At 54.5% G+C, this 130,224-nt stretch overlaps 10 protein-coding genes across 13 annotated transcripts in view; 3 read left to right on the top strand and 7 right to left on the bottom strand.

The window, feature by feature from the left end:
* Positions 1 to 12,092: 12,092 nt before the first annotated feature.
* TFEB (transcription factor EB) lies at positions 12,093 to 16,675 on the bottom strand. The gene is made up of 8 exons (XM_066335528.1): positions 16,436 to 16,675; positions 16,104 to 16,358; positions 15,934 to 16,014; positions 15,252 to 15,372; positions 15,048 to 15,104; positions 13,785 to 13,860; positions 13,524 to 13,671; positions 12,093 to 13,230 (listed from the first exon to the last, which is right to left on the bottom strand). Exons 1-8 carry the CDS (start codon positions 16,628 to 16,630, stop codon positions 12,790 to 12,792), a joined length of 1,374 nt encoding a protein of 457 aa, XP_066191625.1. The 5' UTR covers positions 16,631 to 16,675; the 3' UTR covers positions 12,093 to 12,789.
* A 13,366-nt stretch (positions 16,676 to 30,041) lies between these two features.
* On the bottom strand, positions 30,042 to 35,357 carry PGC (progastricsin). Its single transcript, XM_066335927.1, is given in 11 exon segments — positions 30,042 to 30,223; positions 30,341 to 30,439; positions 31,293 to 31,437; positions 31,550 to 31,672; positions 31,829 to 32,028; positions 32,340 to 32,458; positions 33,662 to 33,779; positions 34,227 to 34,374; positions 35,189 to 35,271; positions 35,273 to 35,338; positions 35,340 to 35,357. Coding segments are annotated over 11 exon segments (1,272 nt in total). The 3' UTR covers positions 30,042 to 30,070.
* A 9,543-nt stretch (positions 35,358 to 44,900) lies between these two features.
* On the bottom strand, positions 44,901 to 53,467 carry FRS3 (fibroblast growth factor receptor substrate 3). The gene is made up of 6 exons (XM_066335717.1): positions 53,198 to 53,467; positions 52,959 to 53,047; positions 51,230 to 51,416; positions 48,043 to 48,204; positions 46,861 to 47,012; positions 44,901 to 46,037 (listed from the first exon to the last, which is right to left on the bottom strand). The coding sequence occupies exons 2-6, from the start codon at positions 53,022 to 53,024 to the stop codon at positions 45,171 to 45,173; spliced, it is 1,434 nt and encodes a 477-aa protein (XP_066191814.1). The 5' UTR covers positions 53,025 to 53,047; positions 53,198 to 53,467; the 3' UTR covers positions 44,901 to 45,170.
* Positions 53,468 to 59,675: 6,208 nt separating this feature from the next.
* PRICKLE4 (prickle planar cell polarity protein 4) lies at positions 59,676 to 68,244 on the top strand. The gene is made up of 9 exons (XM_066335551.1): positions 59,676 to 59,835; positions 63,559 to 63,711; positions 64,552 to 64,665; positions 65,146 to 65,283; positions 65,374 to 65,574; positions 66,231 to 66,417; positions 66,543 to 66,851; positions 67,086 to 67,171; positions 67,234 to 68,244. Exons 2-9 carry the CDS (start codon positions 63,562 to 63,564, stop codon positions 67,849 to 67,851), a joined length of 1,803 nt encoding a protein of 600 aa, XP_066191648.1. The 5' UTR covers positions 59,676 to 59,835; positions 63,559 to 63,561; the 3' UTR covers positions 67,852 to 68,244.
* A 145-nt stretch (positions 68,245 to 68,389) lies between these two features.
* On the bottom strand, positions 68,390 to 80,361 carry LOC136371448 (uncharacterized). Its single transcript, XM_066335550.1, has 15 exons — positions 80,296 to 80,361; positions 76,085 to 76,163; positions 75,335 to 75,561; positions 73,600 to 73,707; positions 73,200 to 73,382; positions 72,076 to 72,219; positions 71,867 to 71,943; positions 71,602 to 71,735; positions 71,381 to 71,520; positions 71,191 to 71,289; positions 70,844 to 70,966; positions 70,478 to 70,684; positions 70,203 to 70,343; positions 69,660 to 69,767; positions 68,390 to 68,899 (listed from the first exon to the last, which is right to left on the bottom strand). The coding sequence occupies exons 1-15, from the start codon at positions 80,359 to 80,361 to the stop codon at positions 68,717 to 68,719; spliced, it is 2,019 nt and encodes a 672-aa protein (XP_066191647.1). The 3' UTR covers positions 68,390 to 68,716.
* Positions 80,358 to 87,548, top strand: TOMM6 (translocase of outer mitochondrial membrane 6). 4 transcript variants are annotated; one of them, XM_066335574.1, is made up of 3 exons: positions 80,358 to 80,496; positions 81,248 to 81,349; positions 87,537 to 87,548. In XM_066335574.1, the coding sequence occupies exons 1-2, from the start codon at positions 80,387 to 80,389 to the stop codon at positions 81,342 to 81,344; spliced, it is 207 nt and encodes a 68-aa protein (XP_066191671.1). In that variant the 5' UTR covers positions 80,358 to 80,386; the 3' UTR covers positions 81,345 to 81,349; positions 87,537 to 87,548. The 4 variants fall into 4 exon arrangements, with proteins under 4 accessions (XP_066191671.1, XP_066191667.1, XP_066191668.1 ...); XM_066335570.1 differs by lacking the exon at positions 87,537 to 87,548 and adding an exon at positions 81,729 to 81,810; XM_066335571.1 differs by lacking the exon at positions 87,537 to 87,548 and adding an exon at positions 81,748 to 81,804.
* Positions 87,220 to 97,892, bottom strand: USP49 (ubiquitin specific peptidase 49). The gene is made up of 6 exons (XM_066335569.1): positions 97,791 to 97,892; positions 95,753 to 97,142; positions 93,552 to 93,756; positions 91,472 to 91,580; positions 89,145 to 89,350; positions 87,220 to 87,761 (listed from the first exon to the last, which is right to left on the bottom strand). Exons 2-6 carry the CDS (start codon positions 97,112 to 97,114, stop codon positions 87,595 to 87,597), a joined length of 2,049 nt encoding a protein of 682 aa, XP_066191666.1. The 5' UTR covers positions 97,115 to 97,142; positions 97,791 to 97,892; the 3' UTR covers positions 87,220 to 87,594.
* Positions 97,893 to 117,601: 19,709 nt separating this feature from the next.
* Positions 117,602 to 123,141, bottom strand: MED20 (mediator complex subunit 20). The gene is made up of 4 exons (XM_066335621.1): positions 123,106 to 123,141; positions 122,501 to 122,652; positions 120,033 to 120,286; positions 117,602 to 118,190 (listed from the first exon to the last, which is right to left on the bottom strand). Exons 1-4 carry the CDS (start codon positions 123,117 to 123,119, stop codon positions 117,975 to 117,977), a joined length of 636 nt encoding a protein of 211 aa, XP_066191718.1. The 5' UTR covers positions 123,120 to 123,141; the 3' UTR covers positions 117,602 to 117,974.
* A 64-nt stretch (positions 123,142 to 123,205) lies between these two features.
* On the top strand, positions 123,206 to 126,718 carry BYSL (bystin like). The gene is made up of 7 exons (XM_066335926.1): positions 123,206 to 123,509; positions 123,592 to 123,748; positions 124,371 to 124,509; positions 124,632 to 124,765; positions 124,905 to 125,065; positions 125,345 to 125,447; positions 126,185 to 126,718. Exons 1-7 carry the CDS (start codon positions 123,251 to 123,253, stop codon positions 126,531 to 126,533), a joined length of 1,302 nt encoding a protein of 433 aa, XP_066192023.1. The 5' UTR covers positions 123,206 to 123,250; the 3' UTR covers positions 126,534 to 126,718.
* Positions 126,719 to 127,426: 708 nt separating this feature from the next.
* The window catches only part of CCND3 (cyclin D3), a 13,533-nt gene continuing 10,735 nt past the window's right edge, over positions 127,427 to 130,224 (bottom strand). The window contains exon 5 of the mRNA XM_066335938.1: positions 127,427 to 129,186. Within this exon, the coding sequence (XP_066192035.1) occupies positions 129,028 to 129,186 (159 nt within the window). The 3' untranslated portion in view covers positions 127,427 to 129,027. The remainder of the gene's footprint in view (positions 129,187 to 130,224) is intronic.

The raw sequence follows: 130,224 nt of genomic DNA, 5'->3' as shown, positions 1-130,224 counted from the left end.
GAGATGCTGGAGCAGATTTTGGGGATGGGATAAAGGTGGATAAATCCCACAGATGCGTCATCCCACAGATGCCATTCCCAGAGGGTTTGGGGCAGCAGGGAATGGGATGGAGCACCCCTCGGTCCCTCACAGCAGTGGCACAGCAGGATCTGGGTAATTCCTCTCCCAAAATCCAAGTTTTGGGGTTAAACACAGTGCCAGGCACCGCTAGCACGGAGTCACGGTGATCCACAATCCTGGAATCCTGCGGTGCCCATGGAGGGCTGAAATCCACCCCGGGGTGCCAAGGCGGGTGAGAGCACCCAGTCCCCCCAAGGTGCCCATTCTGGGGTGGGATTGACCCTCACCCCTGCAAAGAAATGGCCAAATGAAAGCCTGAGGTGGTCTGGGGCTCATCCTGAAGGAGCTGGAACGGGGATGACTCCAGAGGAGGATCCTGCACCACCAACAGCCCCAAGGAGTGTCCCCATGCCCCCCACAGGTGTGCCTGCACCCCACCCCGCCCCAAATCCCACCTGGAGCCCCACGCCACCCCCGTGCCACGTGCTGGCAGCACAACCCGCCTTCATCTTCCTCCTCCTCCTCCTCCCACCAGAGCCTCTTCAGCTAAAAGCGACAACAGGAGGGGCGGGATGGCAAGGGGAGGGCATAGGGGGAAGCCTGGTTTTCCTAATTAACAATTAGCACCGAGTGCGCTGCTAATTATGTGGTTCCATGTAATTAAGAAGCTAATTAGTGCGGTGTCAATTAAGATTTAATTAGTACCCTTGTCAAAAATACTTGAAAGCGCCGTTTATACGCGGAGCGCTTCAATATTTCAACGGCGGCGATCCCGGGAACGGCGATCCCGACTTTATTGATGTTGTCCTTTAAAACCCGCCACGTGTGTCCTGTCAGACACCTGGAGCGGCCCCGCAGGCAGCTGGGGACAGGGCAGAGCCCGGCTCCACGCCGGGATGGGGAGGTTGGGATGCTCCAGGTGGGTGCGGAGCGTCTCTTACATGTGGAAGCAGCACCTGCAGCGTTCCAGGGCTTTGGATATTGGTGTATTTCTCTGGGGAATGTTTTTTTTTTTTTCCCCATGGAGTCTGTAACCATGTAGTTTGACCTTTCCTTTCTTTCTTGCCCCAACTGGCTGAGGTCCAGCCGTCCCACCTGGGCAGGAGCCTTGATAAGGCCCTGTCCTTCCTTGTTCTTCCTCTTGCCCTCGCTTCTCCTCCTGGAATAAACGCCTTGGATCAACCCCGGGGGGAAGAGCCTCTTTTGGATCTTCTGTCTTGTCCCTGAGGTATTCCCCCCAAAGCCTCCCAAGGAGCTGAGCCAGCCCCGGGGGCTGAGGGGTTTGTTTCAGGACGTGGGGCTGGCTGGGATTTCTGCACCCCTCAGCAGCTCTGGCCAAGCCAAGGCCACCCCCAGGGAGCTCCCTCGGTCCCCAAGGCCAAGATGTAACGCCCTCACCACGAGTTTGTACATCCAAAAGTGCTTTTATCCTTAAAATCATTCCCGTCGCTTTCAAAGGTGGCAACAGCAAATCTTTGGATTCCAAAGCCTGGGAAAAGGGCGGAGCACACCAGATCACATTTGGATCACACCAAATGTCCCCAAAGGACACCTCCATGGGGCTGTGCCCACAGCTGCTGCTGCCCCCCAAGCCCCTGGACACGAAGGTGGGACAAGGAAAGTTCCCAAAAATCCTCGGGAAGCACAGGCAGAGCGAGGAGGAGGCGAGAAGGGAATAACGACCTGCCCAAGCCTGGAGCAGAGCAGGGAAAAGCCTCCCCTGGCCCTGGCCGTGCCCCTCGGGATCCCCCAGGAATTCCTACCGTTGGGAGTGGTGCAGGCTGAGGCAGGGATGAAATATGTGGAGGGCTCTGGAGGCTCCGAGAGACACGTAAACCAAACCCAGCAGTTTGTAAATCATCCCCTGCGAGCCCGGAGACACCAGAGCAGAGCCAGAGGCCGGGAATTTTCAACGGGAAGGTGTGGGATTGTGTGCAGGGAGCGAGTTTGGATGTGCCATGGGCTGGGACAAAGCTTCCCCAGCTCCACATTCCCTGGGAGTCATTCCATGGAGCTGCTGTTGGGGTCTCCTCCAGAAAAGCCCCAGGAAATGATCCATGTGGAAATCCAGGAACACACTCCTGTAAAGCCGGGGTTGGAAAATCAGCCTGGCTCACTCAGGGAGCTCTTTGCCATATATTTTGGTATAAATTCATTTTATTCAGGTTTTTTTGGCTTGGTTTGTTGCCCCAAGCAGTGCCAGAGAATATCCAAGAGCTGGAGCACGTCCCAAAAATCCCCATCATCCCACAGACACCTGCAGCACTTTCAGCAACCATCTCACCCCTTCCCGAGCAAAAATTCACGGGAAATTAACAACTCAGGCATCGACTGGGAGGTTTCTGGCCTCAAGGAAGGTCGGGAAGCTCCATCCCCAGGGACACTCCATCCCCAGGGACGCTCCATCCCCAGGGAAGGTCCATGGGGCTCCAGGCTGGTCCCTTGGCTGTTTCCTGGGGACAAGGGGACAGTCTTTCCCATCCCAGCAGGAGGAGCTGCTGTTTTTTGAGGATTATTTCACAGCCAAGCTCTGTGTGTGCACACTCAGGACCTGGCACCACACCCAGAGCGAGCTCCTGCCCACAAACTGCTCTTCTGAAGGTTTTTATCTGCCCACGGGCCACATTCCATGGACCACCTCCTCATTCCCAAACCTCCTCGAGGCCAGAAACTTCCCAGCCCAGTGCCTGAGCAGATCATTTCTCGTCAGTCCTTGCTCAGGACGTGGGGCAGAGCGGCAGAGGGGCACGGGTGGGGTCAGAGGGGAGAAAGGAGATGAGGGATGGAGCAGCTCCTTCTAAACAGCCACAAGAACCCCACTGGAGCCAAAGCCAGGCTCTGGAGTCACACAGGACGGGATGAGGATTTGGGGAGCACAGAGATGCCCAGGAGGGGCTGGGGTTTTTTTTTCCTCCGTTTTCCCTTTTTCTCCCCTATCCTGGATGGAGCAGCTCATTCTGAACAGCCAAACCCGGAGCCAAACCTGGCAAAGCCAGAATCACAAAAACACGGGGACAAGGAGTCCAGGGAGCACAGAGGATGCCCAGGAGAGGCTGGGATTTTATTATTTTTCCCCATTTTTCCTTCTCTCTCTCCCCTGCCTTGGATGGAGCAGCTCATCCTAAACAGCCAAAACCATCACAGCAGGAGCCAAACCTGGCCAAGCCACAGTGACCAAAACAGGGGGACAAGGAAACCTGGCCAAGCCACCTCTCTGGAGTCACACAGGAAGGGAAGAACACTCCAGGGAGCACAGAGGATGCCCAGGAGAGGCTGGGATTATATTTTTTACCCCATTTTTCCTTCTCTCTCTCCTCTATCTTGGATGAAGCAGCTCATCCTAAACAGCCAAAACCATCACACCTGGAGCCAAACGTGGCCAAGACAGTGACAAAAACATGGGGACAAGGAAACCTGGCCAAGCCACCTCTCTGGAGTCACACAGGAAAGGAAGAACACTCCAGAGAGCACAGAGGATGTCCAGGAGGGGCTGGGATTTTTTTTTTTTTTCCCCCATTTTCACTTTTTTCCTATCTTGAAGGGAGCAGCTCATCCTGAACAACCACAGCAGGAGCCAAACCTGGCCAAGCCACAGTGACAAAGACAGGGGGACAAGGAAACCTGGCCAAGCCACCTCTCTGGAGTCACACAGGAAAGGAAGAACACTCTGGGGAGCGCAGAGGATGCCCAGGAGGGACTGGGATTTTTTTTTTTTCCCCATTTTCACTTTTTTCCTATCTTGAAGGGAGCAGCTCATCCCAAACAGCCACAGCAGGAGCCAAACGTGGCCAAGGCACCTCTCTGGAGTCACACAGGAAGGGAAGAACACTCCGGGGAGCACAGAGGACGCCCAGGAGAGGCTTGGATTCAATATTTTTTTTTTCCCATTTTCCCTTTTTTTTCCCTCCCCCCTGCCTTGGCCGCGGCTGAGGCGCTGCTCTCCCACAACGGCTGCCAAAATACAGCGAGACAGGGTATAATTACAGACACTTACTGCGGCCATTACACCACCAGCACGGGCTGCGCGAAGTGACACACGACCCGTCAACTCCTTATTCACGCCATTAAGGGGGCTCATTAGCATCTTCGCTCAGAAGCAAAATTACCCTCACTGCTCATTTCAAGATGTCATAAATTTTAATTTAGGGCCCAAAGATAGCACAATGGGAGCGGGGCTGGCGCTCTCTCCCGGCAGCCGCTGGCTGGCAGAGGGAGGTGGAGGGTTGGTGGGGTTGGAGGGGGAGGCAGCAGGCATGAAAAGGGTTGGCTTGATGAAAGATGGTGAGGTTCTGAGGAGAGATGGGGAAGGAGGGAAGAGGAGACGAGCCCCAAGGCTTGGGGAAGTTCTCCATCCTCTCGGAGGAGGGATGAGCGCCGAGGGATGGATATTTCCCGGAGGAGCGGGAGAAAAGGGGGGGAGCGCTGCTGAGTTTTGAGCCATCAGCGCGGCACCACGAATTGTCCCTTCCAAATCTCCTTCCTCAGGAGGCGGCTCCATCCCGGGGCCAGGCTGGGATGGTGGAAGGTGTCCCTGCCCATGGAGGGACAGGGTCCCTTCAAATTCAAATAACCTGATGATTCCATCCCCCAGCAGGTGATTCCATCCCCCATGCGCTGGATTTTTTGGGATAAAGTGGATGCCAGAGGGACAGGAGCCCGGGGATGTGACGATGCTGCTGCAGCAGAGAGCAAATCCCTGCAGGAAGAGGCTTTTTGGGTGTCCGTGACACAATTTGGTTTAGGAGGCACGAACCATCCCCTGGCAATCCCAAATCCCAATCCCATCCCAAACTGCTCCAGATGTTCCCACTCCTGGGTGAGAGCAGCCCTGGGGCACCCCCAAACCATCCAAAACTGGGATCTCTGCAGCCTGGGAATGTGCTGTAATTCTCACAAAAAAAAAGAGTTGTTTTTATTTTAGCGTTTAAAGCAGCGCCTGGAACAGCAGAGCAACTTCTGCAAAAGCTTTTTCCAGCCCATCCCTCCTCCAGCCAAGCCCTGAGAACCTCCCTGGTGAGTTTTGGGGGGCTCAGCCCACCCCAGCCCCTGGGTGCTGCTTTAACCCTCCCCAAGGAAGGCGAGAGGAGACCCCCCGATCTCCCCCTCCCCTGCAAACTCTGCCAGCAGCAGAGGCAATTACAAACCCCTTAAACTTTACCAGCTACCAGGGCTGCTGATTAACGAGTTCAAATGTCCACATCTCTGAAAAAACAGGGCGGGGGGGAAAGAATTAGAAGCGGAGCAGCTCCAATTACAGGCAGCCGAGGGACTCAGGCCCACTCCTGCGCCATAAGAACATATATCCAGAAAGGTTATGTTAATTTTTAATGTACAAGGCCGTAATTAATTTCTGGGGCCGGCTGGATTAGCAGAGAGTGTAAATTCCAGCCTGGGTTTGGGCTGCAGATAAACCAACACCTCTGAGGGATGAAACCTCAGGGCTCCACAAGGCTGGAGCAAAGCCAAGGCCACGATTTTCGGTGGCTTTGGGGGGTTCTGTGTCCCCATCCCAGCTGGCCACAGCCCCCTCTGCCAGCCCTGGGCACGGCGCTGGTGGCACCAGGGACGGAGTTACCAAAGAGGTGGGCACCACATCCAGCCTCGGAGATGCCAAAACATCCAGAGGTGCTTTGGCAAGGTGGAAAAACTCGGGATAATCCCTGCAGAGGGAGGCTGGAAGGGAAGGGTGTGCACCTGGCAGGCAGGGATCATGTGGCCTGGAAATACAGGGAGTTTTTCGAGGCAAGAAAAGGCTCCATTATTCTCCCATTAAAGTCTCCCCCTCTCTCCCTTTCCCTCTGTCAGTCTCTCCTGCGCTCGCTGACTTCCCCCAGCCTCTCCGAAGACAGATCGTTCCCTTAATCATTCTGGAAAAGAACCCCAAGCTGATATAATATTATAATTAATTAATTCACTAAAAAGGTATTAAATTTCTTTTCCCCCCTGTGGATATTATCTGAATTCATTGACCTTTAGAAAAATCACCCTCTAATTGTAACCAGGTTCAAGTGCATTTCCAGCCTGTCCCTTTTACATTAATAATATCTTCCAGGACTCCACTGTGCTGCTTAAATATTGTATAAATTTCACTGCCCCCTCAAAAAAAGGAGAGAGAGGAAGGCATGAAATGAAAACTCTGAGCTGATTAAACCAGCTCCAGAGCGTTGGGGGGAAGAGGGGGTAAAAGAACTCCACGGTGGCACCAGAGATGGACACAGCAGGGTCCTGAAGGGGCTCGGGGTGAGGAATCCCACATTCCCAACTGGGAGGAAAATCCTAGAACTGGGATTCAGGCTCTCCCAAGCAGAGGGAGCAAATTTCCAGGCTTTGGGGTGCAGATTTCCAAGATTTGGGGGTGCAGATTTCCAGGATTTGGGGGTGCAGCCTGAAGAGACTCAGGGTGAGGAATCCCACATTCCCAACTGGGAGGAAAATCCTAGAACTGGGATTCAGGCTCTCCCAGGCAGAGGGAGCAAATTTCCAGGATTTGGAGTGCAGATTTCCAAGATTTGGGGGTGCAGATTTCCAGGATTTGGGAGTGCAGCCTGAAGGGACTCAGGATAAGGAATCCCACATTCCCAGGGTCATCCAGCCGGGAGGAAAAATCCCAAGGATTGGATTCAGGGTGGCTCCCAGGCAGAGGAAGCAGAGAGTTCCAAGATCTGGGGTGCGGCCCTGAAAGGGCTCAGAGTGAAAAATTCCACATTCCCAGCTGGGAGGAAAACCCTGGGATTGGGATCCAGGTTCTCCCAGGCAGAGGGAGCAGACTGCCAGGATTTGGGGTTCATTCTGCTGGGAGAAAGGATCTCTGCATGTCCATAAAAACCTCCTTGGGATGTCCCTGCAGCACGGCCAGTGCCAGAGAAGTGAATTCCCGACGGGATTCGCCAACACCGGGACAATCAGGGCACTGCTCCCCTCAGCCTGACTCTCCTCGGGGTCTCAGCACCCCCTGAGCCCCTGCCCCGCTGTGCCCTGGGCTGCTGCTGCTGCTGTGGCAGTGCCAGGTGCCCTCTGTCCCCTCCCCTGGTGACAGGGTTGGACTTGACGATCTCAGAAGTCTCTTCCAACCTAATGATTCTGATTCTGGTTCTGATTCTGATTCTGATTCTGGTTCTGATTCTGGTTCTGATTTCGATTCTGATTCTGGTTCTGATTCTGATTCTGGTTCTGATTCCGATTCTGATTCTGATTTCGATTCTGATTTCAATTCTGATTCTGATTCTGGTTCTGATTCTGATTTCGATTCTGATTTCGATTCTGATTCTGATTTCAATTCTGATTCTGGTTCTGATTCTGATTCTGATTCTGATTCTGATTCCGATTCCGATTCAGGGACGGAGCTCTGCGCTCACACATCCCGCCAGGAGCTGCTCCAGCATCCCGGGCTGTAAATCCAGCAGCAGAGCACGGAAAATGCAGCTGGGCTGGGAGTCAGCGGGGCCAGAGGTGCCGTGGCAGAGCTCCCAGCCCTGCCAGACCCGGTGGAGCGGGGCCATTTGGCTCCAGAGGAGATTTGGGGGTGCCAATTCCTGCAGATCCGCAGGGAAGGCAGAACTGAGCACCTCAGAGCGGTCCCAGCTGGGTGTGACACACCCAGAGCCAGCCACCAGCTGGGGGTTTGCTCACGGAGGAGTTTGCATCCCGTGGAAAGGGACAGGTCACTCCCCTGTGTCACCCTCGGCGTCCTCACCCGGGTGCTGAGGAAACTGAGGCAGGAACCTCCCAGCGGCGCCTCAATTCCCTCTGCCAGGGCTTTTTCCCAGCACATCCCCTGGCCTCTTCCAGCTCCAGCATCCTTCACCCTGCAGCTCTTTGCTTTACAGCACACAGACTCTTCCAGAAATCCTCTCCAGGAGCCAGGGTTTCCCAAAAAAAAAAAAAAAAATCCCTTGGCAGCCTTACAAAGCTGCTGATGGAAAAGCAGCAGGCCCAACACGGCCAGGGAGAGACCCTTCCCAGCCAGAAACTCACCCAGGGACCCACGGAGCCCCTTCTCTTTGGAATAAATTCCTGGACAGGCATCAGAGGGTTTCCAGCGGTTATTACAGAGATTTCCTTGCGAGGATCGCTCTGGTTTGTGGGAGCCAAGGCTGAAAAAGCCATCCCTTCCTCCTGACCTCATCCCAGCCACCTCAGGGCCGAGGGTTGGGGATTCAGGTGGGGAAGGAGCAGCAGGAGCAGCTCAAATCGCAGGAAAGGGTTCGGAGGGAGCCAGAAAGGAAATGAGAGGAGAGGGAAAACTCAGCCAGAGCCCAGCAGCGAGGCAGGGAACGGCTCCAGGTGTCAGGGCTGAGGTGGCCAGTGCCGGGGATGGCACGGGGGTCCCTTCAGAGAGTCCAAGATTTGGGGTGAAGCCCCTTGAATTTCCCTCTCCTCTGCTCAGACATCCAGGGCTTGGCCACACATCTCCTGAGGTGCTGAGGGCTGCCCTGGCTCCTGCTCATTCCTTCTTCCTTCAGGATCAAGCCCATCCACTGTCATAGTATAAAGTGTTTTTTTTATTATTTTTTATTTTTTTTTTCCCCCAAGAAAAATTTCTGCAGAAAATTCTCCAGGATTTGAGAAACAACTGGAAATGAGGATTTGTGAGGGGGGCTGGAGGAAGAGCTTGTCACAAGCACTTGTTGGGAGATTGGAGACACATCCAAAGGCTGGGAAGTCTCGCCTCTCTTTCCATGGATTTCTGCTTTCAGACGAGTCCAGTCTGAGCATGAAATTACAGCACTAAACCCAGATATTCCACCTGTCGTGTGAGGATGTGGCTGCGTCCTGGAGCATCACATCCCCTGTTCCTGCCCGGGGAGGCTCAGCCCCAGAGCAACACGGGCAAATTCCCAGAGAATTCCAGCACCAGCGGCTGGGGAGAGCCGGGGGCAGTCCCCACACAGAATCCTGAAATGGTCTGGGCTGGAAATGACCTTAAAGCTCATCCAGGGACACCTCCCACCATCCCGAGCTGCTCCAGCCTGGCCTTGGGCTCTGGGAATTCCACTGCAGTGCGCTCCCAGGGAGAATTCCTGCCCAACATCCCATCCGGCAGTGGGGAGCCATTCCCTGGGTCCTGTCCCTCCATCCCTTGTCCCCAGTCCCTCTGCAGCTCTCCCGGAGCCCCCTGAGGCTCGGAGCTCTCCCTGGAGCCTTCTCCTCTCCAGGTGAGCACCTCCAGCTCTCCCAGCCCTCGGAACCTCCCGATGCCGCCGGGATCTGCTCCAGGCGCTGCTGCTGTCCCACCCCAGCGCTGGAGGCAGCTCCGCAGATGGATTTGGGAAGCTGAGAGCCCAAATCAGCTCGTCCAGCATCTGGAGCACCCCAGGGCACAGGGAAGCTCCCCGTTTTCCCGTTCCCGAGCGCCGGGAGCCGGCGGGGCTCTGGCCGCGCATCCCCGGCTCCTCCGCAACCTTCGGGCTCTCTCTTGTGGCTGCTCAGCCCCGCTGCAGCCTCGCCGCTGCCGGCCCGACCCGCCCGGCCCCGGGGTCCCCTCCGGCCGCTCCCGGGGTCCCCTGTCATTGCTCTCTGCCATGGCAACAAAATGTCCCGAAACGGGGAATTCACCGCGGGCGGCGTTGGGACGGGCGCTGGGACAGCGGCCGCGACACTCCCGCTGAGGTGGCTCCGGTGCTGTCCCCATCCCGCGGCTCTGTCCGGTCATCCCAGTCCATCCCAGTCCATCCCAGTCCATCCCAGCCCATCCCAGCCCATCCCAGCCCATCCAACCCCAGCCAGCGCTCCCTCCCTTTCCTCTCCCACTCGCAGCCTCGCCACCGATTTTTCCGTGGGTGGCTCTCGGGCTGTAATTAAGAGCCTCCTCTGCCGTCTCCACGGCCGCTGTGGAAGCCGAGGAAAGCCCCTTTCGTCCTCTCCCTCTCTCTCTCTCTCTCCCTTTATAATTTTATTTTCTCCCCGCCGCCCTCCTCTCTCTCCTCCCCGCAGCACATAAAGGGATGACAGCGCTCCGAGCCGGGGTCTTTTGCATTTCTGAGTTGGTTCTGTTAATTGGAAGGAGGGTTAAGAATCTGCAAGGTCGTTTCAATCTCCATCTGACCTTCAGAGTAATCCTCTATGCCAACACCAGAGCATGTCATTAAAATGAGGCCCCTCTTCCATATCCCGGCATCCCTTTATTCTCTCCTTGTGCACATTAATTGCTCATAAGTTGATTTGATCTCCCTATTCTGCAAGAAGTAAATTGCCCTCTTATTTCGCCATTTTCATCCTGTTTTCTTAATTAGGCCCTTAAAAATCTCTAGGGCCTCAGCCGGGCCGCAGGCCTCATCCTGGGAATAAATTTTGATCTCCAGCCTGATAAAGAGTGAGCAAAGCCCGAGCTGGAACAATGTCATTGGCTCCCCTCCCTCCCCTCGTGCTATTCTCCTGACATGAAAAGGCTATCAGTTTTTCTCTGTGTTAATATAGGAAATAATTCACACTTCAGGCGTTGTTCTCTATTTAGTGTTCACACTCCCCTGATAAATCAAATCAGAGATTTCTCTTTTTTTTTTTTTTTTTTTCTTTTTTTTTCTTCTTCTCTAAAGTGTCTGGAACCGCTCTCACTTCTTCTCCCCTCCCTTACCACCACCTTCAGCCTCTTCTCGCTCGTTTTTTCCCCTCCTTCTCCTTTTAATAAAGTTTCCCAGATAAGCCCCTGTGATTTTCCAGCCTGGGAAGTCTAATTTAAGGTGGATTTTCTTGCTTTTTTTCCCCTCTCCTGTGTGTGTTTAACACCAGCACGGAGAGGAGTGAGAAGCTGGCACGTGGCTGAGGGGCTGCACACGTGGCTTGGGATAAGTTTTGCCAGCAGGACACTTTAAAAGTAGATTTTTTAAAATTTTTTTTTCTCCTTGCACTGGGCAGGAGAGTCCCTAAAACCTGCCTGGACCAGGAGTCCCAGCAGCCAGAAGGGTTTTGCAGAATTTTGAGGTGATGCTGACCCAACCTCCAGGACAAAGAAGCAGCTGCCACGCTCCGGGATGTTGTAAATAAATATATTTTTAATGATTCTTCTTCCATTCCAGTTCATTCTTTTATACATTTATTTATAAAACAGTAGTAAAATTTTTTAATCAGAGCACAGTGCATTAAAAAAAAAAAAAAGAAAAAACAACAAAAAAGAAAAAAGAAAAAACAAACAAAACTCCCAAAAAGATTTAAAAAAAAAAAAAAAAAGTAATTATAATCCACAACTGTTTACTCACAGCCAGGGGAGACATCTCGTGCTGAGCAGTGGCCAGGCCTTGCCCAAGGGCACCCTAAAGCCACAATAATCCCGATTTCCTGTGGGATTTTGTGCTCCTGCCCTGGAGCACCCACCCAGCCCCTCTGGAGGGCACAGATCCGTGGCTGTCCCACGGCCACATGTCCCCAGCAGGGCCAGGGGTGACCCTGGTGGGGACAATTCTCTTTCCAGGCACTGATGGCAGCACACAAAGGGTGACAAGGCCTCCTGTGAACGCCCCCAGACCTGCAGCTCAGAGCCCCTTTAGGCTCTGGAAGGGGCTCTGAGGTCTCCTGGATCCTTCTCTTCTCCAGGGGAACACACCTGGAGCCCCTCTCTGGTCACCCAGTGTCCCCTCAGGTCCCTTCCTGCTCCAAGTCCTCCTCCCTTTTCCTCCCTCCCCACCTTCCACACTTCCCCACACCCTCAAGCCCCACAGGTCCCTCTCCAGGGCTGTCCCCCAACCCAAAACCCAAATCCAGCCCCCCACGGGCCATCTCTGTCCCCCCCAGGACATCTGTGACACCCCTGGGGACACAGAGTGACTGTCCCAGGGGGGACAATCTCCAAGGGGTCTCCTCTCTTCTCTCCACCTTCCCTCCTCTCCCTGAATAAATCCCTGGAGGATTTTCCCTGTGATCAGCTCCTTCCCAGTACGGAACTGGGCAACAAACTGGTGACACTGGGAGGAGGAACAACCCCCCCAGAGTCCAAGCTCAGGTTTGGCAGCTGGCACAAACCATTCCCTGGTCACATCCCGCACCTTCAGGCCCACGTGGGGCAGGACTTCCAAGAAATACCCCCCAAAAATAGAGAGAAGTGTAAAAAACCCTTTTATCGTCGCAGGAAAGAGCCGGGGCTCGGTGTCACGGGCCAGTGACGCTGTGGGGACACCTCGGGGAGGTCACCTGGCCGCCTTGCCCAGAGGTTTTGGGGTGCCCCATAAGGTGGGGGGTGACACAGGGGGTTGGTGGAGCATCAAACCCCCGAATTCCAGATGTTCACACAGACAACACTCCCGGCGGTGCCGCATTAATGAACGTGCACTAATTAACACCTCGTGACCCCAGAGGCAGCCCGGAAAGGAGGAACTGGATGGACTGGGAAGCATCCAGGCGCTGGGGAAGACTCCAGAGGGGGAGGATGAAGGATCCCAGAGCAAGGCGAGGAGACACCGAAGCAGACACAAAGCGCTCCCGGGGGCTCGAGGCTCCGAGGAACCACCCCGGGCAAGGGCGTGAGGCCAGCAGAGCTCTGCTGAAAGGCAAAACCAGCCCAGATGCCGCTCCCAGGCTGTGGAATCTGCATCAGGCCAGCGCCAGGGCAAAGCCAGCAAGGTCCATTCCTTCTCCTGGCAAAAAAGAAGCTGAGAAAGACACGGCCAGAGCCCCCGTTGCATAGACAAAGGTACTCCTGGGGAGATTCAAGTGCACGGCGGGACGGGCTCCTCCTCCTGCCAGGAGTGTCCTGGGAGCGGCCCAGCCCGGGCTGGCGCTGCCCCAGCAGCTCCCCCGTCACAGCATGTCCGTGTCCTCCATGCTGAAGCTGCTCCGGCGACTGCTGGCCTTGGAGGCCTCCGGGGACATGGCCGAGAACAAGGGGTCAGAGGCCAGCGGCAGCATCGTGTCCTGCATCAGCATCAAGTCCAGCTCCTTCTTGGATAGGGATGGGAAGGAGGAGCTGTGCCCGGGCTCCAGGCTGTCCGGGAAGCCCTGGGAGCCGTCGTCGAAGCTCAGGCTGTGGGTGAAGTCCAGCTGGTGATAAGGAGACTGGGGTGGTGCAGGCAGAACCGGCTGTGGCTGCGATTCGGGGTCCAGCGATGGCAGCAGTGGCTCCAGGGTCCCCTCGTCCCCGCTGGCCTCTTGCTTGACCACCTGCTGAGCCAGCTCGGCCACGTTGACGCCCGAGGGCGAGGAGGTGGGCAGCCCGTGGACACGTGCCTGCATCTCCAGCTCCTGCCAACGGGACACAGCGGGGCTTTGGAGGGGCTGTGGCACTCGGGGACACGGCACAGGGACATTTATGGGGGTGGCAGGGACTGAGAAGCTCCCAGGGAAGGAGGCCCTGGAAGATCCGTGGTGATCCATGCGAAGCTCAGCACGCTGCAGTGAGCCTCAGACATCAGGTTTGTCACAAGACTTTGTTCTTGGTGCCAAAAAAAGGCAGGACACGCCCTGGCCACGCCCTTGGGGACAGCAGTGAGGGGCTGGGGTGGAGCAGAGGCAGGGCAGGGCCCAGGGGAGCTCACCTGGATGCGGAGCAGCAGTTGCTTGTTGGCCATCTCCAGGCGCCGCGAGTGATTCTCCAGGTCCCGGGACCTCTGCAGGTCCTTCTGCATCCTCTTGATGTAATCCACGGACGCCTTCAGGATTGTCCCTTTGTTCCAGCGCACGTCCCTGTCACCCAGGACGGGAAAAGACATGGATCTGGGTGCCAGCAGTGCCCTCACCCCTCCTCCAACCACCACGGAGCCCCGGTGACCCGGCGCTGCAGGGCCGTGGGTACGTACAGGTCGTTGGCCTTGGGGATCAGCATTCCCAGCTCCTTGATGCGGTCGTTGATGTTGAACCTTCGCCGCCTCTCGACTGCGGGCGAGGGGAGAGGGAGGGAAGTGAGGGCAGGGAAGGCTCTGTGTCCCTTCCACATGTCCCACCTGTCCCTCGTGTCCCACATGTCCCTCCTGTCCCACATCCCACATGTCCCACCTGTCCCTCCTGTCCCTCGTGTCCCACATGTCCCACGTGTCCCTCATGTCCCTCATGTCCCACATATCCCTCATGTCCCTCATGTCCCTCCTGTCCCTCATGTCCCACCTGCCCCACATGTCCCTCCTGTCTCTCATGTCTCACATGTCCCACATATCCCTCATGTCCCACATGTCCCACATCCCACATGTCCCACATGTCCCACATGTCCCTCGTGTCCCTCCTGTCCCTCATGTCCCACATGTCCCTCATGTCCCACCTGCCCCACATGTCCCTCCCGTCTCTCATGTCTCACATGTCCCACATATCCCTCATGTCCCACATGTCCCATGTCCCACATGTCCCTTGTGTCCCACATGTCCCTCCTGTCTCTCATGTCCCACATGTCCCTCCTGTCTCTCATGTCCCACATGTCCCTCCTGTCCCTCATGTCCCTCCTGTCCCTCATGTCCCACATGTCCCTCCTGTCCGTCATGTCCCACATGTCCCTTGTGTCCCTCATGTCTGTCATGTCCCACATGTCCATGTCCTTCATGTCCCATATGTCCCTCCATGTTCCACGTCCCTCATGTCCCTCATGTCCCACATGTCCCTCCTGTCTCTCATGTCCCACATGTCCCTCATGTCCCACGTCCCTCCTGTCTCTCATGTCCCACATGTCCCACATGTCCATGTCCTTCATGTCCAATATGTCCCTCCATGTCCAATATGTCCCTCCATGTCCCTCCATGTCCCACATGTCCCACTGTCCCTCATGTCCCTCGTGTCCCTCCTGTCCCACACCCCTCTGCTGCTCCCCAGGCAGACCCTCTGGAATTGGGGAGCTGAGGATGAGGAACCTCAGGAGCCAACGCTGCTCCATCCCTGGTCTGATGTCCCCCAGGGAGGACACTGGGGTGTCTCCTGTACCCCATCTTGCACAGCCAGGGAGGAGGGGCTCAGGGGGTCTTCCCTGAGGGTCAGCTGGGATGGGAAGGAGGACCCAGCTGAGAGAAAGTGGCAATGAGGATGAGGAGTGATGGGGAGAGGCCGTGGGGTCAGGGGAGGAAAGGCAGAGCTGAACTCACTCAGGTTGTGATTGTCTTTCTTCTGGCGCTCTTTGGCCAGGGCTCGGCTCTCGGCATCTGCAAGAGACACAGCCACGGTGTCACCCAGAGGGGACAAGGCTGCTCCTCACCCCACGAGCACCCTGGGCTGGCACTGGAGCCTCTGTACCCCCACGGGGACAGGACAGCCCCATTTCTGTCACTCGCTCCGGGGCCAGGACACACCTGTGAGTTCTCTCTTCTGGGTGAGGTCGGCGGGGCAGGAGCTGCTGGTGACACCAACGAGTGACGCTGTCACCTGCGGGTCCCCGCTGTAGACATTCATGTGACTGCTGGACATGGGCAGCTGGAAAGCAGAGGGACAGCTGGGTTAGCCCCAGGCAGGGCTGGGCACTGGGATCACACCCAGCTGGGATGGGGGAATTGTCTTCCCAGGGCCTTCAAGCAGCTTTCACCGGAGCAGGAAAGCAAACAGGACTTCAAAAGGTACAGCTGATCCCCTCCCACAGCCAACATCTAAAACGGGGCAGATGAATCACGTCTGAGAAGGGCTGGGCAGGATGGATCCACTGGGAGGCACGAGCTGCCACATGGATCTGAGCTGGGACACGGTGCTGCCCTGGGGAAGCTCCAGGCAGGGAAACCTCTCCTGGCTCTCCCATCTCCCCACCCCTGCTCCCTTCCCGTGCCTCTCTCCCAGCTTTTTAAAAGGCTTCCCAACTGTCCTCAAGGGGGAAAAAAGCTGGAGAAGTGATTCTTGTGGGTGTTGCTGTCTCTGGGGACAAGGCTGGCTCAGGCTGCCACCAAGGCACCGCTGCAGGGATGTGGCAGAAGGTCACCTCTGGGCCACCTGTGTACCTGCAAGGACAGCGCTGTGGGACCCCCATTCCTGCCACCCCTCACTCACCGTGTTGGGCATGTGGACTTCGGGGTTCATGTAGCCCAAAACGTCATCCAGGCGCATGATGTCATCGATGACCTCATCGAACTGCAAGGGAAAAGGACAAGCTCCCGTGGGCTCCTGTGCCCTCGGCAGCACCCCGGCGTGTCCCCAGCCGCCCGGTGACCCGTGCTGACCTCCCGCTCGGGGTTGGAGCCGATGTTGAGCATGGCCATGGGGCTGTTGGGAGCGCTGTTGCCCGCCGAGGAGGACAGGACGTGTCCGGGCCGGACGCCGGGGGACGCGGCCGGCGGCGGCTTGGGAGAGTGGCTGGCGGGGCTGACGTGGGCAGCGAACTTGTTCCCGTAGGTTTCCGACAGGTACGCCTGCACCTTCTTGTCCCGGGACTTCTGCAGGTGGTAGGTGGTGGGGTTCTCCAGGTAGGACTGCACCTGCGGGGGGCAAAACCCATCAGGGACCCCCGTGGGTCGTCCCAGAGCCGCGTGACAGGGAGGGGACACCAAAGTACCTTGAGGACCTCTCCGGGCACGGGCGGCGGGGACTGGAAGTGGACGGGGGTGTTGATGGCGGGGCTGGAGGCCACGGGCATGCGCTGCTGCTGCATGTAGCTCATCATCATCTGCTGCTGCACCCGCTCCCGCTCTGCTTCCTGCTGCGCCTGCTGCTTCATCAGCTCCATCCGCAGCCCGATGCGGGACGCCATGGTGACACGTGGGGCTGGCAGCCACCAACCCGCCCGGCACACAGGTCACCCTGCCAGGAGGACACGGCACGTCACAGCGGGGAAACTGAGGCACAGATAACCCCGGAGCTCCCGCACAGGCTCGTGGCTAATCCGGGAGGATCAGCCCAGGGCTGGCTGGATGGCTCTGCCTCGTGTCACAGAGCAGGAGGACATGGTGCCACCACCCAGCCTGGCTGTGAGACCCCCCCCACAGCTGCCTCCTTACAGAAAACTTCCTTTGCTACTCTGGTGAAAGCTGCTTGAAGGCCCTGGGAAGACAATTCCCCCTGCCCAGGCTGTGCACTGCCATCCCAGCTGGGTGTGATCCCAGTGCCCAGCCCTGCCTGGGGCTAACCCAGCTGTCCCTCTGCTTTCCAGCTGCCCATGTCCAGCAGTCACATGAATGTCTACAGCGGGGACCCGCAGGTGACAGCGTCACTCGTTGGTGTCACCAGCAGCTCCTGCCCCGCTGACCTCCCCCAGAAGAGAGAACTTACAGGTGTGTCCTGGCCCCAGAGCGAGTGACAAGTGACAAAGTGAAAAGCACCCCCAGGAAGCTCCGGAGAAGGGGAACTGCCGAGGATGAGGATGGGGAAGGGCGCCCAGAGCTGGGATTGCCGAGGAGAGGGGAGGAATCAGGGTCTGGCAAGGAAGGAAACCCCGATGGAGCAGCCAGAGCACTCACCCCGCAGCGACGGCAGGACCCCAGAGCGAGCCCGGCAGCGAGAAAGGGAAAGAGAAAGCGAGGGAAGAGCAGAAGAGAAGGGAAGAGCAGGAAGAAAAGGCCGGCGGGTGCCAGGAGCCGGGGGCAGGCTGAACCCCGTGCCAAAGGCCGGCTCCGGCCCAACAAGGCGAGCTCTGTGCGGGGCCGGCACGCGAGCGCGGGGACAGGGGGGACCGCAGCGGCCCCCGCCCGGCACAGACCGGCCCTTGTTCCCCCGGACAAAGGCGACGGCGGCCCGCGGAGGCTGGAGGATTTCGGGGAGCCGGCCCACGGCTTTCCACCGCGCCGCTTTCCCACGCGGGGCCGGGATGCGGGAGGCGCCCGGAGCGCAGCATCCCACGGGAAATGGAGAAAAAGCTGCCAGGGGAACAGGCAGGAGGGGAAGAAAAAAACCAGATGAATCTGGAGGGTTTTGGTGTTGAAACGCCGAGTTCAGAGAGACGGAGGGTGACGGCCACACGGAGCCGGTGCCACGCGCTACCCGGAGGGGAAATTAAATCAAGGCAGCGCGGACACGGCAGCGCGATTACACAGCTCAAGAGCGGCTATTGAGCGGCCAGGGGAAGGGAATTAATTAGCCATGGTGGCCTGTCCCGAGGGGGATGGGAGCCCAGGGACAGCGACCCGCTGGGGTGTCCTTAAAGGGGAGGTGGGAACAGCCTTGGAGGAGGGCGCGGCTGGGATGAGAAATAAGGGGGTGTTTGGGATGAAAAAGACCCCAGTGAGAACCCCCGGAGGACGGAACAAGGCTGAATTTAGGAGGAAAACCCCAAGTGATGCTCATGGGGGATGTACAACCCCCAACCGAGGCTGAATTTAGAGGGAAACCCCCAGGTGATGCTCATGGGGGATGTACAACCCCAAACCGAGGCTGAATTTAGGGGGAAACCCCCAAGTGATGCTCATGGGGGATGTACAACCCCAAACGTGAAAGGGAGGGCGAGAGGCTTTTCTCAGGAAGGGCTGGCACTCGTGGGTGTCACGGGAAGGGCGCCAAGGCACAGCCACCCACAGCACAGCACCCACTGAGCCCTGCTGGCCCCGGAACCACCACCCAGCCTGGCTGCAGGATCCCCTCCTTACAGAAAACGGCGGTGGGAGAGCCAAAAGCTCCCGAGAAGAGCTGCAGAAGATGAAGATGAGGATGAGGATGGGGAAGGGTGGCCGGGGCTTGGCGTGGTGAGGAGAGGAGGGGAGGAAATTAGGTCAGGTTTAAAATAACCCCTTTGGTTCTGCTTGGCTCCCCCCCCACCCCCCAAAACGCTGAGCAGCTTCTGCTTTCGCTCTGAGTCAGCCCCGGCAGGAGGGCGGCAGCGGGACAGGACGGGGACAGGATGGGGGCTCACATCCCACCCTGGGGACACGTCCCAGCCTCCCCTGATCCACAGGGACAGCCAGGAGAGCACATGGAATGGCAGCTCCATCCCGGTATTCCTGGGAGGGCACCCAGAGCCATCCCTGCACCAGTGAGAGCCTTACTGGTCCCTACTGGGAGAACCCAGCCTTGTCCCTCTGCAACACCCACAGGAATCAGTTCTCCAGCGTTTTCTCCCCTCCCTGAGGACAGCTGGGAAATCTTTTAAAAAGCTGGAGAGGCGGCAGAGAGGCACGGGGACAGAGCAAGGATGGGGAGATGGAAAATCCAGGAGAGGTTTCCCAGGCTCATCCCGGAGCCCAGGGAGGCACAACAGCGGCGGGAGGCCCGGAGAGGGAGATGGAGCACTGGGAAGGGGATGGAAGGGTGGGAAGGGAAGGAAAATCTGGATGATCTCAGCTCCTCTGCACATCCCGAGTCTGTTTTTCCTGCGCAGAGGACACGGGGCCGTGCAGGCTGCAGCCGGGCTCCATCAGCACCCCGCAGCCCCACGGCGGGCCCGCAGCCAGGGAATGCCTCTCCCTTCCAAATCTCTCTGCCGCTGCTCAGCAGCGCGGTTATTTCTGGCCCTTCCTCGCCTTCCCTCGGGGGGTGTTATTTCAGCAAGTCCCGGGATGGCACCCGGGGGTGGAGGATCCCCAGAGCTGCTCCAACCCTCCCTCAGCCCCTCCAAGCCCCGAGCTGTCCCTGAGCCCCGCGGTGACACCGCAGGTGACACGGAGGTGGCTGCTCAGCAACCGCCGCGACGTGCTGGAGGGGACATCGGGCGCTGCCCCGCAACGCCGCGGGGGTGGCCAGGCTGGTGACACCAGCCAGCGCCACCTGAAGGGACACAACACCTGCAAGAGCCACACCGCTGTCCCCCCAAGTATGGGGGAGAAATCCAAGCCGCCGTTTATCCAGATTTAGCCCCCGTGGATCGCGTCACCCTCCCAGGGGAGGTGGCACTGGGTGGCCTCTGTGAGTGCCACACGCCTCCTGCCACCCCTGTGAGATCGGGGAGGGATGCCCCGCTGAGCTGAGAACCCCCAAACTCACTGCACCAGGCCCAGCGCCCCGCTGTGTTTTATTTCCCGGTCGACGGCGGCCGCTTTACGAGCGGAAAAATCAATCAGCAGCCGCAGGCAGGAGAGGGGACCCCGGGGCAAGGAGGAGGGGACAGGGCAGGGACCATCCACCCACCCAAAGCCCGAGCTGAGGGGCAGCGAAAAGGAAAAGGAGAAGAAAGAAGTGAAAACAGCTCTGCTGCTCGGCCGGCCCAGCCTTCCCTCCCTTCCTTCCTTCCTCGTTTCTCCTTCTCGAACGCCGTGGGCTGGGGAGGGACACAGGGGTGGCACAGAGGGGACACAAGGGACCCCAGCTGGGCCAGGCACAGCCAGCCCTGAGCCCAGGGTTTGCACCGATGTCACTGAGCTGTCACCGAGTTGTCACCTCGCCATGCACCCAAAAAGCCACCCCATGAGTGCCCCAGCCTGGGGACGGGCTCTGCTGTCACCCTGCTGCGTGGGGACAGGGGACAATGGGGCTGGGTGCAGAACGGAAGGGATTGGGGACCCTGAAAGTGGCAGAGGGGCTTGGGGACCCTGAAAGTGGCAGGACCAGCAGGTGACAGAGGGACTTGGGAACCCAGCAGGTCTCAGAGGGGCCTGGGGACCCTGCAGAGTCACAGAGAGGTTTGGGGACCCTGCAGGGTCACAGAGGAGTTGGGGACTCTGCAGGTTGCAGGGCCAGCAGGTCACAGAGGGCTTTGGGACCCTGCAGGTGGCAGGGCCAGCAGGTCACAGCTCCCCCTCGCTCCAGGCCAGCCTCGTGTTCCTCATTTTCTCCTCTTCAGCAGCCACGAGGGGTGCCGGGGGGGAAGTTGCAGAAAAACCTCTCCCAACCTGCTCGTTTTTGTCACTGCAGCACAGGAGTGAGCAGCAGGGCTGAGAGAAACGTGGAAAAACTGATGCAGCCACTGCCACCGGGGACAGGGGACAGGGCTGGGTGTGTCCCCTGCGGGCTGCAGGGACACCTCTGTAAATGCAGGGGGGCAAAAGCTGTCCCTTGTCACTGCAGGGGATGTGGCACACAGGGATCCCTCACCCTCCGTGTGCCCGGAGTGGGGGCAGAGCAAGAACCTGGATTAGGGGTGGGAAAGAGGCTGGAAAACACAAAGTTCAGGGAGCTGACGAGAAAGATGGAAAGAGAAAAGGGCCTGGAGTGCCCAGGACAAGGGGGAATGGCTCCCACTGCCAGGGATGGATGGGATATTGCTCCCTGGGAGGGCCGGGGGGAGCAGGGATGGGATTCCCAGAGGAGCTGTGGTTGTCTCTGGATCCCTGGAAGTGTCCAAGGCCAGGCTGGAGCAGCCTGGGGCACTGGGAAGGTGTCCCTGGCCATGGAACCAGCTGAGATTTAAGGTCCCCACGCCCTCTGTGGTCACACAGCTCAGCCTGGGCTCCCTCCAGCCCTCCCAGCTGGCCCCCAGGGTGACACAGGGGACACCCCAAGGCTGCTCTGCACACCCCTGGGCTCCCTCCAGGGACAGGCAGACCCAGCTGCACCCTCCTGGCCCTGGGGCTGCCCCTGGGGACACCCACCCACCCCTGGCAAGGCCACCACGGGGGTGACCTGTGCCCTGCTGGGCACCCCCAGTGCCAGGGCTCGGCAGGAATCCTTCCTGTCCCTGGGAATGCTCAGGGTGGGCAGCTCCAGGGAGGACTGTGGGGCTCAGGAGAGGATTCCTCCACCAAACCTGGCAGTATCCTTGGAAATCCTGATCCAACTCCAACGCCGGCCACGAGGTCGGAGCAGAGATCCCATCCAGCCTCTGGGATGAGGATGGGTGGGAAAACAGGAGGATGATCCCATTTCCAACCCCAGAGAGCAGCAACTGCCTCCTCATCAGCCACCCAGGAGCTGTGTGGGACAGTTCCTGGGATCCCTGGAACTATTCTCACCCAGGAAATGTTTGGGACAGAGTTCCTGGGAACCATCCCAGTCCCGTCCAAAGGCTCTTTCCCACTCAGGAGCTGCGTGGAACAGAGTTCCTGGGATCCCTGGAACTCTTCCCACCCAGGAAACGTTCGGGGCAGAGTTCCTGGGATCCTGGAGAACCATCCCCGCCCTATCCAAAGGCTCCTTGCCCGCACTCGGAGCACGCAGAGGGAGAAGGAGCAGGCAGAGGAGGGGCTTGGCAGAGGCAGCCTGGGGTCAGTTGACAGCAGCAGCGAGGGGTTGAGTCACCAGGACTGTTTTTAGCGCCGGCATCTCAGCAACGCGGAGCGGGACGCTGTTAACAGGCGCTGGGTCAGAGGCCAAATGTTTTCCCTGCCCCACGTTAAACACCGCGCCTGGAAAAGGCCCAGGGATCCACCACGGGGCAAAGAAAACATCAACAGGGCCGGCCTCGAGCACCCAGGTAAGGCTGGCCCACGCTGGGAATCGCTGGAGGGAGAAGGATCACGCCCCGATGCCACACGTGTCCCTTGTCACGGAATGAAAGTGTCCATAAAAACCCCCCTTGGTGGTGCCAGGAGAGCCCGGCTCTTGGGCAGCCGTGAAGGGGTTAATAACACACACACACACACACACAGCCGTGCTCTGGTGTCTCTCCATCCCCCCAAAAATCCTCTCTTTCATCCCAAAAAATCCCCGCGCAGCTGAGGGATGGCTGCCCGTCATCACCCAGCACCGGGAGGTCGGCAACTCCAGGGCAGGTTTGGCAGGGAGAGAGGCAGGGGGACCTCCAGGACCATCCCAGCCCCATCCAGAGGCTCCTTCCCACCAGGAGATGTGTGGGGAAGAGTTTAGGATCTCTAGAAACCTTCCCAACCCCATCCAGAGGCTCCTTCCCACCCAGAAGCTGTGTGGGGCAGTTCATGGGACCCCTGGGAACCATCCCAACCCAATCCAGAGGCTTCTTCCCATCTAGGAGCTGAGTGGAGCAGTTCATGGGACCCCTTGGGAACCATCCCAACCCCATCCAGAGGCTCCTTCCTACCCAGGAGCTGTGTGGGGCAGTTCATGGGACCCCTGGGAACCATCGCAACCCCATCCAGAGGCTCCTTTCCACCCAGGATCTGCATGGAGCAGAGTTTCCTGGGATGCCTGAGAACCATCCCAACCCCATCCAAAGACTCTTTCCCACTCAGGAGCTGCGTGGGGCAGAGTTCCTGGGATCCCTGGGACTCTTCCTAACCCAGGAGTTGTTTGGGACAGAATTCCTGAGATCCTTGGGAACCATCCAGGCCCTATCCAGAGGGTCCTTTCCACCCAGGAGCTGTTGGGGCAGAGTTCCTGGAATCCCTAGGAACCATCCCAACCCCATCCAGAGACTCTTTCCCACCCAGGAGCTGTGTGGGGCAGTGTTTAGGATCCCTGGAACCATCCCAACCCCATCCATCCATCCCTTTCCCTGCACTCCAAGCCCTGAGAGGGAGAAGCAGCAGGCAAAGGAGAGGTTTTATGTTGCCCTAAACCCTCCAAAGTCGAGCAGGAGCTGCAGAGCCCCGATTGAAACATCACTGTCCGACTGCCCGGGCTGGGAATTCACAGCCCCTGTGCCTCCACCGCCTCCCCTGGCCCCCAGCAATTAAAAATAAAAGTGTGAACAGGCCGGAGGATGGGCTGAGCCACCACCCCGGGAGCCGTGATTAATCAGGACAGAGGAGGGGACCGAGGTGACCTTGGAGGGGACGGGCAGGCTCCAGGTCCTGCTCCACATCCCGGGAAAGGAGAGAGCTGGGAGTGTGGCCCCGAAAGAAAAGCCCGGCTCAGGGGTCACTGCGGGTGATTTGGGTGTTGGCTTTTTTTCTTTTTTTAAAATAACCGCATAAATGAGCAATCAGGGGAACTGGCAGGACGGCACTGGGATCCAGCCGGGCAGACACGGCTCCAGGGGGCTGGGACAGCACTGCCACCCGCTCCTAAATCCTAGAAACCATCCCAGAAACTGGGGATAACTACCCCAGAAAGTGGAGAGAAACTATCCCTGAAAGTGGGGAGAGATCACCCCAGAAAGTGGGGATAAACTATCCCAGGAGTGGAGAGAAACTATCTCAGAAAGTAAGGATAAACCATCCCAAAACGTGGAGAGAAACTACCCCAGAAAGCAGGGAGAAACTATCCCAAAAAGTGGAAACCATCCCAAAAAGTGGGGATAAACGATCCCACAAAATGGAGAGAAACTATCCCAAAAAGTGGAAAGAAACCATCCAGAAAGTGGGACAAAATAATCCCAGAAAGTGGGGATAAACCACTCCCAAAAGTGGAAACCATCCCAGAAAATGGGGATAAACCACCCCAGAAACCTGCGACGTCCCACAAAACCGCCCCTGGATCTCCAGGCGCCCCAAGCCCACGGTGCCACCAGCCCCAGGTGACAGCGGCCACCCCGTGTCCCCCCTCGCAGCGCCACCTCCGTCCCTCCTCCCTCCCTGCGAGCCCCGTGCTGCTGCAAGGAGGTAATATCGATATTTATAACCACTCTGTCCAGCCCCCAGCACCCAGCCCCGAGCCTCTGCAGAGGCACAGCTCGTGTCACCACGACCCACAGCCGCAGGAACAAACAAATTGGGGACATCCCCTGCCTTGCCCTCCCAAAACCAGCCCGGGGCTCGCCATCCCCTCCTCAGCGCCGCTTTACCCGCTCAGGAGAGGTTTGTGCCGTGCCCTCCTTGGTGCCAGGCTCAGCCCTGAGAGCTTCCCTGCTCCTTGAAGGTCAAACTGGTCTCTGGGGAGCCCCCGCTGCCAACCCAGCCCCTGGCCTGGCACGGTGCCGCCTCTCCCGGGCACGTTGTGCCGGTTGGACCCGTGCAGGAGGAGCACAGAGCTGTTGGTTTGTTTTTTTAGGTTTTTATTTTTTCTTTCCCACCAGGCTGGGATTTCTCCTTTGCCTGCCTTGTTTTCACCCCAAAATGTTGAGTTGGTACCCAGCTCGCTCCTCCCCTGGCAGCAAACCTCGAGCTGCTCCCAGAGTGTCCCCCCATTCCCTCCTCATTTATTCCCTCCAAAATATTCCCACCCCGTGCGGCTCCCCCCAAAATCCCGAGGGCACAGCCTGGGCAGGAGCCAGCCCTGCTGCCCTCGCTTGTCCCTGAGGCTCCAAGAACTCCCCTGGCCATCCCCACACCGGGAGTTTCAGGTTAATCCGGAATTTGCACCCTTTTAGCCAAAGGAGGGCAGCGAGGCAGAGCTCAGGGTGTGGGGAGTTTGTTTGGGGCCCAAGGAGCTCAAGGTGACAAAACCCCGGGGGCAGTTCCTAGAAGAGGCTTTTTACAGATAAGGTGGCACAACCTGTAGGGACAGTGGGGCAGACCTTGAGCCCTTCCCAAATCATCCCACGGTGCCCATCCCAAAGCTCCTGCTCCGGCTCTGCAGCACACACCTCCCCAAAACACCCCCCAGAGCTGTCCCCCGGCCTCCAGAGATGCAGCATCCCCCATTCCCGGTTTTCTCAGCCTCCTGGGAAGGTGAGGAGCAGCACCCAGAGCTCATCCTGGAGAACAGGACTCCTGCATTCCTGGGGATTCCACGTCAGGGGACCTCCGTGGGGGAAAATCCGCACGGAAAACCTGCTCCAACCACAAGCCAAGCGCCAGGAGGAGGGACAATCCTTGGAATGGATTTGGGAAGAGCCATCGGGGCTCTTCCTGGACGTGCCAGCGAGAGGAAAAAAAGGCTGAGCACATAATCCCTGTGTGATCAGCGAGAGATTGCCCCTTCCAAGTGTCACAGCGCCGGTGACAATGACCACGGAGCCACCGGTGTCATCCCACCGGGATCACACAGCTCGGAAAAGCTCACGGAGGTGGTGCCACCACGGGAAGGCCACCACAGGGCAGTGTGACAGCACGCCTGGCACCTCTGAGCACCCTCTGCTCTTTTATGGGGCTGTCAAACACCCGCCGCTGCCTCCCTGGGATCCTCCTGGGATCCTCCTGGGATCCCTCACAGCTCAGAGGGGCTGGGAAGCTGTCAGGGAACAGCCACCACCAGCACGGTGGCACTGCCACAGGGACGCGTGGTGGCACTGCCCCACGCCCAGGACACTGCTGCTTCCCCCTGCCCACTTCCTCTTTGCCCGGGATATGGGATAACCCCACACAGGCCAGTCACAAAACACTCCCTTCCAGCTCGAGGTGCCCTCTAAAACCACCCCAAAAACTCCAGACGGGAGTTTTTGTCCCCATGGAGGGGACAGGGATGTGGCAGCTCCATATCCCTGCTGCCTGCACCCTGGGAAAAGAGGGAGAAACAACAACCCAGCGACGAGATCCCATCACATCAGCTCCCCATTCCAACACTCCAGCACGCGGGAGGAGCCAGAGGATGTTTTTACCCTCAGCACTGTGGCTTTTTTGGAAAGGGGACACCCCCAGCGTGACCTCCCCAGCCCCATTTCCCTGTTTGTTGTCCCGCTCGGGCCACCCCACCCTCAGTCACCTCCTGCTCACACCATCCCAAGGGACTCTTCCCATTCCCTACACCCTTCCAGGAAAACAGGGAATGCAGGGCAGGGGAACCGGAGCACACACGTGCTGTGAACACCAAACGTGGAAAAAGCCATAAAAGCGCTGGCTGGGGTCAGGGCTCCATCCCAAACCCGCGGATGCTGGATGGCCCCGCCGCAGCCAGCTCCACCCCGGCGCAGTTTCCGACTGATAAGGGCGGCCAGGAATCCCTCGGAAAACACGCAGGGCCGGCATCCCTCGGGAAAAACCAGCCCAGAATCCCTTAGGAAACAAACCCCAGCATCCCTGGGAAAACACCCTCCACGTGCTGAACTCGCCATCCCCACCCCGATCTGGGCGCTTCCCCAAATCCAGGCAAACCTTCCCAAATCCCTAAATTCCTGCTGCTCCTCCAGCAGGGTTTTCACACCTCCTGCAGCAGGTGAGCCAGAGCTGGCTGGGAGAAACCAGCCCCATTCCCAGCTCCGGCCGGAGCAGCCGTGCATGAAGCCGAGCAAACACACGGCAGGGAAGGACAGAGGAAGGAGGAGGGGGGGGAAAAAAATAAAGAAAAATAAAATAACCCCCCCAAAGGTTCCCTTCGCTGCCTGCTGGAGTGTGTTATATAAAAATCGCCGAGTTCCCCCCGTGCCCCAAGGGCTGGGAACACGCAGGAGCGCTGGGATTCCTGGAAACAGGCCCTGCCTTCCCCGGATCGCACCGCCTTATTTATTTATCTTACAAGAGCACAATAACCACCAGATTTTCTTCGTGTTTCTACTTTTTTCTTTTTTTTTTTTTAGGTTTTTTTTGGTTGGGTTTTTTTTTTTTTTTTTTTTTTAGGTTTTTGGGGGTTTTTCTTAAGGAAATTTTCCCCATCATCTGACTGCCCGAAGCTCTAGGGGCTGCGTAATCCTTTCCTGCCTCGCAATTAATTCATGAATATAATTAATCGGCGGTTGAATCGGGACAGCCCCCTTTATGCCCCCCCCCAAAAAATTCCCCGGGAGGAAGGGGGGGCACGCTGTGTGTCCTCTAAAAACCGTGTGACACGAGGTACCCCGACTTTCCCCATCTTTCGAGACCCTAAAAGGGGGTCTCACTTTGTAGCCCCCAAACCGAGGGGTACCCGGGCGTCCTGGAGCATCCGTGCCTCAGTTTCCCCACGCGTGTTCGGGGGGGTTCCCGATGGGAAAAGCGACCCGGGCAGGTCCCCCCGAGTTACCGGGGGTCTGGCAGCCGGTTTTTGGGAGGGGACACCGCGATGAGCTACCGGAGACCCCCAAAACCCCCGCGCCCAGCGAGCAGCCGGGCCGCAGCCTGCCGGGGGTAGGAGAGGGGGGTGTTATTTACCGCAAAATAAAGGGAAAAAAAAAAAAAAAAAGCAACTCGGAGTTCAAAGCGGCCCGGGATGGCGCAGGACGGGGTGGAGCAGCCCGACAATCCCGTATCTCCCCCACAGGGTGGGCTCCGAACCCGGGACCCCCGGAGCCCTCGGCCCCGCACTCACCCGCGGGGAACGGCGAGCGAACGAAGCGGTTCGGCTCGGTTCGGCTGCGCTCGGCTCCGCTCGGCCTCGCTCGGCTGCGCTCGGCCCGGCTCGGTTCGGCTGCGCTCGGGTGTGTTCGGCCTCGCTCGGCCCAGCTCGGTTCGGCTGCGCTCGGGTGTGTTCGGCCTCGCTCGGCCCGGCTCGGTTCGGCTCCGCTCGGGTGTGTTCGGCCTCGCTCGGCCCGGCTCGGTTCAGCTCGGTTGGGCTGCGCTCGGCTCGGTTCGGCTCGGTTCGGCCTCACTCGGCTCGGCTCGCTTCCTCAGCTCGGTTCGGCTCAGCTCGGCCCCGCTCGGCTCGGTTCGGCCACGCTCGATTCGACTCCTCGGCTCGGTTCGGTTCTGCCCGTCCCGGCTTAGTTCGTCCCCTCGGCTCGGCTCGGCTCGGCTCGGCACGGCTGGGCTGTGCTCCTCGCTCGGCGCAGTCCGGCCCGGTTGGGCTCGGCCCGGCTCGGCCCCGTGCCGAGGGAGGGCAGCAGCAGCGGCCGGCGCGGGCCCGGCCCGTTCCGCCGGCCCCGGGCACGCCGGGAGCTGCAGTCCGCGCCTGCCGGGACTTGTAGTCCCCGCCCGGGCCGCGCTGCGGCTCCGCGCCCTCCCGCCCTCAAATGGGGGGGTCTCCCCAAAATATGATTTATTTGATCCTCAGCAGTGGGAGGTTCAGCCCAAAATCGCGTCGGGAGAGGAGGGATGGGGCGGGAGGTGAAGGCAGCGCTGGGCTCGGGCGGTGCAGTCCCCTGAACCGGGATTGTGCGGCGCTTTTCATCGGGAACACGGGGGATCGTGGGGCTCCTTGCTCCAGGGTCCTGCGTCCGTTTGGACTGGGAATCGTGCAGCTGTTTGCTCCAGGATCCTGCATCTCTTTGCACTGGGATCACCTGGGGATCTACATCTCTTTGGACTGGGGTCACACGGGGATCCTCCATCTCTTTGGACTGGGGTCACACGGGAATCCTGCATCCCTTTGGACTGGGATCACATGGTGATCCTGCATCCCTCTGGACTGAGATCACACGGGAATCCTACATCCCTCTGGACTGGGACCACACGGGGATCCTACATCCCTTTGGACTGGGGTCACACAGGAATCCTACATCCCTCTGGACTGGGGTCACCTGGGGATCCTGCATCCCTCTGGACTGAGATCACACAGGAATCTTTCATCCCTTTGGACTGGGGTCACACGGGAATCTTCCATCCCTTTGGACTGGGGTCACACGGGGATCCTGCATCCCTCTGGACTGGGATCACACAGGAATCCTATATCCTACATCCCCTGGCACCAGGATTTTCCCGCTCCTTGCAGCAGGATCCTACAGCTGGCTGAGGCCGTGCAGGGGGAGCGCTGCCCCAGGGGCCTGGAGCTCATCCCAGCACTTTCCTTGCCTGGAAAAAGGGATTGTCAACCCCTCAGGCTGCTCCCAACAAACCCCCGAGCTCAGAGAACGTTTGGGATGTCAGGGTTTTATTTGTTACATTTTGTAAGTACATATTACCTTATTGGCTTTTTGCAAATATTAAAATGAATACTATATATATGATGTTGGAAAGCTTTGCTGGGTTAATATAGTTTATTTCTGCTATTAATGAAACATAGAAATAGCAGCATAATGAATATATTTCTTTTTTAGGCTATAGCATTATAATATATGTGTGTGTTATAGAAGATATATGTTATGTTCTATAATATATAATTTTATATACTACAATTATTTATATATAAAATTATATATATAATTACGATGTTATATAAAATAAAGACTGCTTTTGTTCATATAACATCTCAGCCAGAAAATAGAAAATATAATTAGAAACGTCTCCCTGTATTCCTGAATTATCCAGATGTGGATGGCAGTGACCAGCAGCTCCAGGGGAGGAATTTATCCAACCTCTGTTATCAGGGAGACTGGATCGAGCCACCACCAGAAGAAATAAAACACATTGATGGACTGGGGGAAGGCTGGAGGTTAAAACCAACATTTCCAGGGAATGTTTAAACACCGCGTGAGAGGTCTGTGGATACGTGACAAACTGGCACAAATTAAAGAAGAGTTTTCTAAGTCAGCACGTGCTCCTCGCTGAATGCCAACTCACCCAGCCGTAATTGTTCATCAATTCAACTATTTGCTTTATTTCTCTCTCCCAATCGTCTCTTTATTAAACTTTTTGGACATTTTACCGAGAAAGCGAACTCCAGTTTTTTTCACGTTCCGGGAGTCGGCGAGGACACACGGGCACAGGAATCCCAAGGGACGGGGACAAGCAGGGACAGGAACATCCCTGGGAACACCGTGGGGCTCCTGAGGGCCGGGAGAGCAGCTGGAATTTCTCACCTCCTTCCTCTAGGCCGACGGGGCGAAGCCCACGCGGTTGTTGGCCATGTCGAAGACGGTGTAATATTCCTTGAGGAAAACATTCCCCAGGATCCAGAGCGGCTGCCCGTCCTGGGAGGGCAGGTAGGTGACCTCGATGCCCAGCGTGCAGTAACCATTGCTCTGCGGGAAGGGGATAAACGTGGGGATCAGCGCCTGGAACAGGCACAGGGAGAGCACAGCAGCGCTCAGGGAGCTCTGGGAATTCCCAGGAATTCCCAAGGTGGATCCCAGACGTACGTTGAGGACGTAGGCGGATGGGGACAGCGGGAGCTGGGCGCCGCCGATGCCGAAGATGATGGAGGGCATGCTCTGGGTGTCATTGCAGTCCACGGCGTACTGTGGGGACACAGGAGGGGGGTGCTCTGATTTTTTCAGCTCTCTGACAGTTTGCATTTCTACCGGAGTTTTCTCTCCAATTGTAAGGAAAACAAAGAGGGATGTTTAGTAAGTAACACATTCCTTTCCAGGAAAAAAAAAAAATTATAATAAATTTCTAAGTTGACCACTGGAGTCAGAAAAGTGTTACTCTCATCTCCCAATCCCTGGTCAAATTCCAAACCCTATTTAAACCCCAAACCAAAATAAACTTTCTCCTTTTTTTCTCATCTCCCATCCTTTGTGTGGTTCCTTTCGTGTCCTCTAGCAACAGGAGGGGGTGGCAGGGACAGGGCAGAGGCCACCCCGTGCCAGGGTGACAAACTGCCAGCCCCTGGGATCGTGGAGTGGTTTGGGGTGGAAGTGACAATAAAGCTCATCTGGTGTCACCTCTGCCAGGGGCAGGGACACCTTCCACTGTCCCAGAGTGCCCAAACTGACCTGGGACACTTCCAGGGACTCCAGCCGCTTCTCTGGGCTCCCCACCCTCACAGGGAGGAATTCCTTCCCTGTATCAAACCTGAATTTCCTCTTTCACCCTGAACTCGTCCCCACCTCATCCCGGCACTCCAGGCCCTTGTCCCAAGTCCTTCTCTGACTTCCCTGTGGCCCCTTTCAGATCCTGGAACGGGCAATTCCACACAACGCTCTCTTCTCCGGGCTGAACATCCCCACCTTTCTCAGCCTGATGTCCCCTCATCCTCCTGTCACACACCTGCAGTCCCTTTGTCCTGCAGCTGCCACCTGAGTTCTGGGCGACCTGGGCTCTGATTCCCATGCAGGCTCCAGACTCCCCAAAAACCCTCCCACTCACCCCATAGCTGGTCTCTTGGGCCCCCAGGGCCTCCAGGATGCTCTCTAGGTACTCCTGGGGCACGGTCAGCAGGAATGTCCCCGTGTCCACCACGGCCTGGCAGCCCTGGCTGCACCAGCTGCTCACCGACTGCCCGACAGCGAACCTGGAGGAGAACGGGGACAAGGAGCTGGCTTTGGGCACCTAAACCCAAAGCATCGAGCCTTGAACCCTGCAGAGGTGCAGCTGAACGCTCCAGAGGTACAAACACCACTCACTGGTCCACTGCCACCTGCCAGTAAAGCTCCTGCGTCACCGGTGCCCACGTCATGTCCCCCTGGAAGAGCTGAGGGTCCACACCGCCGAGGATGAGCTCGCCCCCGTACTCGTAGGTGGGCTGGCTGCCAAAAAAACCCCAAACAAGCAGAGTCACAGCAGCAGAGATGAGGAAATCCGTGTGATAAACGTGGGCTAGAAAAGGATAAACCCCCAAGGAACCCTCCTGGGGACAGGCAGGGCGCACCAGGACCTGCAGAGAGCCCTGGAAGGTTTTTTACCGTGAGAAGTAAAAGCTGAAGATGGGCTCAGCCAGCTGGTTCTGCTCCAGCATCCCCTCCAGAGCCGTGGCCATCCCTCCCACTGCCAGCGAGGGGTAGGCCATGCCCAGGATCCCATCGAAATCAGCGAAGTAGAAAGGCTGGGTGGGCTCGTCCTGGCTGAGCCCGAACTCCTGGTTGGTGACAGTGATGCTCTGGATCTGCAGGGGAAGGGGATCCGAGCTCAGCCGGGCAAACCCGAGGGGTGGCTGCTGCTCTGAAAGCTCTGCAGGCTCACAGCTGGAGCCAACAGCGCCAGGCAGAGGGGAAAACAGGGAAAAACCACCAGGAATTGGGTTAAAACCCAGCCAAAGGCCGGCTGGGAGACTGAGGGTGGCAATAAAAGCTTTACAACCGCCCAGGGTTTGTCCAAGCCCAGCACAGGACAGGAGGTCAGCCCTTGGGCTGCTCCTGGGCTCATTCCGTGGGGACAGGCAGGCAGGAGGGCAGGGACGGCCCGGGGAGCACTGACCTGGAGCGTGTCAGAGCCCAGCACGATGGTGACAGCGCCGCTGCCGTAGGACACGGTGTAGGAGCTGCCACCGGGGGTGAAGGTGGCCGAGTCACCGGGCTTGAACTTGGCGTGGTTGACTGGGGAGAGAGAAGAGGGAAAAGCCCTGGGAATGGGCTGCAGTGGGATTTCACTGCTGGATTCTCTGTTGGGATAATCCCTAAGGAACAAGTCCTGTGCTGCAGTGGGATTTCACTGCTGGATGCTCCAATGGGATAATCCCAAGGAGCAGGTCCTGCAGATGGGGACAGGCTGCTCCTCTGTCCCACGTTTCTTTTCCAAAATGTGGGGTTTGCATCCCAGTTTTGCCCAGATCCCTCTCCAGGTGATGCCTTAGGATTTTTTGCTTTTCTACTTTTCATACATTTATAATCCTGCAATTCTATAGTGCAGAACTCTGAGCTCCACACACAGTGTGAGCTGCTGTCACCACGTTTGCATCACAGGGGTCACAAACACAAGGGCACTCAAACCCTAACCTTAACCCAGACCCTAACTCAAACCCTAACCTTAACCCTAACTCTAACTGTAGACCCTAACCCTAATCCCAACATGACAGGGGAAGGATGTGGAAGAACAGGGACCAGGACATGGCTTTGGGCACCCAGTAACACTTAAACCTAACCCCTAACCCTAGACCCTAAACCTAACCCTAACATAACGGGGACAGACGTGGAAGAACAGGGACCAGGATGTAGCTTTGGGCACTCACTGACACCCAAACCTAAACCCAAACCCTAAACCCTAAACCCTGACCCCAACATGGGAGGGGACAGACGTGGCTTTGGGCACCCACTGACACCCAAACCTAAACGCAAACCTAAACCCTAACCCTAGACCTTAACCCCAGCATGACAGGGACTCACTGACACACAGACATAACCCAAATCCTATTCCCTAACCCTGACCCCAACATGGCAGGGGACAGACGTGGCCTTGGGCACTCACTGACACCCAAACATAAACCTAAACTTAAACCCTAAACCCTAGACCCTAACCCTAAACCCAAACCCTAGACCCTAACCCAAACGCGACAGGGCCCAGGATCTTTGGGCACTCACTGACACCCAAACCTAAACCTAACCCTAAACCCTAATCCTATTCCCTAACCCCAACAGGACAGGGGTTAGGACGTGTCTTTTGGCACCCACTGACACCCAAACCCATCTGGGCTTGGTCACTCTGGGCTGCTCGAAACGCATCGAGCTTCCAGCGCTGCAATGCTGGGAACCTCGGTACTAATTAGCGAGCCCTAATTACTCACAGCAGCCCGGGGTACTCACAGCAAGCAGGACTCTTGCAGTCCGCGGAGGGCACCCACAGGTTGGAGGAGCCGGTGTCAAAGAGCACCAGAAACTTTTGGGGGGGCTCCCCGATGCTGATCTCCCCGAAGTAGGACGACTGGAAAATAAAAACCAAAAACAGGGAATTTTTTTTGGCCACGGGCTCAGGGACACGGCACCAAGGACACCCTTGGCATCCCTCACCTCACACCCAGGCAGGAGCACGCTGAGCCCTCACCCTGCTTTGACTGCCCCTCCAAAAAATGAGAGATTCAATAATTATTGTGGGTTTGTTTCGTGTAGAAATGCCTCGCTCTTTGTGGCTGGGGGTGAAACCTTCCTTGGGGTTTAAAACAAAAGCTTGAAAGAGTTAAGGGGGGGAAAAAGCAATTTAAGAGTGTGGAAAAAGGCAACTTGAGAGTGGGGAAAAAGGCAATTTAAGAGTGTGGGAAAAGGCCATTCAAGAGTGGGGAATAAAGCGGTTTGTCACTCCTGGAGGCTCAGGGAGCGGTGGCAGCTGGGAAGGAGGACGGACAGGCAGCGAGGAGGAGTGTGGGGCACTCACATCCAGGTGGTTGGTTATGGGCTCCCTCACCACCTGCCCGGGCTGGTATTTCTTCACCGGATCGTATTTAATGTGCTTCAGGAAATCATCCAGCACTCCAGCCGCCCTCATCTTGTCCCGGATGGACAGGCCCTTCTTCAGACTGATCCTGGGCAGAGAGAGGAGCAACACAACCGAACAGCAGGAAATGAGATGGTTGGGGCATTTTCAAAGGCTCAGCTCGCTGGGCTCCTTTGAGTGACAACAGGAGTTCTCCATGTCCCAGGAGCTGCTCTCCGTGTCCCAGGAGCTGCTCTCTGTGTCCCCAGGAGCTGCTCTCCGTGTCCCAGGAACTGCTCTCCACATCTCCAGGAACTCTCCACATCCCAAGAGCTGCTCACCACGCCCAGGAGTTCTCCATGTCCCCAGGAGCTGCTCTCTGTGCCCTCAGAAGTTGCTCTCCACGTCCCCAGCCACTGCTGTCCAGGTCCCAGAATTCTGCATGTCCCCATGAACTCTCCATCCCCCAGGAGCTGCTCCCTAAATCCCAGGAGCTGCTCTCCAGGAACCACGAACTCTCCATCCCCCAGAAGCTCTCCACACCTCAGGAGCTGCTCTCCCTGCCCAGGAGCTGCTCTCTGTGCCCCAGGAGTGCTCCATATCCCAGGAGCTGCTGTCCATCCCCCAGGAGCTCCTCATGTCCCCGGGAGCTGCTCCTCATGTCCCCAGGAGCTGTTCTCCGTGTCCCCAGGAGCTGCTCCTTATCCCCCAGTAGCTGCTCCTCATGTCCCCAGGAGCTCCCCATGTCCCCAGGAGCTGTTCTCCATGTCCCCAGGAGCTGCTCTCTGTGCCCCAGAACCTCCCCATGTCCCCAGAACCGCCCCATGCCCGGCAGTGCCCCGGGCGGTGACACCAGGCGGAGCCGCGGGCACCGCGGTGACATCGGGCTCACATCGCTCTCCCTTCTCCGCCCTGTCACCCACCTGACCGCCCCCTGGGCCAGCTGCAGGCACGCCAGGACCACCGGGAGCCACTTCATGGTGCCGAGCAGTCCGCGCTCAGCCCTCGGGAGGCGGCAGGGCCGCTCGGGCTGCCGCTTTTATCCCGGGAAAAGCAGCTCCGGCTCTTATCTGCCCGACCTCCGCTTTCCATTGGCACCTCTGGGGCTGCCCCGGCCTCAAGAGCCGCTTTGTGCCACCGGGATCCTGCGGGATCGGCGCCCTCGGGGGCGAGATCAAAGGGCAAAGGAGGCGATAAAGGGGCAGCGCTTATCGGGGACGAGGGACCCGACGTCACCGCGCTGGGCAGTGGCCGAGCTCGCCAAAAGCTGCGCCAAGCTCGCCCCGGGACAAAGGGACTCGAGGCTCCTATCGCCGGAGGGAAAAGGCTTTTGTCTGCCCTCCTTCCGCCCCGGGGAGAGCGGGGATGGAGGCGGAGAGGCTGTCCCGGGACACGGGGACGGAGCCCAGCGGGTTCCTTCTCTCGGTTTTTTCCTCCACGGTGGTCCCCAGTTTCCTTCTTTCTTTTCCTCTAAGGTGGTCCTCAAGTTCCTTCTCTTTTCCTCCAGCTTGGTCCTCAAATTCCTTCTTTCTTTTCCTCCAAGGTGGTCCTCAAGTTCCTTCTCTTTTCCTCCAGGTTGGTCCTCAAATTCCTTCTTTCTTTTCCTCTAAGGTGATCCTCAAGTTCCTTCCCTTTGGTTTTTCCAGGATGGTCCCCACGTTCCTTCTTTCATTCCCTGCAAGCTGGTCCCCAGTTTCCCTCTCTCTGTTCCTCCAGGGTGGTGCCCAAGTTCCTTCTCTCAGTTTTTCCAGGATGGTCCCCAGGTTTCCTCTCTCTTTTCCTCCAGGGTGATCCTCAGTTTCCTTCTCTCATTTCCTCCAGGATGGTTCCCAGGTTTTTTCTCTCATTTTTTCCAGGGTGCTCCCCAGGTTTCCTCTCTCTTTTCCTCCAGGGTGGTCCCCAGTTTCCTCCTTTCTTTTCCTCCAAGGTGTTTCCCAGGTTCCTTCTCTCAATTTTTCCGGGGTGCTCCCCAGTGCTGTCCTGCCTTCTCCTCTCCCTCAGCATCCCAGACCTTCGCTCCAGGACATGAGCTCGTCCTTTCCATGTCCTACCTGCTCCTGCTGTCACCGTTTGGGCAGAAATCACCCGTTTTCCCATTTGTTGGTTTATTTTGTGGAGCACACGATTCCCTCCCCATCCCGTATCCAAAGGCAGGTGCTGTAACCCCCAGGAAGGTGCAACCCGCCCTCGGGGTTCAACCCACACTCCACATCCTCCCACCAGCCCAGGAAGCCAGAAAATTCCTTTTTTTTCCCTCTTTTTTTCCTGTGAAAACAAAAAAACACAAACACGAACTTCCCAAATTGCCAACAAGCAACAAAACCAACCAAAATATTCTGAGTTATAACCCAAATACTCTCTGGAAAATGGACCAAAATGGGTTTGGTCTCTAAATACGGTATCTGAATAACTAAATTTGGTATTTAAAATGGTCTCTAAATATGGTCTCTAAATATCTAAATGTGGTATCTAAATTTGTTATCTAATATGGTATCTAAATATGATATCTGGATATCTAAACATGGAATCTAAATATGGTCTCTAAATATGGTATCTGAATATGGTCTCTAAATATCTGAATTAGGTATCTAAATTTGGTGTCTGATATGGTATTTAAATACAGTATCTGAATATCTAAATTTGACTTGTAAAAATGGTCTCTAAATGTCTAAAAATGGTCTCTAAATATCTAATTTTGGTATCTAAATATTTTCGAGGGAAAAAAAAAAAACAAAAAAAAAAAAAACAACAAAAAAAAAAAAACAAAAAAACAAAAACAAAACAAAACAACAACAACAACAAAAAAAAAAAAAAAAAAAAAAAAAAAAAAAAAAAAAAAAAAACCAAAAAAAACCACAGAGTTTTTGGTCACAAACAAAATATCTTCTGGCTGTTATCCAGATATTTTTCCAGGCCTCCTCCAGGCCTTCTTACATCCCAAATCCAAGCAGGACAGCTCTTGGAAAAGCACCTTTTCCATCGCCCATCTCTGCCAGGCTCTGCACAGATTCCATTCCCTTGGAGTGTGTCCTTGGCTGGATGTCCAGGCTGTCACACAGCAATCCCCGTGTTTGCCAGCGGCGTGGGTAGAAAGACTGGATAAATCTGTCCGATTCAATCTTGAGGTGGGATAAAAAAGCGGATTCTGGCGGGAAGAGGAGCGCGGTTATCAATGGATCACCGGCCCCTGGCACAGGGGCACAGAGGTAAGATGCCCTCTGCAGTGTTTATTCCACTTTTTGGGCACTTTCTGACCCAAAGCGGGCAGCGCTGAGGGAATCGCTGCAGCAGGAATTTGGGATTTCGAGTTCCCGACGGCAGAGATGGGGTGATCCTGCGGGGATCACACCCCAAGGGTTTCCCTCGGCTCTGGGCATTCCCTCTCCTTCACTCTCACTTTCTCTCCTGTGCTGGTTTGGGGGCCCAGCTCCAGCTCAGGGAATTCCATCTCTCCATCGCTTTTCCCGGGATTGTGCCGTGGGTGAGGCCAGCACTCGGGAGGAGCCTGTAGAACCCGGAGCAGGGGAGGATCTGTGGAGACCTCACCGCCCCTTCCAGGACCTGGAGGGTCAGGAACGGGACCTGTTCATCAGGAACTGGAGTGAGGGACAAGGGGGAACGTGTTCAGGCTGAAAGAGCGGAAATTCAGGTTTGATGTTAGGAAGGAATTCTTCCCTGGGAGGGTGCAGAGGCGCTGGGATGGAATTCCCAGAGAAGCTGTGGCTGCTCCACCCCTGGAAGTGTCCCAGGCCAGGCTTGGAGCAACCTGGGACAGTGGGAGGTGTCCCTGCCCATGGCAAGGGTGGAATGAGATGATTTTTAAGTTCTTTCCAACCCAAACCAGTCTGGGATTCCTGCCCCCAGTGCTCTGCCCCCAGAGCAGCTGTGTTTATGAACCCACACACGCCCTCGGATCCTTCACCAGCTGCTTTTAGTGTTTTATTTCCAAAACAGAGGTCACAGGCCACAGGAACAGCTTCCCTCGCATCAAAACAAAGATTCCTCTTCTTCCTGTGGGCAAAAGATGAGTAAATAAACTGGGAATAAATGGTTGGGCTCAGGGTCAGGCATTTAAATTCCCAAACCAGGTGAGGATCAGCCACTTCTGGATGATCAAAGCCTAAAGGGGCTCTAAGGGAGCTGGAGAGGGATTTTGGACAAAGGGATGGAGAGACAGGATAAGGGAAATGGCTTCAAACTGACAGAGGGAAAGCAGCCCCAGGAATTGTCCTGTAAATTGTCCCCGTGGGTCACCAGGCAGCACAACCATCCCATTCCATCTGTCCTGTCCTCTCCACACTCCACGGCAAGGCAGGAGCAGCCCTGAGGTCACGGAGCCGCTCTGCAGAGAGGCACCGCCTGGATTTCCGTGGGAATAACCCAAAGGAACGATTGCACTCAGCACCTTTGCCAGAAAGGTTCAGTGTCCGAGGCGCCAGCACAGGTGACAGGGACAGGAGTCACACAGGAGCAGCTCCAGGAGACGCTGAAACATCTGGGGAAAATCCCGTTCGTTTAGGGGAAGGAGAACAGATCCCACCTTTACCGTGAGCCTTTTCCAGCCCCTGGCCTGTCATTGCCAACTTCAAAGCTGCCGGGGCTCTCCCTGATGAATTCACCTCCAGCAACAGGAACCCAAACCTGTTCTGCTGCCTGCGAGCAGCATTTCCAGACCAGCCGAGCTGCGGGGGAAAGGCAGAATTCCCAGAAAGGCTGAGGGCAGCCCTCCCCAAGGCCGCGATTAGGGTTCATTAACAGTAATTCATTAATGATCCTCCTGAGGAGGGCTGAGCAGCATCGCACAGAGAGGCAGTGAGAAAACAGGGAGCTGGAAATGCCACCACCGCCCCTGGTTTGGTTTTGTCTCCCAGTAAACAGCACGGCTTGAGGTAAATAAAATAAAACCGAGAATTCCTCAGAAATAACGAAATATTTCTGTAGAAATAGTGATCCTTTAACCTTCACCACCTCCTCTTTTTCCTCCCTGTAAGGCAGGCAGGGCTCACGGGGATTCCAACCTCCTTCCCTGAGGGAAAAGCAGGCACCTGGAATGGGTTAAAAGACAAAAAAAACCCAAAAACCCCATCCCACATAAGACACGGAGCCCTGGGAGAAGCTCTGTTCCTCTTGGGGAAAGAGAAGAATTATTTGTGCATTCACCAGGGGAAGAAATCTGATGGATTAACTCGGGCTCAAACCAGAACCGCTCCAAAAGGTCAGGGCAGTGATATTCCCTCTGCTCAGCCCGTGGCTGCTCACCAGACATCCCAAAATTAAAATTCCGAGTGGGGGAAGGAGCCCAGCGAGGACAGGAACCTCCAGCCCCGCTCCCCCTCGCAGGGCTCAGCCACCACCCAAATCCGCCTCGTTTTGCTGCCTAAACCCTTTTTTTTGAGAGGCAAAAGCTCAGCAAACATTTCACTGGAGCAACTCCTTCCTCAGTTTTCCGGTTCCCAAAGCACCGAGCTGAAGCATCTGAGCTTGGGACAGAGCGGAGGAGAGCTCAGGGACAAACTCCAGAGCAGCTTTGGGATGGTTTTTCCTGTGCCCAGCTGCACTCACAGAGCCCGGGATGGATTCCTGAAACACAGAGGCAGATTTAGGGATGAATCCACCGAGGGTGAGGGTTGTGCTGTGGGAATATCGGGAGGATATTTGCGGCTGGAGAGATCAGGGTGTCCCAATCCCGGCCAGCATCCCTGGGGAAAGCCCAGCAGAAAGTGCCACGCCCAAAGGAAAATCCATAAAATCCACCTTCACCAGGTTCCATGAGGATAAAACAGGTTCCCAACCCAAATTAAACCAGCCACGGGGAAAAAAAAAAAAAAATAAAATAAAAAAAATAAAAACAAAACAGAAAGAAAGACCCCAAATCACAGGAGGAGAGGATGGAGAACATGGGCTCGAATTCCCTCCCCATTCCCGATCCAAAGGCGGATCCTCTGGGATTTTTCCCCCACGGCCACTAGAGGAAGCTGCGACACTGCGCCGGGAGCATCCCCAAAGTGTCACCGGGGCTCCGGGCTCTCCCTGCGCTCCCATTCCTCCTGAAAAACCAGATATTGCGGGTTTCTCGAGGGCGGCTCAGCGCGGGCACAGCGCGGGGAAGTTTTCCCCAAAAAATAAAAATAAAAAAAAAAAAGAGGGGAAATCGCTGGGATTTGAGCAGGACCCGAGATCCCCGAATCCCCGAGTTCCGTCCTGGCCGCGGGAGCCACAATTCCCATCGAACGGCTCCGGCAGCGAACGAGCCACAGCAAACGAGGCGCCGAGGAGACTTCTCCTCCCGGGAGATCGGGGAGCTGGAGCTCAGCCCGGCAGGGCCAGGGGACACGGGGACATCAGGGGACACGGGGACAGCAGGGGACACGGGGACATCAGGGGACATCAGGGGACACGGGGACATCAGGGGACACGGGGACACCGGGGGGTACAGGGGACACCGGGGGGTACAGGGGACACGGGGACACGGGGACATCGGGAGACACTGGGGACACCAGGAAACACCAGGGGACACCGGGGACACCAGGGGATATCAGGTGACGTCGGGACACCGGGACACGGGGATATCGGGGACATCGGGGACACGGGGATACAGGGGACACGGGGACATCAGGGGATACAGGGGACACCGGGACATCGGGGCATCGGGGACACGGGGAGACACTGGGGACATCGGGAGACACCAGGGGACACCGGGGACACGGGGACATGGGGGACACCGGGGACACCAGGGACACGGGGACATTAGGGGACACGGGGGACATGGAGGCACCAAGGGACACCAGAGGGGACACGAGAGGGAACACGAGTGGCTACGAGGGGACACCAGGGGAAACCAGGGGACACGAGGGGACACCAGGGGGGACACAAGAGGGGACACGGAGCACAGAATGCTCCAGGCTGGAATACGCTGCTGCCATCAGCTCCATCCTGTCAGGGAATTCTCCTTCCTCGAAAAGCAGCAATAAATCGGGACAAAGGGGCTGAAGACCATTCCAGCAGCCTGTTGCATATTCATAATTATTATGCATATTTAGACTTTTTCCACAAATTAATATGAATATTTTATCGTTACATTTAAAGGATTTATCTTCATACTCGTGAAAAGCCACCGGTATGATAGGGATTTATAACACTTTCACACCAACAGCTGATCGAATTGTGTTGCACGTCTTGCACAAGTGACACAACAAACTGCTCGCTGCACTTCAAAACTTTTTATTATTTCTGTAAATAATTCGATACTTAACATTTTAAACCTTTACAACTTCCCACTACCAACCTCTGCTTAAACTACAAACCCACATTTTTCCTTATGGTCTCTAGATCTGGAAGCTTTTTTTTCAAAGTCTCGAACCCTGAATTTGTATTTTTTGTGTGTGTTTTTGGGCCTGCAGGCACAAGGTTTGGAGGATTTGCTGTGCCTGGAGAAAAGTGTTTTTCCCACAGCAGAGAAGGAATCCAGCCTCATTCCCTGTCACTGCTGCTTCCAGAGCCCTGGGAGGGAACAGGGCTCCCCAAGGAGGGACGGCTGGGACAGGCCAGATCACCTGCAGGAGGTGGAGAGCAGCAGTTTGGGAGATCCACATTTTTCCAGCCACATTTCCCAGCACAAAACAGGAGTTTGGGAGATCCCCGCTGGATTTCCTAACATAAAAACAGGAGTTTGGGAGATCCCAGCCACATTTCCCAACACAAAACAGGAATTTGGGAGATCCCAGGCAGATCTCCCAACATAAAAACAGGAGTTTGGGAGATCCCCGCTGGATTTCCTAACACAAAACAGGAGTTTGGGAGATCCCAGCCACATTTCCCAACATAAAAACAGGAGTTTTGAAGATCCCAGCCACATTTCCCAACACAAAGCAGCAGTTTGAGAGATCCCAGCCGGATTTCCCAACATAAAAACAGGAGTTTGAGAGATCCTAGCTGGATTTCCCAACACGTGGAGCCACCGAAACGGGATTGGAGATTTATATTTTTTAAAGGAGCTCCAGGAGGAATTCCCTGATCCCAGGAGCTCACGGACCTTTCCACCCTCAGGGACACGTGGCAGCAGCCAAGGACAGCCCCAGCCCTGAGCTGCTGCCCCCCAGGGCACCCAGAGCCCACCCCAGCACCTTCCCCGGAATTCAACCCACCCGCAAAGGGCCCTCTCCTCCTCCTCCTCCATGGAAATGGAAAATAAATGGAAAAATAAATGGAAAAATAAATGGAAAAATTTCATCCTCTTTTCCCTTTCTGGGAAAAAAGGGATTTTGTATTTCTCAGCTCCAGCAGGTTCCTACAGAGGCTCCAGAGAGAATTACCCCAGAGGGTGACACTGACAGCTTAGAAACTCTTTATTTAAATACTTTATTTAAAGCTGATCGCAGTTAACTTTGATAGATAGATAGATAGATAGATAGATGGATAGAAACAATTTCTTCTCTCACTTCCCTAAATGAAAGCTGGATTTAGGGGAGGGGATACATGACTTGGGGTGGGGGGTTGTTCGTTTGTTTTTCCTTCAAATAAAGTCATTTGTTATACATATAAAAATATATTACTTGGGTTTCCTTTCAGTCACAGGTGACACAAGGGACGGGGAGGACAAAGGAATGGAAGACGAGCACAAGGACATCCAAAACCAAAAGATAAAAAAAACCCCAAAAAGCAGTGGATTGAAGCGTGTGGCACACTTGGAATTTATAGTGCAACAGCAAGCCAAGAACTCCACGTTCTGCGACACAAACATGGCACCACTCAGACTTTGGGGACACGTGGCCTTGCTCCCGACGAGGGTCACGGCTCAGCAGGACATAACAGCACCAAAAACCAAAATAAATTAAAAAAAAAAAATAAAGGCTGAACTTCCAAAACTCGAGCTCCTCCTGGCTCTTGGAGCTGGGGGATGAGGCTCTTTTCTCTTCCACGGATGTCAACAGCAGGAAAACACCGAAGGACAAGGGGGACACGAGGCTTGGCAGCAGCTCTGGCTGGGCACAGCTGCTGTCCCAGGAGAACACGGGCACAGGGAACAGGGAGGTGAGGCTCCAGAGCATCCCAGAGCATCCCAGAGCATCCCAGAACATCCCAGAGCGTCCCAGAACATCCCAGAGCATCCCAGAGCATCCCAGAACATCCCAGAACATCCCAGAGCATCCCAGTGCATCCCAGAGCATCCCAGAGCATCCCAGAACATCCCAGAGCATCCCAGAACATCCCAGAGCGTCCCAGAGTGTCCCAGAACATCCCAGAGCATCCCAGAACATCCTAAACACTGCTCTCCACAGCAACAGGCACAGAGAATTCCAAGGAAAGACCCTGGGGAGGGGCCAGGGGACATCCTGGGGCAGCTCAGCATCACCCCAGGGTCGAGACAAAAAAAAAAAATCAAAAATTCCACAGCAAAAGGCCACAAATTTACCTGGAATTTTAGCCCTTCCAGGTCTGTAGTTAAGGGGACAAACTGCACACCCAGGCCTGACACAGGCTGCTCCTGGGCCCAGCCAGGCACGTGGGGGTAGTGGCACTTTGATGCCACTCCAAGCTCTGCTCCCACTCCCACGTCTCCCATTCCATTTCCCACCCACCCCGTGACATTCAGAGTTTATGGATTCTTCATTCCCAGCTGCTCTGTTCTTTCCACAGTGTTTTGGTTTTTTTTCCTGGTGGCTCAGCAAAGCCACCGAGCTCTTTTGGGACCTGCGAGCCCCAGACTGGCACCAGTTTGGCAATTAACTGGGATGCAAAGGAGCAGTTCATAAATAAATAAGGAGACAAATAAATAAACCCACAGCATTTTCCAGCAGCTGCCAAAAAAGAACCCTCATTAAAAAAAAAAAAACCAACCAAAGCAGGGTATGGCACAAAGGGAAGTTTTCCTAGACCAAACTTCCAATCTCCCTCATGGTTGTGACCTTTCCCTCCTCTTCTAAGGTAGGGAAGGGAATTTTAAGGATTTAGGCAATCAGGTTTCTGTGATCACAGTGTGTGCCCATGGCTCTGTGTCCTCCTCGTTTAACTGCAGCTGCCCAATTGAAATTGAATCTGAGACAGGGACAGAAGGATAAAAAGCTTCAGGAACAAACAGTGAGCTGAGGGGGGAAAGGCCACGGCGTGAGCTGCCTCCTCTCCAGGCAAAACTGGAACCACAAGGCAAATCCCGGCTCGGGAGGGGCAGGATTCTCCTGGAGATGTGAAATCCCAGCTCACTGCAGGATTCTCCTGGAGATGTGAAATCCCAGCTCACTGCAGATTTCCCCTGGAGATGTGAAATCCCAGCTCACTGCAGGATTCTCCCGGAGCTGTGAAATCCCAGCTCACTGCAGGATTCTCCTGGAGTTGTGAAATCCCAGCTCACTGCAGAATTTCCCTGGAGCTGTGAAATCCCAGCTCACTGCAGGATTCTCCTGGAGCTGTGAAATCCCAGGTCTGGAGTGGCAGGATTCTCCTGGAGCTGTGAAATCCCAGCTCACTGCAGAATTTCCCGGAGCTGTGAAATCCCAGCTCACTGCAGGATTCCCCTGGAGATGTGAAATCCCAGCTCACTGCAGGATTCCCCTGGAGATGTGAAATCCACGGGGACCGGGCTGGGTTTGCACGGAGCCCCTGAAGCAGCCCAGTTTTGGGAGCCCTGCCCCGGGGCACTGCCCTGCCCCAGCCCAGGCTGTGTCACCTCACCGCCGGCGATCCAACCCTCCGGGTCCCCAAACATCCCACGGGGCTTGAAAAACGAGCAACACAGAGAGGGGAGGACAGACGGACGGACAGACAGACGAGCCTGAACAGCCGCAGCTGCAGGAGCCACGCCGGGAATGGGCAAACAGGGACTCGGCGACACGGCGGGGGACAGCACACAGCGAAAGGCGACAAAAGGGACCGAAGCCACGACAACGGGGGGCTGGCACTTGGGGACCCTCAGAGGGGCAGGTCAGTGCTGTTGTGCCGCGTTTTCCTCGAGGTGCCATCGTCCCTGGGCAGGGCCCGCTGCAGGCTGGACATCGCCGCTGTCTTTTTGAGGTCAATCACGGCGTAGGAGTCGCCGCGGCGGCCACCGGGGCTGGCCGGGGCTGTCACCCGCGGGTCCCGCTGGCCTTTGCAGGGCTCAGCCTCCAGCTCCACCTGGATGTAGTTGAGCTGCCGTGGAGGCTCGGGGCAGGGCCGGGGGAAATCGAAGCTGAACACGTTGTGCAGGCGGCTGCGCCGGGCTCTGGGCAGGAAAGCTCGGCGGGGCTGCGAGGCAGCGCTCCGCGATCCTACGGAATTCTGCAGCGGTTCTTCCTCTCCAACCTCCGAGAAACCATTCGGGGAAGGTGTGGGAGCCGTGCCGGCATCCTCATCCCCGTGGCGGTCCGGCTGCAGCTCCCACACCGGCGGCAGGTTCTCGTAGTGCAGCAGCGCCGAGCGCCGGTGGGAGCAGCTCCCGTCCTCCCGGGACACTTTGGAGCGGCACAGCGACGATGTGCCGGGAGCCACCAAGCCATTGAGGTTCTCGTAGACGCACTGAGGGGACGGACAAGGCTCCCGACACTCGTTGTTGTTGTTGTTGGGAGGGCAGAGGTGAGGCCGGCATTCCCGGGGCTGCCGGCACAGGCGGCGGTAGGAGGAGGAGGTGGGAGCCAGCACGAATTTCACCTCCCCTGGCTGCAGGAAAACCTGGGGGTTGCGGTCTTCCAGGGAGCAGCTGTGGGTCCTAGGGGGGAAAGGAGGGTGGGCTTCAGGCAAGGAGTGCATCCAGTGCCGGCCCCTCGGCTCCGGCTCCCCGGTGTTCACGTAGGTGTGCGACTGCAAAGGAGAGAAGCAGAGGGACAGTGAAAGGAGGAGACGGCAGAGAAATCAGAGCTGAGAAAACCACCGGGAGAAAGGGATCAGGAGGAAAAAACAAAAAGGGGTTTTGGAAGTTGGGAAGGTTGCCGGAGGTAAAATGTAAAAAGTTGGTTTGGGTTTTGTGGGAGGAAAAAAGGAGGGCGGGCGTAGATACGCGCTGTGTGTCCACACGGATGGACATCTGCAGGAATTATCTCATGGAAAAGGTGGTCAGGCTTTGGGAGGGGCTGCCCAGGGAGGTTTGGAGTCCCCATCCTCGGAGGTGTCACCTGGACGTGGCACTCAGTGCTCAGGGTGGGGATCAGGCACGGTTTGGATTTGATCTTTTCCAGCCTCAGTGGTTCTGGGGTTCTGTGTGCACATCTCACAATCTGTCTCCTCGAGGGGCTCACAGGGGATCCCACAACCCTCACACCAGCCCAGGGCCTCCCTGGGGCTGGCTTACACCAGCTGCGTTTTGTAGGACAAAAAAAAAAAAAAAATCTAAAAATTCTACAGCTGCGAGCAAAGAGCTGAACCTCAAAACCAAAAATTAAAAAAGGCTCTGAATTTAGGGGTTGTGTGACAGCTGGCAGGTGACTGCCACCCAAACACCAGCGAGTTGAGGACAGAATTCAGATGTTTTTGGACAGAACATCAGTTTTTGTGAAGCATCAAAGAGCAGGAGCCTCCAGCAGGGAAATGCAAGAGAATAAAAAGAGTGACCAAGGCACGAGGATCCCCTGAGCTTTGAGTGAGGGAAACCCAGAATTGCACCCAGCAGAGTTTAGGGGGGCTTTACCTGCTCCTCAGGCCCCAGGAGGGGGTGGGTAGAGTCTTCCCCCACAGAGGAATGTCTCAGGCTGCTCACTGAGGGGTGCCGGGCTGCAGGGTAGGACAGGGATTCTCCAGGGAAGCTGTGAAATCCATTGGGAAGTCCAGTGTAGCCCAGACCTGTGAGGGAATCAAGGCAGAGGAGCATTGAATTGGTACCAAAGAGAATTATTACACTTTCAGAGTGAGCTGGGCTCTTCTGGACATGCTGGAAGGTAAAACCTGTCCAGGGGCCATCCCAGTGCTGAAGCACACACACAAGGGCAAAAAAAAAAAAAAAAAAAAAAAAAATCAAAGGAATTCTGTTGGAACACTGAGCACTGAGAATTTCAGCCTTTCTGTGCTCACAGGCACTGAGCCCCCAGCAAACACTGCAGTGACCTGAGGTTGTGGAAAAGGCTCCCAAAATTGAGTGACAGCTCTGGGATTGTGGGTGTGGGGTTTGGATAGAAGTGTGTGATATCACGGGGTGGAAAATTTGGGGTTTAAGATTTTAGAATATAGTTATAGTAATATAAGAAGATGGAGGTTTTAGGGCAGAGGCTGAATCCTTCTTTTTCACCTTCTTCATCCTGGGTCTGGGTGGTCTTTTGTAATTGAACAGAAAAATCTACATTGAGGGACAGGGGTGGTTGGTTATTGGGTTAAAAGTAAAAATAATTCAGGTGTCATTTCACAATTGGCCAGTTTTTTTCTTTAAAAGCCTTGTAGAGAGATAAAGACAGAACCACTTTCTACTTTGTTAGCCAGAACTCAGAGCTGGTGAGACTGTGACATGGAGAAGAACCAATAAACATCTGAGTCCCAACACAAACACCGTCACTCGAGGATTTAATCCCGGCTCTATCAGAAGAAAAGAAGGTAAAAACTCCACAGAATTCCTCCTGGAGACAGGAATTGAGCCATTCCAGATGTGGCTTCCTGCAGAAACCACCTGGCTCTCCGAAGTGCTGCTCAGGAGAGGCCACACGGCAGCGGTGACCTGGGGAAACCCAACTGAGCGGCTTTTTGTGCCACCGCTTCCTCAGAACCCAAATCCCACCCGGGAACCTCAAAGCAGGAGCACGCAGGGGACAGAGGGATGGCAGCAGTGCAGATGTCACCCCCTGTGTCCCCTGGGCTGTCCCCACAGCCTCTGAGGGGCTCTTACTGGCGGGGCCCTGGGGGCTGCGGGCCACCTCCCGCTCCGAGGGGTGGCTGTTCCTGGTCACCACCACAGGCTCCTCCACCACGTTGATGCTGTTGCACTGCATCAGGTCCTGCAGCAGGTTGAAGATCTCCTCTGCTCGGGAGCACTTGAAGGCAAAAATCCCTGCCAAGGACAGAGAGGAGGGGGTGAGAAGAGCAAGGCAGCGACCCTGCTCTGAAAAACGGCGTTGTTGCCGCTTTGAAATGGATCCTGATTTCTTCTGGCGTTGTTTAGCACCGTCAGAGCGCAGGAAAAGAGCCAACAGCCCTGTGGATTATTCAGGAACTAACAGCAGAAATCACGGAATGCAGAATGGTTTGGGTTGGAAGAGACCTTAAAGATGATCCAGTTCCACACCCAAGCTGCCACAATCCCAGAGCTCCATCCAGCCTGGCCCTAAACCGCCTCAGGGCTGTGCCATCTCACCCACACAGGCGTGGAGGGCCAGGTGAAGTGCTCCCCTCTCCTCTCTGAACCGCCCTCCACCCACTCCATCCTTTTCCAGGGGAGAATCCACACTTCTCAGAGCTGGACTGGGCCCTGGGCACGGGAAGGTCACGTTTTTAAAACTCCCTGGGATTGAAGAGTGTCTCCCCAAAGAACAGCCCAGAGCCAATCCCAGGCTGGAACACGCACACACCAAAGCCATGGCAACAGGAACACCCTGGCAACAAGGGCTGCTCCCAAACAACCACGTTTTCCATGTTCTGACCCCCCCCCCCAAAAAAAAATAAAAATAAAAATAGCTGGATCTGCCTTGCATCAGGTGGGGAGCAGCATCAGCAAGGAGGGCTCCAGGTAAAATTAATCAGCAGGATAAAATCCTCCAGGGAAAGGAGAGAACTCAAACAAACAGATCATCCCTCTCCTTTCTGCTTGAGGAGAGCTTGATAAGGATTCTGCAGGATGTGAGAGCTCTGCTTCAGCCCCTCTGCCTGGACCTGAGCAGAACCAAACCACGCAGAGGGCAGAGTTTTTTATCCCTGCATTAAATTTGCCCCACTGATCCTCACCCTGCAAAAGGCAAAGCAGAAACCAAAGGAGAAACTCCCTGACAGGAGAGGAAAACCCCACTGAAATAAATATTTAAGAGCAGCAGATGCCACTGCAGATTCACACAGACCCTGAGCACTCACAGGAGTCTTTTTGGAGTTTACAAACACATTAACAGAATGAGGAAACTACTTTTTTGTTTTGTTTTGTTTTTTTTTCTCCTCCCAGGGGATGCAGATGCCAAGGAAACGTTCAGCTCTTTTTAAAAGCAACAGAGACAGACTGGTGAAGGAACCAAGAGGCACCATTGTAAAACTGTCACTCCTCTATCCCCAGACTATTCCCAGTGCTGCTGGTGACTTGGCATCAGCTCCTGGGTGAGTCACTTCCCTCTCCGTGCTCACAACATCGTGGAATTCCTTTTCCTCTTGTCACAAAGTGCTGCCAGACCCAAAATCAGGCTCTGAGTAGGACCAACTTAGGGGAAAAAGCACAAAAATCAGATCAAAACTCAAATAAAAACTGCCCTGTGGAACAAATAATCCTAAAGGAGACCTGGGAGAAGGTGCAGGTGCTGCTTTATCCTGAGTAGAAAGATGTTTCATGAAGTCTTGTAAATGCTTTTAAGCTCCTGAGGAAGGCCCAGCCACGCCTCCTGCCCCAGCTGAGCCCCAAAGACAGAGTGATAACCCCAAAAATGCTTCACCAGTGGCCCCACAAGCACCAGCAAGGCCAGGCCACCAGATTTGTGCCCAGCTGAACGCTTTAAACCCAGAGCATCCCCAGCACAACACCGTGGGGGAGTGTGGGACTGGTATTTCTGGGTCTGAGAGATTTTTTATCCTGCTGGCAGCTGCTGACTTTTTCCCCAAGGAAAAATTTCTGGAGAAAGTTTCTTCTCAAAACGATCTTGGCACACAACTCTCCTTTCTCAAAACAATCTTTCTCCAGGTGGTGTTTTTGCTGTTTCTCTGGTTTAACCCATGGGATTAGCGAGGTGTTGCTCCTATTCACCAAGTTTGTATGGGAACACCTTATAAAAGGTAGTAAGAATTTAGACAATAAAAGCTTTTTTCTATGCTCTTTGCCTTCTGAAATATTTGAAGTCTTTCATCTTTCTTTTGTGTCCTGTTGCTCTGATTTTTCAGCCTTCTGATAGTTTACATTTCTGCACTGGAGCTTCTCACTAAATGTCAGATAAACCAAGAGTGACATTTTGTAAAGACACATTCCTTTCCAGAGGTGGGGGAAGGACAAACTGATGGACTTGTGGTTTGGCCAGTGGGGTCAGAGAGGTGCCAACCTCATCACTGCTCAAACTCCAACCCTGAACCCCAAAAAAAAATTTTCTTCTTTCTCATCTCACAACTTGAAGGTGTGAGTGTCCATTTCGTGACAGTGTCCCACCTTATGATTGCTTAGCAAAAGATTCTGAAAATATGAAACCTATAATGGAAATAGAAATGAAAGCTGACTTTGAGTTGTAGGATACTGAGTCTTAGTTATTATAGAACCTGAAAACAATGGCCTGAAGGAGAATCCCTTTGGATTGAACAATCCCTTTCTGCTGGCTGAGGGATCCAAAGGTCAATGTAGCCAAACAGAAGTCTAAAGAGTAGTTTTTAGAGTTTAAAATATAACACAGTATGGTGATGTAGTAGTTCTTATAGGCTGGATGTAGATTCTATAGGATTTTGTGTCTTGTGTTGGTTGGTCACTGAAAATTAGAATATTCATCGCAAAAGGAGAGATAATGGATTGTAACAAGGACGTCGCTCTCTTAACTCTCTTAACTGTATTAATTCTTCTCTTAACCCTTTACTCTGTCACCTCTCCTCTGAACTCCTCTCTCACCCTTCCTCTTCCCCCTACTCTCACTCTCTCCCCCTGCCCTTTGCTCTCTCCCTCCTCTCTCAGCTCTCACCTGCTGTTCTCTCTCCCTCTCTCTTTGGGGCTCCCCTCCAGCCCAGGCTGGGGGCTGAAGGCAGGACCCTTTTACCCAGACCCCTGCAATAAACCCACATATTCCACAATATCTCAGCTCAGCAGAATTCCTCATCCCATCCATCCACAGATTCACCCACACCCGAGCACCATCTGCCTTTTGGGGGAGACAAACCCCATCAGCTCTCCCCCTGGAGCCCCAGGCACTGACCCTGCCCCGTGTGGCAGCGGCGGCCGCTCTCGAAGGAGAAGAGGTTGGAGTCGAAGCCGTAGCGGCGCAGGCACAGGTAAGGCCACCTGACGGCGTCGCGCTTGTGCGTGTGCAGGATCAGCTCCCTCGGCGTCAGCTCCATCACCCCCGAGCCCAGCTCGTGCCCCTCGTCGTCCACGTTGGTCACCTGCGGGGGACACGGCGGGAGAGGCACAGCCACGGGCTGGGTGAGGCTGGAGAAGAGCCGGAGGATGGGGGAGTTCAAATCTCAGCTCGGGACGGACACCGAGGGGTGGGGACGTCCCTGGGCAGTTCCCAGGTCTGAGCACGCTTTCCATGTGGAAAAGGGACTGAGGGAGATGGGGGGGTTCAGCCTGGAGAAAAGGAGACTCAGGGGTGACCTCGTCACTCTCTACAGCTCCCTGAAAGGTGGCTGTGCCCAGGTGGGGTCGTGAGGCTGTTTTACGCCACAACGACACAAATTCTGAGGTTCAGTCATTGAAAATGACTCCTTTGTTTTTGGGATGTGTCTCCCTTTTATGCTACTCTACACAGCCCAATTTGATTGGTGAAAAAACCCTCTTCAATCACATTGGTCGGAGCAGAAGGACATCAAGAAGAAGTCCTTTCAAGGGAAAGGATTAAATAACAAAGTTACAGTTACAAAAACATTTCTCCTGTTTACAGAAAATCCCTTGGGAAAAGAGTTTCAGAAAACGAGAACACCTCAGACACGAAACCAGGGCTACAGAGTTGGTCTCTTTCTGCAGGCAGCACTGACAGAACGAGAGGACACAGCCTCAAGCTGCACCAAGGGAGGTTTAGGTTGGGTATCAGGACAAAGTGTTTTACAGAAAGGGTGATAAAGTACTGGAACGGTCTGCCCGGGGGAGTGCTGGAGTCACCATCCCTGGATGTGTTTAAGAAAAGCCTGGGTGTAGTTGAGGTTAGGGTTAGCTTGGACTTGATGATCCTGGAGGTCTTTTCCAACTTAATTATTCTGAAATTCCTCCTGATTTCCAGCCTAAACCTCTCCCCTGGTGCAGCTGGAGGCTGATTCCTCATCCTGTCCCTTCCCCTCCTGGCAGGGAGCTGTGCAGAGCCACAAATTCCCCCTGAGCTCCTTTTCTCCAGGCTGAGCCCCTTCCCAGCTCCCTCAGGACTCTCCAGACCCTTCCCCACGTGCTCCAGCTCCGTTCCCTTCCCTGGACACGCTCCAGCCCCTCAGTGTCTCCCTTCTGAGGGCCCAGAGCTGGGCAGGACCCTCCACGTGTCCCTGAGCAGCCCCCAGCCCACCCACCAAGCCCTGCAATTCCATGGATCCCCCTCCAGTTCCTGCTGCCTTTTTTTTTCCCAGCTGAGTGCAAGGATTCGTGGCTGGCAGGAGCTGTCAGCCCTGGAGCCCAGGAGCTTGGCAGCTCAGCTGCTGTGGCTGAGCCCAGGCTCTGGAACACAGCCCTGAGCAATAAAAGGTTGGGTTTTTTTTCACTCCAGTCCCCCATTTCCTTGCATTTCCCAAGCAGAGGCAATTTAGCAGCAGATACAAACACATTTGCAGCAGAAGCTTCTTAAGGGAAGGGAGAGGAAAAAAAACCAAACCCTCAACCCAAAGTGATGAATTTTCAAACCCTCTGGAGGGATCTGTGTGAAGAGACAGGAGTTTGCTCTCCCCTCGTGCAGCCAGAGCTGTCCCAAACCCTCTGGTGGGGTTGGAAGGGCAACAATTTACCTTGAACTTGGTGGGATGGTTGTCTGGGATGCTGTCAGCGCACAGACAGCTGCAGCAGCTCCCCATGACGCCGGGCAGAGGGGCAATCCCTGGGGACACAGGACACGAGTTGTGGGACAATCAGAGCTGCCAGTCCAACCCTCCCAGCCTCTCCCAGCATGTCCAGCTGGTTTGGAGCTCCAGCTCTTTGCTCCTTGATTAATTAGTGCTGTGTTAATTAAAACCAACAGGTTTCTTACCATTAGGCAGTTGTTGGGGTTGCTGAGGAGGAGTGAGAAGGAATTCCCACTGCAGTCCCTCTACCTCCCTCTTGGGGACTTCATGGCAGGCAGGTTTCACCTAAAACACGAGGGGAGCACTCCCATCTTCCAGCTGGCAAGGAGAACACAGTTCAGCAATGATAAAAGCGGAGAAAATCAAAAAGCAGGGGGTGGGAGAGTGACTGAACTTCCCTTCAAACGTCCCAAGCAAAGAGGGTGTATTTGGTGTTTAATTAATTACATTTACGTCAGCACAGAAAACTCTGCACGACAATGAAAAATACACAGCTAAAAAAAAAATTAAATAAGAGAGATTTTATTTCCTGGCTTTGGGATCTTACAGAGGAGTGGGGGTTTAGCAGGGTGAAGAAAATAAAACTGAGCAGCAGCCAGGGGTGGTGAGGCAGCTGCTGCTGAGGAATGTGAAGGTGCCTTCACTGCAGGGAAGGTCCTTCAGGGTCAGCTGCTCTGCCTTGGAGCAGGAAAAGCAAAAAAAAAAAAAAAAAAAAAAAAGGCCAGAAAACACAAGAACTCTGATCTCTGACCCAGAAAACACAAAAATTCTGATATCTGACCCAGTCAGGGTGAGGATCAGGCAGGCAGGAGCTGCGTGCAGTAGGGGTGAGGAATACTCCTGGGTTTTGCACTTGCAGTGAGAAATACTCCTGGTTTTTAAAAATTGTAGTGATAAATTCTGCTGTCCCTGATGGAAACTTGGGCAGGTAACAGGGGATGATGCCAGGTGTGTCCTGAGAGCAGCTCAGTGACTCCACCTGATCCACCAGGATCCCCAGCCTGGCACCAGGGCACTAAATGCCGATTTGGGAGCCTCTTTCCTTTGGAAACCTTTTCTTTTCCATTGGAAACTTTTTTTTTTCCCTATTGGAAACCTCTTTCCTTTGCAAACCTCTTTCCTTTGGTCACCTCTTTCCATTGGAAACATCTTTTTCCATGGGAAAACTCTTTCCTTTGGAAACCTTTTTTTTTTCATTGGAAACCTTTTTTTCCATTGGAAACTTTTTTTTTCCATTGCAAACCTCTTCCCTTTGGGAACCTCCTCCCATTGGGAGCCTCTTTCCACTGGAAACCTCTTCCCACTGGAAACCTTTATCCATTGGGATCCTCTTCCCATCAGAAACCTTTTTTCCACTGGGAGCCTCTTCCCACAGGAGCCTGTCCCTCTGCCCTCCCAGACTCTGCCTCCTCCAAATGGATCCTGGGATGGTGGGGTGGCAGAGCTGCCCCGGGCCCCCTGCCAGTGTGGAGAGAGGAGGAAGAGGGTCCCATTCCATTTTCACATCCAAATCACCTCCCACTGCACCTCTGGGCTTTCACTCCAGCCCCTGCAGAATTCCCCAAGTGCCCAGAAGAGGGAAAAGTTTCCTCCTGTGCGAGCTGAGAACAAACAAAGGCGGTGCCAAGCTGCCCACCTGCACACACCTGCCAGCCCTAGAGCACCACCACACCTTCCCCGTGCCACCCCACGCCCTGCCCCTGCCAGCCTCTTGGTTTTCCTGGGCTCGGCGTGGATTTGTTCCCCTCAAAGGCTTTGGACAGTGATTTAGCACAGATCCTGCTCCATCTGGTCTGGGCACTGGGGGCTGTGTCCTCTGGCTGTGCTCTCCCACCGCAGCAATTCCCTCAGGAAGAACAGCTGGGAGAAAATATTCTGATTTGTCTCCTCTTTCTTTATTCCTCTCCCTCCGCCCTCATCTACGAGGGGTCAGCCTGAGGTGCTGTGGCTTATCAAGGACAGTTTTTTGTGAGTGAGAACTGAGTAAATGGACTAAAAAACCACCAGCAGCTCCCTGAACAGTCCCTGGGCGCTCCCCACTGCTCCTCACTGGTGAATATTTCAGCAGCAGCATCCCTTTCACACAGACACTGAGATTCCCGAGTCTCCAGGCTCCTGCTCTGCACTTCCAACTCACCTTCCCACAGTTCAGAGCTCAGCCAGTCTCTAAAAACACCCCAAAAAACCCAGCAGGATGGGTCCCTCCTAAAGCCACCAGCCCTAGCCAGACTCCCAGCATCCCAACCTGATCCAAATCAGCCCTGCTTGGACCAGGCTCTCCCGAATTCCCAGGCTGTTCCCATCCTCCCAAGCCCCCAGCCTGCAGAAGCCCCTCGTGCCTTCCTTCCCAGCCTTTCTCTTCAACCCAGAGCTGGAGAAGCAGGATCCCCTAATCCCGAAGGATTTGGGCACCTCTGCACAGGGACACCCAGACCTGGAAAAGCCCCTGGTCCCACACCAAGCCCTCCAGGCCACGCAGGGACAGACCCAACACATCCTCCCGGGAAAAGGAGGGAGCAGGGGGACAGCTCTGGGGACAGGAGGGGCAAGGAGAAGGGGCTGGAGGAAAGAGGAAAGGGATGGGGGATTGAGGAGGGGACTGCAGGGAGGAAGAAGGGGATGGAGGGATGAGGAAGGAAATGCAGGGATGGGAAAAGGGATGCAGGGATGGGGAAGAGGATGTAGAGATGAGGAAGGGGATTCAGGGATGAGGATTCAGGGATGGGGAGGCAGATGCAGGGTTGGGGAAGGGGATGAAGGGCTGAGGAAGGGGATGCAGGGATGAGGAAGGGGAAGCAGGGATGGGGAAGGGGATGCAGGGATGAGGAATGGGATGTAGGGATGAGGAATGGGATGAAGGGATGAGGAAGGGGATGCAGGGATGGGGAAGAGGATGCAGGGATGGGAAGGGGAAGCAGGGATGGGGAAGGGGAAGCAGGGATGAGGAAGGGGAAGCAGGGATGGGAAGGGGATGTAGGGATGGGGAAGGGGAAGCAGGGATGGGGAATGGGATGCAGGGATGAGGAAGGGGATGCAGGGATGAGGAAGGGGATGCAGGGATGGGGAAGGGGAAGCAGGGATGAGGAAGGGGATGTAGGGATGGGGAAGGGGAAGCAGGGATGGGGAATGGGATGCAGGGATGAGGAAGGGGATGCAGGGATGAGGAAGGGGAAGCAGGGATGGGAAGGGGAAGCAGGGATGGGGAAGGGGATGCAGGGATGAGGAAGGCGATGCAGGGATGAGGAAGGGGAAGCAGGGATGGGAAGGGGAAGCAGGGATGGGGAATGGGATGCAGGGACATGGAAGGGGATGCAGGGATGGGGAAGGGGAAGCAGGGATGGGAAGGGGAAGCAGGGATGAGGAAGGGGAAGCAGGGATGAGGAAGGCGATGCAGGCACGAGGAGGACAGGGCTGCAGGGACATGGAAGGGGATGAAGGGCTGAGGAAGGGGACGGAACGAGGAGGACGGGCCTGCAGAGCCCGGGGGAAGGAACGAGGGGCCCGGGGAAGGGGCGAGTCCCGGGGGGGTACCGGGGAATTGGCAGCGAGGCGCGGCCCGAGGGGAGGGGACGGGGGCGATGCCGCGGCCCCGCTCCAGGCGCCGCTCGGTACCTGAGGCGCTCCGCCGTCCGGGAGCTGCGGCCCGGCGCCCCGGGAGCCCGGAGCGTGTCGGGGCCCCGGCCCGGCCTTTCCCGGGCCCCGAGGCGTGTCGGGGCCCCCGGCCCGGCCCTGGCCCTGCCCGGCCCGGCGGGTCCGGGGGTCCCCGGTCGGGCCCGGAGCGATCGGGGCCGGGCCGGGCCCGCCGCAGCAGCGACACCGCCAGCGCCGCGCGGCCGCCAGGGGGCGCCAGGGGGCGCGGCACCGCCAGGGGGCGTGGCTACTGTGGGCGTGGCTACTGTGGGCGTGGCTACTGTGGGCGTGGTTTGATGGGCGTGGCTTGGTGGGCGTGTCTTGATGGGCGTGGCCGGGGTGAAGGGGATGAACGGGAGGGATTTTTGGGGGGGTTCAGGGTCAGGTTTGGGGGTCTGAGGCAGGACAGGACGCTGGAAGGGGTCAGCGCAGAAGGATTTGGGGGTCTGCGTTCGGGGGATTCTCGAGGAGGATCGGTGGAGGGGAATTGGGGAGGGGTCCGCGGCAGGAGAGGGGCTGGGGGTCGGTGGAAGGGGATTTGGGGTTGGGAGGATGGTCGTGGGGGGTGAGTGGAGGGGAATTGGGGAGGGGTCTGGGGGTGGGTGCAGTGGGATTTGGGGGATCTGGGCTGGAGGGTTGCTCAAGGCAGGGTCAGTGCAGGGGATTTTGCAGGGATTGGGGTGGAAGGATGCCCCCGGGGGTCAGTGGAGGGGATTTTGCAGGGATTGGGGTGGAAGGATGCCCTCGGGTGTCAGTGGAGGGGGCTCGGGGGGGCTGCAGCAGTCACAGTGTCCCCATGCACGGCCCAGTCCCACCAGTCCCAGACCAGTGCCGGCAGAGCCGGGGTGGCGCTGGGGTCCCGCCGCACCCCTAGATCACCTCGGGGGGCTCCTGGTTGTTCGGGCTGTGCCGGATCCTGGCTGAGCCCGGAATGCCCCGTTTGACCCGGGACACAGCCTCCGGCCGGGAGCACACACAGAGACTTCATCCGAGCTGCAGATTTTACAATTTACCGTTTCCATTGCAGCTTTTACAACCCCAAACCCACCCGCGGCTCCGGATTTGGACACCAGCCCCGAGTTTGGAGCACCGGGAGCTGCCGAATCCTCATCCCGGAGCCACCGAGATGTGTCCTGCCCTCCGTGGGGACACTGCGGCCACGCGCCGGTGACACCGCGCTGTCGCCATGGAGAGGTGGCTGATGCCACCTCGGGCCAGCCCCGAGTGACCCCTCTGTCCCCGTGCCCGAGGAGGACTTTGCCCGTCAATCCTTCCGCCCTGGGGAGGGATGGAGGAGCGTGGGGGGAGCAGGGGACGAGGGGGGCCCCTGTCACCACCCGCGGGGACAAAGTCCAACGCAGCAGCAGGGCCGAGATAAAGCTGCAGGGACAGAGCTCCAGCCGAGCCAAAGAGTGGAATAACAGCCAGGGGACATCGGGGACCTCAAAGGGACCCTGGGCAGTGCCAGCCCCGGCTGGACAGCCCCGGTGGGACCCCTGTGCAGGGAGAGAGAGCAGCAAAGTGTGGAGGTGCTCTCCCCTCCTTCTCCTCCTGCTGCTTCTCCCCCTTGCTCGGGGGGTTTTGCAGAGGATCCTCAAATGGTTTGGGTTGGAAGGGACTTTAAAAATCCCATTCCTGCCACGGACAGGGAGAGCTCCCGCTGTCCCAGGCTGCTCCAAGTGATGCCTTACCCAGGCTACCTAAAAACAGAAGCCAGCCAAAATTAGGGAATAAAATCTGGGGTTATATTGGGGGTTAATTTTGCATTACAGCTTCACATAATGAAATCATTTACCCCAAATTTGCTCCCCCTCAGCTGATTTTGGTTTATATTTCCCAGGGCCTGAGGCAGTGAGGTGTCCTTGATTCCCAGAGAGAACTGGTGTGTTTGGGCAGAACGGGAAAGCAGCAGCTCACACTATGTTTAGAGTTATACACTGAAGAATTACAGGATTTTAGATGTATGAAAAACAGAAAAGCTGAAATCCTGAGGCATCACAAGTCCAACCTGGCCTCGGACACTTCCAGGGATGGGGCAACCACTTCCACACGGCAGGGCAATAAACCTGTGCCTCACCCAGCCGTGCCACGGGCTCGTCACGGCGCCTGGCACCTCCTCTGCCAAATTAACCACCCCTGTGCGTTTTGGCTGCGCTCCCCACGCTGATGCCAGCACCCACACCAGCCATCTGCACCCCTCGGGGCTCCCAAAAGCAGCCACAGCTCCTGGGACCACGCAGGTGGCAGAGATCCAGCCTGGAACCTGCAGACGCAGCCGGGTTTTTTTTTTGAGGGGTGGGGATGCTGCGTCCAAAAGTCACATCAGCGGGCAGGAAAATCTTACAGCGTGCTGAGAAATCCACAGAAAGGCAAGCAGGACGCTGTGCCTCGCGTCAGGGCTCTGAGAAATTTTTCCCCTTGACTCCTGGCCGGGTGGAATTGCTGCAGCCGGAGCCGGTCTGGAATGGCTTGGAGGAGCCTCGTCAGGTGTTCAGGGCTTGTGGAAACTAGGACATCCTGACTTGCCGCTGGCTAACTCCTTTGTGAGAGCCCAGCCAAAGTTTCTCCACCTCTAAATTGGGGTGTAATGACACTTCCCTCTCTTTCATGAAGCTTCAACTCTTTCTGATCTCGGCAGGGAAATAAATCACCGCGCGGGGATCATAAAAGTCATCAAACGGCAACCTGGGGTGAACCGAGCCGCAGATGGAGGGAAGGGCGCGGGCGCTCGGAAAATGAGAGAGGTAGGAGCGAGGCAGATGTCATCGGCAGCTCTTTCCCCTGTAGGGTTAATGTCCCCCCCCGCCTTCCCCTCCCTGCCTGCCCTGGAATTCCAGCCATTGGCTGGCTCCCGAGGTTTAGGCTAAAAAGCCTCTAATTAGGACCCCGGCTGCCGCGCAGCCAGTGCCTGGGCAGGCAGGGAAAAAAAAAATTAAAAAAAAAAAAAAAGAAAAAGAAAAAAAAAAAAAAAAGAGAGAGAAAGAGAGAGAGAGAGAGGAAAGGAAAAAAAAAACTTTAAAAAAAAAAAAAAAAAAAAAGCGTTTCCCTGATTGAGCTTGGATGTTTTCCTTTCGCTTTGCAAAGTTTTCCCAGGCCAGGCTCCATTCCCTCGCGTCCTCCGGAGCAGGGCGGGACGGCGGCGGCCGAGCCCCGAGCGGCGGAGAGCGGGGCCCGGAGCGCCGGGAAAGGGCAGGTACGTACGGCTGGAAACCACTCCCGGGCTCGGCTCTGCCAGCTCCGTGCGGAGATGGAGGCGGGGAGAGGGAAACTGAGAGGATCCCGGGTGCGGAGCTGCTGCGAGGGGAAGGGGAACGAGGCAGAGCGGGGGGATTGGGGCTGTTTGGAGAGTTATTTTTTTTGTGAGGAGAGGGAGATAATATTTTTGTTTCGGTCTTTGTTTTGGAGAAAATGTCCCCTGAGAGCGGGAGGTGACGCCTGTCCCATGGTGCCGGGCTCTGGCAGCCCGCAGGTGCGCGGGGATGGGGGCGCCGGTCCCACCATCGCTGCTCCGGCTGGGACCGGCTGGGATCGGCCGGGAATGGGATGGTTCGGGATCGGGGATGGAGCTGAGCCCCTTCAGATGAAATCTGGGGGCCACAGGGAGGGGTGGGGGGGCTCCATCGCGGTGCTCACGGGGACAGGAGGGGTCGAGAATCTTCACCCCGGTGGCCGCAGGGACAGGAGGGGTCGAGAATCTTCACCCCCGTGGTCACAGGGACAGGAGGGGTCGAGAATCTTCACCCCGGTGGCCGCAGGGAAGGATGGAATGAGGGGTCTTCACCCCGGTGGTCACAGGGACAGGAGGGGTCGGGAATCTTCACCCCGGTGGCCGCAGGGACAGGAGGGGCGGGGGTCTCGGTCCGGACCTGCGGAGGTTGGAATGGCCGAGGCAGGGTGTTTTAATGGGTTACTGCTCCGTGCCTGAGCGACTGAGGGAAGACACGGCAGGAGAAGCCCTTGCAGCACAGGCACATCCCCTGGAGAGCCAACAGGCCGCTGTCCCCTCCGGTGACACGCTGCCGTGCGGCAGAGCAGGCTGCCGAGACCCTTCCCCATCATTTGAGGGGGGATGTAAAGGCCTTTTTGAAAGCGAGGGCCGCTCGCTTTGTGCCCAGCAGTGTCACCAAGGGCTGCTCCACCGGGTGCCACCACCCCGGGTCCAAAAGGCACCGTGGGCTCCTCGGTGAGACCGGCTCCAGGTCGGGCAGGACTTGCTGCTCCGGCTCTCCTTGCCAGACCTCGGCTTATCTCAGCCCAAAAGATGCATCTTTACTGCTCTGCATCTTTTATTGCTCCGCATCTTTATTCCGCTCTCCTCCAGCGCAGCTGTGTTGACGGGAGCTCAAAGCAAAAACAGGTTCTCCCGTGGGTGAGGCCAGCGTGGGGCTGCCAGGGCTGCTGGGTGCTTTGAGGGGGGCTTTTTTGGAGGTGTTGGTATGTTTTTTTGTTTTTTTGGTTTTTTTCTTTTTCTGGGGATTTGAGGCAGCTCGGTGCTGGGAACAAGGAGCCTGTGCTGAATTCCGAGCGGGCTGCGGTGGCTGAGCTCCAAGTTAATGTGTGACCTTGGCAGCGGAGGGCTGGGAGCCCACACAGCCAGCTGGAGGCAGGGGCTGCTGCCGCCGAGCCAAATCAGATTAACGCTCCCAGGAATTTCAGCCTCCCGCACCCGGGGAGCTGCCGCGGCTCCCGACCCTGCCGAGAGCAAGAGGAGCTTGGGCAAACGCCTCGGGAGGCTGGACAAGAGCATTCACTGCCACGGCAGATGACAGGCAGTGCCACCCAGCCTGCCCGACTGCTCTGTCACACGTCCCCTCTCGGGGACCTGCTGGCAGGGACGAGCAGCTCCCCCAAAGTGCCACCACGGGGAATTGATGGCCGGGTTTGAGGCAGCCTGGGAGCATCCCTGTATCCCTTGGCAGGGCGGCAGCAGGAGCGCCTGGAGGCAGCGGGAGGGCAGGAAGGAAGAGGGGACAGGTCGGGGAGCAGAGGAGCCAGACCTGTTGGGGCTGCCCCGCTCTTTAGCATGAGAGGCGCGTACCTGTGTCACCGTCTGGGGCTAATTACAGGGACTTGTTTACAGCCCAGACGGCTGCCAGCCGCCGTAATCGCATCAAACTGGGCTGGGCTGGGCTTTTCGGGCACATCCCCGTGCCTTCACAGCGGCCGGGAGCCCTGCCCAAGCCGCTGTCCCCCAGTGTCACCTCAGCGTGGTGGTGGCCCTTGGATGGGGTCCCTGTGCCTCACGGGGCAGGGCCACGCCGGCCCCGCTGAGTCCCCAGAGCACTGAGGGGTCTAATTAACAGCAAAGTTCTAAGAGATTACACAAATGCAGCTTGGAGGCTTAATGAGCCAAGCGCAGGCCGGGAATGCCACCCACACCCCGTGGGGAGGGACAAACCGGGACACTTTTCCCAAACCAGGCCCCAGCAGCAGTGGGACTGGGCATGAGGGTCCCCACTCAGCATCCCCAGGGTCACACAACCCTGCTCCTCCTGCAGAGCCAAGGCTGTTTCCTGGGCCAGTCATGGTCCTTGGCCAAGGCAGAAGGCCAGGGCACTTTTTGGGCAGCAAATACGCAGGCAAGGCAAGGTTATTTCATCATGATTTCATCCCTATCCCAAAGCACAGCTTGGAACAACACCCTACAACCAGCCCTGCATCCCCAAACCCCCATCCGGGGGTTCCAGACCCCCAAACCCGGCCAGGAGAAAGCCAGCAGCCCTTTTGTTTCATCTCCCTGGTTAGCCCATCTACAGCGTTAATCACTAACCCGGCAGCAGGGCAGGGAAACCTGAGCTGCCCCGGTGAGTCCCACCTGCTCCGGACCCCGGAGCTGCCCCCCTTTGGGTGTCACACCCCAGCACCCCGAGGTGCTGCCCGGGAAGGGGCACACGGGGAGCAGGAGGTGTTTGGTGGCAGCACTGGGGACACTGGGGTGTCCCTGACAGGGGGGACACACCAGCACCATCCCAGTGTGGAGCAGGGAACGGGTTCGTGTGGTGGCAGAGGTGTAGGAGGACCAAAATTTCGTGGTCTGGGCGTTCTCACCCCTCATCCCTGAGCTTGTTTTATGCACGAACGTTTTCCAGAGGGGTTGATCCATCCATGGGAGGCGTTGCCGGGGGTGAATCCCTGGGGATGTTTGGTCCCAGCCCCGTGATTTCCTCCCTGGGGGAGCAGCGGTTGGGCCCCATCCCACCCTGGCCGCCCGTGGCAGGGCAGGAAGGGTGGCTGAGGGCGTCGGGCTCTGGGCTGGCATCCAGGGAACCCCAGGAGCCACCACATCAGCATGTCGCCTTTGTTTGGGGAAGCCAGGGCAGGAAGGAAGCGCGGTGGAAAGCGTGGGGAGGAGGGGACGGCACCGGATGGGTTTCCACTGCGTAACCCCGAGCCAGGCGTGTGCTGTGGGCAGGCACAGCCCTGGGCAGAACAATGGCAGCCCCAGGGCAAGGAATTATTTTTCCATTGAATTGGGCTCAACCTCGGTGTGTTCCCACTAGAGCCGGGATTAGCCGTGCCAGCAAAGGGCTGGTGGGGAAGCTCCAGCTGTGGGTGTTGCTGTTTTCTAAAACCTGCTCCAGCTTAAGCTTGGGCATTTGGGGTCTTCCCTGCCTGGCTTCATCCCCTTCCCTTCCCACATCCCATCCCATCCCACACCCCATCCCACCTCATCCTTGTTCAACAAAGCCCCAGCCCTGCCCAGTGCCTGTGTCCTGTGGGTTTGCTGTAACCCCCAAAAACCCCTTGGACTCCTCCTTGGCAATTGTTCAGCCAAAGGTTTTGAGGCCGTGGTGGTTTGGAGGAGCATCACTCCAGCTGGACGTGGCCCAGGGTCCCTCGCTGGGACGAGGGACAGGATTTGTGTCCAGGGATGGTTCCTTGCCTCGTGCCTGACCTCCTGTGTCTGTGTCCCCAGCTGATGTCCCTGCCGAGCCCCGCATGGCCCCAGCGGGACGAGCCCTCTCCCTGCGGCACCAGCAGCGGGCTCCCCCCGGCCTCATCCGACAGCGACTCGGGCTGTGCCCTGGAAGAGTACCTGGAGCCCTCTGCCGAGCCCACGGCCCCCGAGGTGGGCAGCTCTCCCCCACACCAGAGCACCTCTGAAATCCCACCTGTTTGTCCCAAGGTCCTGCCATGCTCTGTGCCCCCCAGGTGGGCAGCTCTCCCCCACACCAGAGCACCCCGGCCTTAAACACACATTTTGAGCACAGTTAAATTCTAAACACGGTGTAACCCCCGTCTGAAATGCCACCTGTTTGTCCCAAGGTCCTGCCGTGCTTGGGGTCGTGCTCCATGTCCCCCAAGGTGGGCAGCGCCCTGCTGTCCCCCCAGCCCCGGGGGGTTCCCACACCAGGGCACCCCATTTCTGGAGGTTCAACACACATTTTAGTATTTTGGAGCTAAGCACGGTGTAATCCCCCTCTGAAACCCCGCAGGTATCTCCCAAGGTCCTGCCATGCTCTGTGCCCCCCAGGTGGGCAGCTCTCCCCCACACCAGAGCACCCCGGTGTTAAACACACATTTTGAGCACAGTTAAATTCTAAACACGGTGTAACCCCCGTCTGAAATGCCACCTGTTTGTCCCAAGGTCCTGCCGTGCCTGGGGTCGTGCTCCATGTCCCCCGAGGTGGGCAGCGCCCTGCTGTCCCCCAGCCCCGGGGGGTTCCCACACCAGGGCACCCCATTTCTGGAGGTTCAACACACATTTTAGTATTTTGGAGCTAAGCACAGTGTAATCCCCGTCTGAAATCCCGGCTGTTTGCCCCAAGGTCCTGCCGTGCTCCATGTCCCCTAGGTGGGCAGCTCTCCCCCACACCAGAGCACCCCGGCGTTAAACACACATTTTGAGCACAGTTAAATGCTAAGCACAGTGTAATCCCCGTCTGAAACCCCGGCTGTTCCTCCCAAGGTCCTGCCGTGCCTGGGGCCGTGCTCGCCGCAGCCCGGCTCTCCTCCTCCCTCGGACAGGACCCAGCTCCGCGCCAGAGCCCTCCTGCAGCAGCTGCCTCCTCAGGACTGTGATGTAAGAACCCTTTATTTTGGGGTGCTGCCCCCCTCCCCGGGCTCACCTGATGCCTTTTTGGGGCTCCCTGAAAACAGAGGGCAGACAAAATTAGGAGAATAAAAAGCTGTTATGTCTATTGAAGGCCCTTCCAGGTACGTTTTGGGCAGACAAATCCCCTCAGGGGCTACACCCAAAAATGGACCACAGGTTTTCACACTTTGATAAGTTTGGTCCATTTGTATATTGGGGGTTAATTTTTCAATTACAGCTTCATGTAATGAAGTCATTTACCCCAAGTTTGCTCCCCTCCAACTTATTTTTCTGGGGGCCTGAGGCAGTGAGGCCTTCTGGATTGGAATTGTCTAAATGAGAAAGCAGCAGCTCGCACTGTGTTTATTTAGAGTTACACCCCAAAGAATCGCAGGATTACAGATGTACGAAAAATAGACAAGGTGAAATCCTAAAGCACCCTGAAAGCATCACCCCCGTGCCCCACAGGAGCGGTTCTGCCCCGACCTGGCCGAGGAGGAGCGGCGGCAGCTCCGAGCCTTCAGCGCCCGCCGCAGGCAGGAGGCTCTGGGACAGGGGCTGGCGTGTCCCGTGCCAGGTCCCTGCCACGGCTGTCCCTGCAGGAAGGTGAGTGTCCCCTCCAGCACCCGTTCCCTGGCTGGGATCCGTCCCCAAAAACCAGCCTTGCCCCAAATTTTGTGTCCCTCTGCTTCGCAGTGCGGCCGGAGGCTGAACAAAGGAGACCCAGGGATTTCAGCGTCTCGCCTCGGGGATCAGTTCTGGCACCCGTCCTGCTTCTCCTGCCACTTCTGCCACCAGCAGCTGGTGGATCTCATCTACTTCCAGCAGGATGGGAGGATCTACTGCGGCCGGCACCACGCCGAGCTCTTCCGACCCCGCTGTGCCTCCTGTGACCAGGTGGGCGCTGGGCAGGGGGAGGCTTTGGCCTCCCTAGGGCTGTTAAATGCCCCGAAGCTTGGGCTGGGGGGCTCCAAATCCATCCAGGCCGCTGATGGGTTGGAGGAATATTCCTTCCTGGGCCTTGCAGAGAGCCCCACGGGCTGGGGGCTCCTCCTCACTCCTCAGCACAGCCAACACTGGGGGTTTTCCAGCGGGGTGCTGAGGATGGGGGGTTTTTGTGATGGTTCTGGCTTCTTCTTCCCTGCCAGGATTGAGATCAATTCACAGGAGCTGAAGTTTTCCGGGACTTGGATGTTTATTATTTCTTATCTATTCACAGACTCACAAACCGTGAGCTCTAACCAGCAATCAGAGAAATGAGGTTAAATGAAACGCCTCTGAGTCTTTCCAAGGTTATTTAAGTGCTAATTACTCAATAGCGAGGTGACACCTCTATGATTTATATTTCTGACCCAATAATGACCACCCAAGGCCCGCAATGTGGACCTTTTTCACCCAATTACAGAAAACCACCCGAAAACATGAAGAAGAAAGAAGAAAGTGAAGAAGAAGGGCTTGGACAGTGCCCAAAGTTTTCCGTCTTGACTCATGTGTATTGCTATCTACTAAAATCCGAATTTCCAGGATTCCAACAAACTGCTCTCCCCTTGCAGCTCATCTTCATGGAGGAGTGCATCGAGGCCGAGGGCCGGCGCTGGCACCTGGAGCACTTCTGCTGCCTGGAGTGCGACGAGCCCCTTCGGGGACAGCGCTACGTGATGCGGAGCGGCCGGCCCTGCTGCCGGGGCTGCTTCGAGAGCCTCTTTGCCGAGCCGTGCCAGGCCTGCGGGGACCCCATCGGTACGGCCAGGAGCCTGCAGCGCTCCCCGCCTCGCCTGGGGAGGCTGCAGAGCTGGAGCCTTCGCAGGATGGGTTTTGGCACGCGGGGGAAAGCAGCTTTCCCTCACCTGTGGCTGTCCCCGCAGGTGCTGACGGCGAGGAGGTGACACACCAGGGGCTGCACTGGCACTCCCGAGCCGCCTGCTTCTGCTGCAGCCTGTGCCGCAAGCCGCTGCGGGGACAGCCCCTCACCTGCCGCCGCGGCCGCCTCTTCTGCTCCGACACCTGCAGCCGCGGTCAGGACGCGTCTTCCACCGCCTCCGACTCCTCGGACTCGGCTTTTGCCTCGGCTCCATCCCCCGAGGGCACGCCGCTGGCCCGGGCCGGCAGGAGCCCGGCGGCGGGGGGCTGCAGGCGGAGCGGGGAAGGCGCCGGTAGGATCCCACTGCCCTGGGGTGGGAGAGGAGTGGGGGAAAATCCGGGCTCTGCCCAGTCTGCAGGGGCTTTCTTGGGAATGGCGCACGGTGGGATGTGGTGATAAACCCCAGCCCAACTTCTCCAAGGGGTTTCTTGGGAATGGCGCACGGTGGGATGTGGTGATGAACCCCACAGCTCAACTTCTCCAAGGGCTTTCTTGGGAATGGCACAGGGTGGGATGTGGTGATAAACCCCAGCCCAACTTCTCCAAGGCTTTTTTGGGAATGGCACACAGTGGGATGTGGTGATAAAGCCCCCAGGCCATCTTCCCCAGGGGCTTTCTTGGGAATGGCACACGGTGGGATGTGGTGATAAACCCCATACCCCAACTTCTCCAAGGCTTTTATGGGAATGGCACAGGGTGGATGTGGTGACAAAGCCCCCAGCCCGCCTCCCGCGGTGGCCCGGTGCCAGCCCGTTGTGTCCCGAGACAAGCCTGGCTGTGGGAGGGCTGTGAGGAGGGCAGGCTCAGCTTCTCCTTCCTCCCTCACGGCCAATTCCCCTCTTCCAGAGGCGTTTTCGGATCCAGTGCACCCCGCGTTCCGGAGCCCCGAGGATGCTGGAGCAGCCGCGCGGGAGCGGAGCAGCGATGCTGCCAAGGAGCACCCAGGGGTGCTGGGACCCCCAGCCGGCCACACCTCGGCCCCCCAGCCCAGCCCAGAGCGGCCCAACGAGCCTGGAGCCTCGGGCCACCCGCTTTTGGCGGCTCCTGACCCCCGAACAGCAGCAGGCAGTGGAAATCCGCATTCCCAAGCGGGCACCTCCCCTCCCGGACACGGCCCCCGGGCAGAGGATGGCACGGAGGAGGAGGAGGAGGACTCCTGGTGTCCCACCTGCTCCTCATCTTCGGACTCAGACTCGGAGGAGGAGGGTTTCTTTTTCGGGAAGCCCATCCCCAAACCCGGGATGAACTCCCCGGGCAGGGAGCCCCCGGGCAGGGGCAGGGGCAGGACGGCCAAGCACTGCAGCGTGTCCTAACAGCGGGACAGTCCCCAAAGTGGCACTGCCAGGTCCTGCCAGGGCCTCAAACACGTTCCAAGCGCATCCTGGACTCAGCCCAAGGCTGAGTGGGAGAAGCTGCTGGGATCTTTTCCCCCTGGGGGGCTGCTGGCAGAGCAGAGCCTGCCATTCCTGCCAGCCTCTCCCAAAATTAGGAACAGGTAAAGCAGGAAGGGAGCGGGGCCCGGCCTCCAGCACCTCCCACAGGGCAGCTGCCTGCATCACCCCACTGCTGGGGATCCTTCCCTGGGCTCCTCTGTGCCCCGCTGCCACCTGCTCTCCATCCCTGGTGGCACCGTGTCACCACGGGGAGGGGACCAGGGGCGCGGCTCTGCCGGTGACGAATCCAATAAAGTTTGGCTGAAATCTGAACACAGGGTCTGCCCCGCTCCTTCCCAGCCCATCGTGGCACTGACAGTGTCACCGGGGCAGGGGGGTCCCCAGGGGTGACCTCTGCCACAGCCGGGGTTGGCTGTGGGACCCCTCCCCTGCAGGAGAGCGGGGACAGAACAACGGCTGCAAAGAGAACAGAAGGTTTATTTCAGATTAAAACCTCGAACACCCGCCGGGGTTTGGCTCCCAGCAATCGGGAACGGAGCAGAAGGACTGCTGCCCTCCCTCCCATCACCTTCACATAAAACTTTTGCTGCACTCAGGGGTTTGGGCAGGGCTAAAACCAAACGCACCCTGCTCATTCTCCTTCGCCAAGAGACAGAGCGGGGCTGCCACCATCTCCCACCTTGTCCCGCAGGCTCGGCACCCTCCTGAGCACCCCAAAGCCTTGTCACAGCCCTGTCACAGCTGTCACCACCCCCGGCCAGCCGGCGGGAGGGTGCGGCTGCCATCAGAGGCTGGCAGCGGCCAGGTCGTAGCTGTCGATGAAATCCTCCAGCTGCTGCAGGTGGTGGATGCGGCGCTGGCGGAGGTTGGCCCTGAGTGCCAGCCCCAGCGCCGCCTCCATCGAGGGCTCCTTCTGCAGCAGCATCGTGGCCACCACGGCAAAGGTCAGGCTGAACTGCTGGTAGGACTGCGAGGGAGGCCCGCGGGCTCAGCACCCCAAAACCGGCCCCCAACAGCCCCCACTGCCAGTCCGCAAAGCCCCCAACCATCACCTGAGCCCCTGCAAAGCCCTGACTGCCCACAGCACCCGGCCCTGCAAGGCCCCCAGAACGCCAGCTTCACACCCCTCAGCACCCAGCATCGCTCCCGAAGCTCCTCAGGTGAGATTCCCCCGTCCTTCAGGTGTTCGTAGACACCCAAACCTCCTCAGGTGAGATTCCCCCGTCCTGCAGCCACCCTCAGACCCCCAAAGCTCCTCAGGTGAGATTCCTCTGTCCTTGAGGTGTTCCTAGATCCCCAAAGCTCCTCAGGTGAGATTCCTCCATCCTGCAGCCACCCTCAGACCCCCGAAACTCCTCAGGTGAGATTCTTCCGTCCTGCAGCCGCCCTCAGACCCCTGAAACTCTTCAGGTGATATTTCCCCATCCTGCAGCTTCTCCCAGACCCCCAAAGCTCCTCAGGTGGGATTTCCCCATCCTGCAGCCACCCTCAGACCCCTAAATCTCCTCAGATGAGATTCCTCTGTCCTTCAGATGTTCCCAGACCCACCAAAACTCCTCAGGTGGGATTTCCCCGTCCTGCAGCTGCTCCCAGACCCCCAAAGCTCCTCAGGTGAGATTTCCCCATCCTGCAGGTGTTCCTAGACCCCCAAAGCTCCTCAGGTGGGATTTCCCCACCCTGCAGTGGCCCCCAGAGCCCCAGGTGCCCGTGGAGGCTGCAGGACTCACCAGCTCGATCTCTGCCTTCTTGGCCAGGACGGCGGCCGAGCGGAAATCGAATCCGGCCGGGAATGGTGTCGGGAGCGTGGAGCAGAGCTGGGGCTGCCCACACACAGCCTGGGAGGTGGAAAAGGCAAGGAAAGGTCAGAGGAGAAAGGGACTGAGCCAAAGTGGGGCTGCCAGTGCTGGTCACTAACCCGGGACTGGTCACCCTGTGCAAGGAGCCACTGGTTTGTCACCCTTCCCTCGGTGCCAGAGCTGTCCCCGCTCCCCCGATTTCTTTCTCCCTCGTTAGGCAGTAATTAAGGTGGAGGGCTCGGCTTCCTCAGAGCTCCAGCCCCAGGGCTGGTCACGCTCCAGCACTCCCCAGCCTCGGGTTACTGCCCTGGCTCTTTTCCCAGGGAAGCGGGGCCGACACGGGCTCTGCCTCCAAACAAAGCTGCCCTTTAACCCCAGCCCGGGTCCTGCAGGCCACAGCGATCCCCCTGTGCCTGTGGCAGTGTCCCCAAGGCCAGGACAGCCCCCCTGTGAGGGGACACCCCGAGCCCGTACCGGGTCTGTGTCACCGGACCCTGGGGACATCTCTGGTGTGGTGGTGGCACCAGCAGAAGCCTGGCTGGGCTGGGCCTCAGCTTCTGCTGCAGCTCCTGGAGGGACCTGAGGGTTTTCGGGTGGCTCAGGGCTCTGCAGAGGCTGAGGGACAGAGGGTGGCTGTGCTGGGACACGGGGACAGCGCTGCCAGCACGGCCCCACGGGCAGCAGTGGCCTCAGGGGGATCTGACACGGGGTGGGGACACGCCAGGAGCTGCCCCACATCCCAAACTCACCCCACCCTGGGCAGCTTCTGCCTCGGCTTCTCCAGCTCCACACGGCGGCTGTTCCCAGGAACGTGGGCTGAGCTCAGCCCCGGCCTCTCCAGAGGAGCTGGATTCCAGGAGCTCCCCCTTGGCAGGGTCTGGAGGGGCTGCTGGGCTTGGGGGATGTGACCCACGACCGCTGCCAGCCTTGGTGACATCAGCACTGCACGGCTCTACCTGTTACAGGGGACACAGGGTTTGTCCCCCTGTGCCTCCCTCCAGGCTCTGCTTGAGGGTGGGAATAAAAAACATCCCCAGGGGAAGCCGTGTGCTGCTGGTGGGGAGGGTTTGGGGAGCCTGGAGCTGATCCCACGGCACTTCCCAGCAGCCCCATACCTCACGGAGCTCCTGGATGTCAGGATAGCTGGAGGTCTGCTCTGGAGGGGCTGGATCTGTTCCCAAAGCACAAGGATCCTGCTCCTGGCTGCCCACGGCGCTCTGCCCAGCTTCCAGCTCAACCTGGGGACAGGCAACGCCCTGAGGACACGTGTCCATCCCAAAGGATGCTAAAACCCAAAGGAAATCACGGAGAAGAGGCTGGAAAAGCTCCACCCCTGGCCAGGAGACAGCGAGGCGGAGAGGGGAGAGGCTGGAGGAGAGAGGAGAGAGCTGTCACAGCGAGAGCCCTGAGCCAGGCAGCTCCAGAGCCAGGAGCACCCCTGGGAGCAGGGAAAATCTCCTACCGGCGCCTCCGCAGCACCAGGAGCAGCAGCTGAGCTCTCCAGAGGGCTCCCAGCCGGCCCGGGGGGCTCCAGGACATTCCCACCCTGCGCTGGCACATCCTGGAGGAAAACCAGGACACGGCGCACGGCTCAGGGTGAGCGCACTGCCGGCTGGGGGATTATAGAGGGGGCACAGGTAAAACCACACAACCTGCGGCTGTTCTGGGCTCTGCTCAGCCCCTTGGAGGGGAGCAGGGGGCCGCGGAGGGTCCGGGGGCTGCGGCTCCTTCCTGGCCACCCTCTGGCTCCTCTTGGAGGGGACAGGAGAGCGCTTGGAGTGCGGCTCGTGCCCTGCAGGAGGAGAACAGCGGGACAGGCTCCTCACCCTGCCCAGGGAGAGGCTGCAGAGCCCCGAGGAGGCTCAGCACAAACCTCGTGGGGACTGGGGACCCCAGGCCTGGGGGACCAGGGTCAGGTGCCGGTGGTGGTGGCTCCTGTGGGGCCGGCGTCTCCCAGGCGGGCCGTGGCTCCAGGGTGGGCTGTGCGCCCGGAAAGCTCCAGGATTCCTGCGGGAGCACGGCCCCAGGGCCGGGGGTTAGCTTGGGAAGGGTCCCCCTGCAATCCCAGCAGAGGCTGGCACAGCTTGCACCGGTCCTGGTGTCACTCGTTGTCACCCCAGAGCCACAGGAGCACCCACCGGGGAGGGCCGGCGGGGGGACAGGCTGGGGGCTGCTCCTCCTCGGGGAATTCGGGCCAGGGATCAGGCGGTGGATCCTGCGGGGAATGGGAATTTGGGAATTTAAGACTGCCGAGGGTGCCCATACACTGTCCTTGTCACCGGGGCAGTGAGTGGCCCCTGCCCCATCTCAGTCCCGTGGCTGCCACCACCGGCCCAGCGCCCCTCACCAGGTACCAGCACTCTTCAAAACCATTCCCAAATCCTTGGAAGTCTTCTCTGTCATCCCAGGGCGGCCGTGGGGGACAATCGTGGGGTGCCCATCTCCTGTCCTCCTCCTCCTTCCACGGGACGTCCTCAGGGAAATGTCTGGGCTGGAATGGGAACAGCCCCAGGTGAGGACACAAAAATCCCGCGGGGATTTTCTGGTTTTTTTTTTTGCTCTTTCCCTCTCCCCACTCGGCTCTTTCTGCCTCTCCTGCTCCGGGGGCAGCCCTGGGTTTCAATTAGGGAGAAACAGCTCAGATTTCACCTCCCTGAAATCAGGGACGGGGGATTGGGCTGCCAGCGGTGCTGGAGAACCCCGAGAGCAGCTCGGCTCAAATATCTCAGAAGGAAACCCCAGGAGGATGTGAAACCCCGAGAGCAACAGGCTCTGGCAGGAAACAGGAGCACATGTTCCGTGGCAGGAACCCAGAGGACAGCAGTTGCTTTTTTAAGGCCAAATGGTCCACAAAAGCCCCCAGATCCCTCATTTCAGGCTGTAAAAGTTCAACCCCGCTTCCAAAAAGTGAAATTTCCAGCCCTGCCCTCCCAGGAGTGAGTGTGGATTCCTGTCTGGAGCCCTTTAAGGCCACTCCTGGAGGGTGAGGCCAAGAGATTTGTGTGGGTCTGGGTGAGCAGCATGGATCTAAACTTCCTAATTGCTAATTAACTTGGAAACTATTGATTTAATTAATAAACAGCGCCCTGGTTATCACCATCCACGCTGCACTGGTTGAAGTGCTTTAACCCAATCCTCACCACCCGCAGGAATCATTAATTTAACCTATGTAAATATATTGGTTTTGCCATTCTTAATCCTGAGGGGTGAAGCTTTTAAGGGAATCCTTTAGACACAAATTGCTGGTCAGCTCCACACCCGGATCCAGCCGTTTCCAGACTCCTTTTGGGGTTTTAGAAAGCCAAGGGGCTCCTTTCTGCCCCTGGGGGTCCGCAACTGGATCCAGACTCGTTTTGGGGAAGGAGTTTCGGGAGCCAGGGGGTTCCCTGGGAGGGTCTCCCTGACAAACCCCGGTGCTCCCACCGTGCCTGTGACACTCCTGGGACACGTCCCCCCAGCCCTGGCCCTTACCGAGTGCCTCCTGTGCCAGTGTCCCCTGTCCTGGTGCTCCCAGGGTGGCTCATGCCAGGGTGGCTCATGCCAGGGTGGCTCGTGCCTGGGTGGCTCATGCCAGGGTGGCTCGTGCCTGGGTGGCTCATGCCAGGTGTCCTCGGGAGGGGGACACGGCCACGGCCCATCCCTCCAGGGGCCACGCTGTGGGGAGATGAGAGCCGTGAGACCCCGCTGCAGCAGGACTGGGGAGGCAGCAGCTCCCCCCAAAGCCCAGCTTAACCCCCAATTCCTCCCCAGCCCACACCGGTGCCCTCCTGCCTCCTCAGCATCCCCCGGGATGGAGCCCGCCGTGGTCCCGGGGGGCTCCTGCGCTCCCTCCCCGCGGGGACAGCGCCAGCAGAGCCCCGAGAGCACGTACCTCCCTGGGGAAGGCTCTCCTGCAGCCCGGCGGGGGGAACATCCTGCCCGAGAGGCGCCCTGGCCGCCGGCCCGAGCCCGCCCGGGGCTCCCGGAGCTGCGGGATCCGCTGCAAGGGAGAGGCCAGCTCAGCGCGTCCCACTGCACGTCACTGCCGGCCCGGGGACACTGCCAGCCAGGTGCCACCCGGGGTGCTGCCAACCCCGCGCCCGGGGCGCTGGGACACGGCCAGGGACACCTCCAGGAGCGCTGGGACACCGCCTGGGACACCTCCAGTGCCACTGGGACACTGCCAGGGACACCTCCAGTGCCACTGGGACACTGCCAGGGACACCTCCAGTGCCACTGGGACACCCCCAATGCCACTGGGACAACCCCAGGGATACCCCCAGTGCCACTGGGACACCGCCAGAGTCACTGGGACAACCCTAGGGACACCCCCAGTGACACTGGGACACCCCTAGGGACACCCCCAGTGCCACTGGGACACCTCCAGTGCCTCTGGGACACCCCCAGTGCCTCTGGGACAACCCCAGGGACACTAGGACACCCCCAGAGATGCCTCCAGTGCCACTGGGACACCGCCAGGGACACCCCCAGGGCCACTGGGACACCTCCAGAGCCACTGGTGTGGCCACCAGCGAGGACACGGCAGAGCTGGGGACACAAAGCCCCGCTTGCTGTCCCCGCGGGGTGACACAGGACTGGCAATGCCTTGGCACCCTCCTTTGCCCGCCCGAGGCTCTGTCTGTCCCTGCCACATGTCACCACCCACCCCGTGGGTCACCCGGTGATGTCCCCAGGGGATGCCGGTGCCGGGACACGGGGGCTTGGATGAGCCCCCGCAGCCTGAAACCCCACTTCTGTCCCCGAACTGCGGGTGTCAGCCCCAGCTCCTGCAGAGCAGCGCTGGAGCACGGGGGTGGGATGGAGAGCCTGCACCCCTGAACCCCAATCCTGAACCCCCATCCTTGTCTGCACCCCAATCCTGAACCCAAATCCTGAATCTCAATCCTGCACCCCAATCCTGAAACCCCATGCTTCCCTGCACCCCAATCCTGAGCCCCAATCCTGAATCTCAATCCTGAACCCCAATCCTGAACCCCCATCCTTGTCTGCACCCCAATTCTGAGCCCAAATCCTGAACCCCAATCCTGAACCCCCATCCTTCTCTGCAGCCCAATCCTGAACCCAAATCCTTCTCTGCAGCCCAATCCTGAACCCCAATCCTGAACCCCCATCCTTGTCTGCACCCCAATCCTGAACCTAAATCCTTCCCTGCACCCCAACCCTGAACCCCAATCCTGAATCCAAACCCTCCCCTTCACTCCAATCCTGCGCCCCTCTACCTGGGCCCGGCACCCCAAACCTGTAACTTTGCAACTGCACCCCAATACCGCACCCCAATACCGCACCCCAGTCCCGCACCCCAATCTCTCACCCCTGCACCCCACTCCTCCCGCCCCGCAGCCGGGTCTCATTCCACACCAATATCCGGCGGGAGCCGATCCCTCCTGACAAGCCCACCCGGAGCCCACCCGGAGCCCACCCGGAGCCCACCCGGAGCCCTCCCGGAGCCCACCCGGAGCCCACCCGGAGCCCTCCCGGAGCCCACCCGGAGCTCACTCGGAGCCCACCCGGAGCCCACCCGGAGCCCTCCCGGAGCCCACCCGGAGCTCACTCGGAGCCCACCCGGAGCCCACCCGGAGCTCACTCGGAGCCCACCCGGAGCCCACCCGGAGCTCACCCGGAGCCCACCCGGAGCTCTCCCGGCGCGTTCCTGTCCCTCCCCCTGGAGTTTCCCTTCCTCTTCCCATCCCGCTCCCGGCGCTGATTCCGCCCCCGAGAGCGGCCGGACCGGGACACGCTTCCCTCATCCCCCGGGACCGGCCGGATTCCTCCGGGAACCGCGGGATGAGATCAAAGCCCCGCACAGCGCACCCCTTCAGCAGCCGGACACCCCCTGAAAGGGGGGCCCCTGCACCCCCAGGGCATGGAAAATCCGTGGAAGAGGGGATCCTGGTGATCCTGCACCTCCCGGGCATGGAATGTCTCTTAAAATTGGGGGTCCTGCACCCCCAGGGCATGGAATATCCATGGAAGAGGGAATCCTGCACCCTCAATTCCTGGAATATCCAAAGTGCGGATCCTGCACCCCCAGGGTACGGAATATCCATGGAAGATGGGATCCTGCACATCCCAGGCTTGGAATATCCATGGAAGAGGGAATCCTGCACCCTCAATTCCTGGAATATCTGTCCAAAGTGGGGGTTCCCCGCACCCCCAGGCCATCAACCCCCCCAAAATCTGCCACCATCCCGCTCCAGCATTAACACATCTGTCCCCGGGGCGCCCCCAGACCTGTGCCGGGACATTTGTGGGGAGCAGGAGCCCCTTTTCCCGTGGCTGGAGCAGACCCCAGGAGCGGCGGGGGAAGGCTGGGGGCTTTGGGGAGCCCCGGGGGGACCCAGCTCCATCGCACTCACCTTCGCCGCCGTGCCGGGGGATCGGGCGGGGACCGCCGCTGCCTGTCACCTCCCGAAAGGCGTCTGTCACCTCCCGGCGCTGCAAACGGCGGGGAGGAGACTCGGAGGGTCTCCCAAACCTTTTGCCCACCCAATTCATCCCCTCCTGGGCGCCTCCAGCCTCTCCTCCCCCTTATCCCCCCGCTGGGAGGGGTGTTGGTTCAAGGCGCAGCCATCCCGCCCTGCCCCCGGTGCCTTTATCACCTTCCCCGGGGCCGGGAACATCCCCGGCAGCAGTTGGGGAGGTTTGGGGTGGGAATCTCCGATAACGAACTGGTTGGAACTGGTCGTGCGAATTCCCGCATCTCCACACGGGAGGTGAGGCCGCCGTGACCTTCCCCAGGACCGTGGGAGGAGGTGAGGGAGGTAAAAGAACTGGGGTAAACAAGTAAAAGTCGTGGCTGACAAAATGGAAACAGCGATGGATGTTTTAAAATAACAAAAGAGGTGTGAAAAGCGCCATGCCAAAGGAGGAGAGCGAGGGGAGGTTCCCAGCCCGCCTCCTGCAGATGTTCCGTGAAGAGCAGAAAACAGGAAGGAACTAAGATAAGACTGGCTAAATTTGTCGGAGAGACGGGAGAATTTAGGAGAACTCCAGGAAAAGTGTTAATTTTATGAAGTTTATTGCCTTAATGTTCAAACACGGTATTATTCCTTTATACAATACACACGTGTAATTAAAAAGATTATTAAAAGGCCACGTGAGGAAGATGATGGAGCCTTACTCTGCCCACCCTTGTTATAAATGCGTATTATAAAGTTGGCTTTTTGCAAATATTAGAATAAATACCGTATTATACAATAATACTCTATGCATAATTGTTCTGTACTGTGTTTTGGAGTTTAGAAAAGTGATGAGTGGATTTTCTGACTGTTTCTCTTTGTGACATCTGAAGTGACCAGGCCAAAAAATGTGGGGAGGAGTCGTCACCCCGTGGCCCTGCTGGATTTCTGGGTATTTTTTATTTTTTTTTAATCAAAATAAAACCAACCAAAAAAAGAAGAAGAAAATTTATGAGACCCACGTGACCAGCCGGAGTGGAGCCACCCACAAATAAATCTATCAGGTCGGATGATTGAAAGGACACAGCAATCCCTAAATATCAGAGTCTGAAAGAGTGAAAAGTGTGCTGACTTTACGCCAGGCACCGAGAAACGTTTGTTTTCTGTCTCCTAATGATCTATTTTTAATTTTTATCCAACTTATACAATTTTAAAAGAGAGTGGAGCTGGTTTTTCCCAACCCTCAAAGGTGGTGAGACCCCCCAAAAGGGGAGGAGATGGAGGTGATGAGGGCAGGGATGTGGATTTCACCAACCAAAACCGGGAGACGGGTGGAGAAACAGCACAAAAGGGTAAATTTGGGTCATTGTAATAAATTACCATCAGTAAGAGTTCACCAAACCGTGTTACCGGGAAGCACCTGGTATTCTGGCCAAGCCCCTCTCTTCAAACATCCGGCCAGGAAAACAAAAGAAAAGCTGAGTGACCAGTTTTTTTGCAGGGATCAGAGCCACATTCCCCAACCACCGGGAAGTGGATAAAGACCCCATCCAGCAACACTTGGCCAAAACACAGGAGAAACAGAAAAATACACCCATCACAGGGAGCTGAAAGTGTAAAAGCAGAGACTCTGGGGTGGTGGGTGTGAGCCAGACTGTCGCCTGCTCAATAAATTCCGATCTGATTTAAATGAGCTTGTGTCCAGTCAATTATTGGGACACACAATGGTCTATTTTTAATTTTTATCAAATTTATGTATTTTTAAAAGTGAGTGGAACTGGTTTTTCACAACCCTCAAAGGTGGCGAGACCCCCCAAAAGGGAGGAGATGGAGGTGATGAGGGCAGGGATGTGGATTTCAGGAATCAAAACCGGGAGGAGATGGGTGGAGACACAGCACAAAAGGGTTAATTTGGGTCATCCTGTTGGTACGTGAGGCAGGATTCCAAATCCTGCTCTGTACCCCACAGTCCACATTTAATTATCATCATTATTATTATTATCATTATCAGAACCAATGTATTATTTGCTATCACCAAAACCACTGCAAATTTTAAGGTGCTCAAATTAAAATTGCTGCTACATTTAATTTTGGTTTGGGGTTTTTTTTTGCGTTTTTTTGGATTGGAAAATTAGGCAACATATGTAACAGGGTGAACAAGAAAACCCAAAGCCAAACGGAGTAAAACCTTTCTGTTCTAAATGATGTCACACAACTAGGTCTACTGAGTTAGCAGCAATTTCACTGAATAACAATTAATATTATTATTTGCTTTGAAAATAAAATTATTATGAGCTTTGAGCTGCTTTGTAATAAGAGGTTTTGAGGTATATTTATAGAATATATAAAAGGAGTCGTAATCACCTAAATAAAATAAAAGAAGTGAGCTTATCCCAAGCTAAAAATTGATGATCCTGGAAAGGGAATTACCACCATCACTAATTTACAACCCTGGGGTGCAGAAACTTGATGTCACCAACGGGAACCGATCACAATGAGGTCTAGAAATCAAACTTCACCAATAGAAACTAGGAGGAAAACCACAAATAAAACACCTGCTGAGAAATGCTCATGAAGATGCTCAAGAAATACCAGCAAAAATCAGCAGCTGATGTGCAGCTGGAGGGGAAACCCCCACTGTACCCAGCGCCTGCTTTGCTAATTAATTTTATTAATTCATTTGAATTAATGACTTAATAAATGGATCGTTGCTTGATCTATTGGAGAGTCCAGCTCTTCTTCCTTACAGCAGTAATTAATTAAGTGTGATTAAGGTTTGGATAAAGCATAAGCAAAACAGACCGGGGTACAGGGAGGTTACTTCTCACCCTACCTCACGTACAAAACAATTCAAATTTAACTTAGTATATGCTAAAACATATTCATCCACGTTTCCCATAAATTCCCTCCTATTTCCAGTTCTAAAACCTGTATCACTTATACTTCATGGTGCATGCTTCAGTTGTTGCCAGGGGTCTTCTGTCTTCTCTCGGTGGTTTTTGATGAAGGCTCACACTCTGTTTTTCTCTGGATAACCTCACAGGTTGTATGTGCATATTAAGTGTTGTGTTTTGTAAATTAGCTTTATGTTACTAAAAAATCAGCTTTGCATTTCATAGATAAAACCATACCTTAGAAACCCTCCCATCTTTGTCCATCCCAAGGTCAATTCTGTCTTGAGACATCGCTTATCCCAAAACTACACCCTGTACCCTATTTTTACATGTAACATCTGCAAAGGGGCCCATCTGCTCTATAACACTTCCTTTATTGCTTTATAACAATAATTTTCTAAACAGTCACTATTTAGTTAGCACGAATCATTTCCATTTATCATGACGGGAAAAATCCAGGTGGGGTAAACCCCTTCCCAAAGGCGAGGCGGGGTGAGGGATGGCAGCCCGTGGGTTCTGGCTGCTCCCCACGGCAGGGAGCTCCTGCCTGTCCAGCTGGGCCCCTAATGAGTGTCCCTAATTGCCATCAGTCAATTAGCTGGCCGGCATTCGGGCAGGGAACCCAGCAGCAGCGACAGAGGAGGCTGCAGATGTCCCCAAAATCCGGGGCTCAGCCGAGTGACCTGGGTGTCCCCAAGGAGGAGAGGGAAATGGGAATAACAGGGGAACCCGGCTAATTCCAGACATTCTGTGCGAGAGTCAGTTACTTGAATTGTTAAAAGTTTTATATGATAATAGTAATGAACATCACTATAACCACAGCCCTCATCTCGCAAAGGATCCTTAAAGACCCTCATCGCCGCGGCATCGTGACACAGCGAGCACCCCGACTCCTTCCGAGTCCCGAGCCCGGTCCCGGTCCCGTTCCTGCTCCCCTTCCCGATCCCGGTCCCTATCACACTCCCGATCCCGGTCCCGATCCCGCTCCCAATCCTGATCCCGATCCCGTTCCTGCTCCCCTTCCCGCCCCGATCCCGGTCCCGCCTCCGTTCCCGGTCCCGCTTCTGCTCCCCTTCCCAGTCCCGATCCCGGTCCCGCCTCTGTTCCCGATCCCAGACCCGCTCCCCATCCCGATCCCGATCCCGATCCCACTCCTGCTCCCCTTCCCAGTCCCAATCCTGGTCCCGGCCCCGCTCCCAATCCCAGCCCCTATCCCGCTCATTATCCCGCTCATTATCCCGATCCCGTTCCCGTTCCCGTTCCCGGTCCCCGCACGTGGCGCTCCGCGCGCCGCTCACACGTCACTCTGCGCCAGTGACGTAGCCGGCGCGGTGACGTCATCGCGCGGCGCGGGCGGGCGGCAGCAATGGCGGCGGCGGCGGGAGGAGGAGCGGCCGTGGCGGCCCCGTCACGGGGCATCCGCGCCTGGCTGCGGAGCGCCTTCCGCTTCGCCACCGACCGCAACGACTTCCGCAGGTCGGGAACGGGACCGGGACCGGGATCGGGATCGGGATCGGGATCGGGGCCGGGAACGGGATCGGGATCGGGATCGGGGCCGGGACGGGGATCAGGGTCACGGATGGGATCAGGGTCACGGATGGGATCGGGGCCGGGACCGGAACAGGGCTCGGAGTCGGGATCGGAGCCCGGTGTCTGTGCCCTGGGTCAGGAGCAGCGTGTCCGGCAGGGCACGGATCGTCCTTCGGTCCCCGTGTCCCCGTCCGGCTCCTCAGCCCGGGGAGGACATTTTGGGGCTGGAGCGTGTCCAGGGAAGGGAACGGAGAGTGCTGAGGGATTTGGGGAAGGGTCTGGAGAGTCCTGAGGGATTTGGGGAAGGGTCTGGAGAGTCCTGAGGGAGCTGGGGAGGGGCTCAGCCTGGAGAAAAGGAGCTCAGGGGGAATTTGTGGCTCTGCACAGCTCCCTGCCAGGAGGGGACAGCCGGGGGGATTTGGGATCTCATCCCAGGGAACAGGGACAGGAGGAGAGGGAACGGCCTCAGGCTGGGCCAGGGGAGGCTCAGGGTGGAATTCCAGCAGGAATTTCCTCATGGAAAGGGCGCTCAGGCCTTGGCAGTGCCCAGGGAGGTTTGGAGGTGTCACCTGGAGGTGTCACCTGGGGGTGGCACTGAGCGCTCAGGGTGGGGAATCGGGCACATCTCGGAGTCGGATGAACTTCCCCGGAGTCTTTCCCCACCTGGGCATTGACATGCGGGGTTTTACATTTGCAGGAACCTGCTGGTGAACCTGGGGCTGTTCGCCGCGGGGGTGTGGGTGGCCCGGAACCTGACGGACATCGACCTGATGGCCCCGCAGCCCGGGCCGTAGCGGCGGTGAGCGGGGACACTCCGGGCTGGGATCGGCGGGATCAAATCCAGCCCCTGGCCCTGCACAGACACCCCCAAATCCCACCCTGTGCCTCCCTGGAGCGCTGGCCAAACCCCCCCCGGAGCTCTGGGGCAGCACCCAGCGCCGCTGGGAGAAGAATCTTTCCCAAAATCCATCCTGAATCTCCCAAATCCAGCCTTTCCTTGGGTGCTGTCCGTGCCCCCTGGGGCTTTGAGGCTGAGCAAACCCCCCCAGACTCACCCTGAGCCCCCAGGACAGCGCTGTCACCACGGGAGGTGACACAAACCAGGCCTGGGCCCTGCCCTGACCCCACAGAAGCCCCTCTTTATACAGATTTTAAAGCAGAACCATCTCCCCTGACAGTGCTGGATCCCTGTCCCAGGAAGGAGCCGGAGCTGCTGGGAGCAGAGCTCAGCTTCCCACCACGACTGGAGCTGTGGAGCTCAGCTTCCCACCACGACTGGAGCTGTGGAGCTGCTCTGACATCCCTGGAGCTGCTCTGACATCCCTGGAGCTGCTCTGATCCCCCTGGAGCTGCTCTGATCCCTCCTGGAGCTGCTCTGATCCCCCTGGAGCTGCTCTGATCCCCCCTGGAGCTGCTCTGATCCCCCCTGGAGCTGCTCTGATCCCCCTGGAGCTGCTCTGATCCCCCTGGAGCTGCTCTGATCCCCTCTGGAGCTGCTCTGATCCCCCTGGAGCTGCTCTGATCCCTCCTGGAGCTGCTCTGATCCCCCTGGAGCTGCTCTGATCCCTCCTGGAGCTGCTCTGATCCCCCTGGAGCTGCTCTGATCCCTCCTGGAGCTGCTCTGATCCCCCTGGAGCTGCTCTGATCCCTCCTGGAGCTGCTCTGATCCCCTCTGGAGCTGCTCTGATCCCTCTGGAGCTGCTCTGATTCCACCTGGAGCTGCTCTGATCCCACCTGGAGCTGCTCTGATCCCCCTGGAGCTCCCCTGATCCCTCCTGTCCTGCCTGGAGCAGTGACAAGGACAAAAAGGTTTAATGCTGAGAGGGAGAATTGGTTTCCCATTTGTTCCTTCAGGAATTTTTTCCTCGAGGACGTGCCCAGAATTCCCTCCTGTGCCCCCCAGCCCCAGATGTTTATTAAAGTTTATGGAATAACAAAAAACAACCCACTGGGATTTCTTTCTTCTTGTTTTCTTTTTCCTTGTCCTTTTTTTGTTTTTTTTGTCATTTTTTGTTTTGTTTTGTTTTTAATAAGAAACTTCAGCTTACAAAACAAACAAACAAAAAACCAAACCCCAAGGCGTAAAAAGAGTAAAGATTTACAAAGAAACAAATCATAAAAACGTCATTTCTATTTCACAGCCCAGAGGCAGAGGGAGGAGCCCAGCCCTGGGAGCTGCTCCTGCCAGGGGAAATCCAGACTGGGATCGACCTCCAGATTCCCGGGAAAAGCCGGGGGGAGCTGGGCTGGGAGGAGAAGAGCTTTGGGACTGCCCTGGGGACACGGGCTGGGAGCTGCTCACAGCTCGGGAGACACTCACAACTCTGGAGATACTCACAACTTGGGAGATACTCACAAGTTGGGAGTTATAACTTGGGAGATACTCACAGGTTGCACAGGGGCTGCTCTAAGTCACTCACAGCTTGCGAGATAGAGGTTGGGAGTTACTCCAGGTAGTGAGTTACTCCCAGGTTCCACAGTGGCTGCTGTGAGTCACTCACAGGTTGTGATTCACTCACAGGTTGCACAGAGGCTGCTCTGAGTTACTCCAGGTAGTGAGTTGTTACTCCAGGTAGTGAATTACTCCCAGGTTATGATTTACTCCCAGGTTGCAGAGAGGCTGCTGTGAGTTACTCCAGGTAGTGAGTTACTCCCAGGTTCTGAGCTGTTACTCCAGGCTGTGAGTTGTTACTCCAGGTAGTGAGTTACTCCCAGGTTGCACCCCCGCCGCCCCGGGGTGCTCTGGAGGAGCCACTGGGGTTTCCTGGCCTTGGGAATTCACATTCTTTGGGCATTTTCCCAACTGGGCTTGGAGTTTGGGCCATTGTGGGAGCAGCTCCCTCAGGTTTGGGGACACAAGTGGCCCTGGTGCCCCTTTCCCTCAAAAACCCCATAAACCCCCAAAAAAACTTCTCAAAACCCCATAAAAACCTCTCAAAAACCCCAAAAAAACCTCTCAAAACCCCCATAAAAAACCCTCAAAAAACCCATAAAAACCTCTCAAAAACCCCGAAAAACCCTTCAAAAACCCCATAAAAACCTCTCAAAACTCCAAAAAAACCCCTCAAAAACCCCAAAAAACCTCTCAAGACCCCCATAAAAAAACCCCATAAAACTCCCTCAAAAATCCCATAAAATCTCCCCCCAAAAAACCTCTCAAAAACTCCATAAAAACCCTTCAAAACCCCTTAAAAAACCCCTCAAAAACCCCAAAAAACCTCTCAAAACCCCCATAAAAACCCTTCAAAACCCCCTAAAAAACCCATAAAACCCCATAAAACCCCCTAAAAAAAACCCTCAAAACCCCCCAAAAACCTCATAAACCCCCCCCAACCCCATATAAACCCCCTAAAAACCCCTCAAAAACCCCATAAAACCCCCTAAAAACCCCTCAAAAACCCCATAAACCCCCCTAAAAACCCCTCAAACCCCCCAAAAACCCCCTAACCCCGCAGCTCCCTGTGCCAGGGGCACAATCCCAAACCCTGCAGCCGCAGTTTCCGCAGGACAAAGGATCCATGAGATGTCCCAAACCTGGAGCACAAACTGCTGAGGAATATCCAGGAATTCTGGAATATTCCCCGGCTGGGATGGACCCACGGGGAGCAGGAGGAACTCGGTGAATCCCTCCTGGTTCCTCAAGGTCCTTCGTTTGTAGCCCTTCATTAATTAATTGGATTCTCTTGTCACTTGCTGCTGTCCTTGAGGAGGACACTTCAGGTCTGGCAGTGACATCAGGAAGGAGCTTGGAGCAGAAAGTTGAGGCTGTTTTGATTAAAACTGCTGGAAAATCCAGATAAATCTGGTTTTAAATCGCTGAGAAAGTCAGAAAAAGCTGGTTTAAAGCTGCTGGGGGGGAAAAAATCCAGATAAATCTGGTTTTAAACTGCTGAAAAAGCCAGAAAAAGCTGGTTTGAAGCTGTTGTGAGGAAAAAAAATCCAGAAAAATCTGGTTTTAAACTGCTGAAAAAGCCAGAAAAAGCTGGTTTAAAGCTGCTGGGGGAAAAAAACCCCAGAAAAATCTGGTTTTAAACCGCTGAAAAAGTCAGAAAAAGCTGGTTTGAAGCTGTTGTGGGGAAAAAAATCCAGTAAAAAAAAAATCTGATTCAAAACTGCTAAAAGTAAATCCAGAAAAATCAGATTTAAAGCTGCTGGGGGGGAAAAAATCCAGAAAAATCTGATTTTAAACCACCGAAAAACCAGAAAAAGCTGGTTTAAAGCTGCTGTGGGGAAAAAAAATCCAGAAAAAAAAATCTGATTCAAAACTGCTGGAAGAAAATCCACAAAAATCAGATTTAAAGCTGCTGGGGGTAAAAAATATCTAGAAAACCCTGTTTTTTAAACTGCTGGAAAATCCAGAAAAAGTCTTGATTTAAAACCACTGGGAAAATCCAGGAGAATGTGATTTAGAACTGCTGAAAAAACTCCAGAAAAATGGAGTTTGTGGAATCCACCAACTTTCCCTCATTTCCCTCTCCTTGGAGCTCAGTTTATCCCGTTGTATTGTGATTAATTGGATTTATTGGCAGCCTCAAAAATTCCCTCCACAAGTCATTCCCAAGGAATCCCTCCAGGTCCTGCCACATTCAGGGAAGAAAAATCAAACTTGGTTTTTTTTTTTTTTTTTTATCAGCACTGTCTGATAAAAAACCCTTTTTTTTTTTTTATTGCAATCTGCCTCATCTTCCCCCCCAAAAAAATAACAGAAAATGACCCCAAAATGCTATTTAATTGTTCAAAAGGACGTTTCTTTTAGGCTCAGAATGCAGCATCTTGGGCAGAATGTGGGAAACGGGATTTTTTTTTTCTGACACAATCCGAGGTTTTTGGGGTTTTTTGTTTGCTGTGCTCATTTTTGCCCAAGGGCAGGAGATGAAAATTCCCAGGAAAAAGTGGGATTTGGGAGTTTTCCTCCCCCAACAACAACAACAGAGCTCGTGTTTATCCGATGAGATAAAAAGAGCCAAAAGGGAGGAGGAGAAACACTTGGGAAAACTTCCCTGCCTGAAAACTGATTTTTTTTTTTTTAAACCCTCCTATTTTGCATTATTTTTTTTTTTTTAAATAACTCAGATGAACAGACAACAGGTCAAATAACTCAGATTGAAAAGTGAAACGTGACCAGCCAAACCCCAAAATTACAAAAACCCCACATCTGAGGTAAGCTGAGAAATGACTGTAAATAGTCCAACTAAGGCTCTGTTTCCCCACAGAATTCCAAATCCTGGCTGATTTCAGACACAAACTTTGCATTTTTCTGGAGCTTTTCCAACTCCACGAGGGATTTGGGATTTCACATTCCTCCCCTCGGGTGGCCCTGCAGGAATAGGGACCCCCAAGGGTGGCACCACCCCAAGAAATGACATTTTTCATGTTTTTTCACCCCCAAATCCTTGTTCCCCTGAGGAAATGCAGCCACATTTGTCCAAAAAAAAGGAAAAAAAAAAAAAGGAATTTGTCTCCCCAGTTCCAACTGCTGCTGCCAAAGGTTTTGGGAACTCTTCCCAATCCCAGGTGATGCCAGCAGGAATCTGGAGCCCAGGTTTTGGTTTGGCTGCCAGATGTGGCACTCAGGGACATTCCTGGGGTTTTTTTTTTTGGGGTGTTAAAACTCTTTTTTAGGGGTTATAACTCACTTTGTATGTGTTAAAACACATTTTTGGGGGTTAGAACACTTGTTTTGTGTTAAAACCCTGTTTTTTGTGCGTTAAAACACTTTTAGGCAGTTAAACCCCAGTTTTTGTGTGTGTTAAAACCCATTTTGGGGGGTTAAACCACTTTTTAGTGTGATAAAACCCACTTTATGTTGGTTAAAAAACATTTTTGGGGGTTAAAACACATTTCTTGCGAGTTAAAACCCATTTTAGGGGATTAACCCCCATTTTTCTGCATGCTAAAACCCATTTTGGAGGGTTTAAACCCATTTTTTTGTGTGTTAAACCCCATTTTTGCGTGTCAAAACCCCGTTTTCTCCACAGCAGAACTCCATGAAAATCCCATTTCTGAGGGAATTTCGCTGCCAGCTGAGTTCAGCCCCGAGAAAACCCTGGAATGTGGCAGAGCTGCTGGGAAAGCCTCACCCAGGGCACAGAAATTGCTGTCAGCAGAGGGAGGAATTGAGAAGAATTCACACGTTTTTTTTCCAGCAGGAACAGCTCTGGGAGCTTCCCCAGGCCACTCACGGTACTGTACCTGTTCCTCTTGCAGCTGGATCAGGATTTTTAGGGATTGAAGGGTGTTGATCCAGCTGGATTCTCCCATTTCTTGCTTGTGCTCATTCCTCTTTGATAGGGGATGGATGAACAGCTTCAAACTCGACAATTTCGGGGTTTTTTGGTGCCAGAAAGACACTCGACCCCAAGATTCTGCCCCAAATCAGAACTGCCCAGCTCCAGAGGGTTTTCCAAACATCCTGCCCTGCTTGATCCCATTCCTGCTGATCCCATCCCTATCCTGATCCCATCCCTATCCTGATCCCATCCCTACTGTGATCCCATTCCTGCTGATCCCATCCTTGCCCTGATCCCATTCCTGCTGATCCCATTCCTATCCTGATCCCCTCTCTGCCCTGATCCCATCCCTGATCCCATCCCTATCCTGATCCCATTCCTGCCCTGATCCCCTCTCTGCCCTGATCCCATCCCTACTGTGATCCCATTCCTGCTGATCCCATTCCTGCTGATCCCATCCCTGCCCTGATCCCATCCCTGCTGATCCCATCCCTGCCCTGATCCCATCCCTATCCTGATCCCATTCCTGCCCTGATCCCATTCCTGCTGATCCCATTCCTGCCCTGATCCCATCCTTGCCCTGATCCCATTCCTGCTGATCCCATTCCTGCTGATCCCATCCCTGCCCTGATCCCATTCCTGCTGATCCCATCCCTGCCCTGATCCCATCCCTGCCCTGATCCCATCCCTACTGTGATCCCATCCCTGCAGTTTTCCCCACAAAGAAGAGGAAGATGAACACCAAAAGTTCCCCAGAAAGAAGCTGGGAGTGTTTTCCCCTCCTGGCAATGTCACTGTCAGTCTCGTGTCCTTGTCACTGGTTTTGGGTGGCAAAAACCTGAGTTTGGAGTTGTTTTTCTGGGATTCCTGCTTTGTCCTGCAGCGTTCTCTGAGTGTAGAAGAGGATGTAGGCCTGGGTCTTGCACACCTCCTCCACGCTACATACATTCAGTTTGGAGTCATTGCAGTGCACCCAAAAACCTGGGGAAAAATGGGAAAAAAAAAATCTCTAAGCTGAGGCAAGATCCCTTTGGATTTTAGAACTGCTCACGGGAAACATCCACAGGAGAAAAAGCACCTGTCTTTTCCTCTAAACTGCAAAATGATTTTATTTGTAATTTTTTAATAGGATTAATTTTTTTGTTTGGTGCTTTAGAAATATCAAATCTTCATTTCATCAGCCCAAAAATTCCCTGGGGCCAGGCAGTTTGTGCAGCCAGGAAGGCAGAGCCCGTCCTGGTCCAGCTGCTGGGATCTCCCAGCCCCCTGCGGATGTTGGGCATGAATAGTTCCTGTTTTTCCAGCCTCAAAACACTTTCTGTTCATCTCCTCAATCCTGAGGAATTCAGCCCTGAGCAAAGGCAGCTGCAGCAGCTCTGCTCTGGCAGAATGAAGAATTCACACCGTGCCCAGGAAAAGGCGAACAACCAACAAAAAAACACCTCCTCGAAGAAAAATCCCCCAAAGTAAGTGACAAGACCTCAAAATAAATTATAAAAATCCAAAATAAAATACAAAACCCCTAAATAAATAGCAAAACTCCTCCCAAAAATTACAAAACCCCAAAATAAATAACAAAACCCCAAAATAAAGCCCCAAAATAACAAAACCCCAAAATAAAATACAAACCCCTAAAATAAATTACAAAGACCCCAAAATAAATAATAAAAACCCCAAAATAAATTACAAAAGCCCCAAATAAAATACAAAATCCCCAAATAAATTACAAAACCCCCAAATAAATAACAACCCCCCAAATAAATAAAACCCCAAAATAAATAAAACCCCAAAATAAATAACAAAACTCCCAAATAAAATACAAAACCCTAAAATAAATTACAAAACCCCAAAATAAATTGCAAAAACCCTAAAATAAATTACAAAACCCCCAAATAAATAAAGCCCCAAAATAAATTACAACCCCCCCCCAAAAAAATACAAACCCCTAAAATAAATAACAAAACCCCTCCCAAAAATTACAAAACCCCCAAATAAATAAAACCCCAAAACTGAATTACAAAAACCCCTAAAATAAAACACAAAACCCCAAAATAAATAACAAAACCCCTCCCAAAAATTACAAAACCCCCAAATAAATTACAAAACCCCCAAATAAATGACAAAACCCCCAAATAAATGACAAAACCCCCAAAATAAATGACAAAAAAAAATTAAAAAAATAAGAATAAAGACAGGAGGAGGAGCGGGTGGGGAGGCGAAACAAACTCCTAAAGGCCAAGGAGCGGATCCCAACGAGCTGGAATCCTGGGGAAAGAAAAACCCCAAAGAATCCCGAGGGTGGGAAGAGGATTTTGGGCTGGGATTTTGGGCTGGGAGTTTGGGATTTAGCCCCAGCACACGCACCTCCCTCCGTGTTGTAGCAATAGGCTGTGTAGTGTCCTGAGCCAAAGCCCTTCCCGTGGTGCATCACCACGGCCGAGAGGTCGTAGACAAAGGTCTCTGTGGCCAGGGAGGGCACAGAGTCCCTGCAGCAGTAAGGTTCCATGTCTAATACCTGCTCAAAGAGGACGTGGACCCCGATCTTCTCGCGGTGATTGCGCTCAGACCACCTGCGGACACAAAGGCCACGCTCAGGCCCGGGAGGGAAGTGCTCAGAGCCAGCAAATCCTGGGGAGTCAGCCCCAAATGGCCCTGTAGATATTTGGGATTTACCCCAAATCCCCTGAAGAAACCTGGGGATTCATCCCCAAAATGCCCCTGTAGATATCTGGGATTTATCCCCCAAATCCTCTGTAGACATTGAGGATTTACCCCAAAATGCCCTGCAGATAGCTGGGGATTCATCCCAAAATGCCCCTGTAGATATCTGGGATTTACCCCAAATCCCCTGCAGATGACTGACCCCAAATCCCTGCAGACATCTGGGGATTCATCCCAAATCCTGTGCAGATGATTCACCCCAAAATGCCCCTGCAGACATCTGGGATTCACCCCCCCAAATCCTCTGTAGACATTGAGGATTCACCCCAAAATGCCCTGCAGATACCTGGGGATTCACCCCCAAATCCCCTGTAGACACTGAGGATTGAGCCCAAAATGCCCTGCAGATATCTGGGGATTCATCCCCAAATCCCTGCAGATGATTCATCCCAAAATGCCCCTGCAGACATCTGGGGATTCACCCCAAATCCTGTGCAGATGATTCACCCCAAATCTGTGCAGATACTGGGGATTTACCCCAAATCCCCTGCAAATTCTTTGCCCCAAATCCCTGCAGACATCTGGGATTCACCCCCCCAAATCCCCTGTAGACACTGAGGATTGACCCCAAAATGCCCTGCAGACACCTGGGCATTCACCCCAAAATGCCCCTGTAGATATCTGGGATTCACCCCAAATCCTGTGCAGATGATTGACCCCAAATCCCTGCAGACATCCAGGGAGTTCACCCCAAATCCCTGCAGACACCCCTCACACACACAGAGCTCCTGCTGCTGTTTCTGGGGTTGGTTATGGCTGGGGTCTGCCCTTGCCACTGATGAGTTTTGGTTTATGTGAGGTCTCTTTCTGCCACTGAGGGTTTAGGAGGAGTCTCCCTCTGCCATGGAGGGGTTTTATTTTAGCTGAGGTGTCCTTTCATTGATCATTTTTATTTTAGCTGGGGTCTCCTTTCATTGATCATTTTTATTTTAGCTGGGGTCTCCTTTCACTGATCATTTTTATTTTAGCTGGGGTCTCCTTTCATTGATCATTTTTATTTTAGCTGGGGTCTCCTTTCATTGATCATTTTTATTTTAGCTGGGGTCTCCTTCTGCCACTGAGGACTTCTGACTCTTGACACTGATGGGTTTTGTTTCAGGTGGGGTCTCCCCCTGCCATTGAAGGTTTTTATTTTAGGTAAATTGTTAATTTTTATTATCAATTTTATTATTTTTCCAATTGATAATTTTTATTTTAGGTGCTGTCCTCCCTTGCCACTGATATTTTTTGCTTTAAGTGGGGTCTCCTGCCACTGAGGATTTTTAGTTTAGATGAGGTCTCTTGACATTGATGTTTTTTGTTTTCAGGGAGTTTTTGCTTCCCCCTGCCATTGATGATTTTTGGTTTTGGTCAGGCCTTCCTTTGCCATCAATAATTTTTATTTTAGGTGGAGTCTCCTCCTACCATTGATATTTTTTGTTTTAGATGAGGTTTTCCTTTGCCACTAATAATTTTTGTTTTATGTGGGGTCTCCTCTTACCACTGATGATTTTTCCTTCAGGTAGGGTCCTCCTTTGCCATTAATAATTTTTATTTTAGCTGAAGCCTCCTCCTACCATTGATATTTTTTTGTCTTAGCTGGGCTCTTTTTGAGCCAGATTTCTCCTTTGACCACCTTTAAAACCCTCACTTCCACCAACAACCCCCACCCTCACCACTTAATAAAACCTGTCCTAATATTTGGAGCATTTTCTGCTTTCTATTCAACAGGTAAAAAGCCAATACCAGCCTTAAATTCTCTCCATCTCCAAACATTTCCTCACCTACTGACTTCTCCTTCCAGGCTGCTGCAAACCCCAGCAAAACCCAAAGGAAATTCAGGATCAAAGTGCACAAAAACATCCAACTGTGACACAAACTCCCCAGTCTGCTGGCTCACAGCTCACACAGCTTTCAGCAGGATTTTAGGGGATTTAAAAGATCACTTTGGGTCATTTTTTTTGCCCCTCCCAAAATCCCCAGTGGCTCACCTGAAGCGTTTAAGGTGCAGCCGGAGGACCTGAGGTAGTCTGTAGATCAGCAACTGCTTTTTAGCCTCACTCAGAACAAGAGGTTTGGGAGAAGATTTTCGCCGTTTGCCTGCCAAAAAAAAAAAAAATAAACCACAAACCACCCCCCAAAACAAATCAAAGATTATCAGGAGCTCATTAATTCCCCAAAGAGATAAAACCAGCACAGGGTGAAAACTCTTTGGGGGTTGGTTTTTTTCCCCCAGCATGGAATAAAGGTTTCTGAATTCCTCCTCCAGAACTTCTGGGAGAGTCAAACTTTCCCTTCTCCTCATCCCATAAATAGTGATCACCTCTGAGCTGTTCCTGCTGGGAAAAAAAAAAACCACAAACCCCACCAGGATATTTGAATATTGAGCCAAAGATATCCTGAGCTGCAGCAGTTCCAGCAGGTGAATCCCAGCTCACAAATATTCTGTATTTTATCCACAAATATTCCATATTTTATAAAAAAAAAAATTCCATATTCTATCCACAAACATTTCATATTTTATAAAACACTATTCCATATTTTATAAAATATTCCATATTCTATCCACAAATATTCCATATATTATCCAAAAATATTCCATATTCTATCCACAAATATTCCATATATTATCCAAAAATATTCCATATTCTATCCACAAATATTCCATATCTTATCCACAAATATTCAATATTTTATCCACAAATACTCCATATTCTATTAAAAAAATTCTATATTTTATCCCAGAAAATTCCATATTTTATTCTCTCTGTTCCTTTGAGCTTCTCACAGAAGCTCAAGAGCATGAAAAAAAAAAATGCTCCCAGCAACAGCAAAACTGGGAAAAGTGGAAAAATTCCTCCCAGGGAATTTCCAGCCAGGAAAGGCTGGAGCAGAAGGGGACAAGTGGCTCTCAGAGCTCCCAATTAGGAGTGGAGCTGTTAATTGGATTTTTACCCCTCTCCTGCAGCAGCTCTGACTGCTCCTGGCACTTGGGGCCTTTTCCATGACTTTTTCCAGCTGAAAAACGCTTCCTGAGCCACTCAGGATTCCTTAAAAGTCGTTCAGAATTCCTTAAAAGCCACTTCAGAATTCCTCAGCCATTCAGAATTCCTTAAAAGTAATTTAGAATTCCTTAAAAGTAATTTAGAATTCCTTAAAAAGTAGGATTCCTCAGCAATTTGGAATTCCTTAAAAGCCATTCAGAATTCCTTAAAAGTCGTTTAGAATTTTCCTTAAAAGCCACTTAGAATTGTGTTCAGAATTTAGAATTTAAGAATCCTGTAAAAGCCTTTTAGAATTCCTTAAAAGTCATTTAAAATCCCTGAGCCATCTAGAATTCCTTAAAAGCCATTTAGAATTCCTTAAAAGCCACTTTAAGAATCCTGTAAAAGCCTTTTAGAATTCCTTGAAAGTAATTTATAATCTCTGAGCCGTGAAAGAGCCCAAAAATGACATGTCAGTGCCCAAAAATGGTGTAACAGGGCTAAAAAATGACACAGGAGAGGCAAAAAAATGGCACATCAGAGGCAAACAGTGACTTGTGAGAGCCCAAAAATGATAGGTCAGTGTCCAAAAAAGATAGGTCAGTGCCAAAAATGATAGGTCAGTGCCCAAAAATTGTGTCAGTGCCAAAAAAAACCAACGTGGTAGAGCTCAAAATTTATGTCAGTGCCAAAAAATGACATTTCAGAGCCCAAAAATGACATTTCAGAGCACAAAAACTGCCACATCAGAGCCCAAAGGAGCCCAAGCCACCATGAGGAGGAACCCAAGGAAGAGGAATAACCAGGACAAGGAGCTTCCCAGCCCTGCAGGAGGTGTCCCTGGCAGGGGACAGTGGCCAAAAATGACATTTCAGAGGCCAAAAATGACATAGCAGCACCCAAAAATGACATTTCAGAGCCCCAAAAATGACATTTCAGAGCCCAAACCTGCCGCATCAGAGCCCAAAGGAGCCCAAGCCACCATGAGGAGGAACCCAAGGAACAGGAATAACCAGGACAAGGAGCTTCCCAGCCCTGCAGGAGGTGTCCCTGGCAGGGGACAGTGGCAGGGGACAGTGGCACTCACTGTTGCACTGGTCACAGGCGTAGATCCTCCCCTCCAGGGCTTCTGTCTCGGTGAATTTGGCCAACATCTCGGTGAGCAGGCACTCAGCCTGCGCCACGGGCACCAGCCCCTTCTCCAGGGAATGGTAACGCTCCGGGAATTCCAGAGACAGGTCCCAGAAGGGCTCCACAGTGTTGGATTTGTAGTTGCACGTCCTGCAGGTGACCTGGCAGGGGACACACAGGGACACCCAGCTGGGGGTGGGATCTTTTGAACCCCTCAGGGGGATCCTCAGGGCTTCACCCTGGAAGAACATACCACAGAATCCACAGAATTTACAGAATTCAGAACCACTGGGTTGGAAGAGATCTCCAGGATCACTGAGTCCGACCCAGCCCTGACACCTCAACTAAACCCTGCCACCAAATGCCACATCCAGTATTTTTATAAACACACCAGGGATGGTGACTCCACCTGGGCAGACCATCCCAGTGCTTTATCACCTTTTCTGTAAAAAACTTCTTACTAATATCCAACCTGTATTTCCCTTGGCACAGGTTAACACTGTCCTGATGTTCTGTCAGTGCTGCTGGAGAAAGAGCCCAGCCCCAGCTGGGCACAGCCACCTTCAGGGGACTGTGGAGAGTGACAATGTCACCCCTGAGTCTCCTTTTCTCCAGGATAAACAGCCCCAGCTCCCTCAGATTCCTCACAGGTTTGTGTTCCAGCCCCTCACCAGCCTCGGGGCCTCCTCTGGGTGTGCTCAAACATCTCAATGTCCATCCTGAACTGAGGGGACAGAGCTGGACACAGCACTCAGTGTCCATCCCAAACTGAGATCCCAGAGCTGGACACAGCACTCAGTGTCCATCCCAAACTGAGATCCTGGAGCTGGACACAGCACTCAGTGTCCATCCCAAACTGGACACAGCACTCAGTGTCCACCCTAAACTGAGATCCCAGAGCTGGACACAGCACTCAGTGTCCATCCTGAACTGAGATCCCAGAGCTGGACACAGCACTCAGTGTCCATCCCAAACTGAGATCCCAGAACTGGACACAGCACTCAGTGTCCATCCCAAACTGGACACAGCACTCAGTGTCCATCTTAAACTGAGATCCCAGAGCTGGACACAGCACTCAGTGTCCATCCCAAACTGAGGGGACAGAGCTGGACACAGCCCTCAGTGTCCATCCTCAACTGAGATCCCAGAGCTGGACACAGCACTCAGTGTCCATCCCAAACTGAGATCCCAGAACTGGACACAGCACTCAGTGTCCATCCCAAACTGGACACAGCACTCAGTGTCCATCTTAAACTGAGATCCCAGAGCTGGACACAGCACTCAGTGTCCATCCCAAACTGAGGGGACAGAGCTGGACACAGCACTCAGTGTCCATCCCAAACTGGACACAGCACTCAGTGTCCATCCTGAACTGAGATCGCAGAACTGGACCCTAAGCTGAAAGAAAACTTCCCCCACGGTGTCTCACCACACCGTGTGCTCCACCCCAGTTTTGCTCTCCCCAGATGTCCCTGATTCTCGTGGTTTCTCCTCTCCCTGTTTCCCCACTGGCTGGGGTATCCCTGGTGGCTGTCCCCTGTAGGGCACTGCCCTTTGTACCCCTGTGCCCTCAGACCATTGGTCCCTGTGCACACGTTTGATCTTTCATCCCCAATTCCTCCAGTGTGTGGGAATAAACCCTCACTGGAATTTATCACAGTGTGGGGAATGAAACATTTCCAGCAAGGAACAGCACAGGACAAAGGGGTCAGACAGCACCACAGGCACTTTCACCTCCTACAGGAACCTTTCTCAAGCATGTTGAGTGTCTCTTGTGCTGACAAAAAAAAAAATTGTCACAAGAGCTCTTCCAGAGGTGCCTCAGTGTGTTCTTCCCAGGCACAGAAACACCCCCAGAAAGGGGCAAAAAAAATATGCAAAGGTACCTTAAAAACACATTCAAACCCTAAAACCAGGAGCTCAGGACTTCTGTGCTTGTGCAGGTGTCACCCAGAAGTGGCACAACTGAAGTGAATTTGTGCTCAATGTGACAAGGATGGAAATGGTGGCACCTTCACAGGAACACAAGAGATTTTTTTTCCTCAGGAACTGAGAATTCCTAAGCCACTCCTAAACGGGATCTTCCAACGTGCAGAGCCTTTTCCTTGCGCAGTGTGAACAGCTTCAGCTGATCCCTGTGGAAGAACAATTCCCTACCTGACTGAGCAACTGCCCGTGGAAAATGGTGTTGACCACCTTGAGGACCTGCTTGGTGAGCTTCCTCTGCGAGAAGGGGATGAGGATCCTGCGCTTGGTGCCCTCGGACTCCAGCTCCTGCTGGACCTTGTCCAGGAGCTCGCAGAGGAACTCCTGAGCGTCCTGCTGGTCGTAGCCGCGGAACGCCGGGATCAGGCTCCACACGGAGTGCAGCATGGCAAAGGGGGACACCAGGGCCCACTTGCCAGACCACATCACCCTGAACAGGGTGTGCAGCTCGTGGCACAGGGAGATGTGCTTCGAGCTGGGCTCCTTGGGCTGGATCAGCTCCAAACTGCGGCTGATGGAGGAGCCCCCGTTGAGGCCAGCTGGAGAGCTCTGCGTGCCCGATGACCCCACCCTGTCAGCCTTCCCTGGCTCCTGGGCAGCAGCCCCGTTGGCCAGCCTGCCAGCCATCCTGGCCCTCCCATTCACAGTTTTGGCTAAAAGTTCTTCCGTTTCACAGAGATCAAGAGTCAAGAAACATTCGCGGAACTTCTGGAGGTGGCTGAGCACCTGCAGGATGGAGTTCATGTAGCAAGTGTTGCCCAGGTTCCTCAGCCCCGTCACCCCGGGCGTCATCAGCGGCTGGCGCCGGATGGAGTAGAACTGCTTGAATCCTCTCTGCACCTGCCTTGAGGTAGGGGAAGCCGTGCTGGCCACCTCCCTGAATTTCCTGGGGATCAAGCTCTCCCTGTGCATGTGAGACAGCAGCCTGGCGCTTTTCCTGGGCGGCGTGTTGGCCAACTCCTCCAGGAGCTGCCTCTTCATCTCCTGCCGCCGCCGCCGCGCCGCCTCCTTCTTCTTCTCCAGCTCCTCCATCTGCTTTTTCTCCTTCAGCTTCAGCTGGCCCCGGGAGCTCTTGTGGAACCAGGTGCGCAGAGCCCTCGCCAGCAGGGCCTGGCGCCGGTGCCACAGAGCCACCAGCATCTGGGACTGGCCCTGAGGGCTCCTCCTCCTCCAGGCGTCCTCGGCCATGGCCATGGAGCGCAGCGTCCTGCCGCTCCTCTGCCCCTTGATGGCCGACAGCGAGCTCCTCAGCAGCTTCAGGTCGCCCTCGGGGTTGTCGTTGAGGACGTAGTCCTGGCAGAGGTAACAGAAGACGTAGAGCTCGTGCACTTCCATGGCCAAGGGGTGCCGGGTCTCCTGGAAGTGCCTCAGGGCGTGCTCCTCGATGTAGCGGCCGCACGCCACGTGTGAGCACTTGAGGCAGGCCCAGAGCGACTCGGTGGTGTGACAGTCCACGCACTGCCACTTCTGGGGGTTCAGGATCGAGTGGTCCTGGGCGAGTCGTAGCCGCCCCACATGTTTGCATCTATCCATGTCTCACAGGAGGGGTCGCTGCTCCCACCTGAGGGGGTAAAAAACACAAGGGAAAGGGGTTTAGAGCTGTGACAAACATTTACAATCTTTTTGTAGGGTCACTGGTAAGGTTAGGATCATCTAATCTGTCTCCTAGTCCTGCACAGGACTCCCCAAATTCCTTGTTTGTATCTATCCATGTCTGACAGGAATTGTCACTGCTCCCACCTGAGGGAGTAAAGAACACAAGAGAAAGGGTTTTAGAGCTGTGACAAACATTTGAAATCTTTTTGTATGGTCATTGGAAGGGTTGGGATCATCTAATCCGATTCCTAGTCCTGCACAGGACACCCCAAATTCCCCCTGTTCGCATCTTAATCTTCCAATACCAGCTTCAGGTAATGAAGCCTTTTATCCCAAGTTTTTTCCCTCTCAGCTCACTTCTGTTCACAGCTCTGGGGACCTGAGGCAGGGAGGTGTCCTTGATTCCCAGCCCTGGAGAGGAATTGTGTCTGCCCAAAACAAGAACAGCAGCAGCTCACACTGTGTGAGGAGTTCAGAGTAAAGAATTACAGGGTTATAAACGTATGAAAACCAGAAAATCTGAAATCCTAAAGGCATCATCAGTTTGATCATCCCAGTGAATTGTGGATCCCTTTTCCCGGGGGCAGGAGGTCAGAGCAGGCAGGGGACTCACGGAGTGCAGCTCACACATCCTCTCCTCCTCCACGCCGCATCCCAGGCCTGCAGCAGCCCCATCTTCCCAGGGATCCCAGAGAACTGAATTCCTGGGAAATCCTCACTGCCAGGCAGCTCCAAAGCCCTGCAGAGAGACAGAGAGAGGGAAAAATATCCTGGTGATGCACAGAAACCAACCCTTCGACACTGGCAGGAGCATCATTAACCCCTGAGTGCAGAACTCGTTCATTCCAGAGAGAATTCCCTGGAATTACCCTCAGGATCCTGAATTCTCACACAGAAAATTCCATTCCATTCTCTCCTTTCTTTTTTTTTTAGGTTTTTTTTTTGGGGAGGGGGGACAGGATGTAAAAAAATCTGCTGATCACATGGAGCTTTCTTCACGGTGAGGTTTTTGTAGTGGATGACCCAACATATGGCAGAGGGAAAAAGTGGGAGTCCAAAAAAGAAAAAAAAAAATCCAAACCCAGGAGGAAAAACGTGCCCCTCCTGTGATCACTTGGATTTTTGGGCTGCTTCCATCACTTGGTGAGAGACAGGGGGAGGAGAAAAGGGGAAAAGATTAAAACAAGAGAAGCTGTGCTGAGTTAAATTTCATTTTTTCAAACAATAAAAAGGAAGCAACGAGGAGCTGGCAGGTGGGAACTGCAACAAAACAAGAAGAACCACAGAGGAGAGAAAAATGGGGGAAAAAACAGAGGTGGAAGAGACTGGAAAAACAGATCTGAATTAAGTTGGTTACACAGGGACCTGGCCCACAGAACATGTGGCTAAAACATCTTTTTATGAGGTGCAAAGTTTAACACTTTAATGCAGGGATTGAGCCCTCACCTGCACGGGTGGGCAGGGAGCTGGCCAGGCGAAGGAAATGCATTTTTAGTGGCCCCAAATGACACAAATTTGCTTTAATGACCACCTTGATCAGGGCTATTGCTGCTGAGGATGGAATCTCTTAGAGAAAAATCAAAACTCTTCAGCTCTTTCTCCTAGACTCCACTAAAAGCTCAAGTGGCCACTTCAACACCCGAAGAACTGTAGAGGTTTTTAATTTAAACCAGCTCAGAAATTCCCCCATTTCCCTTGGGCTGGGCTCCTTCCCCTCCCAAACCCCAGGGGGTGGAAAGGACTTTGGAAATCCTCACCCAAACAAAGGATTGATTTGCTCTCTTGGAAAAATCCCTTCCTCACCTTTCTGCCTCCCTGAGCTTTTTTTTTTTTTTTTTTTCTTCTCCTTTTCCCCTCTTCATTTCCCTCCTCAAGTGTGGATATAAAACCCATGGAATTTTCTTTAGAATCCTGCCTTAGGCTCGGTGAGAGCAAGTGGCAGAAATTCCGGCTGGCAGGAGGTGCAGACACTGTGGTAACATTGACAGCCTTCATTTACATAAAAGAATACTAATTATGTTGTATCATCAACATCTGTGATTCTGCTCACTGCCATATGCGACAGCGTGGGGGATTTAACCCTTCAGCCTCTCCAGAACACCACGTTTGTACTTTGGAACAAAAAAAAAAAAAAAAAAAAAAAATAGGCCTGAAAGACACAATTTTTTAAGGATTCGTCAAACAGCTGGTGGCTCAAGGGCTCTGTGAAGTCTCAGCATCTGAAATTTTTTTAAAAAAAAAAAAAACACTGAATTTTTCCTCAATTCCCAAAGAGGAAAAGCTCCCAGGAAATCACTCTCACAGCAGATCCAGGGAATTACAGGAAAAAAAAAAAAAAAAAAAAAAAAAAAAAAAAACACCAAAAAACCAACCAATGCAGGAGATAAATCAGCAGCCTTTTGTCAACTGTTTTGGCTTTTCCTGTGCCAGGAGATTTCCTGCTTGGAAAAGGGAAGAGATCCCAAACCTGACCCCAGTCAGCTGACAAAGCAGCTCTGGTATGTCGAAATTCAGGAATTCTCAGTACAAAAGCACCTTTGAGATCCTCCCCAACCTGGTTCTCTTTAAGTATCCGCAGATAATTCCACAAATCCAAGCCATAATTCCAAGTGCATCTGAAAGTTAGGAGGAAATTGTGTTTATTTAACCCCAAAGCACTCCAATGAGAGGTTTTTCCTCGAAAGTGAAGCTTCTCCACCCACCAGGCTTCAGAGCTTTTCTTCACATTCAGGATTTCTCCTGCTGACTCATATTTTTGACTCTTTCCATGAAAAAAAAAAAAAATAAAAATTGGAATCAACTCTCACGTGTTCCAAAAGCAGCTGGAGCAGCTGCAGGTCCAGCCCTGCACCAGAGAGAGAAATAAATCCCTGGAAAGGCTGGCACAGGACTAAGGAGAGAAGTTTTCCTCACTTTTCCCAAATGTACACAGACAACTTTGCCACAATCTCCTCCCTGGAACAGAGAGCTGCAGCTCCCAGTGGGAATTCCAAAGCTGGGATTAAAGGAGAACAGGATTTGTGAGTCACAGGAATAAAACACAGGCACGAGGGCAAAGCAAACCTGGCCGAGATCACAGGGCTGGAGCCGCCCCAGAGATCCCAAATTACTGCCGTGGATGGGACAAGGCAGGAGTGAAGGATGGGAGTAACACCTCGGATTTGAAAAGCTCTGGAAAGAAACACTCAGGAGCTCTCTCTGCTCTTTGTGATTATCACGTTTAACTCTTGGGGTTGGGGGTTTTTTTTATTTTTTTTTCCCAGAAAAGCTGATTTTAAGGAATCTCGATAAAATTCTTCCTTTTCTCACCTACTTAGATCTTTTCCAGGGAAAGGTTGGGGAAGGAAAAGAGGGAGAAGGGGAAAAGGGAAGGGGGAAAAGGGAAGGGGAAAAGGGAAGGGGGAAAAGGGAAGGGGGAAAACGGAAGGGGGAAAAGGGAACGGGACAAGGGAAGGGGGAAAAGGGAAGGGGGAAAAGGGAAGGGGGAAAAGGGAAGGGGGGAAAAGGGAAGGGGGAAAAGGGAAGGGGGAAAAGGGAAGGGGGAAAAGGGAAGGGGGAAAAGGGAAGGGGGAAAAGGGAAGGGGGAAAAGGGAAGGGGAAAAGGGAAGGGGGAAAAGGGAAGGGGGAAAAGGGAAGGGGGAAAAGGGAAGGGGAAAAGGGAAGGGGAAAAGGGAAGGAATTCACTTGGAGCCCTGCAACCCACTAAAGATGAGTAAAACTGAAATCAAATAACAGGGAATAAAAGCAAAATAGGGGTATTAGTTCAGCTAATAACATTTTAGAGGCTGTTTGAGAACTTCTCACCTTGTAAATCACTTAAGCACTGGGGCAAACCCCACTTCCTTGCCTTGCATGGCTCAGGATCCTGGAAAAAAACTCCCGGTGAGATCCTCTAACAGCTCCCAGAACCAAACACAGCAGCAACAATTTGGCTGCTGCCCCTAAAAGAAACCACCCGAGCTCATTCCGCTCCTTTGTGCCATTGTTGCACATTTGGAACCTGATGAAAGCCATCTGCAGGCATCTGGTGACAGCAGCTACTTTCTTTTTCTAAATAAATCTACAAGAAGCCAAAAAAAAAAAACCCCAAAAAACCCCCAGTCCAGGGGCCAAGAGAGGTGCTGGATGTTCAGCCCTGGGCTGCTGCTGCTTTTGTTTGTCCAAAAGGTGATTCCAGAAGAAATAAAGAGAGCACAAACTCCCGGGAAGCATCTGCCAGGACAGGTGGGAAGCTCAGATTGAAGGATTTTATTTTTTTTTCTCCACTCATTCCTTCATCCTTCTCTTGGGAACGGCAGAAGTGAAGCACAGAACCTTTGGGAATTGGTGCCGTATTAAATAAAGCACATTTGGTTCTTTTTAAAACTTTTTTTTTTTTTTTTTCAGCACTGTAAGGGAAAAAAAAAATCTTTGGATATTCTTGGTTCCCATCAAAACTACATGAGGAGTAGACAGAATTTGGTGAAATCAGAGCGACAGGACAAAGGGAGATGGCTTAAAATGAAAGAAGGAAGGTTAGGATGGATATTGGGATGAAATTCTGCCCTGAGAGGGTTGGGAGGAGCAGGGATGGAATTCCCAGAGGAGCTGTGGCTGCCCCTGGATCCCTGGAAGTGTCCAAGGCCAGGCTGGAGCAGCCTGGGGTAGGGGTCCCTGCTCTGGGTGAGTTTGAAGATCCCTTCCCCAAACCATTTTGGGATTCTGTGGAATAGGTTTAAAAATCCTGGATGCAAACCCCAACACTTCCCACCCCAATAAACCCATTTTTTTTTTATGTGAAACTCTCCAATTTCTGCTGCAAACACTCCCAAAATGGAAATCTGGGCATATCAGAGAGATCTCCAAGAATTCCAGAAAACAAAAAAAAAGAACTTTCTTGCCCTGATTGTTTTCACCTCCCTGTTTGTGAGGCACCAATTATTGAACCAGATGTGCAAATGCAAACTTGTAATCTGAGCTGCCCAAAAAACGGGGAATAAAATCCTGCTCCAACATCCCCGTTCCAGTTCTGGCAGGAGCTGTCCCAGGAGGCAAAATCCTGTATTTTTTATTTTTTTTTAATTCCAGAATCACTGAGGTTGGAAAAACTTCCAGGATCATCAAACCTCCCTGAGCAGCCCCTTCCATGGAGAAATTCCTCCTCAATTCTTCCTTCCTTCCCAAAGAAATCAGAAATGACATATTTTTCAAGGAAAAAACCCTTCATGTAATTGATATTCTGTCAGAAAATAGGAATTGCTGCTCCAAGGAAGGAGTGGCACCACCACACCCTCTTACCCCTGTCCTTAGAGACCCTCGTGCTCCAGAATTACTCACTCACAGCATGGAAAATACCCAAGGAAAAGAGGCAGGGATCTCATTTTCCTGCTCTTTCTCCAAAAATCCAGCAGGATTTCTTCCCTTTGCTCCCTTCCTTCAAACCCTGCTGGGTTCAGACTTGCAAATTCCATCCCCGAGGAACAACAGTGGCCAGAGATATTTTTTTTCCAATTATTCAGGAGCTCTTTTCCTGAAAACTCTCAGGTTTTCTATCCCAAAATTCCAGCTTTCCCTCTCTGCAGGTTGACACAGCAGCCAGCTGGGTTTATTCACAAGGGAAAAAACTGGAAAATTAACAAGGAAAAAAAAAAAAAAAAAAAAAAAAAAGAGGAAGACAAATCCTCCTCCCACTTAATTCCAATTCTGGAAGCGTTAAACCCCCCCAAAATCCACTCCAGGCTCGAAGGTGGAATTATCAGGAATCAGTTTTCAATGAAATATTGAAAAACCCCAACCAAAGCCCAAAAAAAAGGAATCCAAACCCCCAAAGCACTGGGATCAGGAAAATCCTATTCCCTGCACTGGCAGCATTCCTGGTGGGAATAAACAGGATTTCTGCAGGATTTGGTTGTCTGGATCCTGTCAGGAAGCTGAAGTCGGCAGATTTTGGCCCATCTTTGACTTTAGAGCATAACAAATATAAAAATAAAGCATTTTCAGGTCCAACCTCCACATCAACCAAACTGCTCCAGATAAAGGAAGTTCTCAGGGAATAAAAACCTCTTTTCCTCAAAACTCTGGAATTCTGAGCTCTTTAGAAAAACCTTTAAGGCCCTCAAACCTGCTTTAAATTCAACTGGGGCTTTGTGTAAACTGGAATGTGCTGTTACCTCACCTAGAGTGAAAAAGGAATTAAACATTCCCATTCCTAAAGGCTGGAATGGATAAACTAACCCAATCCTGCCTTTTTTTGCTGCTCCTGGGGAAGTGGTGGAGCTGCACCACCCCAAAACCTCCCTCTGGCTTTTCCTGGTGAATTCCAAGGACTCAGAGAAGGCACCAAATTCATTTTGGGTTGGTTGGGAGAGAAAATTCTGACTCCACCAAAAGCCTCTTCCAAGAGCTGGGATTCCAGCTCCACACAAAGGGCTGCACATGTGTCTTCTATTCACATTCCTTCCCGAGGAAGATCCCTGGGAATGGAGCAGGGTTTGGAAATAATCATGGAGAAGGCAAAGAGGAGGTGAAATCCTTCACTCCACAAAGGGATGAGTTGTTTTGTGTTTGCACAGCCACGTGAGTTTAAAGTTTTTTAGAGTTTCAAGTCTTTTAAAGGTGAGATTTGAGTATTTTTATTGAGCCGAGCTCAGTTTCTAATCGGAGAGATGAAGAAAAGTGACTAAATCCTCAAGTAACTGCAGTTTTAGTTCTGACCTCTTGATTTCAGCTTTAAAACTCCATTTCCAGGTGAAATATTGTCTCTACATTCCTTCAAGTCACTGAAAACAAACGGGATCCACATCCTTCAGATCCCTGAAAATGTGGGAATTTCTGTTTAATGACCCTGGATGTTAAACAGCATCGTTAAAATGCTGTTTGTGTTGCAGTTCACAGCCTTCTAGGAGTTCATTCCTCTATTTATTCCAGCACATAAAATCCCTTCTCCCCTTTCTGTGCATCCAGGTTTTATTTTGGGGATGGCTTTTGGAAGGGTCAGTAAGCTGGGAACCAGGAGCTGAACTCAGATTTGGGCATTAAAACAATTCACAGCGTTCCTGAGCAACTCCAGTGGGAAGGAACTCACAGCAATTCCCTGCTGGAATTCACAGCAATCCCCTGCCTCTTCCATCTGGAGAAGCCTGAAGCAATTACAGCAAAACCACACCACTGGAATTATCAGCCTGCAGCAGGAAAAAGAACAATTAGAACAGGCTGAGGGCTGATTCTGAGTGATAAAAAGTTCTAGTTTCACTTTATAACCAGCTTGGCACAACCCAGGAATTCCCAAAGAACTCTGTGTCCACAGGGGTGACAACAGCAGAGGGTGATGTCCCGTATCCTGAAGTTTTCCACCCAAACTTCCCTCCTGGAACAGCTCAGTCAGAGCAGACAGCAGAGGAACTTTAAGGGCACAAAATCAGCAGCACCGACTCCAAATCTGTTGGAAATTCACTTTTTTTTTTTTTTGTGCCCCTCCCATCCCTAAACTGGATTCCCACCAAACCTTTCACACTTCCCACTGCTCAGGGATCCTGCTCCAGGGATCTGTGCCCATGGAATAATGAACCAGGGACAGGTAAAATCAAATCATCCCAAAGTGACAAAGCAGCAGCAGAGATCAGCAGCCTTCCCTCAGATTCCCACTTTCCCTGCTTTATCAATTCCTTTAAATCACAGCCAGCCACACAAATCCCTGCAATTTCCAGCCTGCTGGAAGCAGTTTTGCTATTCCCCAAGCTCTTGAACCATTATGATCCCGCTCAGCACATCCCATTTATCACCGACTGTCAGGAGAACAACACATCCAGAGTTGAGGTTCACAGCAACAGTTCACAGATCAAGGATTAAAAATACCAAACCTCAGCCTTTTCACGGGGAAAATCCGACTCCAACCCCATCCAGCTTCCCAACACCAACAAAATCCATCATCCTTCTGGACTTGATCACCTTAAAGGTCTTTCCTGGTTTTAACCATTCCGTGTCTGCAAAGGCACAGCCGGGCACATTCTGACCTCCAGCACCTTCAGCATTCCCAAACCTGATTAATTCTGCCTCTAAAAACTGCAGAATTCAGGAAACAAACCCCAAATCCCCTCCGTGGGGAAGTTTGGCAGCTCCAGCACCTCTGGGTGCCGCAGGGAACCCACGGGCAGCGGAATTCCAGCCCCTGGCAGGATTCTCTTTGTGCCACACACACACACACAAAAAGGGGGATTTTCACCGACTTCTGGGGCTGCTCTTTTCAGAACAGAACTCAGCTCCATGCTGGGGAAACCCCCGGTGGATTAGGGGGGAATCCATCCCGGGAGAGGAGCCGGTGGTCCCGGTGAGGGGGCAGGATCCTCTCCCCAGCCAGAAGGAACAGAGCATTAAGGAGGAGAGGACACAATTCCACAGGGTTTGGATCAGGGAAGGAGCTTCTGATGGGTTCAGGATGCTGAGACAAAAACACCACCGGGTTTTTCCAGCCCTCTCCATCACTGGCTTCCCCTTCGCTTCCCAATCAATTATTTCCCATTTTTTTAACCCCAAACGGGTGAGGCAGAACAGCAGAATTTTTTTTTTTTTTTCCTGTGGGTTTTATAACAGCAGAACGTTTTCTCCCCGTTTTACAGCAGCAGGAAATTTTCTGTGGGTTTTGTAAATGCTGTGAATTGATAAAAAACGAGTAAATCACAGGCATTTATCCAATTTATCCAAACGCGGCGAGGATTTCGGTGCTTGATTTTTCTGCCCAGCAAACCCCAAGGTGCTCCATGGGATTTCTGTTCAGGATCCAGAAGAATTCCCACATTCCCCATAGGGAGAGGGCTGCTGTGTGCCCAGCTCTGGAAATAGAAAAATTCTGAGCCCTCCACTCGGACCCTGAGGCTCCACCAAGGGCTTCTGTGTTTTCTTGCCAACAAAGAATTAAGGGATTTACACATCCTCTTCCCCTGCTCAGCTGCTGGGCCTGGTTTGTGCTGGGAAAAAACCAATCCATCCAGCAATCCCTGCTCCTCCTCGGTGTCCAAAACAGGGACCTGAAGTGGCATAAATAAACCCCAAATTCCTGTTTTCAGCCCCAGCTTCACCCAAGGCTTGCAGCTCTATTTTTCGGTACAAAAAGAAGAATTTCGCTTGTCCAAATCTACCTTAAATTCCATCAATTCTCCTGATGGAATTATTCCTGATTTGCATATTAGAATCCTTTTTTTTTATTTTGTTTTGGTTTTTTTTCCCCCTGAACTGGAGGATGTGAGTGGTGCCTTTGTCCTGCCCACAAGCCGAGGTCGGAGGCAGGACCCCGATTCGGGAACTCTCAGGTTGTTAATCTTCCTTAAGAACTGCAGATCCCCCATTCTGCAGCATCTGTTATTTTAATAAATTATCCTCCTAAGAGGTTAAAGTTCATCCCTTCAATTTGTCCTGAGATGAAACAACAACAAGGCAAGGGGAGTAAAAGAGGGAGAGGTGAATTTTGGCCTTGATGTCACAAAAAGCTCTTCCTAACCCCGTCCAATTTTAGGATGAACAGGATATTTCCTCCCTTATTTCTGACTCATTACCCAAACCAGCAGCTCCAACCATCCTAAAAGTGCAGGAAAAGAACACAACAAATTCCAAAGGAGATTTTTTGTTTTCCTCCCCTCTTTAAAAGCCACTTGCTGTTTCCACTCTCCATCAGGAATATTTTATTTCCTGCAAACAAACTCTGGGGAGCAGGATCTTCAGCCCTGCTCTGATTCAGGTGAATTAACTATTCTTAGTTAAATAGATTTGCTTCTAGTCTTAGTCTGATGACAGATTAACTCCTGACTGGTCGGATTAGGGATTTACCTCGGGAACTAAATCACTTTTGAAGCTGAGTTAGAGCTATTAGTTCTTTCTAGCTCAGCTGAACAGCTTTTAGTGCCTCCTTTGTGTTTTTGAAAGAATGATTAAACATCATTAAATCCAAGCTCAGGGCTCTTTCTCACAACTCCAGGAAATAAACAGCTGATTTCAGGGATTTTTTTTTTTTTAAGAATAGCAGTTTTACACAGATTTTTTTTCCAGCATAATCAATGCCATTCTAAATCTAGAATATTTGCCCTTAAAATTAAAACACGTTTTTTGTGGTTGTGTGGTTTTAAAGGACATAACCCCCACTTTGTTCTCCTCCACAGATCAACCTCTTCTTCCCATATGATATTGCCATTTTTTTTTTCCTCCAGCTGCAGAGGACACAAAAAATTCACAGAATATCCTGAGCTGGAAAAGCCCCACAAAAAATCACAGAAGTCCAAATCCTGGCTTCTATCCAGCAACCTGCAGACATTTCAACACAGTTTGCCCTTCAATGAAACATGAAATATTCCAAATATGACACCAGCAATGTCCCTGCCACCAGAAGAAGCAGCAGGCACTAAGAGGAATTTTAAGAATAAAAATAACCCCACCTGTAACTGCCACAGGAGGTCACTGGATGCTGAAATCCAGGATTGAGACCCCCTCATCCCAAATCAAGGGTTGTTTTTTTTAATGACACAACCCAAAATTCAGTTAATTCATCTTAAAGCAGTCCTTTGAGCCAGCCACAAAATCTGAATTATTCCGTTTCTCACTGGTAATGAAAATCCTAACACATCCAAAGTCAGACTGTGCTGTTCAGTTCCACCAACACACACAGATTTATATCTCCAGATCTATTAAAATATATCCCTGGATTTGTGTAACTCAATCCTTACACCCCTCCCTGCACCCAGAACCCTGATAAATCCCCACAGCGACTACAAATACAAACAAAATCAATCAATGAACCCCATAAACTCCTCATTCCGTGAGTTACATCTGAAAATGGGGGAGGTTTCCATGCCCCAATTTCATTTGCTGAAGTTCAACAAATGAAGAAATGTTTTGGTTTTGGGGGGACCCCAACACAGAAGACATCAATAAAAATATAATAATAATAATGTTTGAGATAGGAGTCAGCCAAAGTAACATTTTCTTCATTCACACAGCACTTGTTATTTACCCTGCAGCACAAGGTGCAGTTCCAAACCAGCTGAAATTCCTGGATAAAGTCAATTCCAGCACCAGGCAAGAGCTGGAATTGTTCCAGCACATCCAGAGAAAAGATTTACAAGAGCATGGAGTGACAGGGCGAGGAGGGATGGATTTCAGTTGTCAGGGAACGGTTTTAGATTGGATAACAGGGAAAAATTCTTCCCTGTGAAGGTGGGGAAATCTTGGCACAGGGAGTTGTGGCTGCCCCAGGATCCCTGGAAGTGTCCAAAGCCAGTTTGGATGGGTTTGGGATGCTGGAAGGTGTCCCAGCCCACGGCAGGAGTGGCACTGGGTGAGCTTTAAGCTCCCTCCCAACCCAAACCATTCTGGGATTCTGCCATTTAATACCAAAAAAATATCAAAAAATACAAAAAAACGTTCCCAGTTTTGTCAGGAATTACTGGAATGGAGTCAGGCTCACAGCCACTGAACCCTGTCAGGAAAAATAAAATAAAAAACAGGGCACAAAGCCCCCAGGACAGCACTGAGTGCTCCCCTCAGGACACTTTTAGGATTTCCAGCTAAAAGCCACTTATCCCTTCCTCACCTCACTCTGCCCAGCCCCTTCCAGCTTTTATATCAACTCCAAACCCTCTAACCTTTTTATTTCAACTCCAAACCCTCTGACTGTCTCGGGAGGCTTTCCAAAGCCTGGCAGAGAGGGGCAGGACACAATCAGAGGACAGTATTTTATATCAAACCAAAGGCAAGTGGGAAAACGTGGTCCCAACTGCTCCAGGAGGGGATGGAGCTGCTTTTCCCGGGAATAAGGGATGGGAGCTGTGCTCCTCATTCCTGAATCAGCTCAGCTGATCCCCTACCAGAGCTGTGGCACAGAACTCTTGCCTTCATCTTCCACAGTTTGCCCAAAAAGGGCAGAAAATAGGTCCTTTAGAAAACAAACCAACAAAAAAATGACATATCCCAATCGCTGGCTGCAGCCAGAGAAAGGGGAAAAACAGTTGGTTGGTTGGGTTTGTTTTTTTTCCAGGGCACACGGTGAGAAGTTGAAAGTTTTTGTGGTCTAAACCAGCCCTCAAAGAATTATTTCCTTTAAAATCCAAGTTATTTAGTGATTACAGTCTTCTAGGGGGGATTCCCCAGCCTGAGGATGGGCTTTTTCCTTTGGCCTTTCACTCAGCAAACTCCCCCCCAAAATGCTGCAAAAAACACCAATTATTTCCTGAGAAATCCAAATTATTTAGTGAGTCCAGCTTTCTGGGGTGGGGGGATTCCTGGGCCTGAGGATGTGCTTTTACCTTTGGCCTTTCACTTGGGAAACACCCCAAAAATACTGCAAAAACACCAATTATTTCCTTAGAAATCCAAATTAATTAGTGAGTCCAGCTTTCTGGAGTGGGGGAGATTCCCCAGCCTGAGGATGTGTTTTTTCCTTTGGCCTTTCACTCAGCAAACACCCCCCAAAAATGCTGCAAAAACACCAATTATTTCCTTAGAAATCCAAAAACACCAATTACTTCCTTAGAAAACCAAATTATTTAGTGAGTCCAGCCTTCTGGAGTGGGGAGATTCCTGTGCCTGAGGATGTGCTTTTTCCTTTGGCCTTTCACTTGGGAAACACCCCAAAAATGCTGCAAAAACACCAATTATTTCCTTAGAAATCCAAATTATTTAGTGAATCCAGCTTTCTGGAGTGGGGAGATTCCTGTGCCTGAGGATGTGCTTTTACCTTTGGCCTTTCACTCAGCAAACACCCCCCAAAAATGCTGCAAAAACACCAATTATTTCCTTAGAAATCCAAATTATTTAGTGAATCCAGCTTTCTGGAGTGGGGAGATTCCCCAGCCTGAGGATGGGCTTTTACCTTTGGCCTTTCACTTGGGAAACACCCCAAAAATACTGCAAAAACACCAATTATTTCCTTAGAAATCCAAATTAATTAGTGAGTCCAGCTTTCTGGAGTGGGGGAGATTCCCCAGCCTGAGGATGTGTTTTTTTCCTTTGGCCTTTCACTCAGCAAACACCCCCCAAAAATGCTGCAAGAACACCAATTATTTCCTTAGAAATCCAAAAACACCAATTACTTCCTTAGAAAACCAAATTATTTAGTGAATCCAGCTTTCTGGGGTGGGGGGATTCCTGTGCCTGAGGATGTGCTTTTTCCTTTGGCCTTTCACTCAGCAAAATCCCCCAAAATACTGTAAAAACAACAATTATTTCCTTAGAAATCCAAAGTATTTAGTGAATCCAGCTTTCTGGAGTGGGGGGACTCCCCAGCCTGAGGATGTGCTTTTTCCTTTGGCCTTTCACTTGGGAAACACCCCAAAAATACCAATTATTTCCTTAGAAATCCAAATTATTTAGTGAATCCAGCTTTCTGGGGTGGGGGGATTCCTGGGCCTGAGGATGAACTTTTTGCTTCAGCCTTTCAGTCAGCCAACTGCCCCCAAAATACTGTAAAAACAACAATTATTTCCTTAGAAATCCAAAAACACCAATTATTTCCTTAGAAATCCAAATTATTTAGTGAATCCAGCTTTCTGGAGTGGGGGGATTCCTGTGCCTGAGGATGTGCTTTTTCCTTTGGCCTTTCACTCAGCAAACTCCCCCCCAAAATGCTGCAAAAACACCAATTATTTCCTCAGAAAACCAAATTATTTAGTGAGTCCAGCTTTCTGGAGTGAGGGGATTCCTGGGCCTGAGGATGTGCTTTTACCTTTGGCCTTTCACTTGGGAAACACCCCAAAAATACTGCAAAAACACCAATTATTTCCTTAGAAAACCAAATTATTTAGTGAATCCAGCCTTCTGGAGTGGGGAGATTCCTGTGCCTGAGGATGTGCTTTTTCCTTTGGCCTTTCACTCAGCCAACTCCCCCCAAAAATCCTGCCAAAAACCCACCTCCTCAGTGAGAATCTTCCCTTAACCAGCCCATTTGTCAGGACTGACACGTGGGGAGGCACATTTCAGAGGGGCTCAGAGCGCTGTCACATCCCTGGGTTCCAGCTCTCCGTCTCCATTTGGAAAAGCAGCTGAAAGCTGAATTACAGAGCCAAGCAGAGAGACCATAAAAGTGCCAGCGCCGTGGGGAGGAACAAGAAAAGCTCCTGGGTTTTTTTCTGTTTTATTTTTGTTTTTACTTCCTCAGCAAAGCCAGACTTCTCGGTGAATTACAGCATAATTAGCTAATTAAAGGAGCTCACCTAGCCAGCGTTGTTTTCAAAAATCTCGAGGTGTGTCCCACCAATTTGCTGTTTTCTGAGGGATTTCGGCTGATTTGTCACCGACTGGAGGTGTAAAAGCTCACGTGCTCCTCATTATCATCTTGCAAGCTAAAAGCTCATTAACAACAATTAGGAAAAAAAATAGCAACTTTGGAGCTTTGTGTTATTTTCTGCCTGCTACACACGCTCCTACTGCTGCTGCAAAAAGGGATTCTTCTCTTTTTACACCCAGCAGAAACAGTGGGTTTTAATCTGAATTTCCCCAGGATATCAATCACAGCAAATAAACAAATAATCAGCTTTAGTTCACCTAAAATTCCATCCCAAAGGCACTGGCAAAGGGCAGAATCTCACCTCCAGCTCTCCCTTTGAATCTGTTTTGTTTTCACGGGGTGCTCTGTGCTGGAATTCCCTGGCTCCTGAGCCACAGAAAGCTTCACCTGGTCCATCTTGGAGCTAAAATCTCCTAAAACCCCAAAGTGAACATCATTTGTGGGCACACAGGGAAAACATCAACCACCAACCTCAGCCCTGAACGGGATTTTTAAATAATTTCTGTTCAACAATCTGGGTTTGCTCAGCACCCTTAGGAGCAGAGACTCATTAAGGGTTTCTCACTAATGAGGATCCTCTTTCTTTCACTGGAATTTAAGGGGGGCTTTTTTCTAGACTGGGGTAAAGGGTTTGGGAAAGGTGAAGGGGTTTGGGAAAGGTGAAGGATTTATGAGCATCAGGCTGCTGAGATAAAAACATCTCCCAAGGTTTCATTCCCCAAAGGGAAAAAAAAAAAAAAACCAACAAACCAAACAACAAACTCAACCCCTTGATGAAATATTCAAGCTGAAAACCACAAAAGTTGTGTTTAAACAAAGTGAGAAAACTTCTCATTCTCACCGGAGAGGGTTCCTGCAGAAAATAAAGGACTGGAGGTGGAATCTTTGGAATAACCTCATCTTCCCATTCCTCCTGACCTCAACCACTGCTCCCAGTTACAGGCAAAGTTGTCAGATAACTCATTTATTATTTCTCTGTTTATTTATAACGATTTTAAACCAAACCCCTCAGTTTTGTTTTGCCTCAGAGCTGGGGTCAACTTCAGAAAACCTTTCACACTTCCCCAAAGCTGAAAACGCTCAGGAAGGAATCCACACACACACACACCCCCCAGCTGCTGAATTCTGTAGTATTTTCTAGAATTTCGTAATATTTAGAAGCATTTCCATTTGTTAACTGCTCTTAATCAATCCATTAACATCTTCTGAGGGCTGAGAAAACACTAAATTTCACTTTACGAGTCCCAGCAGAAGCCCTGTGACATTTCAGTATAAAAACAGCGAACGAAAGGGAAAAAAAAAAAAAAGGCCAAGAAAAACAGGATCTAAAAGACATCTTCAGTCCTTTATCGTGAATAAACCACTTTTGGTGCTGAGAAAGTGCTTCTTGTCATGTGTTTGGAGGTGCTGAGACAACACAGGCCTGCTTAAAAATAATAATTAACAAGTGAGTGTGTTTCAGCACTGAGGGAAAAACAACCTGCAGCGTGTGATGTGGGCAGAGCTGCAGCAGCCACAAGAAATCCCCCCAAAAAAAAGACACCCAGAACCTGAATTTGCCCACTGAGCAATTGTCACCATTCCCTTCCCAACCCAAACTCTCCCCCCAGCCCCAGCACAAGAGGCTGATCCCAAATTTCTCCATCCTCACAAAGCCTCAGACCACACTGAGCCGGAATCTCGGCAGGAATTGCAGCAAGAGATTCCTTCCTAACAATCCCTTGGACACACAACAGCCAAACAAATCCCCACTTTGGGCTTTTTTGGCTCTTTTTTAGCCCCCTAACCCGTTGCATGTGTGACTATTGTCCAAACCTCGCTCCTGAACAAGCAAAATTCTCTTGTCACAAACCCAAACTCGCACAAAAACCCCAGAGTTATTTCCACGCTGGGGAAAAAAAAAAATTAATAAAAAATCTGCCAACTTCCAAACACCCTTTTCCCACTTGGAGTCAGCTCGTATTCATCGGGAGAATGATCAGGGGAGGAGTAAATGCACATTTATGGTTTGCTGAAAGCTTGGAGACATCAAATGCTGCTCACACTTGGCACATCCCTCCCAAATATTTGCACCCGGCCCGTTCTCAAGGCAATTAAAAACACAAAAAAAAAAAAAACACTCTCTAAATGCTTTTGTTGCCTTCTCCTTTTTGGGTTTTTAAACATCACCCAACCTCTGTGCCCCTGGATAAACCACAGGAGCTCCCCTAAGAGCAGCTGCCCAAGGCAGAGCAGCCAAATTTCAGGGAAAATTCCACCCGGGGCAGCTCCCAACATTTATTTAATCCAAGTTTAATCCACTCTGCTCGAATCCACACCGAGTTTTTCACTCACAGTTCCACTAGTTGGTCCCCTCTCATCCTCATTCCCACATCCCAGCCACTTTCCCTCAGCTCCAGCAGCAGCTCAAGCTCTCCCCTCCTTTTCCCCAACACCTTATTTTTGCTTCCTGCTCCCCTCCTTCAAAACTCATCCCTTTTAATCCGCTGCTTTCTGCCTTTCTTCTTCACGAGAACGACTCCAGGAAAAAAAACAAACCAAAAAACCAACAAAACTCCCGCTGAAATGCCTCCGTTTTTCCCTGGAATCACCAGCTCTCTCTCTTTTTTCCCTGGGTTCTTCCATCAGCATCTCCCCGGAGGCAGCGGAACGTGGAAGGACCAAATCTTTACATCGTCTCACACCAGACGAGCCCAGCGACTCCTGCCTCAAAAACTCCAGCAAAAGAAAACTCCGGCGGAGTGTAAAGACAACTTCCCACTCTCCCAGCTCCAAGAATTTCGGGATAACGGGATGCTTTTTCCCCACGCTGCTCGACCTGGAGGTGGTTTTGACACAGGGGGATCAGGCTGGTTCCCTACGTAAAGCGATTAACAGGCGCTTTTACCTAAAATTAGCGGCTTTTCCAGCGCTGGATTCCCGCCTGGAGGGGCTCGCTTATCCCAGATCCCCGATCTTTAGGCTTTTTAGGGTTTTTTTTCCCCCTAAATAAACACAAACCCGCACCGATTCTCCCCGTTTTTAGGCTCTATCCTCTCTCCACCACGCTCGGCACGGAGATTTAAGGGGAGTTTTTTTTAAGGGATTATTTTTTTTTTTATCCCTTTCCCAGCAAAGCCACGACCCCAAGCACGCCCTGAGGGTGCCGGGGAGGGGGCAGCGTGTGGGGAGAGGTGCCGGGAGGCAGAGCCGTGAGGGGTTTTAGGAGAGGAGGATAAAAAGGGGGGAGTCTGGCGAGGTGGGAGTCGATCCCGAGGATGAAGGGGGGGAATGTGGAGAGGGATGTTCCCTCAACAAAGGGAAAGTTGCGGAGCCGCCGAGCCCGGCGCGGGGGTCCCGCCCGCACACAAAGGCGGCGACCCCCGTGATGGTGGCGGCGGAGGGGGGGGGATAAACAGGGTCCGCCTCAGCCGAACAACCGCACCGCAGAACGGGGGGGTCCCTTTGAGAGGGGGGGTACCAAAGACCCCTCCTCTCCTCCTCCTTCTCCTCAGCCCCCATATCCCCCCATCCCTCTCTCCCTCTCTGTCCTCAGGAGGGGTCGCGTCCCGTGTGTCCCCCCCCCCCATTTGCCCCCCCGTCCCCTTTATTTACCGCCATCACCAGCACGCGCGAGCTGTCACCCAGCGCGAGACGCCCCGGCTGGCCACGCCCCCTCCCCGCCCATTGGCCGCCGCGCCCCGCCCCGCCTTTCTATTGGCTGCAGCGAGCGTCACTCAACACCAACACCCGCCTCCCTCCCCGCCGCTTACGCCAATTGCGCAGCGCGGCACACAGCCTAACACCGCGGGCATTTACGCTGTTTGCGTAGCGTACGCACCCCGCTGGCGTAGCGTACGCCGCGGCGGCCGGAGCGGCGCCGGGGCGTACGGAGTCTGCGCAGCCGGCAGGGGGCGCTGTTCAATGGGCGCCGAGGGGGGCGGGCCGGCGCGGGTTCGAGTCCCGCCCCCGCCCGTGACGTACCGGGCTTTGTGAATCGCGGGGCCGAAGTTCGGTTGAGGCACGGCAGGGTAAATAAGGGTGTCTCGGAGACAAAGAGGCTCTTAAAGGGGCGGCGCGGGGGCCCCCGAGGGGGTGGCGTGGGGTGGGAGGTACCCCACGGGGAGCCTGAGGTGATGGGGATGCTGAGGGCATGGCGGGGGCGCACCCCATGGGGGTCCCGGAGGTGACGGGGGGCACAAGGGGGAGGCTGTGAGGGCTTGGAGGTGATGGATACTTTGAGATGGAGATGCTGAGGGGGCACCCCAGGGGGACCCTGAGGTGAGGCGGGTGCCAAGGCAGTTCTGAGGTGATGAACACCCTGAGGGGACTGGGGAGACACCTTAAAGGGCCCCTGAGGTGCTGAGGGGGACAAGGGGAGACCTATGGGAGACCTTGAGGTGATGGAGACCTGAGGTGATGGAGACCTGAGGTGATGAGGGGACAACCCAAAGTGTCTCTGAGGTGGTGAAGGGACACCCCAAACCCACCCCGAGGTGATGAGGGGACACTTCAAAGTGTCCCTGACGTGGTGAGGGGACACCCCAAATGGTCCCTGAGGTGATGAGGGGACACCCCAAACCCACCCCGAGGTGGTGAGGGGACACCCGAATCCCACCTTGAGATGGTGAGGGGACACCCCAAAGGTCCCTGAGGTGGTGAGGGGACACCCCAAAGTGTCCAAAATCCCCTGAGGTGGCAGCAAGATTTGGGACTGTCTCTGCACTTGTGACCCTGGTAAGATCACCTGTATCAATAAATAAATATAAATAATAAACCACGAAGGGTGAGGCTTCCACCTTCCATTCCCCAAATTCCTGCTCCCTCTTGGTCAGGCTTCAATTTAGAGAATAAAACAACACTGACACACATTTTGAGAGGTGCAGAAGCAGAAAAATAAAAGGATCCATGATGGAGCAGGACCTCTAACTCTGAGAACACACCCAACCTTCCAAACTTGTGATTTGACAGGCAAAATGAGGATTTTTTCAGGGGAAAAAAAATAAAAAAAAATAAATCCTCCTCATCCTCACGTCTCTGGAAACCCACTGACGTCCAGGGGTTAATTAAAGGCAGGACGTGGCTCCAGGGGTCCCTTTTTTGAACTCCAGGAACAGCAGAATGTATTAATAAAAAAAAACCCCAGGAATCCCCCGGGTTTTCTGGTTTTTAGGCACATGAGCAGAGTTTTGACATCTCCGGTTACGGAGCAGCCTCGGGAATTAACAAAGCATTACCAACATTCACCGTGACTAATCTGCTCATTAAGAGCAGGTTTTTTTGGGGTTTTTTTTTTTAAGCTTAAGGCTCGTAATGGGAAACAGGACAGGGATAAACCATCCCTACAAATCCGAGTTTGTTTCCCTAAGTTTTCCCAGTTTAACTAGGTGGAAATTCATTGAAGAGTCTCACACAAATCATGAACTCGGGGCTAAGAGCTGCAAAAAAAAATCGGTATATTCAGCATTCTGGAATTTCTACCACACTTAGGGGACATTGTGCCATTTCTTATGGCTCATGAACCACCTCTTTCTGGGCCCTGTGCTGATTAAAGTTATTAAATGCTCACATTGAACTCCCAACAGTTCTCAGCCAGAAAATCAAGCCACAAACCAGCTGTTTTTACCTTTTTGCTTCAGAAAAAGAAAACCTATTTAAGACAAATTATTTCTGTTTTCTTTGCTCTTCAGATTTGTATGGGCAAGGAACCAACAATATTTTTTCTGGCACACTGGTGCCTTCCCAGGAATATGAAGGGAAAAAAAATATATTGAAGTGATATCTTTATGTCTTACAATGAATTTCTGGCTCTTATTGCCCAAATCCTTCCTTATTCCCTGGAATCTGAAGCCATCAGGATTCCTCAGATGCTGTGCAGGGACAGGATATTTATTACCTACCTTAAAAACAATGGGATAAACCAGCTGGAATTCTCTCCCAGTGCCTGACAAAGCTCCTGCCAGGCTTATTTATTTTATTTTTTTTAATTTATCCAGAGCCTTCATTGAGAGGCAGCAGATTCTGACTTCCCCAGCAGCTGCAGAGGATGAAGGCAAGGTAAGAACCTGCCAGGAACTGGAAAATGAGAGAATTCCTGGTTGGTTTTTTCCCAGGGAAATGTTTGCTTTGCAGGGCAAAAAGCTCTTGAAGCAAATCCAAGGCAAGACTCTGTAAATAAAAAACACAAACCAGCACAACCCTCACTGTGCAGGGACTCCTCCTCCTCCCAAAATCCAGCGTTTTTATTGGGATGAAATACAACAAAACGCCAATGCGGTTATAAAAAAATACAAATTTAAAGAGATTCCTCCCGTAGCTGTTTGTAGTCACAAAAGCTCTGGCTTTGCTTCTGGCTGGAAATTTCTCTTTTCCCTGTGGATAAACAGCCATTCCCTGCAGGGAACACTGTCCAAAAAACCCCAGAACCACGGATCTGATAATCCCAAACCGTGCAGGGCGCCCAGAACTACCCACAGCCCCGGAAAACTGCGAGAAGGGGGGAAAATAAACCCCAGTGGGCACATTTTAGAGAGACTCCTGATGCAGGCAGGGATGCAGTGCAGGGAATCCTCTTCACCTGATGCCAGCCACGGGCACCTGCTGCTGCTTGCGGATCTTGTTGAAGAGCTCCATGTACTGCACCATGGTGTCCCCGGGGCCGTAGGCGCCGTCGTGCCTGGAGCCCAGCGCCGCCGGCACCCCGGGCACGTGGCTGCCCATGAAACTCTGCATGAACTCCATCAGCAGGTTCCAGCAGTCGTTGGCGATCACACACGGGCAGTATTCCACCTGGGAACACAGCCCAGAGTCCTGCAGCTGGGACAGTGTTCCACCAGGGACACACAGCTCACAGCCCTGGGACAGTGTTCTACCTGGGAACACACAGCCCAGAGTCCTGGGACAGTGTTCTTCCTGGGACACACAGCCCAGAGTCCTGCAGCTAGGGCAGTGTTCTGCTGGGAGCACACAGCCCAGAGTCCTGGGACAGTATTCCATCAGGGACACACAGCCCACAGCCCTGGGACAGTGTTCCACCTGGGACACACAGCCCAGAGTCCTGCAGCTAGGGCAGTGTTCTGCTGGGAACACACAGCTCACAGCCCCAGGACAATGTTCCATCAGGGACACACAGCCCACAGCCCCGGGACAGTGTTCCACCTGAGAACACAGCCCAGAGTCCTGGAGCTGGGACAGTGTTCCACCTGGGACACACAGCTCACAGCCCTGGGACAGTGTTCTACCTGGGAACACACAGCCCAGAGTCCTGGGACAGTGTTCTTCCTGGGACACACAGCCCAGAGTCCTGCAGCTGGGGCAGTATTCCACCAGGGACACACAGCCCAGAGTCCTGCGGCTGGGACAGTATTCCACCTGGGAGACACAGCCCAGAGTCCTGGGACAGTGTTCCACCTGGGAACACAGCCCAGAGTCCTGGGACAGTGTTCCACCTGGGAACACAGCCCAGAGTCCTGGGGCTGGGGCAGTGTTCCACCAGGGACACACAGCTCAGAGTCCTGCAGCTGGGGCAGTATTCCACCAGGGACACACAGCCCAGAGTCCTGGGACAGTGTTCCACCAGGGACACACAGCCCAGAGTCCTGCAGCTGGGACAGTATTCCATCAGGGACACACAGCCCAGAGTCCTGGGACAGTATTCCACCTGGGACACACAGCTCACAGCCCCAGGACAGTGTTCCACCAGGGACACACAGCCCAGAGCCCTGGGACAGTGTTCCACCTGGGACACACAGCTCACAGCCCCAGGACAGTGTTCCACCAGGGACACACAGCTCAGAGCCCTGGGACAGTGTTCCACCTGGGAACACACAGCCCAGAGTCCTGTAGCTGGGACAGTATTCCACCTGGGAACACACAGCTCACAGCCCTGGGGTTGGGACAGTGTTCCACCTGGGACACACAGCCCACAGCCCTGGGACAGCCATGGAGCACCTGCCTGGATTAAACCTGGGCAGAGGAGATCCAAACTGCCTGCTCCACCAGGAACACAGCCACAGCTTCCCTGGGAAATCTAGTCCAGGGCCTTCCCACCCTCACAGGGAAGATTTTCTTCCCAATATCCATCTATCTGGCAGTGTGAAGCCATTCCCACTTTTTCCAAGGGCACTCCAGGCCCTTGTAAATAAGTCATCTCTCCCCACTGTCACTCTAAGTTTTCTCACTTTCTGAGTGTGTGAATTTTTGTAGTGGAGAGTCTCACCCAGCTTCATGTAAACTATGTATACATTTAGAATTATCTACTTTGTCTACAGACAGACTTTGTCTGTCTTTGTCTTTCTCTGGGAGGAGAAATGTGATTGAGAGTGATGTTCACCTACGAGGTCGAAGAGGTGGCAACCTGTGCAGCCAATCTTTTGCCTTCTGTAGGAGTGTATATAACCAGAGTCAGAAATATTAAAAGAGAGCTTCCCTGCCTGCCTTTCTGCTGCCTGCCTCATTCTTTGTGTGCCCCACACTGCCACACTCCACCTCCCCTGCTGGCTGGCTTCACACACCCCCAATCCCATCACCCCTAAACCTCCCTCCTCCAGCTTCTCCCGTGGCATTTCCCTGCCTATCCAGGCATTCCCCACCTCCCCAGAGGGCTCTGCAGCCCGTCCCCAGAGATCTCACCTCCACGGAGATGCCCCTGGCGCTGGGGCCCATGGTGACGGTGCCCAGTTTCACCAGGAAGTCGCAGTACTGGTAGCGGGTGCCGCGGCTCTCGATCTTGTTGGCCTTGGCGTTCTGGAAGAAGCCCTTGAGCTTCACCATGAGCGTGTCAAAGTTGGCGTCGGCCACCAGGCAGGGCCCGTTCTCGAAGAGGGCGAAGCAGCTCAGGGGGTACTCGGAGTTGTGCATGACGTACATCAGCTTCCCCGTCTGCCCTGCGGGGACGGCGAGGGAGGAGCACGTCTGCCGGAGGGCAGGGCGGCCCTCTGGGCAACAGGGAAGGGCACAGGGCTCGGCAGAGAGGACGGGGACACGAGTGAGAGGGTTTGAGAGCTGTATGAGAGGGTTTGAGATCTTTATGGGGGGTCTGGGGTCTGTCCAGGAGGGTCTGGGGTCTGTCCAGGAGGTCTGTGGTCTGTCCAGGAGGGTCTGGGGTCTGCCCAAGGGGGTTGAGATCTGTACAAGAGGGTCTGTGGTCTGTCCAGGGGGGTCTGGGGTCTGTCCATGAGAGTCTGGGGTCTGTCCAAGGGGGTTGAGATCTGTACAAGAGAGTCCAGGGTCTGTCCAAGGGGTCTGGGGTCTGTCCAAGGGGTCTGGGGTCTGTCCAGGGGGGTCTAGGGTCTGTCCAAGGGGGTTGAGATCTGTACAAGAGGGTCTGGGGTCTGTCCAGGGGGTTTGGGGTCTGTCCAGGAGGGTCTGGGGTCTGTCCAAGAGGATTGCAGACCCTGGCACAGGGCCCAGGAGGACACAGCCTTTGATCTCAGTCTGAGGAAAAAACATCCACCATTGAGAGAGGAATTACAAACCACGGAGGTGTGAAAACAGCAGTGCAGTGTGTCACCGGGTGGAAAATTGTGTATTTTTGGGGTTCTCGGAATGGAGGTGCAGGGGGGACAAGATGGAGGGTTTAGGGCCGTGCCCTGGGCTCTTCCTCTCCTCCCCTGGCCTCCATCTCCTGGTGACGGTGGCACAAAGTGGTTTAAGGGGATTGGGTCAGAGCAGAGGTGACCCTGTGAGTGCAGGGGATGGGCATTGGCACAGAACTGTCAATGACAGACACAGAATTATCTGTATAAATAATAAACACGTCATTATCTGTATAAATAACAGATACGTCATTATCTGTATAAATAATAGACATGTAATTAATTATCTGTACAAGAGGACAGTGCCCTCCCATCGAGGGGAACCGTCCTGTGTCCCAGCAGCAGAACAAACCTCGGCCGGGCACAGAGAACATTGTAAAGTAAAAATTAATAAACGACGTGAAAAAACCTTAAAAAACAAAACCTTGAAGACTCCGCCTCATTCTCACATCTGGCTCAGGGCCTTCAGAGGGCAAAAGACTCTCTCAAACCACCTGAATCTCAGGTGAGAAAGAAAAAGAGAAAACCAAACCCTAGACCTGTCGCCTTGACTTTTTTCAGTTTTCTGATGTTTGCATTTTTGTAGCGGAGTTTCTCACAGATTTTCACATAAACAAAGCGATATTAATGTAAACTGCCTTTTTTTGTTTATCCTTCCTCTCTTGAGGATGGACAATTAATGGACTTTTGGTTTGACCAGTGGAGTTGGAGAGGTGGCAACCTTCATCCTCCAATCCATGGTCATTGTCCAAAATCTATTTAAACCCAAGTAGAAGAATAAACCACCTTCTTTTTGCCCTGACGACCTGACTGTGTGTGTGTCTTTTCATGTCCTATAGCGACAGGAGCCGGGCTGGAAAACCAACACTCCTGCCTCTGTCCTCCTTGCTTTAATTCTGGATCCTCACACATTTACTGTGGTATCCTTTCAGGGAAGAGCTTGGCTTTCCTTCTGGAGATTTACAAGAGAAAAGAGAGAAATCCTCGGCAGCCCCAGGAGAAAACACCAGCATTGGCTCGGGGTGAGGTGAAAGGAGAACCCCAGGAGCACCCAGCTCCACCCACTGCCCACGGGCACGGAGAGAGCCTGGGCTTGGCTTCTCCTCCAAGTTCCAGCTGCCAAAAAAGCAGGGAAAAGCTGCTCTGGAAGATTCCAATGGGTCTGGGCAGGAACAAGGGCTGAGCAGAGGCAGGGCTGTGTGGGCTCAGAGGTGAACATCACATCAGCGACCCGAAGGGTTGTGGGCATCCAGGGGGAAGAGGGAGAAGGGAAAAGGAAAGGGGAAAAAGGACGGGAAGAGGGGAAAGGAAAAGGGGAGAGGGAAGAAAGAATTGGAGAATCACAGAATAACGAAAGTTGGAAGAGACCTTCAAGATCAGCCAGCACTGCCACTGTAACCCCAAACCACATCAACCAGATCCAGGCGCCTCCTCTGCACCCCCAGGTAAGGGGGGAAGGAGAAGGAAACGGGGGAGAGAAGGAAAAGGAGGAAAAGCACAGGAAGGAAAAGGCAAAGAGGAGCTTGGAGAAGGGCCTCCCCCGCTGTCCCCGGCCCCGCTGACCCTGTGTGCCGAGGGCGGCCGCGGTGTGATAGGTCTCGCAGTCCACGCCGAATGTCCCCTGTTTGTCCGCGCCCAGCGCCTCCAGCCGCCGCGCCAGCAGCTCCACCGTCTGCTGCACGCTCTTGCCCTCGGCCACCGGCACCTGCGACACGCTGCGGCCGGAGCGGGGCTCAGGGACCCGCCGGGACACCGCCCCGGGCCCTGCCCGTGTCCCGGGACTGTCACCGCACACCTCCCAGCCGGACGTTCTCGCCGTGTCCCCGGGCTGTCACCGCCGGGAGCCCTCCCGGTGCCGCCCCCCATTCCTGGAGTCTATCCCAGTGCCACTACCCCATTGCAGGAGTCTATCCCACTGCCGTTCCCCCATCCCAGGAGTCTATCCCAGTGCCCCCCGCCATTCCAGGGTTCTATCCCAGTGCTCCCCTCCATTCCAGGGGCCGCTCCCGGTGCTCTCCCCACCCATTCCAGGATTCTATCCCAGTGCCCTCCCCATCCCAGGAGCCCATCCCAGTGCCTCCGCCATTCCCGAAGTCTATCCCAGTGCCCTCCCCATTCCAGGAGCCCATCCCGGTGTCCCCCCCGGCCCCGGCGCCCCCCGCGCTCACCAGGTGACCCCCATGGCGCGGTGTCGCCGCCGGAACGGGCGGGCCCGGTGGCCGCGGCAGAGGCGGAGCCGCCCCGGAACAGGCGGGGATATATCCCACGTGTCGCTCCGCGGTGTCGGGAGCCGCGGGTGCCGGTTCCGCCGCGATGCCCAAGGCCCGGCGGGCGCGGGGCTCCGGCGCGGTGCCGGCGCTGCCCTTGGCCGAGCAGATCCTGCAGGACGCGGCTCCGCGGGCGCGGGGGAGGCGCGGCGGTGCCGAGGAGCGGAGCGGCGATGGCGAGGAGTTCGTGGACGCGCGGCTGTCCCGGCGCATCCTGGAGCAGGCCAGGCGGCAGCAGGAGGAGCTGGAGGCCGAGCACGGCCCCGGAGCGCCCGCAGCCCCCCGGCAGCGCAGCGCCCTTCTCGGTGAGACCCCGGTAACCCCCTGTCACCCCCCGGGCTCCCCGAGGTGCGCGGCCCCGCGCTGAGCCAGCGCCGCTCCCCGCAGGTCCCGGCTCCGACTCGGAGGATGATGAGGAGTGGCCTTCGCTGGAGAAGGCGGCGGCGGCCGCGGGACGGAGCGGGGACTACGGCGGGGAGGTGGAGGTGGACCCCGAGGACGAGAAAGCCATCGAGATGTTCATGAACAAGAACCCGCCGCTGAGGTGAGGAGGGGGCTGCACCTCCTGCCTGGACCCCGACCCTGCCGTGTCCGGTGCCAGCCCCGTGCGACCCCCGATTCACCCCTCGTCCTGTCTCAGACCCCGACCCAGTCCCTGTCCCGCTCAGCCCCCAGCTCACCCCATCCCGTGTCATCGCCGTGCCAGCCCTGATTCTCCTCCTGGTCCCGTGTCCGTCCTGCACAAAGCCCAGCTCGCCCCTCCCTTGTCAGCCCCGGACTCGCCCCTGTCCCCTGCCAGCCCTCCGTGTCCCCCACTGTCCCTGTCCCCTCCAGCCCTCCCTGTCCTGCCCTGACACTGTCCCCTGCCAGCCCTCCCTGTCCCCCACCGTCTCTGTCCCCTGCCAGCCCTCCCTGTCCTGCCCTGCCACTGTCCCCTGCCACCCCTCCCTGGTGCCCCACTGTACCTGTCCCCTGTCCTGCCCTACCCTGTCCCCTGCCAGCCCTCCCTGTCCCACCCTGTCCCCACTGTCCCTGTCCCCTGCAGCCCTCCCTGTCCCACCCTGTCCCCACTGTCCCTGTCCCCTGCAGCCCTCCCTGTCCCACCCTGTCCCCACTGTCCCTGTCCCCTGCAGCCCTCCCTGTCCCTGACGCTGTCCCTGCCGCAGGCGCACCCTGGCCGATATCATCATGGAGAAGATCACGGAGAAGCAGACGGAGGTGGAGACGGCGCTGTCGGAGATCTCGGGCTGCCCCATGCCCCAGCTCGACCCCCGTGTCCTGGAGGTCTACAGGGGGGTCAGGGAGGTGAGGCCGGAGCAGCCAAACCCACAGCCACTGCCCTGAGGTGTTGAGGGAGGGGACAGTGTGCTCGTGTCCCCGCTGTCACTGCCCCCAGTCACGGCCTGGCCGTGTCACTGTCTCTGAAGGTGCTGTCCAAGTACAGGAGTGGGAAGCTCCCCAAGGCGTTTAAAATCATTCCTGCCTTGTCCAACTGGGAGCAGATCCTCTACATCACCGAGCCAGAGGCGTGGACAGCTGCTGCCATGTACCAGGCCACCAGGTGAGGTCACCTCAGGGACCCTGCGGCGTGGGATTTTTGGCCTTTTTTTTCCCATAACCAGAGCCAGATTTACAAAACACCAACCTGCCCCGGTCCGGCCTCCTTCCCTCATCCACCCCTTCGTGCTCTGCTGTGGCAGGATATTTTCCTCCAACCTGAAGGAGAGGATGGCCCAGCGGTTCTACAACCTGGTGCTGCTGCCGCGGATCCGCGACGACATCGCCGAGTACAAGCGGCTCAACTTCCACCTGTACATGGCTCTGAAGAAGGCTCTGTTCAAGCCAGCGGCCTGGTTCAAGGGTAGGGCTCCTGCAGGGTCTCCTCTGGGCCTTGGCTGGGTGTCTGAGGGGCTGTTGCATGGCAGGGACCCTCCAGCTGCTGCTGCTGCAAGAGTGGTGATTTGTCCCCAAGCGCAAGGATTGTGCCCAGCCCATGGGGCAGAGCTCAGGGCAGCCTCTCCTGCCAAAGCTGCCCCGTGCTCGCCCCTCTCCTGCTGGTCCCCGGCTCCCAGGGCTCGGGGAAAAGAGGCTGAGCCCCAGGGGATGAAGGTGGTCGGTGTCTGACTGTCCCTGTCCCCAGGGATCCTCATCCCGCTGTGTGAGTCCGGCACCTGCACGCTCAGGGAGGCCATCATCATCGGCAGCATCCTCACCAAGTGCTCCATCCCCGTCCTGCACTCCAGGTGAGGCCCTCAGGGGCTGGGGCTTTCCCAGGGTCCCTGGAGGAGAGGCTCTTGTGGCATCTCCTCGGTCCCCAAGCCCCGTCCTCCATCCCCATGGCTTTGGCCCTGTTTGGCTTGTTCCTTGGTCCCTGTGGCTTCTGCCTGGTTCCCCCTGACCTTTGTGGTCCCTGATCTGTCCCCAAGGCTCCTGCCTGGCCCCACCTCTGTCCCCATGGCTCCAAGTCCCATGACTCTGTGCTCCATCCTTTGTCACTGTGGCTCCAGCCTGGCCCCTCTCATCTCTCCTGTGTCCCTGTGTCCCTGTCCCTCTGACCCCTCACTTCTCCCATGTCCCCACATCCCTGACCCCACATCTCTCCTGTGTCCCCATGTCCCTGTTGCCTGACTGCTCACCTCTCCCATGTCTATGTCCCCTCACCTCTCCTGTGTCCCTGTCCCCGGCCCTTCAACTCTCCCATGTTCCCATGGCTCTATCCCCTGTCCCCTCACCTCTCCCATGTCCCTGTGTCCGTGTCCCCTCATCTCTTCTGTGTCCCCATGGCTCCATCCCCTGTCCCCTCACCTCTCCCATGTCCCCACATCCTGACTCCACACCTCTCCCGTGTCCTTTTGTCCGTGTCCCCACACCTCTCCCGTGTCCCCATGTCCCTGTCTCCTCTCCCGTGTCCCCATGTCCCTATCCCCTCTCCCGTGTCCCCGTGTCCCCGAGCTGTCCCTGAGCTGTCCCCACCCCGCAGTGCGGCGCTGCTGAAGCTGGCCGAGATGCAGTACAGCGGCGCCAACAGCATCTTCCTGCGCCTGCTCATCGACAAGAAATACGCGCTGCCCTTCCGCGTGCTGGACGCCCTGGTCTTCCACTTCCTGGCCTTCCGCAGGGAGCAGCGCCTGCTGCCCGTGCTGTGGCACCAGAGCCTCCTGGCCCTGGCCCAGCGCTACAAGGAGGACCTGTCCTCGGAGCAGAAGGAGGCTCTGCTGGAGCTGCTCAAGTTCCACAGCCACCCGCAGCTCTCGCCCGAGATCCGCCGGGAGCTGATGAACTCGGGGACGAGGGACGTGGAAGGGGAGCAGGCGGCGGCCATGGAGTGAGCAGGGAAAAGCTGGAGCCTGGGATGCTGCTGGGAGCCTGCATCAGGAGTGTCCCGCCTGGATCCTGCTGCTCTGAGCGGTCACTGGGCACAGAGAAACCCGTGGAGCCGGACTGAGAGCCCTGCCACCAGCACTGGGACACTTTGGCTTGTTGCTGTACACGGAAATAAAACCAGTGAGCCGTGGCCGCAGTCAGGGCTGGGTCTGCCCAGGTCTCAGCCTGTCCCTGTCCCCAGCAGCTTCTGGAACTCCTTGTCCAGGGATTTTCCCCAGCACTCAAAGCCCCCCAGGGTTTCTTTCCTGAAGCCATTGGCCACGAGGCCACCTGCCTGGCCTGCTCCTGCCACTGTGCCCAAGTGTCACCTCTGCTGTCACCCTGGGAGCTGCTGCCACTGTCACAGTGTCACTCTGTGCCTTGCAGCTTTGGGCCACGGAGAGGAGCCCCTGCTGCACCCTGAGCTGTGCCAGCGGCAGCTGCCTCCTGCTGTCACCTCCCGTGGCAGGGCAGGAGCTGGGTCCCCACACAGCACAGCCTCTTGTCACTTCCTGATTTGATCTGCTTCTCAAGAGGCACAGAGCACCTGGCACTGTCCTGCCACCACCGGAGCTGCTCCTGTGCCCATCACCCTCCAGGCTGCCGGGACAAAGGTGCTGCCTCTGCTCCAGGGGCACCTCACCTGCAGGAAGGGGTTTGGCTCTGTCACCGTCCCTGAGCTGCCCCGGGTGTCCCCAGGGTGTCCCCCAGGGTCCTGCCTGCCCTCTCCCTGTTCATCCCTGGGAAAAACAAAGCTGGAGCTCCCACGGGATCCTAAGCGCCAGAGAGAGATCCAAACCCACCCTGGGACCGGCGCAGGGAAACCCTCGAGCCGCTGTTTGTTTGGCTTTTTCTTGGGTTTTTTTTGTTGTTTAAAATATTTTATTGCAACATCACGGGCTTCTCCGGCTCTCCCAGCAGCGGGACTCGTGCGAGCGAACACCAAACCAGTTTACCCTTAAATTAAAACCCTCATTTATATATATATATATATATATTAAAAAAAAAAAAAAGAAAAAAAAAAGAAAAAAAAAAAAAGAAAGAGAGAGAAAGAAAGACATTTCCTTTAGCACAGCCAGGCTCTGTCCCAGCCCTCCTGCTCGCAGGAGGCAGCGGCTCCGTGGGTTTCCGGACCAGGCAGGCTCAGGGAGGAGCAGCAGCCCCACCTTTTTCCGCCGGGTTTTTGTGTGGCTGCTGGCATCCAGAGAGGAAGATTTCTACCTCCTCTTCCACATCCCCCACGGGAAGACAACAGCCACACGTCCAGAGGTCCCCAGGCAGCAGCAGCAGCAGCAGCAGCAGTGTCTGCCTCTTGTCTCTGTGCAGTCTCTGCCTTCTCCTGGTTAATTCCACTCTGTGATGGTTTTCTCATAGAAAAAAAAAGCAGCATTATTTTTTTTCTTTTTCTTTTTTGGTGTTTTTTTTTGGTTTTTTTTTTGGTTTTTTTTTTTTTCTGTTTTACAACAATTTTTATAAAAAACTAACAGGATCAACAAACAACAATACACACACACACAAAAAATAATAAATTTTAAAATGCAGTAATTGCTTTTCCAACTCAAGTGCGCAGCAAAGTTTTCCACCCTGTCAGGAGGCAGCTCGGATCCACGTGGATGGACACAGCCTCCTCCTGAGCCTGATCCGAAATCCCTGCCCTGGAAGAGTGGAGATGATGCATCCCAGACTATAGCAGCACAAAATTTCAAAAGGTTTTTTTTTCCTTAAATCCTAGTCTGATGCCTAAGCTACCAAAGGACCAACCAACCTCCGAGGAGAGTCTCCCACTGCCCAGGGAGCCACAGGGAAGGGGAAAAAGGGGGAAGGCACTTTTTTTTTTTTTTTTTGGGAAGGAGGGGAGAGCAGCATCCGAGGCCCCAGCCCGAGGACTGCCAGCTCTCCTCCCTGCCCGGTTCCCAGCAGTGAACAATAAATTAAGCAGCCTCCAGCGGGAATGCCGAGGGGACGGTGCCCGGCCCTGAACTTGTCCCGAGGCGCGTCCCTGAAATCCCACATCCAACAGCCAAACCAAACCAGCCCCACGCGGGTCCTCTCCGAGCAGAAGCAGCTGCACAACTTCCCCCTCCTGGAGCTCTGGGGACGTGGCACGAAGCGATGGGGACCGAGGGGCCACCAAGCAGCTGCTCCACGAGCCCCGGGATCGGGTCCTGCAGGGCTTTTGGCTCTCCATGATTTCTGTCCCCTGCCCTCACGGGGGCTGGAAGTCGCCGTGAACACCCCGGAGAGCCGGGCAACACCAACACAGAAACAATTCCAACTTCATCCAGGCTCCTGCTCGCCGTCCCCAAATGGGTCACTCCCCCCCGGCCACCCGCAGCAGCTCCGAGCGCGGATCCCGCTCCGCGTTCCCGGCCCGGGAAGGGCCCCTCGGAGGTGCTGGGTGGGCAGGGGGGATGCAGCCGGCTGGGGGTGTCCAGGCAGCTCTGGGGAGAGGGCACTTGGTCACAGGTTGACGTCGGTGACGTCCGTGGGGGTGCCCGTGGGTTGGCTGCCCCCGTACGCCGCCGTCTTGGCGCTGAATTCCTGCTGGGATTGGGACGCCTGCTTCAGGCTCTCGGCTAAGGCCGCCTCGATCTGCTCCTGACAGGCCTTCAGGCAGTCCTGGAACAGGGAAAAACACACGGGAGGCGTCAGATCCGTGCTCCTCAGGGCTGGGAGCTGTGGGAAGAGCTCAGAGGGGCTGTTGGGCTGCACCTCTGACCCCCCAGAGCAATCAGAACACGCAGGGAAAAGATTTTCTCCATCACTTGTCCCTCCCCAAAACTCTGGCTGTCCTCCTCCCACCTCCCTGCCGACCCCGTTCTGCAGGAATGTTGTGTCCAGCGGAGCTTCCCAAAGTCCCCGAGCCGGGGTGTGGCTTCAGCAGCGTGGCAAAGGCAGGGCAAACTTCCCGGATCCCAAAAACGTGACCCTAAACCCACCCTGCACCACCTGCCATCCACACTGGGACGGGTCTGGCCCTCGTGTCCCCTCTGTGACAGCCCCAGGGCACCCAGAGCTGGGGGACACGCACAGGAAGGCGCAGGGGGCTGCCACCAGCAGCAGCACTTGTCAGAAACGCAAACCCCGCTCTGGTTTTTCCCCCACGAGCTGTAATGTAAGCGACGGGAGGAAACTCCCACTCGGACACCCCGCGGCACAGCCCAGGCTGGTGACAGTTTGCGCCTCACGGGACATTGTCACACCCCGAAATCTCTTACCAGGAATCCGCCGGGGTTCTTAGAAACTGACAGAGGATGTGGCGAGCCAAAATAGCAACGCCCAGCTCCTCTTCCCCAGCTCCCCTTCCTGTCAGCACAGCCCGCTCCTGCCCCGGCCCCAGGGCCACCCACACCCGGACAGGGGCTCCTGTCACCGGGGACACCGGGACAGGGGCTTCTGTCACCAGGGACAGGGGTTGTCTGTCACCATGGACACCCGGACAGGGGCTTCTGTCCCCGGGGACACCGGGACAGGGGCTGTTGTCACCAGGGACACATGGACAGGGGCTGTCTGTCTACCATGGACAGGGGCTGTCTGTCACCAGGGACATCTGGACAGGGGCTGTGTGTCACTGGCGACACCTGGACAGGGGCTTCTGTCACCAGGGACACAGGGACAGGGGCTTCTGTCACCAGGGACACCGGGACAGGGGCTGTC

Source organism: Sylvia atricapilla, chromosome 25 (assembly GCF_009819655.1).
Source record: "Sylvia atricapilla isolate bSylAtr1 chromosome 25, bSylAtr1.pri, whole genome shotgun sequence".
In the NCBI taxonomy this organism is placed as follows: domain Eukaryota; kingdom Metazoa; phylum Chordata; class Aves; order Passeriformes; family Sylviidae; genus Sylvia; species Sylvia atricapilla.
The sequence above is the reverse complement of the archived record's forward strand: the minus strand, read 5'-3'. Positions and strand labels throughout refer to the sequence as shown.

What these genes read in the sequence shown, in the direction of transcription:
- TFEB (XM_066335528.1), bottom strand. Translation starts at nt 16,630, where the DNA reads ATGGCGTCCCGCATCGGGCTGCGGATGGAGCTGATGAAGCAGCAGGCG. An exon ending in GAAAGACAATCACAACCTGA is followed by an intron (nt 13,861 to 15,047) that starts GTGAGTTCAGCT and finishes CCTCGCCCGCAG; the next exon opens with TCGAGAGGCGGCGAAGGTTC. An exon ending in ATCCCCAAGGCCAACGACCT is followed by an intron (nt 13,672 to 13,784) that starts GTACGTACCCAC and finishes CCTGGGTGACAG; the next exon opens with GGACGTGCGCTGGAACAAAG.
- FRS3 (XM_066335717.1), bottom strand. Translation starts at nt 53,024, where the DNA reads ATGGGGAGCTGCTGCAGCTGTCTGTGCGCTGACAGCATCCCAGACAAC. An exon ending in ACCATCCCACCAAGTTCAAG is followed by an intron (nt 51,417 to 52,958) that starts GTAAATTGTTGC and finishes TGTCCCCCGCAG; the next exon opens with GTGACCAACGTGGACGACGA. An exon ending in TCCTGGGGCCTGAGGAGCAG is followed by an intron (nt 46,038 to 46,860) that starts GTAAAGCCCCCC and finishes TCTCCTTTGCAG; the next exon opens with TCGCACACCTACGTGAACAC.
- PRICKLE4 (XM_066335551.1), top strand. Translation starts at nt 63,562, where the DNA reads ATGTCCCTGCCGAGCCCCGCATGGCCCCAGCGGGACGAGCCCTCTCCC. An exon ending in TAGGATCCCACTGCCCTGGG is followed by an intron (nt 66,852 to 67,085) that starts GTGGGAGAGGAG and finishes AACTTCTCCAAG; the next exon opens with GCTTTTTTGGGAATGGCACA. An exon ending in TTTCTTGGGAATGGCACACG is followed by an intron (nt 67,172 to 67,233) that starts GTGGGATGTGGT and finishes GGAATGGCACAG; the next exon opens with GGTGGATGTGGTGACAAAGC.
- LOC136371448 (XM_066335550.1), bottom strand. Translation starts at nt 80,361, where the DNA reads ATGACGTCACCGCGCCGGCTACGTCACTGGCGCAGAGTGACGTGTGAG. An exon ending in ACTGGCACAGGAGGCACTCG is followed by an intron (nt 72,220 to 73,199) that starts GTAAGGGCCAGG and finishes TTCCCATTCCAG; the next exon opens with CCCAGACATTTCCCTGAGGA. An exon ending in ACATCCAGGAGCTCCGTGAG is followed by an intron (nt 70,685 to 70,843) that starts GTATGGGGCTGC and finishes CCCCTGTAACAG; the next exon opens with GTAGAGCCGTGCAGTGCTGA.
- TOMM6 (XM_066335574.1), top strand. Translation starts at nt 80,387, where the DNA reads ATGGCGGCGGCGGCGGGAGGAGGAGCGGCCGTGGCGGCCCCGTCACGG. An exon ending in GACCGCAACGACTTCCGCAG is followed by an intron (nt 80,497 to 81,247) that starts GTCGGGAACGGG and finishes TTACATTTGCAG; the next exon opens with GAACCTGCTGGTGAACCTGG.
- USP49 (XM_066335569.1), bottom strand. Translation starts at nt 97,114, where the DNA reads ATGGATAGATGCAAACATGTGGGGCGGCTACGACTCGCCCAGGACCAC. An exon ending in ACGGGCAGTTGCTCAGTCAG is followed by an intron (nt 93,757 to 95,752) that starts GTAGGGAATTGT and finishes GTCCCCTGCCAG; the next exon opens with GTCACCTGCAGGACGTGCAA. An exon ending in CGCCTGTGACCAGTGCAACA is followed by an intron (nt 91,581 to 93,551) that starts GTGAGTGCCACT and finishes TTTTTTTGGCAG; the next exon opens with GCAAACGGCGAAAATCTTCT.
- MED20 (XM_066335621.1), bottom strand. An exon ending in GGCCGCCCTCGGCACACAGG is followed by an intron (nt 120,287 to 122,500) that starts GTCAGCGGGGCC and finishes CCGTCCCCGCAG; the next exon opens with GGCAGACGGGGAAGCTGATG. An exon ending in CCAGGGGCATCTCCGTGGAG is followed by an intron (nt 118,191 to 120,032) that starts GTGAGATCTCTG and finishes CTGTGTTCCCAG; the next exon opens with GTGGAATACTGCCCGTGTGT.
- BYSL (XM_066335926.1), top strand. Translation starts at nt 123,251, where the DNA reads ATGCCCAAGGCCCGGCGGGCGCGGGGCTCCGGCGCGGTGCCGGCGCTG. An exon ending in AACAAGAACCCGCCGCTGAG is followed by an intron (nt 123,749 to 124,370) that starts GTGAGGAGGGGG and finishes TCCCTGCCGCAG; the next exon opens with GCGCACCCTGGCCGATATCA. An exon ending in TCTACAGGGGGGTCAGGGAG is followed by an intron (nt 124,510 to 124,631) that starts GTGAGGCCGGAG and finishes CTGTCTCTGAAG; the next exon opens with GTGCTGTCCAAGTACAGGAG.